Source organism: Miniopterus schreibersii (assembly GCF_964146895.1).
Source record: "Miniopterus schreibersii genome assembly, chromosome: 12".
Classification (NCBI taxonomy): Eukaryota; Metazoa; Chordata; class Mammalia; order Chiroptera; family Miniopteridae; genus Miniopterus; species Miniopterus schreibersii.
In genome coordinates this window covers 2,046,034-2,187,115 of record NC_138112.1, presented here as the reverse complement: position 1 = coordinate 2,187,115, position 141,082 = coordinate 2,046,034, and the positions used below count along the sequence as shown (strand labels likewise).

General features: G+C 55.8%; 1 protein-coding gene across 1 annotated transcript; it reads right to left on the bottom strand.

Annotated features, from left to right (window-relative positions):
* Positions 1–66,405: 66,405 nt before the first annotated feature.
* On the bottom strand, positions 66,406–129,590 carry NECTIN1 (nectin cell adhesion molecule 1). The gene is made up of 6 exons (XM_081155595.1): positions 129,420–129,590; positions 81,149–81,499; positions 80,294–80,596; positions 79,775–79,892; positions 78,166–78,317; positions 66,406–70,264 (listed from the first exon to the last, which is right to left on the bottom strand). The coding sequence occupies exons 1-6, from the start codon at positions 129,496–129,498 to the stop codon at positions 69,717–69,719; spliced, it is 1,551 nt and encodes a 516-aa protein (XP_081011721.1). The 5' UTR covers positions 129,499–129,590; the 3' UTR covers positions 66,406–69,716.
* Between the last annotated feature and the right edge of the window lie 11,492 nt (positions 129,591–141,082).

The window sequence follows — 141,082 nt, the reverse complement described above, 5'->3', positions numbered from 1 at the left end:
GAACAGACGGCTTTGCACAAAAGTTGGCATGAGAGTAGGCTAAGGGCCGAATGGCTGCTTCAGAGGCCACAGCCAGGGTCTTCATGCCAAAGTGCACCAATCAAGATGTCACTTACCCTCCCAGGAACGGGTTAGAAGGCCCTGTTCCAGCAGGTTCTCTGGGCTGTGCAGAGGCTAATTGTATCTCCCGTGAGGTTCATTTGTCCTGTGAATCCCTGTGCTGCTGAAACAGGTCCTTTGAAAATGGGAACATTGCCCTGGCTGGGCGGCTCGGTTGGCTGGAGCATCGGCCCAGGCACCAAAAGGTGGAGGTTCGACTTCCAGTCAGGGCACATACCCAGGCTGTGGGTTCCATCCTCGTTGGGCGTGTACAAGAGGCAACCGACGGATGTTTCTCTCTCTCTCTCCCTTCCTCTCTCTTTGAAATCAATAAACATGTCCACAGGTGAGGATTAAAAAAAAGAAAATGAAAAAACAAAATGAGAACACTGCTCTGCCCTGGAGCGCACACTGGGACCTGGAGCGTCACACTGAGACCTGGAGCGCACACTGGGACCTGGAGTGTCACACTGAGACCTGGAGTGTCACACTGGGACCTGGAGTGTCACACTGGGACCTGGAGTGTCACACTGAGACCTGGAGTGTCACACTGGGACCTGGAGTGTCACACTGAGACCTGGAGTGTCACACTGAGACCTGGAGTGTCACACTGGGACCTGGAGCGCACACTGGGACCTGGAGTGTCACACTGAGACCTGGAGTGTCACACTGAGACCTGGAGTGTCACACTGAGACCTGGAGTGTCACACTGGGACCTGGAGTGTCACACTGGGACCTGGAGAGCACACTGGGACCTGGAGCGCACACTGGGACCTGGAGTGTCGCACTGGGACCTGGAGTGTCACACTGAGACCTGGAGAGCACACTGGGACCTGGAGCGCACACTGGGACCTGGAGTGTCGCACTGGGACCTGGAGTGTCACACGGGGACCTGGAGTGTCGCACTGGGACCTGGAGTGTCGCACTGAGACCTGGAGTGTCACACGGGGACCTGGAGTGTCACACGGGGACTTGGAGCGCACACTGGGACCTGGAGCACACACTGGGACCTGGAGTGTCACACTGAGACCTGGAGCGCACACTGGGACCTGGAGCACACACTGGGACCTGGAGTGTCACACTGAGACCTGGAGCGCACACTGGGACCTGGAGTGTCGCACTGAGACCTGGAGCGCACACTGGGACCTGGAGTGTCACACTGGGACCTGGAGTGTCATACTGAGACCTGGAGTGTCACACTGGGACCTGGAGTGTCATACTGAGACCTGGAGTGTCACACTGGGACCTGGAGCACACAGTGGGACCTGGAGCGCACACTGGGACCTGGAGTGTCACACTGGGACCTGGAGCGCACACTGGGACCTGGAGCGCACACTGGGACCTGGAGCGCACACTGGGACCTGGAGTATCACACTGGGACCTGGAGGGCACACAGTGGGACCTGGAGCGCACACTGGGACCTGGAGCACACAGTGGGACCTGGAGCACACACTGGGACCTGGAGCGCACACTGGCACCTGGAGCACACACTGGGACCTGGAGCACACACTGGGACCTGGAGCGCACAGTGGGACCTGGAGCGCACACTGGGACCTGGAGCGCACACTGGGACCTGGAGTATCACACTGGGACCTGGAGCACACAGTGGGACCTGGAGCGCACAGTGGGACCTGGAGCGCACACTGGGACCTGGAGCGCACACTGGCACCTGGAGCACACACTGGGACCTGGAGCGCACACTGGCACCTGGAGCACACACTGGGACCTGGAGCGCACACTGGCACCTGGAGCACACACTGGGACCTGGAACGCACACTGGGACCTGGAGCGCACAGTGGGACCTGGAGCGCACACTGGGACCTGGAGCGCACACTGGCACCTGGAGCACACACTGGGACCTGGAGCGCACACTGGGACCTGGAGCGCACACTGGCACCTGGAGCACACAGTGGGACCTGGAGCGCACACTGGGACCTGGAGCGCACACTGGCACCTGGAGCGCACAGTGGGACCTGGAGCGCACACTGGGACCTGGAGTGTCACACTGGGACCTGGAGCGCACACTGGGACCTGGAGCGCACACTGGGACCTGGAGCGCACACTGGGACCTGGAGTATCACACTGGGACCTGGAGGGCACACAGTGGGACCTGGAGCGCACACTGGGACCTGGAGCACACAGTGGGACCTGGAGCACACACTGGGACCTGGAGCGCACACTGGCACCTGGAGCACACACTGGGACCTGGAGCACACACTGGGACCTGGAGCGTCACACTGAGACCTGGAGCGCACACTGGGACCTGGAGCGCACAGTGGGACCTGGAGCGCACACTGGGACCTGGAGCGCACACTGGGACCTGGAGTATCACACTGGGACCTGGAGCACACAGTGGGACCTGGAGCGCACAGTGGGACCTGGAGCGCACACTGGGACCTGGAGCGCACACTGGGACCTGGAGCGCACACTGGCACCTGGAGCACACACTGGGACCTGGAGCGCACACTGGCACCTGGAGCACACACTGGGACCTGGAACGCACACTGGGACCTGGAGCGCACAGTGGGACCTGGAGCGCACACTGGGACCTGGAGCGCACACTGGCACCTGGAGCGCACAGTGGGACCTGGAGCGCACACTGGGACCTGGAGCGCACACTGGGACCTGGAGCGCACACTGGCACCTGGAGCGCACACTGGGACCTGGAGCGCACACTGGGACCTGGAGCGCACACTGGCACCTGGAGCACACAGTGGGACCTGGAGCGCACACTGGGACCTGGAGCGCACACTGGCACCTGGAGCACACACTGGCACCTGGAGCGCACACTGGGACCTGGAGCGCACACTGGGACCTGGAGCGCACACTGGCACCTGGAGCACACAGTGGGACCTGGAGCGCACACTGGGACCTGGAGCGCACACTGGGACCTGGAGCGCACACTGGGACCTGGAGCGCACACTGGCACCTGGAGCGCACACTGGGACCTGGAGCGCACACTGGCACCTGGAGCGCACACTGGGACCTGGAGCGCACACTGGGACCTGGAGCGCACACTGGCACCTGGAGCACACAGTGGGACCTGGAGCGCACACTGGGACCTGGAGCGCACACTGGCACCTGGAGCACACACTGGCACCTGGAGCGCACACTGGGACCTGGAGCGCACACTGGGACCTGGAGCGCACACTGGCACCTGGAGCACACAGTGGGACCTGGAGCGCACACTGGGACCTGGAGCGCACACTGGCACCTGGAGCGCACAGTGGGACCTGGAGCGCACACTGGGACCTGGAGCGCACACTGGCACCTGGAGCACACAGTGGGACCTGGAGCGCACAGTGGGACCTGGAGCGCACACTGGGACCTGGAGTATCACACTGGGACCTGGAGCACACAGTGGGACCTGGAGCGCACAGTGGGACCTGGAGCGCACAGTGGGACCTGGAGTATCCCAGGTCTCATTAGCCTCCCTCTTGGCCTCAATAGTATCACCTTGGTGATACTGTTGCCCCTCTATTTGCATTTAAAAGCAAAAGAGAAAAAAGAATAAATAAGACCAGAATGTTAAAAAGCTAAAGGATTACTTAATAAAACAATAGATGTGAAAATGGTAATAACAGACTAGTCTGGGAAAAAAGGCAAAAAGCTCTACTGAATGGGACCATAAAGTGCCAAATGTGGCCTTTTGTCTAAATTAAAAGTAACTGAGCCATAAAGCAGGAAGCCCAGAGGCTGCAGCACAGAGCCAGGCACCGGGAGCCAGGCACCAAAATGCGCCACCTGATGGGGCAGAGCTGATGGAGAGTGTCTCCCGCTCGGGCTCTGCAGTCTGGCCTCCCAGGCACCTTCCCTGGCCTTTGCCCGGGTGGCCCTGCCCCTCCCTGCCTCCTGCTTTCCTCCTCCGGGTGCAGCCAGCCCAGCAGTCAGGGGAGGAGTCATAACCTGGGGGCTCGGTCCTAGTTCTGTCCCCACTAGTCTGGGACCTGGGCAGATGACCGAGTCTCGAGTTCCTTGTAAGGCTCTCCAAAGGGGAGAGTGGTAACCTGGGCCCTCCTGCCTCCGCATCCTGTGGGACCTGGGCACCGAGGCAAGCGAGGGATTGTGGGCTAGAGGCCACCTCGGCTCCTCCCCAGAGGCCCCGCCTGAGCGCCTCCCCCAGGCCTGGAGAGTGCGCCCGCGGCCCTTGGACTCAGCTCTTTCAGCACCAAGATGCCGTTCCCCCCGCGCCTGGAAAAGTGTGGAGGCTGTTAGTAGGTATTAATGGATATTAATTGATATTAACATTAGACAGATATTAGTTAATTAGTTGAGTGATTGAAGGTCTTGCATTCTCATTGTTTCCCTGCCTCTCCTACCAGGTGGTGACCTCTGAAAGAGAAAACTCTTCTTTCTCCCTCTGTCCTTTCCCTCTCTCCCATCAGACATCAAATACTTGGGCACCTACTATGTTCTAAGCCCAGTTACAGGCCTTGGAGGCATCGGACTCGGCCCTGCTCTCAGGAGCCTGCATTCTGGGTGGTGGAGGAGAGAAAAGGCTGTTAAAAGTTAAGGAAACAAACAAATAACAAAAATAACTAAAGAATCTGACACGTGCAGTGGATACAAAAAAGAGACCGAGGCAGAGAGCCACTGGGGGAGGGACCTACTTTCTGCAAACAGGGTGGCCTGTGGGGGGACCGAAGCCAGCGGGAGAAGGAGGAGGACCTGGCCGGTGGCCACTGGGCCGGAGCTGAGGGAGTGCCCAGGAGGTGCCCGCCCGGCCTGAGGTTCCACAGCGAGGAAAGGTACCCCCGACGCCAACCCCGGCGGGGGCAGAGCCGAGGGACCGGAGCAGCAGAGGGCGGAGAGGCGGCAAGGGCATCGCCGGCTTGCATGGCAGGCTTGTGGGCCAGGAAAGGGCTGCGCATTCTGTTCAGGGCCACAGGAGGCCACAGAGGGTTTGGAGCAGGAGAGCGACGTGATCTGCTTGGCACTTCTGAGACCGTCTCTTGGGGATTGACTAGGGAGTTAGGCCCAGCAAGGGCGGAATCGGTCCGCCCGAAGGAAGGTGGGACATCCTGGCGCAATGACCTTGAAGAAGGTGGCTGCACTGTTGGAGCCTAAAGAGACTGAGGAGATGGAGCCAAATGCAGCTGACAGGCGCTTTGCACCCTAATTTGAACAAACCAACTGTATAGGGGTTGTTTGTGAAGCAATTGGGGAAATTTGAACATGGACCGAGTATTAGAAAATATTAAGGAACTTTGTTAATTTTGTGAGGTGTGTTAATGGTATTGCAATTAGGTTAAATAGAATCTGAAAGTTCCCTGGCTTGCTGTGCTACGTGTGTGGTGTCTGCAGTGTGCACAGGGCACCATCCCAGCGGGTGCAACTCTCTGGGGGCCAAGGGGCAGGCGCCCGTAAGATGGCAGGCCTGGGGGCGCTTTGTGGGGTGATGGGGAGGAATTGGTAGGGAACCAGCTGTGGACATTTGCTCACGGCCCTGGGCGTGGGCCCAGCCTGCCCCCAGCAGAAGGCTTTGACCATGAGCTGTGGACTCAGACAGACCTGCGGCCGTTCCCAAGTTGGCTGGTTGCTGTGTGCTACCTTGGGTAGAGCCGCTCAGCTTCTTATCTGTAGAGTGGAGACCATTTCAGTGCTGTTCCCACTAGGCTGTTACAAGTATTAAATGAAATAGTGGGTGGATAGCCCGAGCTCAGGGCCAGGCAATGGCTACTAGTCATCCCTGGCCATTTGCAGACATGGCACAGACTGGTCTGGGCTCAGCATGACTGGATTCCAGAACTTTCTCTTGGGGATTAGTCTCCAGTATCCAGAATGCCAAGGCCAAATACATGTGTTGAAGTACATGAACCATCACACGTGTGCATAAGCCTCTGGCTTACATCCACCCACCTGCACACACATGGGCACCTCTCCATGGGGGCTCATCCAGGCCCAGCTTGAAGGCCAAGTGTGACTTCTAGGGAGGTGAGATGGTCCTCCCCGGTGGACCCAGAGTGGAGGCAAAGGGGATGGCACTCAGAAGAGACTGGGCGGTGTGGTCCATGGGAAATCTGGGACCGGGTGGCCTAAGTAGGAGCACACACTGGAAGGGAAGGCAGAGCCACGGGGTGAGCAAGGGGCTGAGGAGACAGGACAGTCAGGGGAGGGGAGAGGAAGAGCCTGCTGGAAAGTCTGCAGATACCAGGACCAACAGGGACGTGCTGCCAAACCACAGGCAGCTGGCCAACAGCTGCATTTCCTTGGGGCCTGTTCACAGTCCTGACCTGCTAACCTCAGGCTACCAGGGCTGGACGTTCTCACAGGCCCCCGGGTCTCGATGTGGTGTTGGGGTCTCTGTGGCCGAGCTGAAGAAATGCAAGCTGCCATACCTCCTGAGACTCTTCCTCTCTGTCCTCATTTTTGATCTGATAGCCACAGGAGGGAGTGTTTGGCTCAAGAGAGACAGACCCTACAGTGCGTGTGGGAGGGTTAGTCTCCGCCTTCCCAAGTCTCCGTGCTCACAGCCAAAGATAATGGAAGGATCCTGGGTCAGAGAGACAGGGTGGCAGTGAAGAGAGCTGGGGCGGGGGCAGGTCGGCTTCTGGAGCTCAGGTCTGAGGGAGGGGCAGGTGCACAGAGAGAAGTTTGGGGAGTTGGGGCACCCCCAGCTCCCAGGAAGAAAGGCAAGGAGGCAGGGCAAAGAGGACGCATGCCCCTTCTTTTGCCTTCCCTTCCCCCGACTGTGGGCACAGGGCAACAGGCTGCGAGTTCAATTCTGCCTTTATTACTGGGAAGACACTACTTATTTATTTATTATTTATTGATTGATTTATTTATGGTTAATCCTCACCTGCTTTTCAGAGTGAGTGGAAGGGAGGGAGGGGGGAGAGAGAGAGAAACATCCATGTGAGAGAGACACATCAACTTGTTGCTTTCTGCACCTCCCACGATTGGGGCGGGGAGCGAACCCACACGCTAGGTACGTGCCCTTGACCAGGAATCTAACCCTCGACCCTTCGGTGCGAGGCCAGATGCCCTAACTACTGAGCCACACAGGCCAGGGCGGGAAGACACTTTTAATCAAATCCCAAATTGAGTGGTGGGGGGGAAGAAGAGAACCATTCTGCCTCTACTTGCTCTATTTTAGAACAATTAGGGGAGCTGCTAATCCTGTGTCACGTTACTTCCAGTAAACCACCCAACGGCTCCCACTCTTCAAATGTCAACATTGTAAACTCCAGAGCCCGGTGCCAACTTCCAAGCAGCTTCCTTCCCTGGGCAGGCCTGGCAGGAGGATCAGCTGGAGGAGCCTCGTTCTATGGCCACCACTGCCTGCGGCCGTTAGCTCCACCCTGAGCCCAAGGTCAGTGCTGGGAGTCTCAGGAATATCCCCTTTTTGGAAACATGGGGACACCCATGTTGGGAAGGGGGCTCCTCTTGCTTCTCCTAATCCAGAGGAGCGTGTCCCCTCTGCCCACCCTAGGAAGGAGCAGTTTCCCTTCTAGCCCCTCTCCTGCTCCTGCCCACCATAACCCACCCTACCAGGAAAAGAAGTCCGTGGGAGGCCTGACGGGAGTGTCCTTCTGGTGACCCGGGCATCCTGAGGCCCACCAGGGCTGGGAGCCGAGGCCCCTCTGACATATGCCAGATGACTAGATACTGGTTAAGGAGTCTGCCTGGGAGCTGGGGACCAGGGTAGGAAGGCAGATGAGCTCCTCTCCTGCCTGGGCCACTGCAGTCCCCACCTCACCCCAGGCGTCCCCGAGAGCCTTGGTTGAGGTTCTAGCAGCCGAGATGCCTGAGGTGTCACCTCTCAGCACACTGGGTTTTCTTTCTGGGGTGTCCCTCTTCCTACCAGGTGGAGGTGGACGTCCTGAGGTGGTAGTGACCATGGAGAATCGTGGGGCACAGCTTTCCTTGAGGCTCCTTTCTTATCTGAGAAAGATTCAGGCAGCTTCGGCACCTTGCTGCACAACCCACGGCTGTCCAGGTCTCCGACGTGGCCCAGGCCACGCTGGCCACCAGAGCTGGGAAGAACCTGCGAGCACTCACTTGAGAAGCAGGAGTGGGACTGTCTGCGTGCCCGTGTCCCCATCTTGCCGTGCCTACAGGTCTGAGCTCTTTTTATTTGGTTCTCTGTTAAGGGCGTAGTGGTCTTCTAGGGCTGCTGTAACAAATGGCCATACACTGTGGGGCTTAAAACAACAGGCACAAAGTCCCTCACCGCAACTGAGGCACGAGGCCCCAAATCAAAGTGTTGACAGAGCCCTCTGAAGGTTCTAGGGGAGGGTCCTTCCTGCTTCTTACAGCTTCTGGTGGCCGCAGGTTCCCTTGGCTCGTGGCAGCCTCACTCGTCTCTCCTGTGTCTTTACATCACCCTCTCTGTTAGTCCAGAAGAGGAGTGAAGCAGGTTCTTTGTTAGGGAGGGTTAGAGAAGGCAGCCCCGTCCCTTGGAGTTGTTGAACATTAGATAGGTAGGAAGAAGGTGGTTCTCGGTTTTAGTGGGGGGGTCCTGGGGCCAGCTTGTACCCAGGAGGTGGCCTGTAGGTGAGCAGAGTGAGCTGAGTGACAGAGGCAGTTCCTTGTGCTCAGGTCTAGTGTCCCACAAGGTTTTGCTGGTCCGAGCACCGTGCTGAGGAGCTGCTTTTTCCTGAAAGGGTTCCCCATGGGGTGGTGGCATTGGCAAGGCCTAGTACAGTCCCCTCTGTCCTGGGACTTGCTTAGTTCATAAAGGATGTGCTCTTTGGTTCACAAGGGCTTTTTCCTTCTGTGAGCATGGTACGGGGTTGGGGAGCCACCTGGAGATCCTCTGCTGCAGGGCACCTGCACCGGCACCTGCGCACCTGTGGCGGCACAGGATGTGGAATCGCACCCCCATTCTTTAGCATTCGGCTTCTTGCTCCTTCGGGAGGCGGATGGAGTCACCTGCAGGTTTCCCTTAAGACTCCGGGAAGGAGACAAATAGCGACACCCCGGGGTCAGCACCCTCCTCTTTCATTCAGCGTTAAAGCTTGGAGATTGGTCCATGTCATCACACCAAGGACGTGGCATCCTTTTTATGTCTGTGTATCATTCCCTTGGATCTAGGGCAACAGTTTGTTGAGTCAGCTCCCTCTCAAAAGGCATTAGATTTCCCCCATTTTTTCGTTCTTCAGACAGTAACGCAACGAACAGGCCTCCACAGTGCTGTTTTCCTCCTGCGCAGGCGTGTCCTCAGGACAACTCTCGGAGCGCAGCCTGTCAAAAGGCATGCGGGCTTTACACCCGACACGGCACCTTTGCGGAGGTCGTGCCGGGCAGCCGTGGTGGGCACTGGCTGCCGCGTCCGCTCGCCCACGCCCTCGCCAGTTTGATGGGTGAGAAATAGTATTCAGTGTAACTTTAATTTGCAATTTTCTTATTATGAGTAAATATTGTTATCGCCACTTCTGCAAAGTGTCTGGTCATATCTTTTGCCTGCTTTTCTATTGGATGTGGCCATTTTCTTGTTGACTTTTGGGTGCTTTTTATTTATCAGAGAAGCTAGCCCTTTTCTGTAACATGAGTGCCTAACGCTGTTCCCAATGGGCTGAGCCTGTTTGTGTGTATTTCTGTTCATGAGTATCCGGTTCTTCTTGCTGACAAGGTGTTACAGCCCCTGCCCTGTCAGCCAGGTGCAGCTGTGACTTGGACACTTAAATGTGCGAGAGCCTGCTGGTCACTTCCCGGCTGAAGCCCGGTTGCCTGTGCTTCACCCGCTCTCCCCCCCGCGGCCAGCATCAGCAGGTGACAGCTGCGCCTCCTGGGGAGCCCAGAGTGAAGGTGACAGTCGTGAGGACAGGGAGTGGAGGCCCAAGCAGTCTGTGGGACAACACGTAGTGTGGGCGGGAACGCGGTTGATCTGGGCCACCACGACTGGCTTCCTTCCAGCGGCAGCACAACTATCCCATCCTGTCAGAAACAGGTGATTTCTTCCACAAAGAAAATTTTATTGAGGTTAAAACGATCAATTATTTTATGACTTCTAGGTGTGTATAAGGACTATTAGTTTAAAAATTCTCCCAGAAGTTGTTGAAAATCCGTTATTTCGCTTATTTTGAGATGCCGTCAGGTGCCGTTACTCTGCTGTGGCCCCCCAGTGAAAGGAGCAGAGCGTGGGCAGTGGCTGTTGCAGCCGCTGTCCCCAACCTTAGGTGACATCTGGCTGCTACCGAGACATGACTGCAGACACTGCACCCATCAGGAGCACGTCCTCTCACTCAGGAGTCCAGAGCTGGGCATCTCAGGGCTGCCAAGACAGACTAGGGCGCCAGAGACCCTGGACTTACCCTCCTTCATACATGGTTTTCTTTGACTTCATGATCCAAGATGCGTATTATAGCTCCAACCATCGAGTCAGCTCCAGGCAGGGAGTAGGAGGAAGATAGTGGGGCAAAAGAGCTCTATCAACTGTTCATCACTCTTTTAAGGACCTTTCTTGGAAATCTTGCCCCAAAACGCCTGCTTATATCTCAGTGCCCAGAACTTGGTCATAGGGCTTGACTTGATTCAAAGAGTTAAAAAATGTCGTGTTGTACTAGTGCGCTTGCTGGGCAGGCTGGGGTGTTGGTGTGATTGGATGGTGCAGGTTGCCACTTGCTGGAGAGGTTCTGACAGCCTCAGTGCTGCTCCTGACAAAAGAGTTCCTGGGGGCAAGTCCCAGCAGCAACGCACCGGCCATCACTGTGCCATCCTTGCTGCTTTGCCATTCCCAGGCTGTCCCCAGCTTCTGGGGACTCCCCAGAGGGGCTGCACAGTGTGTGGGAGAGGACTGCTGGGAGAGGCCTGCCTGCACTCTGGGAGTTAGAAGCCACTGGCGCTGACTGGCTGTGGCTTCGAGTGCTCTGAGCCCATTTGCCTCTCTAAACTTCGGTAACGAGAAAACTTCCCAGGGCTGCTATGATAACAGAATGAAGTCCATCCTACACGGCCTTTGGGTTGCAGCTGCTGGTCTTGGACAAGAAGAGGAGACTGCTTGAGAGGCTGTGCTGCCCCGAGCTGGCCCAAGAGCAGGGCGGCATGTGGCGTCGGAGAAAGGCCTGGAGAAGGGTGTGCTGCTCCTCCACTCATCTGCTGCCACTCTTCCCATTGTTCCTGACCCCCCTTCAGGACTGTTTCACCAGCTCCACACAACTGAAGTCACTCACCTCTATCTGATCCAGCACCTCCCAGGTTCCCACCCTACCTCTAGCCCTTATCTGGCCTCTTTCAGGCAGCACGCCATTGCTAAACCAACCATTCCCCTTAACACCTTCCTGTATTTCATCCTGCTCTGTAACATCGACACACATACTTCTCTCCTGACCCTTTCTTCCTCTCTCCCTCATCACCACCCTCTTCCTGACCCATCACTTCAGTCTCCTGCTGTTGGTCACTCTGTACCTCGAATCCATCAGGAAAGGCTAGACTTGTGCCTTGGGGACAGAGACCCACCGTAGTGGCCTAGTGAAGAGATGCCTTGTTTCACTGTGCTTGCTTTACTGGGCTTCACATACACTGTTTCCATCAAGGTCAAGGCCAGGCTCTCCACCAGCAAGGAGATTGTGGCTCGCTAAGAACTTAGGTGATGGCCAGCGTTCTGCAGCGAAAGTTTTAATGAGGACATATACATTGGTTTTTAGACATAATGCAATTGCACAATTGAGAAACTGCTGTATAGTGTAAACATGACTTTTATATGCACTGGGAACCCCCCATTTCCATGCACTTCACTGTGACTCTTGCTTCATGGCGGTGGCTGGAGCAGAATGCAGCATCTGTGAGGGTGCTGTACACATGCCTGGTTCCTGTTCACAGAGCTGTGCATGACTCTCTAGGACAGCTGTCCCCAAAGACCTAAGCAGCTGAGACCCGCTGAAGGCACTATCTCAACGCCTGCCACACTTGCTACAAAGAGTGAAGAGAGACGGGGGGGGGTGGGTAAGGGGGCTGGGGATTGACCCTTGCTCTTTTATACGTTACCTGCACGTGACACTGAGACCCAGAGCCCATTGCCCAGAATAAGGTGTGTGGCACTGCCTGCCTGCGGGTGACGGGGAAACGTGAGGAGCACATATCTGCAGTCAAGTCTGTTTCTATCACTAGCACACGTAGTAATTGCCTCTGCCCAGAGCCTACCGGAATCTGTTGCCAGTGTTTGTCCAAGTTCCTGACCACCTTCAACAGCTCCTATGATTTGGCCCCACCTGACACCTCCCGGCCCATCACTCATCTCTCCTTGGGTGAGCTCTGCTCCAGATGGGTCATGCGAAGCACCTCGCCGAGGCTTTGCTCATGCCATTCCCTTTATCAATCTTGCACCACTTCTTTCCTAGGTTCTTTGGGGCCCAAATCAAGGTCAATCTCTTTTTTGTGAAGCTTCCTTTGCCTCAGCCCTCAGCCCTCAGCCCTCAGCCCTCAGCCCTCAGCCCTCAGCGCTCTCCCTTCTCAGAGCTCCTCCAGGGCTTACCTTTAAGCTGCCACTCAGCCTTGAGCACATGTTCCTTCTGGGTCCTGCCTACACTGTAACCCTTGGCGGTCAAGGGCTGTGTCTTATCCCTCTTTACTGTCTCAGTGCCTTACTTGCTAAGACTCTCAATGATTTTAACTCCTGAATGGTTATTAAACACCTGTTCAGTGAGGACACCACACTGGGCACAGAGGATGCAAAGAACAACACACACGGTCCTGGAGAGACCACCCAGCATTTCTAAGTGCCCGCTGTGTAGCACCTAATGACGGAGGGAGGCAGCTCTGGATGCTGCTTGCGGTTGAAGCCTACCTCTGGTTCCATGAGCTGCACGACCTCAGGCAAATTAATGAACTTCTTTAGCATGAGTTTTCTCATCTTCAACAACAATAATCTGTCTATTTCACTACTTCTTAGGGCTGCTGTAACAAATCACACAGACGGTGTGGCTGAAGATGACAGGCATGTCTTCCACAGTTCTGGAGACCAGCAGTTGGAAATAGAGCTGTTGGCCAGGCCACACTCTTAGGAAAAATTCCTCTTGTCCCTCTTCCTAGTTCTGGTGGCCCCAGCAGTTCTGGGTGCTCCTGGGCTTGTAGCTGCATCATTCCCATCTCTGCCTCTGTCACCACATGCCCTCTCACCTCTGCACCCCACCCCCACCCCCACCCGCTCTTCTCATATAGAAATCAGTATTAGATTTATAGCTATGAAGCCTTACTTCCAAATAAAATCACATTGTAGGATTCTGGGTGACATAAACTTGGGGGTGGGACACTTATTAAACCCATTTTTCCTACTCAGAAGATTATTGTGAGGATTAACTAGGATGGTGTCTATAAATCCTTTGGCCCAAGTCAGGTGCAGAGCAAAACTCATGGAATGTACATTGATCAGGATTATTTTATTTGCAAGTGTCAGAAACCGAGCTTAGTCCTGGCGATGCTTCCATGAGGCTGCTACAAACTTGTCCCTCTTCATCTTTTGGCTGTCTATGCTGTCTTTATTCTTGGGCCCTCTCTCCCAGCGAGGGGCAAGGACAGCCCAGCAGGTCCAGGACTCCATCTGACCAGCTGGTCACCCTTGGTGGAAAAGGAACACCTCTTTCTCAACAGTTCCAGCAAAAGCCCCAGGGCTGAGTCTCATGGAGCCAACGTGTGTGGTTAGTGGGATGAACGCAGGATGGGGTGGAGTGTCAAGTTGTAGCTCAACCACCTGAACTGCAAGTGAGGGAGCAGTGGTTCCCAAACGGGAAATCCAGCTGCTGGACCATCAGGTGCCAAGCAGACAGAACCACAGGCAGAGCCTTGTAGACCATGGCCATCTATGTGCCAGCATCATGCCCAGCATCTGGGACAGTGCAGGGGGTCAGCAAATGCTTTTTAAGTGACCTCATAAGTGATGCAAGAAAGAACATGTTAGGCACCAGGTAAGTTGCTTGTTTTTTCATTGTTTCCCACAATAACACTGCAAAGAAGGTATTATTTCCATTTTGCAGATGTAGAAATTGAGGTTTAGCGAGTTTAAGTGATCTGTCCAAGAAGACAGAAAGAGATTGGATAGCCAGTGGGCTTCCTTGCAGGGCCAGTACTATTTTAGTATCCATGCCTTTGCCCACCAAACTCATAGTCGGGAGAAAGAGTTGGAACACATACCGCTCTTAGGTGCAAGAACAAAACAAACACATTTCCTAGTCACCTCCCACAGTGTACTACCCTAGGAGCTTGAATACCCCATTTCCTTTGTCTAGCTGCTACTCCCAATTTATTGCCTTTGTTGAAATGGAATATAAGCCCCTGGATTAAACCACTTCTTTGGGTTTTCACTTTTTTGTGTGAAGCCCCATACACATAAAAATACTACCATCAATGAAAAGTGTGTGCCTTTTGTTAATCTGTCTCTTGTTAGTTTAAGTCACTGACCTCGGTTTCAGCATACAAAGTGGGGAGGGAAGGCCTTGGCTCTCCCACGCTGCACGGAGGCTGTTTCTGCATCTAGCCGCTGGGAACAAGGCCACTGAACATTCTCCTGCGCGGCCTGTGGTGGGCATGAGCCCGAAGTTCTTATTTCTGCTGGGGGCCATCTGGCTGTCCCCGTCTGCAGTGGCTGCTCCCGCCTGCTGCCCCTCACCGCCCCTCGCACCCACAGACCCCCTGCCCTCCCGAGCTCTCTGGGCCTAGGGCCCAGGGCTGAGCAGGGGCTGCCTGAGGCCTTCCCGCGTTTCGGGGATGGAGCTCCCCCAGGTCTCTGGCCCAGCTCCCACCAGCTCCACCGTTTGCTCATGAAAACATTTCATGCGATTAGCCAAGTAATGACATCCTGAAACTGTGTAGCTAAAATATCACACAATAAAACACAAGAGCGAGTCCCTTTGACACACTGGTTTTCCATTAGAAAATCTCATAAGCCTGGCGGGGTGCCTCCCGCTGCTGCTGTGGGGATGCTCCAGTGAGCCCCTGGTACCAAGGCCCACAATGGGAATTTGGAGGGGTCTTCCTGAGCCACACTGCAGCCGAAGGAGTTTCTCCTCATGCCATGTGCCCTCCGAAGTCTCCAGCAAATCCTCCTCCAGCTGGGGGCCTGGGAAGCTCGTCACAGACAACAGGGCAGGTTGGGGGCCGCAGGGCGTCCGTCTGCTCTCCTTGGCGGAGGAGGCAGATACACAGTGTCTCCCAGGCCGCGGGCCCTGGGAGCCGTCCCGGGGGAGCCCGGAGAAGGTGAATCACATTGAGTGACACAGGATGTGGCAGATTGGATGTTTAATTTGGGGACCTCTTTAGAACACCTCCACACCCCCTCCTCGGCTCCCACTTAGCATCCTGCCTGAGGGAAAGTCCTGCTCCTCGCAAGTGGCCTGTCAACACAGAGAAAAATCCCAGTGGGACAGGTGTCTAGGTGGGTCCCTCCAAGTGTGGAGAAAGGGGCCGGCCCAGCCCTCATTCTGAAACTATCTAGGGACATTTCTTGAGTCACCTCATTCTGAAACTATCCGTTAGAAACAGGGCCCTCATTCTGAGTTAGCATAAACTCAGGTGTGGTTGAAAGAGGCATGTTATGAATAACAAAAGTCTCCCCTCATTCAGAAAATCCCAAGAGTTTTTGAAGCTCTGTGCCAGAAACCTAGAACAAAGACCAAATGTATATATTTTTTATTTGAATGCACCTTTCCACTCACTGAGAGGGTCAGGACCATGCTGTGAGGGGGAGACCAGGGACAGTGCCAAGGGTGGTGACTGCACCACAGGAGGAGCAGCTGGAGAGCCTAGTGGGGTGGTTGAAAAGGAAAGTGCAAGGAAGGCAGGGTTACAGGAATCCTTCGGTTACGTGGAGGTCTGTGCCACAGAGGAGTGAGGCTCTGCCAGGAAGATTGGGACCCCTGAGCGGGAGTGATGGGAACCAGGTGTCAGGAGCTTCTCGGCAATAAGTGGGCTGCTTGGGGAGGTAGGAAGCTCCTAGCACTGGAGATATTTTAACTGGTCAGGTTTGATCTCTGCTCTGTGCCTGGGGCCTGGCTATTACCTGGCAAAGAGTAAATATTTAGCTGTTAAATGCCCATTTGTTGAGGCTAGAGCAGATAAGTTAGGTTAAATAGCATGAGAGCACGGGTCCAGCCGTAAATCTTTAGAAGCTCCTACCATATCCAGCCATTGTGCTGTTGGCTCTTTCTTTTTTTGTTTATTTTGTTTTGTTTTGGGGGCAAAAAAAGTAAAAGAAATCTTTTAAGAAGCTCAGAGTTAGTGGAGAGACAGACATTTATGTCTAGAAAGAAGTTCAATAAAGAACAAACTAGTTCTAGTTAAAGATGGCAGGCTGTAACCACCCCAAACTCTCCCCAAACCTCAAGAAAATGACTATAAGGGATTTTATTAGACAGTATAAGCCCATCAGCTCAAAGGTGAGATGCAGATGGAGACTCTAGGTAAAGATGGTGCGCCCTGGGGGTGTGGCTCGGTTGGTTGGGTGTCATTCCATACACGGAAAGGTTGCTGATTTGGTTCCTGGTCAGGGCACATGCCTGGGTTTCAGGTTCAGTCCTGGTAGGAGGTGTGCAGGAGGCAGCCGATCCATGTTTCTCTCCCTCTTTCTTCTGTTCTCTCTAAAAATCAATAAAATTCTTTATTAAAAAAAAGATGGTGAACTGAACACACAATTATTTTGCTCTTCTTGAAAACCCTACGAAAGTATAAGAAGATTTTTTTAAAGTCAGAAACCCACAAGGATGAAGAGAATGGGAGAAGAGGCGGCAGCAGCAGTGTGGAAACTGGGAAGCAACGGATGCCTGGACTCGGCCGATGGATGGGTGTGTGTGTGTGTGTGTGTGTGTGTGTGTGTGTGTGTGCTGAAGCCTAAACAGAAGAGGGAAAGCTACAAACCCACTTCCACCCCAAGCTCAGGCGGTAAGGGAGGAGCTGAATCAGAAGTCCCCGCTGAAAACTGAGAACTGTGATTCCTGGGTCCCCTCCTTAGATCTGCAGGCAGCTAATCGCCCCTTTTCTGTTCTAGCCGAAAACAGGTTTGTTCCTGGAAATGGTAAAATAGCGGGCCTCTGGACTGGGGGTGTGAGAGTGAGGGTGCACGCTATGCTGAAAAAGGGGTGGTGGTGAAGGAGATTCCGTATGCAGGAGGTTGAGGCCTCCGTGGCCCTCTTCCCAGAATGCTGGCAGCCAGGCCTTTACTCTCTGGGCAGGAGACTGGCAGGGTTTTCTGGGGACTCTGGCAAGCTCCAGAGGAAAGACTTAGAGATACAGATGTCCATCCCCTGACAAGAATCTCACAGCCAACAAGTCTCGTTCGTCTCCTGAGAGCATCTGGCCCCCTACTCTTCCCTGGGACTTGCAGCCCAGGATGGCCTCTCACAAGGGACGTCACCACCAGGAAGCACAGGGCCAATCAAACGGGAGGACGCAGCTTAGCAGGAGTGAGTGTGATGCAGGAGGAAGAGTGTCAGGAGAATTATTGTTAATATCCTTAGAAAGGGAAGTGAAGACAATTGCATGAAATAGAAATAGATGCTATAAAAAAAGAACAGAAAAGAGCTCTTGAAAATTAAAAATATGATAGCACAAGTGAAAAAAACCACTAGAAGCAGAAGATAGAGTCTAGGAAATCTCCTAAAAAGTAAACCAAAGAGGCCAGAGAGAGAGAAAAGGAGAAAGGCAAGAAGGTTTGGAGAGCAGGGCAGTGGGGCCCGGGTGAGTAAGAGGGTTCCCAGGAAGAGCAAGGCGGGCCGGGGGAGCCGAGCTCAGAGAGGGCCCAGGCTGGGAGGGCACCGAGCGGCCGGGGAAAGGCCCCCCCCCGCCTCAACCAGGCGAAGAGGCCACGCCAAGGCCCAACACCGGGAGTTCAGGACACTGGGGACAGCAGGTCCTACAAGGTTCCTGCAGAGGATCGGGCCTCAGAAGGCATCTTGATAGTTCAAATCCTGAAACTACAGACCTAACAAGATTATAATATAAATTGTCAGGTTGGGGGTGGGGTTTGAGAAGTGTGTGTGTGTGTGTGTGTGTGTGTATGTGTGTGTGTGGTGTGTGCAATGTATGTGATTTGTGTGATGTGTGCAATGTGTGATGTGTATGATGTGTGATGTGTGTGATGTGTGTCTGGTGTGGGTGTGATATGTGTGTGATGTGTGTGATATGTGATGTGTGTGGTGTGTGTGACTTCTCTGTGTGGTATGTGTGATTTTTGTGTGTGGAGTGTGTGAGGTGTATGTGATATGTATGTGATGTGTGTGGTGTGTGTGATTTCTGTGTGTGGAGTGTGTGTGGGGGTGTGATATGTGTGTGTGTGGTGTAATGTGTGCTGTGTGTGGTATGTGTGATTTCTGTGTGGACTGTGTGGGGGAGTGTGATATGTGTGTGATGTGTGTGATGTGTGTGATGTTTGTGGGGTGTGTAATGTATGTGATGTGTGTGATATGTGATGTGTGGTGTGTGTGTTTTCTGTGTGTGGTGTGTGTGGTATGTGTGTGATATGTGTGTGATGTTTGTGGGGTGTGTATTTATGATGTGTGTGTGATATGTGTGTGATGTGTGTGGGGAGTGTGTGTGTGTGTGGTGTGGTGTGGAAGATACCCGATGCCAAAAATGTGGAGGTAAATATCAAAGACTCAGCTAAAAGCATTGCAAGTTGTTGCTCCTGGGGAGTGGCTGCCTCCAGGGGTAGGGGTGGGAGGTGGGGATTTGCTGCTGTTTGTTTTGTGTTTCATATCAAACCTAGTTGAATTATGTAACCCTTTATGTGCATGCATAACACTGATAAATTTAAAAGGTAAAACTAAAAAAGTGAGCACATGTAATTTGTTACATTACTATATGTTTTTGTATGTCTGTTATCTTTCATAATAAAAATGCCTTAAAGGGAAAACCTCAGGCCAGAGATTCTGCCGGCTGCGGGGTGGGGAAGCAGGGGGAGGGGATGGCGAGGGGAAGGCTCAGGGAGGAGGCCCCCATGTAGGTGTACTTAGTAAGTTCTCTGCTCTGGGTGAAATGCTCACGGGGGTAGAATAAGGTGGATTGTGGGGAAGACCCAGAGCCATCAGAGGGATCTGGACTTTACCTGGGGGACTGGAACGTCTGGATGCTACTTCTGGATGCTGCTTCCGGTGCCCAAGGGAGGGGAGAGGTCTTGTCTACGAGCAGGTCTGGGCCATAGGAGAAGCTGGAGGTAGAAAACAGGCTACTGATTTTGCAGAAACCCAGTGATAGGCTTCAGTGGTGGTGTTGGAGATGGTAGGAGGGAAAGGAAAAAAAGGGTGTTTGAAAGTTGAAAGAAAAGAGCATGATGCTGCCTGAAGGAAAGGGGTGGAGGGAGGAAGGCTTTGGGTGTGAGGGGATGGAGTCATGGGAAGACACAGGAACACAAGGAGGGGTGCCGTGGAGGGAACTGGATGGGAGTAGTAAGTGTGCGGTGGCAGAGGGAAGGGCCTGTAAGTAGAAAGGACTTACTGGAGGTCGGCAGAGCAGTGATTTCAGTTCTAGAGGAGAACTCTGAAATGATGGGACAAAGCCCACTGTGACAATTGACGTTTCTTGGACCTCACAGATTCGAAGCCCTCGCTCAGTCCCAGCTTCACTCAGCCCTGCGAGATGGAGATGGCAGGCGTAATTCCGCCATTTATCGGTGGGGAAACTGAGGCTCTCAAGAGCAAGTGATGGGCACATGATCAAAATTCTGGTCTTTGCCTCCAAATTCCATAGCTTTTCTAAAGCCCCCCCGTTAGGTGATAGGAGTGGATGTTGCCTCTGCAAAAGGTGCGTGGAGGGGCAGAGCAGAGGGTAAGGGGCTGAGCGACCGCGGGGCGGGGCGGCAGAGGCACAGAGGCTGCGGCTCAGGTGGGGAGGAAGCCTGGGCGTCGCGAGGATGCTAGCGACAGGAACAGTCAACCCTGCTCCGCCAGGCGGGCGCCGCCCCTCCTCTGGGCCCGTGGGAGGTCCGCAAGGTAGGCGAGGGCACGTGCGGGCACGGCAAGTAAGCACTTGCCACGCGCGGCCTCAGTGCAGGGCGGAGCCAGGGTTTCAGCCCGAGCATCCGCCTCAGGGGCCTGGAAGCTCCCCTGCCATGTCGAAGGCCCTGTGCCCCCGAGCCTACGGGTAGAGCAGTCCATGGATGGATGGATTGATTAAGACATCTTTTTAGTATGTGAATTCTGAGACACAACACACCTATGAAGGAGGGCTCCTGATGGCTGCCTGGGCTCAAATTTTTAAAAAGCAGCGCCCAGCAGCCACTTCTGCAGAGGCCTCTGAGCCCGCGGCACAGAGCAGCCCCTGAGCCGCCCGCCCGCCTGCCCGCCCGCCTCCTGCCGCCCGCGCCGCCCGCCGCCCGCGCCGCCCGCCGCCAGCGCCGCCCTAGCTCGGATCCCATTTCAGCCAATGGGACGGAGGCTCTTCCCACCCAATCAAAGCTGCGCAGCTCTCACCAATCAGAGCCGCTCTATTCTGACCAATCAAGACATTGCCCTCGGACCAATCAAACTTCGAGGACTCGGGTCCTCCTGGGCAGCGGCGCAGCGGGCGGGACGCGGGGCTCCCGCGGGCCGAGGCCCCTCCGGGCTCCGAGCAGCGCTGCCCTCTGCCCGCGGGCCAGGGCTCAGCTGCGGGCGCTGCCACTGCGGGTGCCCCGCAGGAGCCCGGGCGGAGCGGCCGGCAGGCTGGGCCTGGCCCGAGGCTGCCTCCCCCGCGCCGTCCTCACGACTCTGCAGTATGGCAACTGAGCCGCTTTGCACCAAATAAAGTTTCCTTCTTTACCTCCCCTCGACTTGGGCATTCCCGTTGGTGCTGAATTGGAGCCAATGAGCATTGGTTGACAAGTATTAAAAAATATATATTTTTTGCCGCTTACCAAAAATAGTTATGATCATAAAAACAAAAAGCAAAATGAAAACAAAAACACTTCCTGAAAGTCGGTGGGACTTGCCCCTTTCCGCCCACCCCCAGGCATCTGCGCGCTCACTGTAGTGGGGTAGAAACAGCCTTGGACCCCAGATCAGAGGACTTAAGATGGGGACTTTGGTGGGCTTCTGATCGGGGCGCGGAAGTTTGCAGAGCTGTACTTTTCTCTGGGGGGCCAGCCCTCCAGCCCGTGATTCCTCGGAAGTTGAAAAGCGCCTGATGCTGCCTGTATCCTGGACTGTTGGGGGTGGGGTGCCTGTGCCGCAAGAGGGCAGTGTGTGAGAGAAAATGTGTGTCAATGTGTGTGCATACATGTGCACATGCATGTTTGTGAGTTTCAACGTGGGACTGTGTGTGCAGGCCTTGTTTCTGGCTCTAAGTCACGTGTCTATGAGCAGATAAGATAGTTGTGTGTGTGGGGCCTGCAAATCAAGAGGCACGTGTGTGTGTGTTTTTGTGTGTGCATGCACGTGAGTTCATATGTAGATGGAGATGTGAGATGTCTGTGGTCACAAATTGTGTGTCTGGGGGCAGGGACGCTGGTGCGTGGAGCGGATGTGTGGGCATGTGTGTGAATTTGTGCGGATGGGTGTGTTTTGTGATTATGGTCACAGAACATATGTAAGAGAGCATATATATACAAATGTGTGTGTAAATTATGTGAGTTGGTCTGTGGATGGAGGTGTGAGGGTGTGTTTGTATGTGGATGTGAATCCTGTGTCTAGAGCAGGTATGTGTGTGTGTGTAGTGCCTGGGTATAAACGAGTGCATGCGTGCAGGTCTGCATCCATACACACATCAGAAGTCCTTGCTGTTCCCCTCCCTGCTCCCCACGCCCTCAGACCCTGCTGTCATTGGGTCTAGAAAAGCAAGTTAGAGAGAGACTCCAACATCCTTTCAGCTGCCTGTCACCTGCTGGGGGAGCAGTGACAAGGAAAAGTGCTTGTTTACATCCAAATACTTCAATAACCATCAATTCACGTGTGTCGGGGAGGGGCAGGGAAAGGCTGCACTCAATCTGAATGACACACAGAGAGTGAACTTCATGTGAAAATTAATTTGTAAGCCCAGCGAGCAAGCCTGTGCTGGCGGCAGACATCAGGCCTGGAGACCAGGAGCGCCGTTTCCTTCCTCTCCTCTCTCCTTTCCAGCAGAGCCTTGGAACAACATCAATTTACCTAATGCGTGCATGCCATAAGTTACTTTCTTAATTATTATGATCAAAATATTGCTTAAAATTGACGCCAGCTGCATGTGCTTCTGTTGGATATCATAATTGCAACTGTAAGCTGGGGAGCAGCTCAGAGCCGGAGCTTCCCTCGGTGTCGGCGGCTACCACTAAGGAGAGGTGGATAGAGGTAAACCGCAGATTGCCGGGCAAAAGCTCAGCAGCTCAGTTTAAAGGGATAATTAGCCCAGCAGTCAGGGAATCTGGATCTCCTCTCTTGGAGGCTGGTGGAGGTGAGGCCTGGGGATTGTGGGTGGGGGCGGGGTGGGCCCACAGGTCGGGTTCCCTCTCTGGACCTCGTTTCTCCTTCTGTAAAATGGAGATACTAAAACACCCATAATGGTTCAAGCCAGGTGTTACCTGTGAAAGTTTTCAGGAAACCCACAAAGCCCATGTCTAAGGAAAGGGATTTTTACCTTCTTTCTAAGAAGGCCGCAGGTCTAGGGCCAGAAAGCTGCCTTAGAGCCTCATGGTTGGGAGCCCAAGCCCTGGAACTCACTCACTCGCTCGCTCACTCACTCGCCAGGCAGCGTGTACCGAACACATTCTAGGTGAACTTACCTCCGTGACCGCAAGAGAGATTCCTGCCCTCCGGGAGCTCACATTCCAGTTGAGCAGCCAATAAACAATGAACAAAAGAAATAAACAGTGGGATTACATAGAAGTAAAATATATAGCATTAGGAGTATTTTATTTCTATGACTTTGGGCGCTGCCCAGCCTTTTTTGAGACAGTGGCAAGTTCTGTTGTCATCATGGAAGTAGCAGTAATCACAAAGCCAGCACGCACATGGCACTCGCCTGTGCAGACACTGCTCTGACACGCGTGTGCACTGAGCTCTTTGGTCCTCAGACGGAATCCATGTGGCAAGGGGAAAACAAGGATATTTTAAGGCTTGTGGGGCGTACGAAGCTGCCATCCTGTGGCTGAGGACACTGGTTCTGCCCTCACTCCTGCACCCTATCTGCTACCCATCTCTCTGAGTGTGTTTCCTTGTCTGAGAAATGGGCACAGTGACACTGCCAGCCCGCAGGGCTGAGGAGGTGACCAGCAAGCCTCTGACAGGAGCAGGGAGAGGGGAGCTCCCACCGTCACTGTTACCCAGGTTACCTGCAGAGCTGCTGAGGCTGTAAATCACCTGGAGCCACCGCAGGGGACTGTCTGTGAGAGGCAGTTTGGGGGGGCGGGGGGAGGTCTTTGTTCCTGGGCTGGTGTCAAATAAGGAACAAAGCCTTAAGTGAGGAGAGACCTTATTAGAAAAGACAATTGAATAGGAGGAGAAGACTCTTACCATAGGAGGGAGGACTTTCCTGTCTCAAAGGTCGGCAGGAAAGGACTTTTTAATAGAGAAAAGGGAGCAGGGCCAGAAGAGAGCAGGTGTGGGGAACAGGTCGAGCAGGTAGCCTGGGAGCAAATGCTTTTCCCGAGTTCTGCAGATTCCTGGAAAGGTCATTAACAAAGGGTTGTTCTGGCCTCCAGGCTGGAAGAGGCTGCAGGTGGGTCAGTATCTTGCCTCAGGTTTGGCCAGGTCATGTTTGTGGGCGTTTTGTCCAGATTAGCCAAGGGAACAAATGGTTTGGCTCATGATTTGTGAAACAAAGCATGAAAATTTGCAGGGTCTGTGCCTGGCCTCGCGGTAAACAAGGGAGTCACGGACCACTGGAGTCTGATCTAAGTCGGAGCGGAGGTGTGGGTCTCTGTAGAGAGCCTTCTCCCGGCCGGCCACCACAGGGCGGGGATTTCTGTACCCTCCCTGTTCTCCAGGAGCGTGGGGCTAAGTCAAGGTAAAACTGTCCCCGGCACTGCAGGCTGGGGTGAAAGGTGGGGCGGAGAGGTTGGTTGGTTCCTGATTCCCCTGGCCCCATCTTGGAAAGGCAGGGCTGGGCTAGGGGGTGGGGCACACAGTGGAGCACTGGTCCTGCCGGGTGGAGGCCATGGCGCTGGACGGTTCAGAGAGCACTTCGCCTCCCTGCCATACCCACCACTGGCCCAGGTAGACAGTGGGGACTGTGACCTTCAGGGTCTGGGCCACTACCTGGACTACCTGTTCGCCACTGGACCTTCCCTGAATGACAGCAAAAGGTGGAGCCTGGCCTTCTGGGCCTTCATGGAAGACGGAAGTGGGTGCCCAGTTTCCACCAAGTCAAGTTTACAGACCATTCCGTCTGGGGAGCGTTCCTTTAGCCTTCCCTCCAGCCCTTCCCTGGCTGCCGGCCTGCAGGGAGAGGGCCATGAGTGGGCCCTGCTGCAGGCCTGAGGCTGCAAGGTACGGTGAAGCTGAGCTGGTGCCTGGGGGGCAAACTGAGGGACACCCCACTCTGTGGAGAGCCCCACGCACTGGGTAGCTGCCTCTTCCCACCAAACTCTTACTGAGCCCACCGTGGGCTGTTTTACAGATGAGACGGATGCCTCCCTACAGGGAGAGGGCAGGGGGAAGCCTGATGCCCCTGCTCTTTCCCCAGGCTCTGCCCCAGCGAGGGCTGGTCCTGCCTCGCCCTGCAGCTCCCTCCTGCCTCCAGCCACCAATGCACCGTCTACTTGTGTTCCTGTCACTCAGGGTGACTTTCTAATGACTGTAATCAGGGTGTGTGCTGAAAAGCGAAGGGGATGGCAAGTGGGGAGGGCTTCCCCAGCCACAGCGCTGGGGGCAGATGAACCTGGGGCCGGGCCGGGGGCAAGGGCTGGGGAGGGGCTGTGCAGGGGGCCATCTTCTCCACCCTTTCTTCGCTTCCTCTCTCCAGGCCTTATGCTTGGAGTCCTGCTCTAATTATAACTGGTTTGACAACTTTAGGCCAGGCCCTATAATTAAAAATAAAGAGGAAGGCGAGGGTGTGGAGAAAGGGGAGCCCTGGTGCACTGCTGGTGGGGATGCAGACAGGCGCAGCCACCATGGAAACCAGTGTGGAGGTTCCTCAAAGAATTGAAAATGGAGCTGCCTTTTGACCCAGTGATCCCACTTCTAGGAATATATCCTAAGAATCCTGAAACACTAATCAGATAGAATATATGCACCCCTATGTTCATAGCAGGGGAATTTATAATACCTAAGATCTGGAAACAGCCCAAGTGCCCATCAGTAGCTGAGTGGATAAAAGCTGTGGGACATTCACACCATGGAATACTAGGCAGCTGTAAAGAAGAAGGACCTCTTACCCTTTGGGACAGTATGGAGGGACCTGGAGAATATTATGCTAAGCAAAATAAGCCAGGCAGAGAAAGACAAACATCACATGATCTTGCTTATATGTGGAATCTAAAGAACTTAATAAACTGATGAACAGAATAGATTCAATGACATGGAAGCATAGATGAGACTGTCGAATGTCAGAGGGATGGAGGAGGGAGGTTGGGTGGAGGGGGAGAGAGTAACCAAAGAATTTATATGCATATATGCACAACCCAAGGACACGCACAATGGTGGGGAGAGGGTTTGGGGAGGGGGATGGGATGGGGTGGAACGGATCATTGGGGATAAAAAGGGACATCTGTAATATTTTAAACAAAAATAAAATTAAAAAAAAATAAAAAAAAAAAAAAAAAAAAGAGGAAGACAGGAGCATTGTCTCCTAAGGTGCCTTTAATGGGAGGAGTTCATTTTAACTGGCCCACTGGTGCCTTGGATGGGGGTTTCCAGAATTAGGGCTCTTGCTATGAGGACATCCCTGTGAGGCTCCCCAGCCTACTTACCCACGTTTCCCCATCAGAAGGGAGCTCCTTAGGGTATGGCTGTGTCTTTATTTATTCTCTGTATCCCTAGTGCCAGGCACACAGAAGCACTTAACAGATATTTGTGGAATGAACACAGGAGTAAGTGGCCTGCTGTGAGGAAGACGGGAACGATCATCGGCTGCTGAGGGTGTTTTTAGCTTGTGTCTTCAAGGCAGGGGTGCTGACTTGCAAGTAACAGAAAGAAAGTCTCTGGGAAGAGCAACCATGACTAGGGAGACATTGAAAGGGCAAGGAAGGGCTCTCATGGGTCCCCCAGGGCAGGAAAGGAATGACAGAAGAACCACTCAGCCAATCAGGGGAGTCAGGGACCCACCCTCTCTCCATCTCCCAAGGCTCCTCCCTTCAATCTCCCATCCCCTTGGGGACCACCAGCCCCCCCTGCCCCCCCCCCCCCAGGGAAGGGGCAGATTTTCTCTTTTAACTTCAGATCAGGCTGAAATTAAGTCCTTTTTCTGGTTGTCTGAACATGACCCAGGCGGGTATTTTCAAATTTACTGTATTTTTTAAAAGATACAGAACAGGAGTAGAAAGTGTGAGTAACAGAATTGGTTGTCCGAAGGGCAGGTTCTGAATGCTAGAAATCCTGGTGGAAGCTTGAGCGCATTTTATAAAGTCTAATCACACGATAACCTCACTCTAATATCCCAAGAGTTTCTATGTCCAGATGAGGTCCCCAGGAGCCGCCCCAGTTGGAAGTCACAGAAGCAGGACCATCCCAGTCGTTGGGGGACCCCTTCTAATGGAGCCTGGCACAGAGCAGGTGTCAGTAAATAGGTGCCACTCCACTTATTTCCCACTAAGTGAAATAACTGAGCAGGTGTCTGATTATTTCCTATGAGCATCAAAAAACTCCCCAAAAGACAAACCGAAACCATAGATCCAGCTCAAACGGTCCTGAGCTGTTTCTGAGGAGATACCGAGTTGCCTGAGACCACAGACCAAACCGCGAGTCCTGCAGCTGAAGGTGCGCAGAGGAGAGGACTGACCTCCAGCAGCACGGGAAACAGCCTGGTCCCCTTACAGAGGACTGGGATTTGCCTGGAACTGGACACCAGAGGCTTTCAGGAGCGAAGGCAGTGTGCGGGGGGCTTGCGGCCAAAGCTCCTTACTGTACCTTAACCACCAATGGCCGCGTTCTAAGCTCTGCACCCAACAGCTGCCCCAGTGCTGCCCTTACTGCTAACCTTTGATGAAAGCCATCAGGAAGTTTAGGTTTTTAGGGATAGCTTTCTGTTTTCCTTGCTTGGTGCCTTGCAAATAAAATGACTAAGTTCTCCATCGCAAACCTCGATGTTCAGCTTTTGGCTTTGCTGCACATAGGGTGGGCAGGCCCTTGTTGGATTCTGTAACAAACCCTTTCTATAAACAAAGCCCCTTGGCCTCTCATCCCCCCAGTCCAAGCCGCATTCTTAAATTCTGCCAAGTTCCTAAGAGGCTGAACAATGTTTCTGAAATATTAGACTGATGTTTTATTGCAGGGTAGCCCGCACCTACTGAGCCAATGGCATCGGTGCCTCTGGGGAGGGCGGCTATAGCCTAGAACAAAGGAGTCAACTGAGTTGCTGAATGGATTTTTCAATTTGATGCACACACAGATTCAATAGTGTATGAGCAAAGCAATTTTGATTGGCAAGCTCTAGGACTTGAGAGAAACTGTTTAGCTTGTCAATAGTCTATGATTGTTGGCACCAATTCAGAGTCAACAGGAATCCCTGATATGGGGGTGCAGCGATGAAGGAAACTTTATTCAGTGTAAAACAGCTCAATTGTGATAGAGCATGGCTGTGAAAACAGCATGGCTGTGAGGCAGTCCCAGGGCCAGGCCCCTGGTGGGCTAGACAGCTCCACCCTGCTATGGGAAGACCCCTTCCCTGTTTCAACCCCGCAGCCCCCACCTCCACTGAAAAGGGAGAGCCTTTTTCCAGCCAGAGAGGAGCTGGCCTGTATCAGCAGAAGTTTCTGCCCCTGGTCCCTGATTGGTCCACACTTATGCAAATGAGGACTCCAAATCTTGCAGAGTGATTGGTCCAAAAGGCACTGTCCTGATTGGTCATAATAAACTGCTCTTATTGGCCAGAGCCGCATAGCTCTGCTTAGATGGTGAAAGCCTTTGCCTTATTGGTTGAAGTAGGATTCCAGGAACTGCTTTATAAGGGCTGGCTCAGCCGGCAGAAGCGTAGTGCAAGTACGGAGGCAATGCCTGCAGGGCGTGTTCAGTGCACGCTTGTTGGTGAAGTGCAGTTTGTGTTAAAGGCCCCTTAGCAGAAGTGGCTGCTGGGCTCTGATTAAAACTTGAGCCCAGTTAGCTACCTGGAGCCATTCTTGGTAGAGTCGTTCCTTCCCCCCCCCCCAGCCCCCCCCCCTTTCGGGTTCACAAGCTTTAAATTCCAAAAAGGCCTAGCTTAAATGCAGGACTAGTCATTCAATTTTTAAACGTTAACCATGAGTCGGATACTAGGCTTATCAGGGTGATCACTTCATAAGGTATGTAAATGTCTAATTACTCTGTTATACATAAACTAATATAATATTATGTGTTAACTGAAATTTAAAAATAAAATTTAAAATGTTGAACATAGAGTTTAGGCATGTAGTTGACTGAATTAACCTTTCTCCATATGAAAAAGCTACCTATGAGAGTAAACTTTTATTCTCATTCAATTCTTTTAATATTAGTTTGAAGGTTTAATAAGTAATAGTAGTTAACATTGTGCTAGGTACTGTTTGTTATATCTTGTTTAATACACTCAACAACCTCATAAAGCGGTGTCATGATTGTCCCCAGGTTACAGATGAATTCATGTAAATTGCCTAATATTGCACCTCTCGCTCTTTAAATCCTGTTACTTCGATTTCTACTCCTTCAGTACAGGTTCTGTGCGTGCTCTTCTCTTGGGGATTATCTACTGACACTTTGTTTGGGGAGATCCAGCCTCCACACTCTAAGGCTTCCAGGGAAAGGTAATTACTCCCTTTCACTCTACACTTGAGCCCGTGCGCACTCTGAATATTGCACTTTACATGTAAGACTTTAATTATGTCTGTATATTAGGCCCTCTTTTGTTCATCCCACAAGTAGTGATTTTTTTCTCTGTATCCCTAGAAGGTAGCAAATGCTTGGCACATAGTAGAGACCAGGAGTTGACTGTGAAATGAGGGACTGAATGAATGTGTGAATGAAGGAAAGTTAACTGTGGAGCAAGAACTGGAGGGTAGTTGCCCTATAACACAGGAAGGCACTCCTTCCTGGGAAGTTGGGGAGCACAAAGAGGCAGAGAGTCCGAGTTTAGAAGGAGCAGTTGTGTCTTTTCTCTGTCCCCTAACTCAATTACCTTTACTTGGCAAGATGACAGGTTCTATATTGTAGAAATAGGGGTTCAGAACTGTATTAATTATCTATTGCTGTGTAACCAATTACCTCAAAGGTTAGTGGCTTAGAACAGCAAGAAAGTTTATTACCAGCTTCCCTGGGTCAGGAATTCAGTAGGGCAGAGCAGGGACACTAGGCTCTGCTCCGTGATGACCGTAGCCAGAGCCCAAAGGTTCAGGGTTGGAGCAATGGTGGGCACTTATACAGACATGAGCAGAGCAAGGGTAATGGGCCAGGTGCAGAAGGTCACCAGGGCAGAGTGCCCCAGGTACAAAACTGGAAAACAAGGATGTCGCTCCCAGGGTGACCACCTCCCATCCAGCATATCACTGGCCATGCAGTTTGGACCCCTTGACTTTCACATCGTTGGCCATGCAGTTTGGGCCCCTTGACCTTTCACATCGCTGGCCATGCAGTTTGGACCCCTTGACCTTTTACATCACTGGCCATGCAGTTTGGACCCCTTGACCTTTCACATTGCTGGTCATGTGGTTTGGACTCCTTGACTTTTCACATCGATGGTCATGTGGTTTGGACCCCAGACCTTTCCTCCCTAAAAATAACACCTAGGCCTGAGTTGTATTTCAGCTTAAGGCCCAGAAAAGCGACAAAACCAGACAAGTGATGCCGTGGCTGCCTCAGGACCAGCTGCATTGACCAATCAGCAGAGAGCAGACCCTGAAAGAGCACACCTGGAAAGCTGATGAATATTCTATTGAGACCTTCCCCTGAGACCTCCCGTAAGATGTCCTCCTACAAGTGAGATAAATACCCTAAAGCAAAGGCCCCAGTGTGATGTGCTCTTTCATCTGGGGAACATGCCAGCTCCTACCTCGATGAGCAAACTCTATGGGATCTCATGAGACTTGCAACCAGGGGAGCAGTGAACAGTGATAGCTCGTCCCAAGTTAACTCCTGAATCTGTCTCCAGGCCCCCATTTCTCTGACTCCCCAGTGAGCCAGAACAGCCCAGCCTGGGCTCTCCTGTTGCTTCTTCTGTGCTGGGCCCTTCCTTGTTTCACTCTGAGTGTGCTTTTGCCACGGCTAATAAATTCTTGCTTTGTTGCACTTTGTCTCTTGACTGAACTCTTTCCTTCATGAAGACAAGAACCAAGGTCTCGTTGTCCCGCCAGTAACAGTTATCTGAGGACTTCAGACTGGGTCTGAGGATTTGCTTCCGAGGTGGTTGGTACATTCACATGGCAGCAAGCTGGTGCTGGCTGTTGATGGGAGGGCCCATTCTTTTCCATGTGGGGCACTTCACAGGGATGTCTGAGTGTCTTCATGGTGTGGCAGCTGGCTTCCCCCAGAGCAAGCAAGCGAGAGGGGGAGGGGCAGGGAGAGAGAGTGGAGGAGGAGCAGGGGAGGCGGAGGAGGAGAGAGAAGGCCTTTTATAATCTAGCCTTGGAAGCTAGGTAGCACTACTTTTGTCACATTCCACTGGTCAGAGGTAAGTCACTAAGTTTGGCCCACATTTTGAGGACGTTTTTAAGCCACCACAAGAACAAAGTTAATTATAGAGAGATAAAGAAAGTTATGTTTCTGCACACTTCAGTTATGACTGTGTATGTATTAACCTGCAACATTTATCCTAAATACTTCTTGGATCTGACCTCCATCTCAGTGACCACATTGTTTGAACAGGTCACCGTTGTCTCTTGGCAAGATTTTTAATAGCATCATAACTGCCAGGACTTTTCTGTCGTTAGTCCATTTTTTGCACTGTGGCCAGAGCATATTCTTTCTTTTTTTTTTAAAGAATAGTTATTGATTTTTAGAGAGAGAGGAACATTGATGTGAGAGTGCAACATCCATTGGCTGCCCCTGCATGCTTCCTACCGGGGATCGAGCCTGCAACCTGGGCATGTGCCCTGACGGGGAATCAAACTGCAGGCTAACCTCCTGGTGCACAGGGCAATGCCCGAACAGCTGAGCCATGCCGCCCGGGGCCAGAGCATGTTCTTTCTAGCTTCTGATCGTTCTGGCAATCCTGAGCGTTCCTTGATTTGTAGAATCGTCACTCCAATCTGTCTCTGTCTTCATATACAGTCTCTTTGGGTGTCTTTGTTCCCAAATTTCCTTTTTCTTAAAAGGACACCAATATCTTGGGTTTAGATCCCATCTTCCTGCTGTACAACCTCATCTCAACTAATTGCATCTGCTGAGATCTTCCAAATAAGATCACATTCACAGGTTCTGAGTAAGCATGAATTTGGGGGATACTATTCACCCCAGTACAAGAAATAATCCTTGCTCTCAAAGAAGCCCATAGTCTGGTGGAAGGGGGTAGGCATTCTAACCTGACTGATGCTGTGATGGAGAGAAGGGAGTGCTGAACGGGGTAGAGCCTGAATAAGAGAACCCCAGAGAGCCCTGTCCCTCTTTCCCACCATGTGAGAACACAATAAGAGGTCTGCAGTCTGGAGGAGGGTCTTGTCAGAATCTGACCATGATGCCACTCTGACTTCAGACTTTCAGCCTCCAGAACTGCAAGGAATAAATTTTGATTGCTTCTAAGCCACCCAGTCTATGGTATTTTGCTGTAGCAGCCCAAATAGACTAAACCACTGGCGAACTGGTGATAGGCTGTAGTCCAGGCTAGAAATATGAGGCTGTCGACCACTGATGAGGATCTCGGCCAGTATGCACAGTCTGTTCTCCTAGAGATAAGTACCATGGGCTGTGTCACAAACTCCAGCTTGCAGGTGAAAGGAAGGCAGACAAAGACACCAGAAATTGTTTCCAGGGGCAAGGCTGGATTTCCTGGCATCTGAAGTCAAGGCCGATTTCCCAGTGAGCTGGTTGCACGAGGCATGTAGACATCCCGGGTTTGCTTTCCATTGGTTTTCCTGCAGGAACCTCTTGCACATGCCCGCCTCCTCCTACATTCTCAGATCCCTGTCAGGTACAGTTTCTGGAAAGATCCAGACTTTTTGACAGTGCCCAATTGGTAAAGGAGCCCTTGGGCCTGAGCAGCCTGGTGATGTCCCTTTCCCGTAGGACTATATCATGTGCCCTCTCTCCTGGACTAAGGAGATCTGCCACGGGCTGGGGACCAAGCACAGCGGGGCCCCCCCCCTTGCTCCAGCCCACCTGTGCCCATGGTGTTGGCTGCTCAGCACTAGAGAAACCGCTCTTTTTAGAACATTGTAATGCAACCTCCTTTTTTCAGAGTAGACAAAAGAGATATTTCACAGGCAGCTGTAAATGTGAGTTTGGGTTGTTGTGGGTGGGGGTTGAAAGGCCTAGGGGTCAGGCTGTGGGATGACTCTTATCTGGTAGAGGAAGAGAGATGCAAGAAGTGTGCAAAAGTGCAATTCAAGAGATGGAATTAGGGGGTGGGTGGGGAGTAGACACTTCCCGCAGGAGCCCAGACAGCGACTTTCATTACCTCATTCATTCGTTCTACAGGTAAACATTGTAAAAGACTGAAAAGAACTAAAAAGATTATCAGTGTCCAGACCAGCAGATTCTTGCTTCTTCTTTTTAAAAACTGAATTTAGAGAGAAGAAGGGGAGAGAGAGAGAAACATCGGCTGGTTGCCTCCTGCACGTGCCCTGACCAGGAGTGCACAGGACCACATTCCAGCCAACTAAGCCACACGGGCCAGGGCTCGTTTCTTTTTTAACCTTTATTGCCTTTGAGCTATTTTACAGCTCTGGAAGTTGTAGGAATCTGGTAATGCAAATGCTTGTTGTCTTTAGTAGACTGTGTTCAGTAGAATGCAACTGATTGTGGCCCCTGGATAGGCCTATTTTACATGTATCTGTAAAAGCATTTCGGCCTTCCTCATTTGCCTGTTGTTTTGGACTAAATGTGTACCCTGTCCCTCAGATTCACATGTTGCAGTCCTATCCCGCAGTGTGGCTGTGTTAGGAGATGGGACCCTAAGGCAGTACTTAAGGTTAAATAAGGTCACAGGGTGGGGCTCTGATCCTATGAGATTCGTGTCCGCTCGCCACCTGCACACCAAGGAAAGGCCGCGTGAGGACACAGAGGCAGCCACCTGTAAGCCAGGAGAGCTCTCAGCGGAAACTGGCCGTGACCTTGGATCTCGTCCCCCAGAGCTGCGAGAGCGCCTCCCTGCGCCTGAGCCCCGCCTGCCGCGCTGTCCCCGCAGCCTGAGCGGACGAAGGCAGCTCTGTCTGAGGTTCTTTGAGTTTTCCTTTGAAACAATTGCCGCATCTTACTGGTTCCCTCATTTAGATAAGAATTTGAACAGGTTGACTTTACACTTAAGAAAAAAAATTATTCTTTGGCCATCAATTATCCAGGCAATGCCGTGGATGCCTCCGTGCCAGGCGCTGTGCTGCCGACTGGGAATAGAGACAGTGTCACACGTGCTGTGCCCCCGAAGACCTGCTTGTCTCCTCCAGGGCGGGCAGGCAGGGACGCCTGACTGTTACGGAGCCACGTGGGGTGGCCGCGGGAGGCGGCTGGCAGCAGGGAGTGTAGGCAGCACTGGGCTCATCTTAGTGGGAAAAGCATGAGTTTGGATCAGACAGGCCCAGGTCCAAGTCCTGAACCCACCACTTCAAGTTGTGTAACTTCACATAAATTAATCTTCTTGCCTGGAAAGAGCCAAGAGTAGTATTCTGGTTGTAAGGTTTTGTGAGAAATAAACACGGTGCTGTGCAGAGCTTCATCAGCGTGTGGCGGGTACTGGCGCTCAGTACACGTTAGTCTCACCCCTCTCTCCCTTGACTCCAGATTTTTCCTCCCTGCTAGATGACACCGAGGTTCCTTTAAGAAAGGAAAATCCTTTCGCTACGCAGCCAGCGAAGGCCCGAGTGTGTGCAGCCAGAACGGGAGGCGCGGTGGCTACAGCAGGTGAGTGCGATTTGCGGAGCCAGGGCTTCTGCTCCGAGGAGGTGTCTGGTGAGACGAAGCCCTTGCCTGGAGCGCCTAAAGCACGTTCACGTCCCCAACCTTATTCAGCCCCTGCGGGCCTTCCCGAGAAAGCGGGCCGGGTGTTCACCCTCCTTTCACAGAGGGGACCTGAGTTCTCAGCCGTGAGAGGAGCGGCCAGCTCATGGCCATCCCGCCGTGAGCAGGGAGCCAGGCCTCCCCAGGGCTGGACTCAAACAACACACCCTTTCCTCCAAAGGGAGAGCAGGCAGGAGGGGGGGTGGGGTCCCTCTAGAGGAGGGGCCTGGAGACCCTAAACTCAGAGACGCTCAGGGTTAGTTCTGCTCGGAGGAGGCAGAGCCACTGAGGGTGGCAGGGTAAGGCTGTGGACTGCAAGTTGTGTGATTTTTAACCACGTGAGGCCCCAGTTTCCTCTTTTATAAAGTAGAGGTGATAATATCTATTTCATAGGGTCGCTATAAAAATAAATAGGATAAAGTAAGCTCAGTGTCGGGCACAGAACTGGAGTGGAGGCTGCAGGCTTCCACTTGCCATGTCCTTCATCGGATCTCCAGCAGTCAGTGGGCGCTGACACCTGTGGGTGCTCCGAGTGGACTCACTGAATGAAGGAATAGGAATAGGTGAGTAGCATTGCTCATAAATGGCTGCCATTTTTAACTGTGGTATAAAATGGGATTGCTGGTGGACTAACCGAGGTTGGAATGTGGAGGGGACCCAAGAAGAGCTGGGTCCGTAGACATATCTCTGGTGGCTGTGGGGAGGGCAGGCTCAGCGATGAGCTTGGGTTCTCTGGGCACCAGGGGTCTGGGACATCTGTTCTGGATGAAGAGACTGGGAACCAGGATACTCTGCACCCAGAAGAAGTTGTAGGCACACAGCTAAGCCCCAGAGGCAGCTCAGTGGGTAGTCCAAGGGCCATGCGAGCAGCCCCCAGAGTGCAAGTGGAGGGAGCTCTGCTGTGGCCCCTGTGCTTGGGGATGGGGGTCACGAAAGGCCCAGGACCCAGGTTGCTACTTTATTTCCTGGACACTGCCCCCCCCCCCCCCCCAAGCCAGGCCTCACAAGGGGTCAGGATGTCCCATCGGGAGCCATTTCTGCTCTTTCTGTGAACCTCCTGGGATCACAGTTTGTGCCAGGCCCAGATTGCTAACAGCTTTCCATCCATTCGGATGTTCCTGGTGAAGCCGTCTTTGGGTGAAGCTAGTGGGACCCTCTGTCCCTGAGCCACAGAAGTCTCTGGCCTATCTTCATCTGAATCTTCACTCCTGCCTTCTCTAGCCCCTCTACCCACTGCCTGGCTCCTTCCCATGATCAGTACGCTTGCTCAGCTCTCTCTCCTCTCAAGAGAAAGCAAATAAAACCCTTTCCCTCACCCCATGTGTCTCTTCAGACAACGTCTTACATTTTGCCCCCTTGTCTTGCTGTCTTATGTTCTCACTTCTCATTCACTTTTAAAACCAATAAAAATTGGCTTCCAGATGTTATTCCTCTGAGAATCTCCAGTGTCTCTGAGGTAACCAATCCCCCCCCCCCCCGTTCAAAATCAACCCCCTGGACAACCTGGGATGCCTGGACTTGGGCAGCACTTGGTGATGTGGACCACTGCCCCCTGGGAAGCAACCCTGCTGGACTCCCTAATGCTGAGCCCTCCTACCTTCCCTGTGACTCGCCTAGCCTCTCTCCGCTCCCTCGCTGAGACCTCGCCTTTTCCTGGGCATCCCCCTCTGCTCTCAGCCTCTGCCTCCTGTCCTTGTTTTCTATTTGACATGTTCCCACCCCTGAAGCTTACTCTCATGACTTCAACATGTACTAGCTCTGTGGCTTTGGGTCAGTGCCCTGTGTAAATGGCGGCCACTGCGCCAAGGTGACTGTGCATCCTGTGTGTGTCTAGATGTTTTTGTGTTCCAGGAAAAGGTGCTTGTTGCTGGCAGAGACAGGGGCCTTTGGTTTGGAAATGATCCCTGGAGTGTGACAGATAAAGCTGGCCAGCCAGCCCCTACCCCCAAAGTGAAATGTAGGAAGAGGGCCAAAGTGGGTCCCGCAGCGGGCCTGAGGGCAGAGGCTGAAGGGAGAACTCAGAGACGTGACTGGTGGAGGAGGAACTTGCAAGAACAGGAGGTCTGGGCTTCCAATTCCAAGCTGTTTCCTAGGCTTGGAAAAGTCCCCTCTTCCCCAGCTACTCCAACTTTTAGTAAAATTCACTTATAAGCTCTTACTTATATTAGTAATGTTTGAGGGAAAATTAAGGAAATAGTAGAGCCATCTCACCTGCCATTTCTTCCAGGAAGCCTTCCTGGACTTTCCTCACCCCACTGCAAGTCTGCTTTAGGTGTCCCCACTTCTTCAGGTCAGCAGGAAGGCGACAGAGGCGTGAACTCTAGAACAGTCAGAACAGAGATGAGAAAGAGGGGAAAACAGGAATGAGAGGGACTGTTGCAATGCCAGGCCTGGCGCTTCTGGAGAATCTCAGAAAGCGTGCAGAGTGGAACCACTTTTAGCTGAATGCTAAAGGGAAGGGTGACTCTAAAACCTTAAAGAGACTTTGAGGGAGCATCTGGGTTTTTGAGAATTAAATTAGGCAATGTACCTAAGTTCCTAGCACAGGGCCCAGCACATAAAACACTGTTAGAAACTTAAGAGATAGCATTTTAGAGAAGCATTGTAATGTCCTGTTTATGCACAGCAAAGACACAAACATCTCACACCACTGCGGGGCGGGGGCAGCCCCCCTTCTCTCTACACCCACCTCCCTGGTTGGGGTGCACAACTGCTGGTGACGCTCTCCAAGCAAGGCCTGGCCTGCCCGGATCTGGAGATGTCCTTTGTTGCTGTTGCGGTTGTCAGCTCCTGTTCTTTATGACAACCCTGCTCTGCCTCCTGTGTTGCCAGGGCATTTACTGTCTGTCTGTGCGCCTCTGATGCTGAGCACTAGTCTTAGATTACTGCCTTCCTACTGTGCTGTCTGAAACGAGAGTTACTATTTTTTGGTTCCATCATATATTGTGTCTCCTTCCTCCAATTGTACTGTAGGCTCTGAGTCAGAAATCAAACGGACAGCTCTCCTTTGGTTCCTTTTGGATTACACACAACAGTGGCTCCGTAGATGCTTGTAGCTGCCTTTGGTGTTCATCCCACCCCTGGCTGCGCCCCAAGAGCCCACACCTGGCAGGACACTGGCCCAGCAGCTCCTGCCCTGTGACTGCCCGTCTTCACTGCAGTCTCTTGAGACAGTTTGAGCTGCCTGTTTGTGGTGCAGAGGAGACCAGACGGGGGCCTTTTTGCTGTTGTTGTTTTTTAAATCCCCACCCGAGGATATTTTTTCCATTGCTTTTCAGAGAGAGTGCAAGGAAGAGAGAGAGAGAGAGAGAAAGACATCAATGTGAGAGAGACACATCAATTGGTTGCCTCCCCCCCCCCCCCAACCAGGGCTGGGGATCAAACCTGCAACCAATGTACGTGCCCGTGGCTGGAATTGAACCCGGGACCCTTCAGTCCGCGGGTCAATGTTCTAACCACTGAGCCAAATCGGCCGGGGCTGGAAGGGGTTCTTCAAGAGAGAAAGGTGAGCAGTGTGACCAGAGGGACAGCCCTGGGGCATGAAGATTGCGTGTAATTACAGTCAAGAAGCTTGTTTCATGAGATCCCAACCAGAGACACGGTCCTTTATTGAGGACATGTGTCTTCACAGGAACCCTACGGAATCACTGAATTATAGAAGGTCGGCACCCTCTGGCCCGGAGAGGACCCACCTCTGCCCACTGACGGGATCCCCTCTGTACCTCTGGTGGGCATCTCTCAGTCTCCACTCCCAGGCTCTGCCGGTGGAGTGTTCAACAGAGAGCAGGGACTTCTGTGGCCGAATCGTGTTTCCTCCTTCCTGACGCAGGACCCAACTATAATCAAGTGCCCTCTCCCTCCACGAGCCGGAGGGAATTGTAACCGGTCCAGGGAGCGGTGCTGAACCCCATCCCCTTCTACCGAACGGTTTTGACGGGCGCAGCATGCGACGCCATTCTAGCTAAGGAGGTGGAGAAGAAGCCTGCTGCCGGTTTCTGGGGTTTCCTCTCTTTTAGAAAGATCTGTCCTCTATATCTATCAGAAACTTGAGCCTAGATGTGATGTTTGGAACTGTGGCTGCTATCTTGTGACCATGAGGGACAGACTGAGACTGACAGAGTAGAAATGTGTAAAAACAAACAATGTGAACAAAACCAAGACAAACACACAGGCAGACACTGGGGGCACTGATGTACGAACCAGCCATGGGCTGCATCTGCCTCTCGGCAAACTCTGGGGGCCGCTTCCTCACTGTAAACACGGAGTCGGTGAAACAGCGTATGACCTGCTGCTCACCAGGACTTTCACCCTGAATGCATGTGACTGAGTTCTGAACCTCATAAAGGACTTTGCATTCATCTCTGTTGAGTTTTATTTTTGGTTTTGAGCTAACTTTCCATCCTCTAAAGGCCGTTCAAATTACCGATAGAACTATATAGACATATTCTTAACTCCTCTCCACTCTGTCTTCCCGTGAAGTTTCACCAAGCACGATTTCACTCAGAGGCCGTGAGGAGCGGACGCCAGGGGCAGAGGTTCTGTGAAGCTGCGTTGGAGGCCTCCGGGCACCAGTTCACAGGCACCCTGAGCCCTCGGAGCTGCCCTCGTGGCCAGAGGCCTCATCTTGTCTACGTTTGGACAAATGCCTTGCCAAAGTTAGGACACAGTGACTATGATAAACTGATCCACCCTGCCTTGTCCAAATGGGGCGAGAGTGAGCAGAGCAGCGCTGGGCCTGTGTCCCAGGGTTGTGAGCCTCTCAGCACGTGTGTGTGTGGAGGGCCGGTCACTTTGAGGCCCTTCTCCACACCTCTTGTATCTGGGTTCACAGCTCTGGTTTGGGGATGAAGACTGAGCTCTGGTCAGCAGGGGGCCGTGCGAAAGCTTCAAAAGCAGGCTTTTCTCTTGTGCAGGACCATCCGCAGAGCTGCACACTCACACTGCCCTGGCCTCCCTGGGCCTTCCTCTGCCACAGCTTCCTGACCCTCTGTCGGGGTAAGGCTCAATCTTATTGATCCCAAAATAGATCTTGAGGGGGCTTTTGAGAAGGGCAGTGTTGGCTGGGGAGAGGGAGGTCCCCTGAGGCCTCTTCAGCCTGTGAGGCCTGGGTGAGACTGGAGATTAGGAAAGAGAGGCTTTATCCTCGCTGGGAGATAGGGGCTTTCCTGAGCTGCCCTGGGGTGACCCTCTCCCACTGCCCCCCCATCATTGCCTGTGCAGGCCACTCGAATACTCTTTTGCATCCTTTGGCCCAGGAAGAAGAAGGCTGGCTCTGAAACTCTGGCTGCTAGGCCCCATCTGTCCCTCCTGGACCTCGCAGGGCACACTAGCCTGTGGGCTGAGGGCAGCTTCGTAGGGCCCAGCCCAGATGTCCCCAGGGCCTTTTCAATCAGTGGCACAGGAGCTCGCTCTGGAGTGCACCTGGGCCAGGCCTGAGGGTTTGGGATTGCTGCAGTGGGAGCCTTCTGCGTTCCTGGGTTGGCTCCTCTTGGTCAGAAGAGAGCCAAGTTGGAATGGACTGGCCCAAGGCTTTGTAAGCTCCTGTAGGAGGAGAAGCTTGCAATCTGGGGACCCACAGAGCTCCTGGACCTTCATCCCTGGTGCTGGCAGCTGGGCCTGGCCAGACAGAAGTGTCACAGGCTCTGGGTGGCCAGCAGAGGTGTCCTGGGCTCTAGGTGGCCAGCAAAGGTGCCTGGGGCTCTGGGTGGCCAGCAGAGGTGCCTCAGGCTCTGGGTGGCCAGCAGAGGTGCCCCGGGCTCTGGGTGAACAGCAGAGGCTGTTGTCTTGGCTCTTTTTCTCTGACTACAACGCCTGAGACAGTGGAGAGTGGGAAGAAGGAACTTGGTATATGAGTTTAGAAGTGATTTGGGCGATGCTGGAAAACAAGGGAGCCACCTCATGGGGTCAGTTCTACTGTCTTTCCTGTGACCCTAGTGGTCAGCTTCCCAGCAGGAGAAGAGAGGCAGCATCTCCAGCCGAGTTTCAGGGAGACCGAGGGGCCAGGGGTGGAGCCCCATGTGCAAGCTGCAGAGAGAGGATGGAGTGTGTTGGGGTGGGGAGGGACGTACCCCTGCACACACTCGGGCGCACACTCATTCTACCCAGACCGCATGTGTGCCCATGGGGGCGTGTCATGCTCAGTTGCTCGCTCACAAGGTCATGCCCATCCCCAGCCATGTATGGAGCTGGAAGGGAGTGGAGTCTGGGTTCTGTAGGTCTGGGTGGAGGGGCTGTGACACAGGGTGAGGCTCTGTCCTGGGCTGGCCTAGAGCAGCAGTTGGGGGCCAGGGCAAGCACGTGAAGGGGGACAGTGTCTTCCACATGGATGGCCATCAGAGACCGGTGTGGAGCCCAAGAAGGCCAGTGGAGAGAGACTGGAGGAAGTGTCCTGCGGGTGGCAGGTAGGCAGCCAGCTCCAGGCAGTGGGGCACCCAGATGTCAGGGTGGTTCTAGAGAACTGGGGGCCGGGCAGGTCTCATCCTGGAGTTCGAGGGAAGAGAGGAAAAGTGAGGGCAGAGGAGGAGAGCTGGTGACAACCATGCTCACTGTGCGCTGGGCACCTCACAGTCCATCTCCTCTCACCATTGTCCTATGCTCCCCTCCCCCCCAGCAGGCTCGGGTCACACCAAGGACAGGGTGGAGCAAGGCTGGGTGCAGGTCTGTGCATGACTCGCCCCTCTCCTATAGCAGGGGAAGGGTCCGGGGAATGGAGGGGGGGGGGGAGGAGAGAAGAAAGGGGCTCTCTGGGGAGGGGTGGATGGCAATGGGGTGAAAAGTTTACTCCTGGGGTCCTGAGCCAGCCTTCACTTAGCTCCCCACATCCCTGAGCCCTGGTTGGGATGCCTCAGGGTTCCCAGTCACTTCATCCTGTTTCCCTCCCCCACCTGAAGTCCTACAGTGGCTTTTCTCAGGGAGCTCACTTTGGGGGTGGCTGGGGCACGTTCCTGGGGCGGCCCAGCAGGGAAGCCCCTCTTCACCAGCCCACATTTCCTAGGTAGGGTCCGACTGGCTCCAGGGCTAAGACAGTGACTGCCACTCTGCCCTCTAAGGACCGCTGAGGCCACAGTTCCTGCCCCCGCCGAGAGGAGGAGCCTGGCCTGCTCTGGGGAAGGTATCCCAGACGTCTCCGTCCTGGCCTGCCTGGCCTTCCCGACAGCTGGCTCCACAGGAGGTTGGGCAGGAGACTCGGGCCACTGGGCTCCCAGGCGTCTCCCAGGGTGAGCCTGGGCCTCGCACCTCCTCCAGTTTCGGAGAGAACAGCAGAGACAGTGCGGCCCTGGGAGTAGGCTGTCCTCGGAAGGGGAGGCAGATAATCGGGGCCCCGACGGGAGCTGGGGCTGCCACACCGCTGCTCAGGGGTCTGCCTGGCCAGGTGGCAACATGCTTCTCAGCCAGCTCGCCACTCTTCACTGCCCACTGCCAGGGTCACATCTCAGCAGTGGCTACTTGGGGCTCAACCTCGGGTGGGGAAGCCAGGGGACAGGAACTTTTCTTGCCCACCTCACCACCTGGCATTTCATAGGCTGATTTGAAAACATCCTTGTTGAGCCAAAGGCGCCTGGAGGAGAGGAGCTCAGGCCAGACACTCTGGTGGCACCTCTTTCAGCCCCTAGCCAGCTGCGTCAGTTTTAATTAAAATGGAAATTAGCCTTACATTGACATACCAATATGTGGCTGGTGGCAGTGAGGTACTGGAGCTCAGAGGTGGACTGCTCTGTCACTGCACAGTCTGATGGGACAGCTGGGGCCTGGCCCCCTACTGCCTGGGGGACCCTGGTGTTGGGGGGCTTGCTGAGCCAGGAAGCCGGTGATCTGGAGGTAGGGAGCTGCCATCTGAAACATGGGGACTAGGGAGTCAAGGAGAGACTTCAGAGGAAGGGGACACACATCCAAAACAGGGAACAGTGCCGGGCAGTGGGGGGGAGGCAGGTGAGGTACAGGCTGCCAGGCAGGCCAGCAGCCTTGAGCTTCCATATGTCCATTTACAACCCGGAGAGAAGAATCCCCCCCACATGGCATAGGGACCAGGGCCTGGGAGAGGCCTGGGCTGGCTCCGTGGCTCTGCCACCACTGGCTGTGACTTGGGGCAGATCCCTTCCCCTCCCAGAGCCCCAGCCACCTCCTGGTCAAGTAGGACCAGAGAGGCTCTAGAGCGATGAAGAAACAGGAACATCGTGGCTGCTGGCTGTGGGAGCAGCACTGACTGAAGACCGCCTCATCTCTGGTCCAGGGGCCTGGGAGAGCCTTGAACCCTGTCTCCTGGGTTCTTGAACGCTGTGACGCATGCAGACTCCGCTGCCAAAGAGGGTTCGAGGCAGCTAACCCCGCATTTACAAATGGGAAGCATGCTTCCAGGGGGTTAGGGGCTTGCTCAAGTCACACTGTCCTGAAGCTCCCTGATGTTCAAGCCGAGGAAAGTTCCCAAAGTGCATCCTCAGCCCCTCCCAGCCCCACCCCTCCGCGTCCACACGCGGGCAGTGGCGGTGCCGAGGCTCAGGGGAGGCAGGGCCCGGGCAGCCAGTCCTCTGGGGTAGAGCTGAGTGCGGGGCGGGCATGGGGAGGGCTTCTAAGTGGCCACTCCATCCTGGCGAGGCCCAGGCCCAGAGAGCTTCTGTGTGCAATGGCTTCTTCCCGGAGCAGAACTGGAGTGTCGGGGCCCCTGCCCTTGGGTGGCAGCAGGCGTCTGTCCCCGGACACATCTGCTGCCGTCTCTGTATACTACCCTCCCAGGAAGACTAGTGACAGTGGGAATATTTAGAGCAGCAGTTTACTGAACACCTGCTACAAGACGGGCCTGGCACTAGATAGTTTACCTGTGTCTCCTTTAACCACTTAGCAATTCAGTAGGGTAGGCACAGTCCTGTTTAAACACAATGTGGCTGCAGGTTGGGGAGGTTCAGTGATTTGCCGGATGTCACACAGCCAGTAAGGGACTGGCTTAAGTTTTCCAGCTAGTTCTGAATCCCTAGTGCCCGAGCTTTCCACCAAGCAGTGACATCTCCAGCGGGGGACTCTGGCCCAGCCTGGGGTGTTGGGATTGAGGCTCTGGCCTGTCAGAGAGTCACTGTCTAAGGGGGGTGCTCCTGGTAGAGCCTGGTCTTTGATGGGGGGGCCCAGCTTTGATCTTCTTTTGAAGTCCTGGCCTCTCGAACTGGCAACTTCAGTGGGGAGACCGCAGGAAAGGGGGAGATGAAAGGGCAGGAGAAGCTAGGGCCGGGGGAGAAGGGAGTGTAGAAAGGGGGCATGAAGGGATGGGAGAAAAACAGATGTGTGAATAGGGCAGCTGGTGAGAGGGAGCGTGAAAGACGGGTGGGGAAGAGGGAGGGGAGGGAGGGAGTCCCGGGGGCGGGGGGGGGGGGGGGGGGGGAGGGCACCGGCCCAGGAGCAGAGACTGGCGAGAAAGTGTTGAGTGTGTGGGGCTGGGGTGGGTGGTCATGGGCCCCAGCTTTCAGCCCCTTCCGCCCAGCAGAGCCCATCTGTCCCTCGCCTGCCGTGCCCCCTCTCCTCCCAGAGGAGGCACTTTTCTCTGGCTAGCTCTGCTGAGGCTGACTGTTGATGTCTAATGGCCCAGAGGTTCCAACTAGTTTCTGGCCTGGGTCTCACTGAAGCCATGGAATGGCCTAAGGGATGGGGTGAGGGGGAGGTGAGGAGATCACATCTGGGACTTTTCCTGGGGTCCATGGCCTAGGCTGGAAACAGGAGGAGGCGCTGCCTGAGTGGCAGTGCACCTGTTCCTGTCAGACATCCCAGTTCCTCCTCCAGGGCTGTCACAGGCAGGCGAGGGCATGGTGGTGGGAGGGGGCCCGCAGCTGGGGCCAGCAGCTTTCCCGCCCCCCAGCTCAGCAGCCTCCTTCCTCTCCACCAAACGCCCTCCCAGTTCAGAGCCCAGGCCCACCCCTGCCCTGGGCCTTGCTCTGCTCTCCCACCTCCACACTGCCAGGTTCTCAGAAGCCATCCTGGGCACCCTGGCCCAGCCCCTTTCAGATCCAAGCAGGGGGTCTCCCTGGGACCCGGATGGCACCTCTTAGCTCTGCTGGTGGTAGAAATGTCGGGCATGGTGGAGGGGAAGGAGCCAAGTGACACCCATGAGGGGGGCCACAGAACCCCTCCTTGTCCTGGGTTCCCGCCAGGAGCGCCCACAATTATACCCATGCCAACTCCCTACTTAAAAGAGGCTAGGAGGGCTTCCAAATTAGGATTTATGGGATTAATGGCTCCCAGCCCCTCCTGTGGCCTGTCTCCCTCACAGCAAGCCTCCTGGCGTCCTCCCCGTGGGCCTCTCCCAGGGCCCAGACCTCACAGGAAGGCTCTGCAGTATCCGAGCATGCTTCCTAGTCAAGGGCCTGGGGAGGCCAGGAGAGTGCGCGGCTTGCAGCCCCTTCACATGCCCGCAGCACCGCTTCCTCATAGAGCTGGAGGACAAGTGGGAGCAGGGAGACCCCTGATTCCAGCTCCAGCTTCTCCACGGACACCGTGCAGGGCCCAGGGAGGACCCTGTGTCTCTTTGGGTCTTCACTCCTCCAAATCTAAAGGGGGTGGAGGCGAAGCAAACTGTCTGTAGAGGTGGTTGGGGGATCACAAGAGATTACTGAGATGGAGTGGGGTGGAGAACACTGGGATGTGGGGGAGCAGTGTCCTGGTCCTTCTCAGGTTCCGGGCCAGCTGACTCCCTGTTGTGGGAAACATTCTACAGGGGTCCCCGTGAGTCCCTCGGCACCTCCCTGACCCAGTGCAGCAGGCCCCGTGGGCTTTTTACACACTGCACTGCGTGTCTCTCTTGGCCAATCCTTCCCTTCTCCATCCTGTCCCTCCTCTCCCACCCTGCTCAGTCCCAAACCAGCTCAAGTGCAGGGCGTTGAGCTTGAGTCTCCAGCTCTATGATTCTAGTTTCTCAATTGGGAAGGGTCTTCAGCTTCCTTTAACCCCCCAGGGAGGCTCACATGTTTGCTAAAATCCTCTGACCTCACCATCTCCCCAAGTCAATATCTGGGTTCTTTGCTCTGTGGTCTCCATGGATCTTCAGGACCCGGCCTGCTGAGAGCCCTGCTCACCCCCTCTGAGGAGCCCTGCAGCTCCCCTCCAGCCAGGGGCTCAGGGCCCTGAGCTGTCCATTCTGCTGGGAGCTCCTTGGCAGGGATCTTGTCTCCCCCTGAACCCTGAGCCCTCAGCACAGCATCTGACACAGAGCCAGTGCTCAATAAATGGTTAAAGTAAACAGCTCAGCTGAGCCAAGGGAGGTCAAGAGGAGATGTGGGTGTGCACCCTTGACCACGGCCCCATGGTTAGAAGATAAAGTGGAGCACAGGTGCCTGCTGAGGACTAAGAGGCCACCTGTAATGCAGGGGGTGAGGCAGCTTCTGGGGGAAGGGTGTGCCCCTTGGAGCCACAGGAGGGCACACGGGGACCACTGGAGCAGGAGGAGCCCTAGAGATTGCTGGGTCCGGCCTCCTTGTTTTACAGCTGGGGAGACAGGTTCTGAGAGGGAATTTGATACGAAGTAACACAGGAAATTGGTGGCAGAAGCGAGACTGCATTCGAGAGCCCTGGGCTCCCAGTCCGGTCGGTCCCTTCTCTCGCACCTGTCTAACCCCAGCCCACCAGCCTCCCCCTCGCCACTGTCCAGGCCCCCAGCTCTGCATCCTTGCAGCCGTCCATGCAGTAGGGCATTTGCTCGGCTGGGAAGGGTGGCAGCAGAGCGTAGCTGTAGTCCAGAGTAGCTGGCTAGGGGTCATGTGTGCCCGTGGGCTCAACTGGATGATGGTAGAGTCCACAGTCTCTCCAAGCCCTGGCACGGTGGTCCCAGTGGTCCTGGTGGTCCATGGCCCTGGCATGAGTTGCGGGGCTGAGGTGTTCAGCTCTGCATAGTGGACGTTGGTGTCCATTAGGCAAGAATCCTAGGAATGAAGCAGAAAGGAGAGGTGGCAGGCGTGGGGGAGGGGTGAAGACTGGGACAAAGTGCCCCAGTGCCAGGCATCAGGGATGAAATGGGGAAGTGTGAGAGTGAGCTGAGTGCCTGAGGGAGAAGAGGGAGCCAGGGGGGACTGGGGTGTGGAGGGAGGGAGGGAGGGAGAAAACCAGAAAAGCAATTAGTCAGCCACAACAGAGAAAACTGGGGTTTGGCAAAGGTGTTTACAAAATTGACCACAAAGCATATGTAGTGGTCCTCTGAGCTGTGTGGACCACTGGAGGGCTCTGAGTGGAGTGGGCTGGGCAGCGTGGGGCTGCGTTTGGCCCACTGTACCTGGCTCTGGGTAATTATCTGGGCCAACCCTCTCCTTCTGCACAGGGAAAAGACAGGCCCAGAAAGGGGAGTGACGTGCCCAGGGTCACAGGGAAGCTGCTGGCAGAGCAACAGTGGCATAAAATGGAACTTGGAGTCAGAAGACCTGGCTTTGAATTTTAGCTGGGCCACTTGCTGTGGCTGGTCAAATTATTCAACCCAAGCCCAGCTTTTCATTAGTAAAACAGGAATAAAACTTACATGAATTATCACTGTCATTAGAACCCAGGGCTCCAACTGCCAGGTGAGCTCTCCAGTGGCACTGCTAACTGGGTTTGATTTGGAAATTATTAGAACAAGAGTGTTCCGAAGGCAGGCACTGCCACCCACAGGAGCTTGCTCCACTGGTAACCCACGCTGGCTGGCCTTTCCCTCATCAGGCTTCGGTATCCCCTTCAGCAAAGTCAGAGGGTAGCTGAATGGCCTCTGAGGCCTTCCAGCTCTCATCTCCAGAGTGTCCTCAGCGGCTTCTCCTCCTCAGCTCAGTGCCAATGTTTAGCAGACAGACAGGTGCACCTGTCCACAGAGCAGGAGTGGAGAGAGAGATGGCTTTCTTCAGGAGGACAGGAGGCCAGGGGGCCAGGGGGATGGGGAGGAGGGGTCCCCATGACCCAGCTTCCCTTGGCTGGGCAGCCTGGGTGGCAGGAAGGTAGCCTGGGCTGATTCCAGCTGCCCTGCAGCACTGCCCATCCCATACCCATCAGTAACTGGTCGGTTGGGACACAAGGCAAGGCTAAGATTAGAGCAATTAGCTGCTGACTTCTCAGAAGTGAAACTCACACCCTGACACCTTTTCTTCCTCAGCCCTTATGAAGGGAGGGTGAAAGAAACACCTCATTTCCAGGGGAGGGAGCCTGGAGGAGGAGGCTGGGGTCGAAGGAGCTAGGGGCAAAGGGATTGGCAAGGGGGCTGCACACACAGGAGGTCTGGCTCCCAAGCCGCAAGCTGGGGGGCTGTGAGTGAGGCAGAAGGACATGGGATCAAGGCAAGCAGGCTAGTGTGTGAACAGGAGCTGCTGAGAGAGAGGCACCCAAGGCTCACCTTGTCCCCAGGGCCCCTGCAGGCAGGAGGAGCTCGGACTCCACTGCGGGCAGCCTGGGGTGGCATGAAAACTGTCCTGCAAAGGCAAGGATGATTGTGTCCTCACTCCTCACTCCTCACCAGGATGAACGGACCGCACCTCTTGTCCTACCCACCATCATAAGGACGCCTGGGGACAGGTGCTTTAGGTAGATGGGGGCCGGGGGTGTTCTGGGGCTGCCCAGACTCTGGGGTCTCACTGAGGCTACCTGCTGAGAGACCATCAGTGTACAGATAACTTCTCTTCATGGGCCCTTTCCAGCTTAGCACTATCTCTTTGGAGCACCCTTGGTTCTGACGCAAGGAGGCCTGGGAGATTGGGGGCTGATAGCAAAGAGTGTGGGAGTGTCTCACCGTTGTGGGTGGAGGGGAGTTCTCCGGCGCGCTCTCTAACTCCTGAGGGTGTGGTGCTGCCCAGGAGCCTTGGTGGAATCTGCCTCAAAGATGGAAGTGAGCAGTGACCGGGACTCTTGCGTGGCCTGGGGGAGCCTTGGTGACAGGCCAGGAGCCAGCACCTTGTAGGCCAGGAGTGTCCCTGGCCCTGGGCACCAGCCTTGCTCTGGCCCCATTTCATCTCAGGGGGCACACACTTCCCAGCACAAGTGCAGGGAATTGGTAGGAGTCACACCCTGGGTGGGCCCCTTAGCAAACAACCATCAAGTCCATGCCCAGGTCGGTGGTGCCCGGGGTTCCCACATTGCTTGGACCTGCCATGGGGACTGCTGCTGACTGAGCCCAGGAGCTGCCTGGCTGGATCCACCAGGATGTCTGCAGACACCATACTCTCCTGCTGCTCCCACTAGTGGGCACAGCCAGGGCAAGTGCTGACCCAATCTTGAGGGGGCGGGGGACAGCTCTGGAGTGAGGGTGCCCTGCCCCCAACCGGAGCTTTTTCAGAGCTGCCCGAGATTCTTCCCACAGGCTCCTCCTTCCGTTCCCCTCCTCATTCTCAGGACCAGACCTGCGCCTGAAGCCTGTCCCCGGCCTCTCCTGCCGGGTCCCCCAGTGAAGCTCTTGTACGTCAGTCTTGTCTTGCTGTCTCGTCCTGGAGGCCTCGAACTGACACAAGTGGTAGTGGGACTGGTCTGAGAAAATAGGCAGCAAAAGGTAAAATGGAGTTTTGGGCTTGGCTCCCTCACTACTTGGCAGCAGGGCAGATCCCACCCCAAGTAGAAAGTGGGACGTGGAGAGTCCCTGGAAGATGCAGCAGCTCAGAGGGGCAGTTTTCCCTCGTGGCAGCTGGAGGCCATCCAGGCATTGAGAGTGTAGGAGACAGTGCCAGCGGGGCACCTAGCTGGCTGGTTTTTGTTTGGTTATCAGCATGCGTTGAGAGAGTGTGAGAAACGGGGGGCCATCAACAGCTAAGGCCCAGTCTGAGAGCTGGACACCTCTTAGGTAGCTTGGAGAGAGGCCCATCTCCTCCTGTGGTAGAGAGTGGACAGAACAGAGGAGCAGACACGAGGTTGAGTGAGAATCCGGAGGTGCTCAGCCGAGCCAGGCTTGAGGTGAGGGAAGAGCTCTGGCTGGAACTTGGGGACCTGAGAGTGAGGTCAGGGCTAATGGGTGGAGGCCCCTGAGGATGTGCCTCAGAGCAAGCAGTGGTGGCTTGTCCTCTCCCAGTGAGAGCTAACACTGCCCCATGCTGGAAGACCTCACAGGGGCCTCTCCCCTGCAAGGCACCAGGCACCCCCTCAGGAGCTGCCCACCTTGGTTCCTGCCTGCCAGGCTGGTAACTAAGGATAAAGCCCAGAATTACCCAGCTTGGGACAGCTGGACCTCATGAGGGTGGAAGGAGGGATTAGCTAGCAAGTCTCAGGAGAAGCTTAAAGAGTGCTCCTGGGTCAGATTCTGGGGGTTGTTGACCAAGGGGGCCAGAACAAAGACTGGACAAGTAAGAATGCACTGACTTGGGGGCACTTTCGTAGGACATGGGGTTCAACACCCCGGCCAGGACTCCAGAGAATAGGGCAGATTAACTTCTGAAGGACACGGCATTTCCCACTCACAAGCACAGAATTTGGACTGACATTGGGCCCTTGGTCTGCGGGACAAGAGCCAAGAGGAAACCTCCAAAAGTGCCCCCAAGAGCCAAAGGAGTAAGTCGAAAGTGATATCATACCTGAGGTTGGCAAGAGATTAGTGCCATCATGACATCCCCAGAGGATGCCCCTATATCATCTCCACTTAGTTCGCCCATCTGCCCTGCGGGACCAGGTGCCTCTAGAGAACCGCTGCTGACAACTACAGCCCTGGTCACAGCTGCTGCCACAGCCTCTGAACCCAGTAGAAGTGGCAGCTCCGTAGCAGCACTCCGAGAGGCCTCTGTATGGTACAGTGTGCCCAGCAAGGAGAACTCATGGGTGCGGGAACACGGGAGGAAAGCAGGAGTGGCCCCACTCCCGACCACTCCCAGTGACCCAATGGGGCACCTTTGTGCCACCCATCCCACACCTCGAGAGCTATAAGTTCAGGCTGCTGCCAGGGCACTTGGGCTCCTTGTGTTCAGGGGCTAACTGGCAAGGAGTGGACTCTTGGCAAGGGTAATTGGCTCTGATCAGCAGGAGGGGGTGAGGCAGCTGGCAGACAGTGGGGTAGGGAGAGATGCCCTGGGCTTCTGCTTTAATGGTGAATGGACACGTGCGACAGCCCTGGCCTGAGGGTCTATGATCACCAAGGGCTCAGACTACTTAAGAATATAGATTTGGGCCATAGCACCAGGTACGCAGCTAAGACCTGCTGCGGCCGTAGCTGAGCAAGGGGCCTTCCCGAGGTCTGAGAGAGGGTGAGTGCCAGCTGGGCCCTGAGATCTACCAAAGCAACGCGGGTCAGGAAGGGAGGTTTGCCAGGCAGACAGGAGCAGCTCCCCATGGTGCGGGGTGGACTGTGGCAGCTTAGACCTGCTCTGGGCAGCATGACTGCCTGCAGCCCAGCTGCCGCCCTCTGCACCCGCAGCATTTGTGCAGAGACCACATTCCCCCCGGCTGTTCCTACCAATGGCTGAGGGTATGGGCGTCTAGTACAGGCCCATTCCTGCAGGCCGCAGGACTCCTCTAATGGCAACGGTGGCTCGAGGGCTGCCCACATTTCTGTAGATGTGTGACAGTTTGAGACTCTCTCTACCCAGCCCTCCTCTCCTTCCCCAGGGGTCAGACCTGCACCATGGGCCAAAGGCTCTCCCTGCCCACTGCTCCCTCCGTGATCCTTCACACGTGTTTCCCCAGGGACTTGATGAGTCTAATTCCACCTGTGTCTCCTTCTTGGGAGACCTGAGTGGACACAAGAGCTTCAGAGCTCCATCCCTCCAGTGGTCTTCTGCCTCTAGCCAGGGCTGAAGAGATGGAAGCTCCCTTCCTTAAAGATAAGGCAGTGTCTCCTCTTCTATCTTGTCTAGACATCTACTTTGGATCCTCTGGAAGTCCTCCCTGAGATCTAGCCTAGGGCCACCCACCTTTTCAAATTGTACCTGTCTGAGTGGACTTTTAGCCCAGAAACCTTGACAGAAATTGAGGGCTGTGCTGCAGCCTTAGTTAGTGCCCTTGGGCCTGTGTGCAGCGTGGGTCCCGGGCCCACTGAGCTTGGATGAGCCTCCAGTTGCTGGGCCTCCAGGTGTCCTGCAGCCTTACCACTCCCTTCCCATGCCCGCCTTCTTGAACAGTGCATGTTCTCTGCCTGGTTCCTCTCACTACTTTTTGGGAAGGAGGATTGATGACCACATCAATACTGTGACTTGTATACAAGCTGCACTGCCAGCAACCCTGAGTGCTGGCGATAGAGCCTCTCCTGGCCCAGCCTTTGTGAGACACAAGGGGTTGCACTTCTCTAGGCAACGGCGCCAGCACTGCCCCAGGACTGGAGCGGCCTCTGCTGCATCACTCCACAGGCCCTCCTCCTGCACCTGTCCACCTGTCCACCACGATGCCCTAATCTCATGGCCCCTGGGTTCAGGATACAGAGTATCTCCGTCATCCAGCCCCTCCTGTCCATGGCTGGTGGGGAGAGGTTGGTTCACTCTCCTCTTTGTCCCAAGTGGTTTTGTGTCTCTTGAATGCGCAAGCTCAGTCAGGATTTCCATCAATCCAATACGAGCCAGGCCAGGGGGAGAGGGCTGTTAGGGAGGGGGAGGGTCGGAGCTCTGTGCTAGGCCTGGGGTTTGTATGGGAAGAAGTGTGGCAGAGGGAGCATGGGGGTGACGTGGGGCAGGAAGAGGTGTGGCAGAGCGTGCATGGAGTTCATGGGGGGGGGCTGCCCTTGAGCTGGAGCTGCCAGACTTGCCTGGGTCCTCCTGTGCCTCCCGGGAGGGCTGTGCATGCCAGGCTTGAGGGGCCAGCAGTCAGACAGGGGACAAGAGAAGTCGTTAGTGGGGATTAGGACCAGCTGCAGCTGTCCCATTACATCACGGTCATTTTTATGCTGAGCCTGGCCCGCTCTTCAGAGTCTCCCATAACTTTCCAAATTGCTAACTTCCATCATCTCCCCTCTTTCTCTGTACCTCAGGCCCCTCCTTCCTCCTTCCCTTTCAACTCAGGGCTCCCACAAAGTTGTTGACGCTTGGCTTGGGCTGGGCTGAGGGTGAGGCTGCTAGGGGTTCCTGAGTGGGCATGGCTTTCTCCTGCCCAGAAATATCGAGGTCTCTGTCCTCTCTCCCTCCTACCTCATGCACGGGCAGGCTCGGGAAGAATGTTCTTTCTCACTCTCCAGAGGAAGGGAAGGGTGAGATAAAGCTCTCCGGAGAGTCCACCCTGCCTGGTGCTTGTTGTGTGGCCCAAAGTGGCACCTGACACCCAACTCAGGACACCAAACCCAAACTCTCAGGGCTGCCTCACCTGCTCTCTGTGCCCCTGGAGCTGAGGGGCAGCCAAGTCGCAGAGCCATACCTTCTGCTGAGCACAGAAATCCCGAGGCCAAAGAGGGCTGTGCACCTGCCAGTGCCCCTCCGAGGCTCTTCAGGTCTCACCGGGCACCTCTGTCTTCAAGTACATTCCCCACAGGTCTGGTCACCAGTGGCTGCCTGTGTGGTTCCGGCCTAAACCTGGGAGCCAGAGGAGCAGGGGTTTGAATGATCTTTCCCCAATTACTTGCTGGGTGATTTGGGGCAACCCTCATAGTTCCACTGAGCCTCAGTTTCCTCATCTATAAAATGAGGCCATGACAGGACTTATCATCACATTGACTGTTGTGAGGATTAAACGGAATCGTGTTTGAAGTCTCAGCCTAGTGTCTGGCACAGAACAAACACTCGGCACGGCCACTAGGATCCCTTTTGCGGGAACTGACAGGGCCATGTGGTGCAGCCTGGGGTGCGGCGGAGGGTGGGTGAGTGAGGGGGGTACTCTCAGATGGGAAGGGGCTTTCCAGCTGCTGTTTGAAGAATGGACCTTGTGTCCTCAGTGAGTTTCAACTCACTTCCAAGACTCTAGGTTGGCTGGTGAATAATAAACAGCCAGTGGTCTCACCGCCTGCAGGAACCCTGGGGCCTCTGCACCCTGTGGTAGGAGTGCTGCCTCCTGGGGCAGGATCCAGCATCTCCCTATGGCTCACATGGGCCCTTGCAGGCGAGAGGAGGAGGCTGTGCTGTGGAGACAGGGCCTGGCCCTCCTATCAGTGTCAGGAGACACTGTGCTATCTTTGGGCCCAGGTGGTCTGGCCTAGGTCTCTGGGCCAGCACAAGATGGGTACCAGCTCCACCCCCAAGTCTTCTGAAAGGCCAGGGCTATGGGCACAGGTGGCAGCCATTCAAGTGGATGCTGGTCCTCTGAGCAGCTGGGAGTCGGCCAAGTGGAGGGGCTGTGGCTGGTTTTCTGGTGGTTATTGGTGGGGGCTGGGGTGCAGGGTACAGAGATGGGAGTGGGATTTGGGGAGACAGAGCTGGGCATCAGATCAGGGTTCTGCCTCATCAGAAACCCCACCCTCCTTCCCTGGTCTGTCAGTGTCCCACACCTTTCCCAGAGTACCTGCCATGGAGCAACTCTGGGAGCCTCCGCTGACCCCAGGCCCTCCTTGTTCTGCCCCCTGGGCCTCCTCTCTCCTCTTTCCCTCTAAGGCAGCCGGGCGAAGCTGGGTGGGGGCACCGTCCTCGAGGTCCAGTGGTCCTTACTGAGGGGCGGTGGGAGGAGGCCCCCAGATCTCAGTTGAGGGTCTGCAGGGGCAACTCCTGCAGCTCCCCCTCCTCCTGCTGCAGTGGCTGCTTCCCGGGGCGGGGAGCCTGGAAGGGAAGCGGGTGAATGGCTGCAAACTTCCATGCCCCTACTCCAGGCAGCCTTCTCAGGCAACCCCCATTTGATTGGGGTTCCCCCTGGCTCCCTATGCACCCCATGCTGGCACTTGGCACACTGCTGGCTGGCTCGCTGGCTGGAAGGTGCGAACACAGCTGAGCCTCCAGCTCTGCAGACTCTCCCTGTCAGGAGGAAGCACCAGCTTCTGGGAGAGGGAAGGGCAGTCCTGGGAGAAGAGATTGAGGTCCATATGGGGGTCTTCGCCCCAGCCAGGCCACCTGGCCACTTCTGGTCCCTGAGCCCCACTCACAGCAATGGCTCCAGAACTCTGTGCCCAGGTGGTCCTGAGGTGGCCCCAGCTTGGGGTTTGGTCACCCAGCATAGCGCGGTAGTGACTGAGTCCTCTCCCACCTCCCCAGGCGCCCTGCCTCCAGCCTGGGCATAGGAGCCATGTGGGTCTCAAGTGTCCCAGGATGGAGGACAGTGGGAAATCCAGAGGATGCACATGGGCCTCACCAGGACCAGGGCAAGGGGGTAAGGCCTCAGGTGCAAGGCTTACGAGGACACCAAAGGTTTCAGTTATCATGCTAGATCTACTGTGATGCAATATTTAAAAAACTAAAATTAATGCAGAAATCTATGGTGAAAAAATGCCAACATTTCAAATAAAGACAGGGTTGGTGCCATGCCCAGCCCATTGGAGCCTGCGGTCAAAGGAAGAACCAGTAACACCAATCCTGCAGTTATTAAAATATCATTTATCATGCTGGCTGAGGCTTTTGGCATCCAGAGGCCTGTGCTCCATTCAACTCACCCTGGTCTGGGTCCTGCCTGCACCCTTGTCAGTGGCTGGGAGAAGGTCTTTAACCTCTCTGTGCCTCAGTTTCCTTTACTGAAAACTGAATTATGATCACACCCCTGCTTCTCAGAGTTGCTGAGAGGGTGAGGGGCATTGTTAGCAGCTCAGTGTGAATGGGGCCTGCACAGCAATGAGCTCTTCCTTCAGAAAGAGGGGGCCTTTCTCGCCTCATGGGGCGAAGGAGGGGATGAGGCCTTGGGGTTGGGAAAGGCCTGACCGGCAGGGAGGGGTTTGGGTGGGCAGATGGATGGGCTTACTGGCACTTGCCACCATCCATTTCCAGCGGGCTCTTCTGCTGCAGGTGATAAAGAAGACAGCAAGAGCCATGCCAAGAATGAGGACCACGGCCGGGGTGCCCCCAGGAACCTGGCTGACCTTCCTGGGCTCCCGGGGGGGGGGCTTTTCTGGAACCAAGAGGCCAAGGTAGAGAATGAGAGAGGGAGAGAGAGAAAGAAAGAGAGGGAGAGACAGAGGGAGAGGACTCAGGGAGTCAGAGAGGTGGGCAAAAAGTAAGAGGATCAGCCCTGAGGCAGTGCCCAGCCCTCCCTTCTCCCTCTCCCCTACAGCCCCCTCCTTATCTCACCCCAGTTTGGGAGAGGGTATCACAGTTAGGGTGGGATGGACCTCACACTCTGGGTCCCCAGAGCCCTATAATCGCAGACTCTGCTGTCATCTTGGGATCTGGGGCATGGAGGTGGAAATGGAGGATGGGAACGCAGGGCGGGTGGAGGGTGCTCAGAGATGGGGCGCCCACCCCTCATTCCATCTCTGGTCCTACAGGGAAGATTCCTGCTGAGGAATTTAATTTTCTCCCCCTCCCTACCCAATTAAACAAATGAACTAATTGGTGTTTTGCCCTACCAGCCCTGGAGAGAGCATGGGTCAGAGAGCACGGGAGATGAGCGCTGAAATTGGATGGGGGTCCTGGGGGAAACCATGTCAGTGCGGTGCTGAGGAGCTGGAAACCCCTGTGCTCTAAGCCCACCTCTGTCTAGACCTGCTGGGCCATTGCCCCAGAAACACTAGCCCAGGATGAGAAGTAGAACTGGGGTGCATGGGGGCTCCCTAACAGATGGGGTAAGTCATTCAATCTTTCTGGGTCTCAGAAAGAAAAGAGCCTGGGAAGTTTGTGAAGGTTTGTTGAAGGATTTCTCAGTCTGAACTGGAGCAACGGGCTGTCCCTGAAGTCAAGAAGCCCACGAGGCAGCAGTGTTGAGGCCAGGGCAGGAGCTGCTCCCTGGCTGAGCCTGCGGCCTGGGCCTGGCTTGGCGTGCGAGGTCACGAGGCAGGGCGAGCCTCTCCTCTGCCTGCTTGCACTGGGCTCTGTTTCTCACCTCTGACCTTCACAACCCACAGGGAGGAAGGGGCTGAGGAGAGTCACATTCACTCCTTTCCTTGCTCCCTCCCACCCATGTCACATGTGACTGAACATGGGGGGGGCGGGGGGGTGGCGCCCGAATAGAGACACTAACGTGCAGTTTGCAATAAACATCAGGGATCCATTTTTCTAAACCAGATTGACCAGCACCCACCTGTCTCTCTGCTCCGCCCCTAGGCCCTGAAGGAGGGTGTCTGGCTCCCAGTGAGCCTGAAGACCCCTCTGGGCCTCAGAAGGAGCACTATGCAAAGGCTCTGGGCCCAGCATCCTTCCACCCACAGCTGGTGGGCTGTGGCCCTGTTGGGAGCGCAGTTTCTGCTGGGACGGTTGGCCTGGGGTGAGAGTCATGGGCTCCAGGGCTGAGCTCTGTGTGTGTATCACTGGGACTCAGGAACCCCAGACTCCTTGGACCGTTGGTGCTCCGCCAGCACCTCCTCCCCTCCCCTCCCCTCCCCTCCCCTCCCCTCCCCTCCCCTCCCCTCCCCTCCCCTCCCCTCCCCTCCCCTCCCCTCCCCTCCCCTCCCCTCCCCTCCCCTCCCCTCCCCTCCCCTCCCCTCCCCTCTCCTCTCCTCTCCTCCTCTCCCGACCTCTTGGGCTGGGATACTGCAGTCAGTTCAACAACCTGGTCCTCACTCTCTAAGCCTTCGCAGGTGAGCACCCGCCACAGCCCATTCTCTTCTCATCTGCAGGACGTCCCTGCTCCCACCGCAGCCTTCCAGCTCTGCTCTCCTTCGGTTTAGGAAGCAGTCACTGAGGTCTGCTGTATTCCAGGCACTGTTCTGGCACTAGCAACAGAGCCTGACTCTGGACCCCACTGTTTCCCTTCCACCTCACTCTGGCTCCTGGACAGTTCTCAGGCATGGCTACTCTCTGTCACCAGCGCCACACCCTGGCCCAAGTCACCAGCATCACCTGAACAGCGGCATCAGCCTGACCAGCCTCCCTGCCCCCAGTCTTGTCCCTCCAAGCTGTTCTCCATACTTGAGCCCAAGTGATCTTTCTAAAGACAAATCTGAACCGACCATATCCCTGCTTAAAATCTTCCAAGAGATCCTTGGAGGAGTGTCCGAGCTCTGAGACTTTGAGTCCCTCCCCAACCTGGCCCTGCTCTTTCTGGAGGAAATGGTCGGTGCTCCCCCTGCTCCTCCTGCGCAGCAGCCTGGAGCACCTGCAGTTCCTGACGGTGAGCCGCAGAGCCGGCCTTGAACAGTCTGCGGTGTGTTCTTAGTCCAGGTCCCTCGTAGGCATGGAGCCACCATCCCCCTCACGGTCCCAGACTCATCCCTACCCATGCCCCACCCCATCCCTGGTTGCTTTGTCTCTGAGCCTCCCCTTGACAGCTGTGAGGAGGGGCCCAGGGCAGGCCCCAGCTGGAGCGCTGGCATTGAGTCCCCAGATGCTCTCTGGTTACACCAGGACAAGTCTCATCCCCCAGCCCCAGCTCCACAGGCTTGAGGGTTTGGCTGGGGCGGGGAGAGCTGCAATCAGTGTGTGAGGGGTGAGCCTCCCATGAGCACCTCTGAGCCAGACCGGCTGCTGGGTTGGGCATGCTTGTTGGTCTTATTCTGCTGAGAAGGCTCAGGGCAGCTGTCCAGAGTCCCATAGCCAGGAGTGCCACAGATGGAGCTGAGCCCAGCCTTTCCTCACTCTGTCAGGAGGTCCTGGTCTGTGTCCCAGCAGCTCCTCTCTCCAGGTGGAGCCTTCCTCTCTTCAGCTCAGCGCCTCCCCAAGGATGGCCTCTGCTCCACTCCCTGCTGCTTACTTCTGGGGTCCCACCAGTGACACCGCTAAGCCTCAGGGTTCTCACCTGTCATATGGTGACGACATGCCTGGCTTTCCCTCCCAAAGACTGAGACAGTGAAATTCCCAGTTAAGAGGTAAACAGGCCTGGGTTCCAGTCTTGTGGGGAAGAGAGGCTACAGGCCAGGGACAGTCAGGGGCTTCTTGGCACTTCCTGGAATCAGACCTTCCCACTGCATGGAGGCCCCAAGGTGGGGAGTGGGAGGAGCTTTGGATCCCACCCAGGTACCCCGCAATCTCAGTCTGCTCTTCCCTCCAACCCTCACTCTGCCAGACGTTGTGGTCCTGAGCCTGTCTTTGATCAGTGGTGGGAAGGAGCCCAGACGTCCTGCTTCACAGCATGCTCGCTTTCCCTTGCTGTTGTCCCCATTCAATTCACTAAAAGTCCCAGACTCCTATGTGTGTCAGTCTCTGCCAGGCGCTGAGGGTCTGCCCCTGACTAATGGGGGAGTCAGGCAGGTACACAAATAAGCACCTATTTTGTGACTCATGCCTCAAGAGAAGTCTGTCCAAGGCCCAGAATGAGTGTAGAGAAGAGAGCGATCAGCTCTGGGGGTTAATGGCTTCATAGAGGCATAGAGGAGGGGCCTTCTGAGCAGGGTTTTGAAAGCATAATAGGAGTTCACCAGGAGAATAAAGGGAGAACATTGTAGGTAGGATGAGGAGTGCTACAGGGATGTGTGTGTGAAATGTGGGGTGCATGAGGGAAATTACGAGAATTGGATATGGCTGGAAGTGGGAGTATTGGGGGATAGACAGAGCAGGAGTCAGGGGTGGGGGTAAGTAGAGGGCAGACCCAGCTCAGAGGTGTGGATGCTCCAGCCCAGGTGTGCAGTGGCTCCTTCCTGCTGGCCAGAGGCAGGCAGCAAGGACTTGAGTAGAGGCACTCTGGGCCCACTCTCCTCTCTCCAGGAGGCCTGAAGGCAGACTCCAGCAGTCTCATCGGTACCCTGCATCAAGTCCCAGATGGAGGAAGAGCTCCCAAGACCTGTTTTAATCTTGTGATGTCTAAGCTCAGCTGTGAGAACCCAGGACCTGGTCCACAAGTGATAGGGAGCTTCTTACTGCAAAGGCAAGACACAGGTTGGAGCTGGGACAGTGAAGGGCAGCAGGGCCTCTGATACAGCCCTCTGCTTGGGGACCAACAGCAGTGTCCCCACAGTCCGGTGGCCTCAGCATCAAGACTAAGCTCCCAGCCTGCCTGCAAGGCCCTGCATGTGCTCCCAGCCCACACCCCTCCGGCAGCGTCTGGTTGTGTGTTGACTTGCTCTAGCTCCCTGTTATCTCTGTCTCTTTCATTTCAATTCTTTCTTTCCACGACCTCCAGAGGGGTGGCTGCAGCACTGTCACATTTGGGGGTGTGGTGGTCTCTTTTCCCCCCAGCCTAGGAGAGGACCTAACCCTCCCCTTAGCTCAGTCCACACAGGAGGGGGCACTTCCAGGCCTTTCCTTTGACCCAGGGCAGTGAGGGAACCCACCTGGAGCCTGGAACTGGAGGATCCACAGAGCTCTTTCCTCAGCTGAGTGCAGCCAGCCAGTGACTACCTGGCCACGTGGCTCAGACTTGGCCAGGACGCTGCTTCTCCTTCCCTTGGGATACAGGGCTAGGACGCCTGCCGAGGGGCTCAGCCTGCTTCTTCCCTGGGGTGGGCTCCTGGTCAATCCCTCTGCCCTGGGCTGATTGTTCTTCAGCGCTGATCTGCCCTGGAGCATTAGTATTAGTGCAAAAGGTCTTTCTCTTTGGCTACAGACCTGGCTGTGGTTCTGAACTCAGGCGGAGGCCACCTTGTAGTTGCTGGCCTAATGCCTCCTGGATGGAGGCTGGAGGCTGGAGGAGCTGGGCTCCTCAGCCTGCCCTGTTCCCCCTTTGCTCCAACTTCTATCTCATTTGTCTGGAGCAGACGTAAATTATGGAAAGTGCTTAGCCCAGAGGCCGGCATGTACTCAATATGTAATAAATGGTTGCTATTTTTGTTATTAGTTGCTCAATAAATGCAAACTGATGGTGGTGATGATGTTGATGATGATGGTGATGCTGTTGGCTTCTCCCCTGGAAGCTGGTCTCCTCCTAAGCCATCACTCTGGGCCATGCTATACCTGTAGCCCATGCATGTACTAGCATATCTCACATGTGCTTTCACTTAAATCACCTCACTTGATGCTTCCACCCTTTCACTCTTTTGACAGTTGAGTAACTGGAGGCTCAGAGAAGTGTAGTAAAGCGCTCAAGGTCACACAGCTCAGTGATGATGGAAGTGAGATAGGAACCCAGACATCACGATGCTCAGTGCAGAGCTCTGCATGGCCTTGATGAGGAGCCCGCCCGGATCCACTTTCATGCTCCCATTGCCTCCTTCTCCCAGTTCATCTTCAGAGGAGGACAGGCCAGCTCACTCTTGAATTTGCCACTTACTTAGCTGTACAATCTTGCAGAGTCATTCAAACCCTTTAGGCCTCAGTGTTCTCATCTGTAAAATGGGATAACCACAAGGCTGTTGTAGGTGTAAATGAGGTAGCAAAGTGCCTGTGTCTAATCAGTGCTTAGAGAGCATTGGTCCTAGCAGCACAGGAACATGTCTGTTCCTCAGGCACGTCCCCGGCAGCGGGGCTAGGAGCCCTGCTCTAACCCTGACTGCTGGCCTGTCTCATTCCTGCCCTCAGTTTTCCCCAGATCCTTGCTGGGCATGATCCGTTTTCACACAGTGGTCAGCCATCTGCAGTGCCCTCCCCAGTGTCCCTGGCTTCCCAGCCCCTCCCACCTAGCCCTTCACACCCTGAGCTGTCATTAGGAGGAAAGAGGAACCAGACTTTCCCAGAAGCCCACCCTCACCACAGGGTTCCTGTGCCAGCCCCTCTTTGGTTGGGCCCAGCTGGAGGGAGTTACTGGGATTTCACGCACATTCCTGAGGGGAGAGGGACTATCTCCTTGCTGGGGACCCTGCCAGGCAGGGGCCTGACCTCCAGCCCTTGCTGAGGAGAGATGTGAGCAAGGACGTTGCCCAGCCAGTGTGGGGGCGGGGGCCTGGGGGCACAGAGACGCCCTTCATCTGTCGTGCCCACTGTGGGCTGGCACTGCCTCTTGCCTCACCCTGCGGCTCCTGACCCCTCCTCTCCAGCCGTTGTCGGAAAGGGCTGCTGTGAAGGGGGAAAGGGCCAAATCTGAGCAGACGCACAGGCAGTGGGAAAAACAATGGCCTGATTCTCCGCCTAGCAGTGCGACCGTAACTGTTCTGAGCCTCAGTTTTCTCCTCTGCAAATTGGGGAAGTGGTAGAAATAATGTGGAATGACTGTGGAGCGCCTGGCCCAGTGGCCTCTGTAGCCGCAGGAGCAGCAGTGGGAGTGCTCCCACGTCAGTACTGTTCTCACCAGGATTACTAGCACCCTCGCATTAGAGCACAGGGTTGGGGGGAGGGGAAGAGGTTCTCTCTGGAGGGTGGTGGTGGGGCCTCGGCCTGTGGCCTGTGGCCTGTGTGCAGCTCCAGATTCTTCCAGCATAACGAGATCCTCCTTCCTCACCCCCCACCGCTGTCCCTGGAGCCACTGTCCAGCACCCAGCAGGAGAGCTGGGCAGAGCAAGGGATCCCAGACTCTGCTCCTGCAGAGACCAGACCTCACTATCTTGGGTCAGTGTTGCCTGAAGTCTCAGCCAGGTCTTTCCAGCCACCTCCCACTCTCAGCTGCTGGGCACTGTGTAAAGACTCCTTGAACTGACGGGACCTCTGTTGTCCCCTGGGCCTAGGTGGCCCTGATGGAGCCTCCTCTCTCTTCTCGCCTGGCGGGGGCTCTTGCACCCACAGCCTGCCTTCCTGGGGCTGAGGGGCAAGGCTGGGGGATGAACACAGCGTGAGAGCAGCATTAGAGCAGTCAAGCCTGACCCTGCCTCACGGGGCGTGGGGGTGTCCGCACTGCACGTGGGGCAGGAGAGGGTGAGGTCAGGGCCAGCTGGGACCATCCCCAGGCACCTGGCAGCTGGACAGAGGCTGTGGCCGCCGGTGTGCGCAGGAGTCGGCTGTGCTCACAGAGCAGGTCTGGAGCTGGTTGGGCACAGCCATCTAGTAAAGCCTGTCTTCCCTAAACCAAGGACACTTAAAAGTAAATGGTTTGCTCGTGTCCTCCCCAACCAGAGGGTAAATAGCTTAAATCTCCCCTCTTAGGGAGACAGACAACAGAAATCCCATTAGTGCCCTTTGCCAACCACACCCAAAGACAAATGGGGTTAAGAGAATAAACCTCATTTTGGTGCAACGGCATATAGCCTCTGAATTCTATTGAGATCCTCCCCTAAATGCCATTTTCAAAACCCCTCAAAGTGAAGGCCCAGCGTGCCTTCTCCTAAATAATGAATTTAATTAAATAAACTTAAAGATAAAAAGTGAGCTAACACAGAGTTAGAGTTTGGTTCTTTCCCACTTTGTTAAAAGGACAAGAATTTTCCTCTCACTTTTTCAGATATAAGGAGACATTTTTAAAAGCAATTTGGGAAATTATATATTTTCTCCCTACCCAATCCCTCCAGAATTTGGCGACTGTTAATGAGTGAGTCATGGCAATACGTTTCTTTGCATGAATTCAATAAGACTAGTTTCAAATTGCAGCTTTATTAGTCAAGACTGGAATGTCATGTCAGAGAGACACGCCTGGCTCTGGACGTCACGAGGAAGCCTTGAGGAATGAAGACTGACTTTGAAGCCGATAAGAGCCCCTTGGAGAAAGCCTGGTATTTTCTTAGATTACATGGTTCATGACAGTCTTTCCAGGTACGGAACAAAGTTTGCTTTCCTGAGAGATGGCAAAGAAGGAGCCTCAAAACATTTTGGGAACCTCAAGAACTTGAGGAATTCACCCAAGTTTATAGGTACTGCAAGCAAACCTGATGGCAACCAGGTGGCTCAGCTTCTTTGCCCTGAGGGCTAATTAAACTCAGTCTTGGGATTCTATCAAAGCAGATTTTTTAAAAGCCTATATGACCAATTGCTACTCTTACTGTATTTATGCAAATAACCAGGCCAAATTGAAAGTAGACTTAATACAGTAAATAAATTGGTCTTAATTTGGCTCTTTAATATAAATGAGGGTGATTTTAGGGGGAAAATGTGTTTCAATAGACTATATAATACACATTTGTGATTATTAGACTCTGATTCAAATAAAATTGTCTTCAAAGTTTTATTTTTCACCTATGAGTTGAACTGGGTCCTGAATTTATATTGGATACCACCCTCCAAACGAATGTTTCATTTTTCTCCTGTCCTTTGACTTGGAATTTTTAAGAACTAAAAACACTTTTGCCTTCCACCAGACCATTTTTTATAATTCTTGATGTTCTAAGTTTTGCCCCAATAATACTAAGATCTATAACAGTTTGTCTCCACCAGGTTACAAGGCCTACTTACACTCAGGGAAAACCACCTCTGACACCATCACCAGCTCCTGTGCCCGGTCCTCATTGTCCCTCTGACGGAGCAAGTATCTCTTGGCTCTGAAGGAAAACATCACCCTCTTTCAGCAGGAAGCAGTTACAGAAGAGACCCTGCACCCTTTTCCTCTGAAAGAATTCAGAGCCAAGACCCTTGAGGATGTGGTGGGCAGTTAGACAGACATGAGCAGAGCAAGGAGATGGGCCAGGGACAGAAGGTCACCAGGATGGGAAGTCCTGGATGCTTAGCAAGGACAATTGTCGGGTAGGACTTCACCCCCAGGGTGGCCCTTCCTCCCCTAGCATATATGTGGTTTGGACCCCCTGACCTTTCCTCCCTAGAGATAGCATCTAGGCCTCGGTTGTATTCTAGCTCCAGGCCCAGAAAAGCAACAAAACCAGCTACGTCTGACCTCAGGAGCAGCTGCATTAGATGGTGTGCCCTAGCGCTGGCCAATCAGTCAGCGGAGACCACAAGCCTGAAAGGTCACACCTGGAAAGCTGCTGAATATTCTATTGAGATCTTTCCCTGGGTCCTTCCCTAAGGTCTCCACGCTTAAAATCCTTAGGACGGAAGACCCAGTGTGCTTTCCCTCCTGGTATTAGCTTGTGCCCCCCCCACCCCAGGCACATTACCATTACCTTCCTCACTCCCAAGCTCCAAGGGCCCTTCCTTTGCCTCTATAACTTGTTTCTTTAGCCCATTTCTTCTAGGAATTACTTCTTCCACCTCTGTGATTTACCAAAAAAATGTTCTCTTATAGTTCGGGTCTTGGCTCTGAATTCTTTCCTAGCCAGAACCCAAGTACTGAGGTTGCTGAACCCAGGTCTGAGGTTGCTGAACCCACAGTGAAGGTGTGACCCCACTAGCCTAACACTAAGCGCTGTTCCTGACACCTACAATAGTGCTACCCCCTTCCGCCAGATTCCCCCCTTCCTACTGCTCAGGACATGCCCTGCCCTTGGGCATGTTTGGAACATGCTTTCTGATGGTTTGGTTGCCAGACCTTAAGTGTCCTCTGTAGGCTTCATTCAATTCACGTGCCAGATGAGCATGTTGGATTAGACTGATATCTTTTACTTTTTATTTATTTTTAAATTAGATTTATTGGGGTGACACTGGTCAAAAGGGTCATATAGCTTTCAAGTATACATTTCTTTGATTCATGATCTGTATATTGCTCTGTGTACCCACCACCCAAAGTCAAATCATCTTCTGTCATCATATATTTGGCACCCTTGGATAATCTCTTTTAGAACTAATATAAGATGCTAAATTCTCAATTGGCCTGGAATACTCTTAACACACCTCTGGTCTGAAGAATTCCTATATATCCTTCAAGGCCCAGGGGAAATGTCACCTCATCCATCAAACCTCTCCGACCTTCCCAAACAGAAGCAGCCATTCCTGTTCTGTGCTACCAAGCGCTTTACACACAGCTTAGCGTCAGCCCGGCCCAGCATGCCACTGGCTGGAATTTGAGGCTCTTGGAGGATCTGAATTCTTTAAGAGTAGGGACTCTGGGTGGGACCATCACAGTATCACACAGTGTCTGGCCAAGGGTGACCAAGTGAATGAGTGCTTGTGTAAGTGGATAAATGAATCTCTCAATTCATCAAGTTCATTCCCTTAACCCTCTGCAACCAGAGGGGGCAAGGTAAGGACGATGGGAGAGGAGCCTCCATAGTATAGAGAGGAGAGCTCTGACCGCCCAGCCAGCTTAGTCCTGGGCCCACAGCCGAGGTGGGGTGATGGTGGGTACATCTCAGGTGGGTCCCGTCTCCAGGCCACCCAGCGTTTGGTCATCTGCTCTGTTGAGGGTTGAGTGGGAGGCTGGGGACAAGGGTTGAGATTTGAGTGGAAGGAGCCTAAGTTGCAGAAAGTTCTTCCTAAGCTTGGCTCAGCTAGAAGCTGGGTGTGCCTGCACTCCTGGGTCCCGGGGGAAGGGGCCCGGCCTAGCTTTTCCAGCCCAAGAGGCTGTGCCTGGGACTAATTGGCTTGCCATCCTTCCACTGCTGGAGAAAGTCTTAGTTAATTTGCTGGAACGCTCTAGTTAAATGCCAATTAGGACGTTCTGTCCACTGCTCTTTTCCAATATATTAATAATGTAATTAGCGTTTATTGCCTGTGCAAATTAAAAATTAATTTAAACGGACAGCCTGGAAAACTGAGGAAGTAACTATTTAACCAATCTGCATCTCATTTGAGTGTCAACATCTACACAGTGCAGGGTGCTGGAGAAGCCCAGCCAGTGGCCAGCAGCTGCTGACTTCCCCACGCCTGACTGCGCCTGCCGGGCTCTTCATCCTGTCCCAGACCAGGTGCAGAGTGTGGCCTTGCCCCATACGGGCAGGGCTTTCCGCTAGGCAGCCACCTTGGCTTCCAACAGCGGCTTCCAACCCCCTTTTCTCAGAGGTGTATGGTGTGAATTCCAGTGAAAGGAAATGCTGCTGGGGTGGTTGGGAGAGGGCAGTGACTGAAGCCCCTGCTGCTCCCACCCCAGCATCGATTTGTCCTGCATTCCAGTCCAGGAGATGGGAAGCAGATGGTGCAGGATTGCTGGGGGAGGTAACTAAGGAACTGCAAGAACTTCCCTGCAGCCAGCCCCTTGGAGGGGTGGGGGGCCGGGTCTCAGAGAGAGCTTGCAGGGGGTGGGGCCTGGCAGCATCCTCAGAACAGATAAAGCTTCCATCTCTTACCTGTCCTGAGGGATCTAACACAACAGCCACTGGGGGGGGGGGGGATTTGGTAGGAAGAAGCAGGACGGCGGGAGTGGGGACTGACGTCCTCAGCAGGAGCTGGGCAGCTCTGGGGCAGGAGGCTCCTGAACTCAGGAGGGCAGAGGACTCAGCCCAGGGCCCTCCCTCTCCACTGTCAGCCCCAACCTCCCAGGACACACGTACTGAAGGGCCTCCCTGCCCCCGCCGCACAGGCCAAGCCCTCCAGATGCTGCTATTTAGACTTCTTTGTATGGAAGACAGTTCAATGGCAACGAGGGCCCAGGCTGGACCCTCTCCTTCTCCCTGGGGGCTCTTGCCAGATGGCAGGTTGGGGTTCCTTCGGCTTAGGCATGGGAGCTCCCGCAGATCTCGGCATCACAGCCCTGGAACTGGAATCTGGACGTGGGGTGAGGGCTCCTTTCCCCCACTGGGGTGCTGGGCAGGCCCCGCTTAGTCTGTCCCCACTCCAGGGAGCAGAGTGACACAAGGCAACCAACATTATTTTAAACACTTTATTATAAAAAGTACATTTTTTCCTCAGTACATTTTTCAACCCATTATTTTTCTTTTTTAATACAAGTAAAAGAGGGTGCTGCAAACACCCCCAGGAGACCAGGAGAATCTGCGGGGCCATTCCTGGACCAGAGATTAAAATGGCGACAAAGAAACTGAGGCAAAGCTTGTGCATCGTGCTCAGAGGCGAGGATGGCAGCCTCTGCTGGATTTTTTCATTTATACAAAAAAACACCATTTTCTTCCTTACGGCAGTAGAGGAGCAGAAGCACCGGGGGCAGCGGGGCCTCAGAAGCCTCCCCTGGGCGCCTGTGGCTGTGGGGCCTGGGAGAGGCCCCGGCTGCTCCCTGGGAGGGCCTCTGGGGGCAGCGGGACTTGGAGGGCAGCCCCCAGGAGGCCCAGGAGGCCCCTCCTCCCCGTGGGCCGCTGTGCCCTCCTAACATTCCCTGGTTCCTCTGCTTTGAGGGTGGCAGAAAGATATTGCACCAGTGGTCTGGGCACACGGAGGGGCTGGCGGAGGGGCCCAGGCCCAGGCGACGGAGCTCCTGAGAGTCTGTCCTAGGGCCGAGCGCTGGGAAAGCGCCGTCCCCTCTGCCCAGCACAGGCCAGGCCGTGTCTGCGCCCGTCCGTGCCCCATGCGCGCCCCCTTCTCATGGGAGGGACTCAGATGGTTCTGTTCCACATTAGAACAGTATCAAAATCTGAAGGAAACTGGGGCACTGCTGGGTGAGGGTGGGCAAGGACAGGGAGGGCAACAAGGGGCAGGGCGACAATGGGGAGGTCTTGGCACGGCGAATACCAAGTTCATTTCATTCCCATCAAGGGCAGCCCAGCTCATGCTGGTGCCATGGAGAAGCAGAACACCTCCTCTTCCTCTGGGCATGCCTTCCCTCTGCCAGCTGGCTGGCTGTGGGCCCAGCAGCAGTGGCCACCTCCCTACATATTAGGGGTACAGAAAACCCCGTCTCCCTAGGCCCCAGTGCTGACCCCTGCCTCGTGCCCACTCTCGGCCTTGGGGAGCAGCTTTCCTGCGGGAATGCTGCCACAGGGTTCCCGGCAAGGCAGGAGCTCCCACATGACCCATGCATGTGGCACAGGCACCACAATTTGTGCTTTGCTTGGGGGGAGGCTGTGGAAGTGTCTTAAGGGGGACTCAGTGCTTCGGCCAGGCTGGGGCCTCCTGAGTCCATCACAAAGTGAGGAACAGAGGTGGCAGTGCAGGGTGAGGTCGACACAGGAGGAGGAATTCTTTCAGTCTTATGGTTCTAAGGGGACAGGGAAAGCCTCTACCAGGCAGGCCCCTGGGATTTCCTCCTGCCTGGGGCAAGGGAACCAGGCCGAGGAGTCCGGTGGCATGAGGTGGGATGGGGCAGTGATATGCTGCGGAAAAGGCCCTCTGCCCTGGGTGCACTGGTTCTGCCTGGAGAAGCAGCCCAGCTCCTCCACCCCCTCTGCCCTGTAGCTAGAAAGACTCCAGAATTTTCTCCCCCAACTCCACCCAGTACCCTTAATACCAAGAGGGGGAGCGGCCCCAGGGCTGCCATGGCTTCAGATTTCTGCTACGTGGCTACTGGGTAGCCTGGGCTGGGCCTGGGCTGTAGGGGCCAGGTGAGGGGGGCCCACCTGGCGGGCCCAGGGTTGCCAGGAGCTGACTAGGGGTCCAATAGCAGCACCAGGGAGGGGAGAAATAAGGGGGGGGGCTGGGAGCTCCCTTGGGAAGCCTATGGCAGGGCAGGCTAGTGCTCCTGGAGCACAGTGGCCTGCCCCTCCCCCCAACACTTGCCATCCCATGGAGCTGCTGACACCTGCGCTGAGTTAACAGTTAACGGGGATCCTAATGGGCAGGCATGAACTGCATCTCCCCCCCAGAGTCTTCCTGTCTAGAGTGCCAGGGGTGGGGGCAATGAGTGGGCAGATGCAGGGGCTGAGGCACTTTGAGCTGGGGGAACTGAGAGGGCGGGGAGGGCCTTCCTCCACTGTAGAGATGGGGACACCAAGTCTTGGGTGACTGCTAGGATATCAGGCCTACAACTCAAATGAGGAAAAGCTTCTCACATGCCACAGGCTGAACAGAGACCAGGGGCAGCTGAGCAGGAAGCAGCGGCGGGCGGCAGGTGTCCCTGCTCCCCTCTCCCCTTGCCCTCTGGCCTTCAGGAGGGGTGCTACCCACACCCTTCAGAGTCTGTGACTAGCTCAGAGCTCCTACCACACGCGTCCTTCCCACGCCCTCCACAGCGGTGCGTGCTTGCCTCTAAGGCCTAGAGGTGGTTCCCTTTGGGACCCCAACCCTGGCTCAAGAGAATCAAGAGTTGCTAGCACTCGACAGATGAGAAAGAAACCCAAGAGACTTCCATGCTGTAGGCCAGCATGAGATCCTAGGTGGGGGCGGCAGGGCCTAGTCTCGGCCTCCCGGAAAGCTTCAGGCCGCGCCACTGCCAACCGGGAAGGGGCAGGAGTGGGGAGGAGCGCGCCGTGAGCAGCGTCCAGCCCGGGGGGGCACGTGACCCAGGGGTTGGCAGCAGACAAGGTCGTGTGTGTATGTGGGTACGTGTCTGTCGGCAGAGGTGTGGGAAGTGTGGGCCGGAGTCCACCCGGAGCCCCACTCAGGGAGCAGAAGGGCAACAAAGGGCGTCGGGTGGGACACTCCTTCCTGTGGGACAAGGGGGCAGAGACAAAGCCCACCTCGCAGGAAAACACGCTCCGGCCCAGGCGGGGCCGCAGCTCCGTCAGCCTGGTGCACCCGGCAGCCCTGTGCTCTGGGGAGACACGCTCGCCCCTGCCTCTGGGGCAACTGCTGTCTAGACCAGGTTCAGTCTCCTGGCCGCGTCAGCTCAGCTCCATGGGGGCTGGGTTCCCTCTTCGCGGGAAAAGAGCAGCATCTAGGGGTGAGGCTCTTTCTCCTGGAGGCCTTCAGCCTCCTACCCCCAGTGGAGAACAAAGATTCCAGTGTCGGAGTGGGGGAGGGCTGCCCCCTGAATCCTGGGGGATGGATGCCCGGGTGCACAGACGAGATCGGGGCTCCTGCACGTGGCGCAGGAGGCTGTAGCTGGGAGGAGAGGTACAGTAACATCCAAGCCACAGTGAGCACAACACCATGGGGAGAGTGGGGGCAGGGAGGGCGTCAAACAAGGCCAGGTGGGTGTGCCCAGGGCTCCCTGGCTCCCGGGGAGTGAGTGGGAGGTGGCTTTGGGCAGCTGGGCGAGTCTCTGGGAGTCCCTGGAGGACCAGGCAGTGAGGGCAGGTGGGGGGCGTGCGGGTGGGGTGGAGAAGGGGTACAGACAGGCTCTGGGGAGGAACTACACATACCACTCCTTCTTGGAAATGAAAGACCCATCGTTCTGAGAAACCATGTTCTCGGCCAAGTCCAGCTGCTCAGGGTCGTACTGGTAGCCCAGAGTCCGGTCCCCGTAGCTGTCCTGACAGACTTCTGCCTCGTCCACTGTGAAGTAGGGCCGCTTGGCATCCTCCTCATATTTGGGGTGAGTGACTCCCACCTTGCGCTCGCCCCCTCCGCCGCCCTCCTCCTCCTCCTCCTCCTCGTAGCTGCTGCCTCCCAGCGGGCCGGCCTTCTTCTCGTCGTCGGAGTCATCCGGATACTGCAGGTTCTGGGCCATGGGCGGGTGGTGCTGGGGGATGCCCGCCTTGCTGTAGCCGTTGCCATACACGTGCTTCTTGGTGCTGTAGTCGCCCTTGAAGGTGTGCCGGCGCCGGCGCAGGGCCACCACGATCCCACTGACCACGATGACCACCAGCAGGATGCTCCCTGCCACGCCCCCAATGATGGCCGTGGGCACCGGCCCCGCTCGCCGCCCGTGTTCAGGAGGAGATGGGGTGTAGGGGAATTCTGGGTGAGGAAGAGACACGGAGGGGACAGTATCAGTGTCCGCTCAGTGGCAGGGAGTGAGGGAGGCAGGGCAGGAAAGGCCAGGAAGTGCGCCCAAGGCCCAAGGACAGCCCCAGTTCCTTGGCAGCCCACCCTCCGAGCACTGCAGCTGCAGTGGGAAGAGAGCAGAGCCTGGGTGCAGCCCGAGCCTCCATGCGGACTTTCCCTTGGATGGGTGCCAGCCCAGATCACTCTCGTTAGAAGTGCAGAGAGACCCAGGGTTTGTGAGATGCGTCCCTGTCATGACACCCTGAGAAGCAGGTGTGCCATTAATTTCATTTAACACACAGTGAGAAGAGGCAGAGAGGTCAAACAACTTGCCCAAAGCCACCAGCCAACGATGCAACACTGGTTCTCATGCATGTCAAGCCTGTGCCAGTGTCACTACTGCCCCTCTGCCCAGCACCTGCTTGTCATTGGATGCTACCTGATCTCATCTGCTCCTAGGGTTCAAGGAATAGGACAGCCTCCCAGGTGCGGGCCCCATGATGCCCTGTGAGTGCCAGAAACCAGGGCTGTGGTCTGGCCCTGCAGGGCAAGGTGGGGGCTGGGGGTGCTACCAGCCTGGGCCACCAGCAGAAGCTGCTACGCATGGATGTATAGAAACATCTCGAGAGCACTCGAGCGTGTTCTAAAGACACACAGACAGAGGGCCATGGGGACACACCCCTCATGCTCACGGCCCACATGCCTGTGCTGATGTGATGAGTGTGTACAAATATGTTCACACTAAGGAAAGAGCGGGAACAAGAAGGCAGGAAAGGTGAAAAGAGGAGACAGGAAGAGAAGGCTGAGTGGGTGACTTTCTTTGCCAGTGGCGCCTGGCCAGAGGTCAAAGGGGGCCAAGGAGAGGCTGAAGGAGGCGCTTCTCAGCACCACCACAGGGTGGCACCGGAGACCACGGCCACAGTCGGGAGGAGCAGAGGGGCAGGTCCAGGCAAACCTGGAGGCTCTGGGCCTCTGCTCTCATCCCTCCCTCCTCTCTTCAGGTAAAGGGTTGATGTGGGCTTATGTCCTAGCCTTTGGGAATCAGTTTCTGCCTGCTCACTCCCTGATCAGCCACACCCACTGCGAGGGAATCCTGCCCCTCCTATGAGACATTTCCTTCTCCAGAGGTGGGGCAGGCCCATGTGTGCAGGAGTGCATGGTGGTGTCTGCGCAGGGAGGAGCAGTGCACAGAGTCTAGAGGAGAAAAATCCTTCCAGGGGTTCAGGCTGGAAGGGCTAATGGAAACAGTGGGGCCAAAGAAGGGGGGGTGATTTGCTCACTCATATGACTGAGCCGGGCCACCCAGACACTCCTGTTTCTGGCCCCTCCACAGCCAGGAGTTGGCAGAGAGCTCAACCACTGAAGACTCAGTGTTCCACTGTCACCACTGTGTCCTCAGTGCAGGTCCCCAGTGGCTGCCCAATAATAATTATTTATCGAATGTTCGTCCTCACTGCCTGCTTCCAGAACAGGATGTCTGGAGCCTCAAGGTTCTGGTCCACCAGGTCTCATCTTCCTGCCTTGAAAAGGGCTGCACACCTGCTCCCCACCAGGGGAGAGCTGCCTCCACAAGGGGAACTCAAGAGGTAGCTGGCCTCTTCTGTAACTCCCACCTGCCTGCCACCTCTTTAGTTCCCAACCCTACTGGAATGCTCTCCTCGCTTTACCTGATCCACTCATCCAGTCATCTTTCCATCCACCCGTCCGTCCGTCCGTCCATCCGTCCATCCACCTGCCCACCATCCACTCTTCCACCCACCTGTCCATCCACCCACCCACTCATCCACCCATCTACCCATCCACTCACCCATCTGTCCACCTACACGATCAGCAAACATGTACTGAGCATCAACTTTGCTAGTAGTCACAGGGTTTGAGAAACTCACAGCCTAGTGGGGAACCAAATGGCCCTCTCAGAGACAAAGCAGTGTGCAGACATCCAGGGCACTGGCAGAGGTGCCTCGAAGAGCAGGAGGAGCACCGTGGCCAGGAGTTAGAAGGGCTTCTCTCGCCTGCTAATGCAGGGATTCCTCGCCCGTGGCTTTCCTCCCGAGGGCTGTCTCTGACCGCACTGCTGGGACCTTCACTCTGCTCCGGCCTCCTGGCTGAAGACTCTATCTTTGGACCTTCAGCCCTTACCCTCTGCTTTCTTTCCTAGTGACAGACTTGGTCTGGGGTCATGAGTTACCTTTATTCTGCTGGCTCTCCCAACATGTCAGGTACCAGCTCTCACCAACTCCGGGCTTTATCTCCAAAGGGCTCTCAGGCAGTATTTCCCAAAATGTGGAACCACAGCCATTGGCTCAAAGGGTCAGCAAAACACTGGGGTTAAACACTTGGGAATTCTCTCCACCGTCTCAGCCCATCTGTCCCACCGTCTCCGTTCACACCACAGCCCCTAGCACCATGTGCCACTCCCCCAGCTTAGACCTTCACTTATCTTTGGCTCGTCCTTTACCCCCTGGGATCAAAATCTGTGACCAGATCGTGTTGCCTCTTTCTACCCAACATCTCATCGCTTACGACAGGTTTCACTGTGGTGCTGGTTCTGGAATTTCCCCCCTCCATTGGGTCTCTGCCCCTTGTTAGCCATGCCCCCCCAACCACCAAGCTTATTTCTCACTGCTCAGACCCCACCCTCCTTTTCTCAAGACGAGTCCTGACTTCCTTACTACCTGTCACATATGCGGCCTGGTCTTCAGAGCTTCCATCGTGTGGCTTGATCTTGGGTTTGGCTCGAGCTGTCCTTGCTGTCCACGTGGCTGTCCGCTGCATCGGCTCGAGCTGTCTGTCCGCCAGGAATGCCCCGCTCAGCCCTCTGCCTGCCTCAGTTCCTCTAGCCCTTCCTTGAGCAGCCTGCTCTCCTCCAGCTCCCACTTACCTTTGTTCTTTAGAATTTTTACGTACCAATGGTCTGCATGTCTCATTCTCGTATAAACAACAGCTGATTCTATTCCATTTATCCTATGCTGACATATTATAGTAGAGCCTGTGATAAACACCCTGCAATAAATGCACACTGGCCATGACTGGCCCCAGTCCTTCTGCCAGCGTTCAAGCTGCTCAGGCTCCTCTCTTCTGCAGCAACGATGAGAGGCTGAGGGAGTGGCAGCCTCGTGGTAACTGGGATCAGCTCAATTTAGTGTGTTACAGTTGTATACAGTGTAAGTTCCACTACAGTTACTTTCATTCTGTCTGCAGCGGCAGAGGCCCAATGAAAAAGAAAGCTCTCCTACACTTTACTTGACAAGATTGAATTTCTTGGACCCCACGAACCACAATATGGTAGAATTTACAGTACTGCCTGCTTCATGAGAGTGGCTGGTGTCCCAAACTAATCTGTACATTTGAATCCAAAGTAAATCTAGATCCTGACCTCTTCCTACCATCACCACCACCAGGACCTGAGCCACCACCACCTCTCACCTGGATTATCGCAATCGGCAACTGTCTTCCCCAGTGCCACTCATTTCCTTTAGACTATTTTCAGAGCCACAGATGCTGTGAGGTTGGGGAACCTCTGACCTCCACCCGAGTGCATCTCCTGTCTTCTCCAACCCAGGTGCTCTCAGGGACTCTGCTGTGGCTGCTCTGCTGCCCTGGAAGGCTCCTCCCCCAGGGTCCCATGGTCACTCCCTCACCTCTTCAGGGCTTGGCACAAATGTCCCTTCTCACTGAGGCCTTCCCTGACTACCCTATTTAAAGTTGCAGCTCATGACCCCCCCAGCCCTTGGGACCCCGTTATCCTGCTCTTCTTTTCTCCAGATCACCTTCAAAATGACTACACAACTTTTCAAATGTATTTTATCTATTGCTTGTTGCTGTTCTGTGTTAGAAGGTAAGTTCCACAGAGACAGGGACTTTGTTTGGCTCAGTGATGTATCCCCACGCACCTAGGCTACCTGGCATGTGGCTGGAGTTCAAGAACCAGTTGAATGAATTATATAAAGGCAAGGTTATGTCTTACAGGTGAGCCTTGATCTAGAAAGAACAGATATTCAGGTGACCCTCAAGTAAGTGCATGCTCTGTGGACCTCATTTCATGGGAGCAGGGATGGGAGGAGAGAGGTGGTGGCTTGGGGACAGATGATACTGGGTCTCTTTCCCTTCTAGGCTCTACTGCTTAACTTTATTTTTTCTAGCCCTAATGAGGTTTATTCTACCCTAGGGAGCTTTTTGGACAAAAGGGAACCCTGGTTGTTTTGGCTACGTTAGGACCAGGCCTGTGTAGAGGAAGAGCGGCTAAGGGCCTCCCGGCACAGCAGACTTCAGAGTAAGGATGCTGCGTGAGGGTGCAGAGGAAAGCCGCAGCTATTGGGCCTAATTAAGGTGTGGAATGGAAAACCCACCCCTCCCGCTCTGTGCCTCCAGCTGTCACATCTGGCGGTGGGAGCTCCTGTCTTCATCTTTGTGCCAGGAGCACGGACAGCCTCAATAGTGGCAGCTGGGAGGGGAGAAAAGGGCTGAGCGCGGGTCACTTGTGTTTGCTGGCTGGGTCCAGCCTGCACCCCTCATATCCTCTTACAAAGGGGGCAGCTTGGCCTCCATTCCTGGCTGGTTGCACCTCTCCTCTGGGGCAGTAGGCTCTGCATTCCTCAGGGCCCCAGTTTCCTGACTGAGGCAGGTAGACTATAGTTGGGGCTTTGGATGGATTTGAGGTAGAGGGAAGGGTTAGGGTTTATAGTCTGGATCTAAGACCTAGAGGAGGCTTGGGATCAAAGAGAATGCTTGGCCTTCCTTCTAAAACCATCACAGGTGGGCAGGAAGTGCTCAGGCATCATAGATTGGGCTGGGAGGCTGCAAACTACACCTAGCATGCAGTGCGGTGGGCCCAGGGTCAGTGGGGAGGCTGGGGTCAAACTCTGGGAAGCCACCCTCCTCTTCCTGCAGCTACAGCAGCTGTGCATCTGTCAGACCAGAAGACAGGCCTCATCATGCTGGAGGGGACGGGATCCTCTGAGGGGCCCCGTACACTGCTCTCTGCCTGGGGAGAGGCCTATCTGCCCACAGCACAGCCAGGGGCTCCCATGTGCACACTCACGCAGTAGCTCACCTGCCTGCTGGGCACAGTTACTCGCCCAGAGGCACCCACCCACACTTACAGGTGCATACCCCATTTCTAGATAGACCTTGATGCCCCACCAACCCTTGGTCTGAAGAACTCCTTGCCTAACAGACACATCCTGTTACCCTCAGGGAAGTGGGCAGTGGGACAGACACCCTACAGCCAGTACACCCCACAGGCCTCCTCGCCTGCTCTAAAAGTGGCCTGGACACTCTCCTCCTGACACCCCCAGTCGTCCCAGGGAGAGATGCTGCCTAACTTGGCTTCTTTAGTCTGATCAAGGTCATACCCTGAGCACCCCTCCCCACTCTCAGCATTACCCACACAGGGAGAAGGGAGGGGCACAACCCCATGAAACTGATCCTGACGCAGGAGGGCCCAGGCCCCATGGAAATTCCGGAGAGTTTGTCTCCTCTGCTCTCACCCCATGGCCACAGCTCAGGCTTCTGGTTTCCCCTAGGAAACCCTCACTGTGCAGCCCCTCCCTGGTCCCCAGGGCCATCCACAAAGCCCCCCAAATGCTCAGTCTAAACCAACCCACCTGCCACACGGCTTCTCTCTAGAGGGCCCTGCAGAGGCTCTGCTGGCCAACAGAAAGAAAGCTCGTCCTTCCATTTTCCTCCCACACGCTCCCCACCAGGGACCCTACCCTCCACCCCCTATGCAAGACCCTTAGTTACCACGCTTGTCCCACTCTGTACCTCCAGGGAGCCCAGGAGGGCATGCTGTGTGCCCTGGGCAGCCCCATCCTACCTGGCCTTGAGGCCTGACCCCCAGGAGACGGCCACCTCCACAGCTGGTCTCTCCTTTCTTCCCTCTCTTCTCTGTCCCTGGGCCCGAGAAGTGCTCCTTCCTGCCTCCCTGCTACTCCTAGACCCGTGTGAGTCCTGATGAGCAGCCTGCACTCGAGGCCGTCCTGCCTCCTTCTCCACCTGCTGCGCCCTGTCGCCCTGCATCTGGGGCTGAGCAGCACCACAGGCCCCATGAGCCTAGCAGGGCCTCTGGCCCCTGGCCCCTGGCAGGTCCACTCATGCTGGGGATAGGGTCAATGGGAGGAAGCTGCTCCTGGGTTTCTTGGCCTCCTGCCCTGACTTTCTAACCCGCAGTTCCTGGGGCGCCTCGTGGTGGCAGGGATGCAGCACACAGGGTTAGGGGTGTCCACACTGGGGGAAGGCACCACCAGGTAGGAGCACCCGCCATCTGCTAGGCAGTGGAATAGGGATCTGGTGTGATCATAAGAAGCCCGATTATCTCCAGGTGAAAGATTAGGATGCTGAGGTTCAGAGGTGAAGGACTGGTTCAAGGCCACACAGCCGGGAAGAGCCCGTATGTGAACACTCTCAGGCCAAGTCTGTACCACTCACACGGCAGGCCTCCCTCTGGGGTGTCACACTCCCTTATGATTCCTCCTCACTCTTGTCTGCCCCCCGGCCCAGGGCCAGAGCTCAGGAGCCTATAAGGCTCTCACTGAGCTTTGCTCAAACTTTCCCCAGGAAGGGAGAAGTGTATGGCTGTGGCCCTCCCTTCTTTGCCACCCTTTGGGAACCCTAAACCCTCGCCTGGGGGAGGGGCTGCCTCAGCTTCTCCAGGTTCGGCCTCTAACACTTCCGGTCCCTTAAGCAGCCTGAAGGCCAGCCCCCAGGGAGGTGACAGGCGGCCCCGAGGCTGGCTGAGAGCAGCCCCTGCACAGTCCTGGCTGCTTTTTCTGCAGCGGGGCCTTGAGTAGACCCACAGATGAGGTCTCCTGCTCCTACGGGCTCAGCACTGATGGACCCTCAGAGCCCGCCCAAGCCCCGCACCTGAAGCCCAGGAAGCTCTGCCCCACTTGCTGTCCCTGAGCCCGGCCCAACTTCCCGAGGCTCCCTCCTATACATGAGACACACCCTGAGGCCACTTCCTGTCCGCCGCGGCATGCGGCCACTTGGTCTTGGGGGTTCTTCCTGCTGCTTCTCATCCTGCACCTCGCTGGGGTGCACACCAGACATCCCTGTTCCCGTGGCGAAGCCTTGGTGGCACTTTACCCCACTACTGCCTTGTTTTCACCTTTCCCTTAATAATGCTAATGCGGGGTCACGGCAATCACAGAGCGGGGGCCACTTACCAGCAGGCAGGTCTGCGCTAAGTACTTGGCTACATTATGTATAAATCTGACCCTCCAAGGCACCTCATATTATCCCCATTTTACAGGTGAGGGCTTGTCCAGAGTCCCGCTTCCTGACATTGAAGCCCATGCTCCTTCCTGGTCCCATGTGACGTCTCCAGAACGTCCTGGCCTGTGTCTTCCCTTTGCCCTGAAAGGTCCGGTGGCGGAGCCTCCTCATGGGCACTGACGGAGAAAAACGCTGGGAAACAGCGATTCAGTGGCGGCGCACCAACCGCCGCGGCTCTGGGCTTCTCCTTGCTGTCCCTCGGGGTCCCTGCTGCGGCCAGCCTCCTCTCCAGCACCGAGAGCCTCCTGAGCAGAGGCAGGGCTTGGAGGAGATGAGCTCCACCTGAACCCCCCAGCCAGCATCACACCGTGGCTTCTGCCAGCAGACCCGCGGGCAGGCTCTCACCCCACTCAAACAGCGGTGCTGTACACAGCGCTTACTTCCTGCGCCCGACGGGGTCACCCTGGCTGTCGCACACACAGCCTTGAACAGAGGAAAGAGAAAGGCAAAGCTAGGCCAGTGGGCAGTGTTCAAGGGAGAGTGAGAGACACGGGAAAGGGAGACACAAGCTTCCTGCAACAAAACAACCCAAAGGTGGGGGCATCGGCTGCCGAGGAAGCAGTGGGTGGGGAGAAGCAGGGAAGGGTGCAGCTTCCTACCTGTGATGTTGACCTCCACCTGGCCTGAGCGGGTGCCGATGGGGTTGGTGGCCTTGCAGACGTAGGTCCCTGTCAGGCTATAGTTGATAGGTCCCCTGAAGAAAAGTGTTCTGTTCTGGGCCTCCACGCCCTTGGGGAGAGAGCCATTCAGCCTGCAGGGGTTGGGAGACACGCAGAGGATTGGGACGCTCCTGTGTCACCCACCTGGCTCCACACCCACCAGCCCTTCTTCTGAGTTAACAGGTAGGGTGTGTCTTGGAAGGAGTAAAAACAGTAACAGCAGAAACAATTTCTTGGATTTGGCAGCTTTATATTATTCAGCATTTCACACTGGTCACTGCGGCCCCAATATGCAGACAAGACAGGTAGATATGGCTGCACTTAACAGGTGAGGAGCCTGAGGTTTGAGGCCAAGGAAACACAGCTGGTAAGCGCAGAACTGGAGCTCCAGCCAGATCTTTGGACTCTTGGCACAGTGCTCTTTCTAAGACTCGAGTTCCGGGTTGTTGATCCTGGTTTCCTGCATAGCTGGTTAACCACACAGATGTCTGGGTTCTAACTCCAAATCTACTGAAGCTGGACCACTGGGGCCAGGGCCTGGGAATCTGTATTTTAACAAGCTACTCAGGCAATGAGATGTGACCCATGCTTGGGAATTGCTCCATTTCACTATCTTATGTTCTTGCTGGGCATGTCACAGGCCTTTTTTATGTCGGGAGCATCCTGAAGTTTCCAGAACATAGGAAACTTGCTTCCTTCCTCCTGATCACCAGTGACACAAAGCAACTGTTTTGTGGGACTTAGCAGGTCCTTGGTCCACAGAGCTGAAGTTGGCCAGCAGGCCCTGCCCACTCACACATTCAGAAGCACTTCTGGTTCTAGGGAGTAGAGGGCAGTAGCCAGGGTATCTGGTGCCCTCTACTTCCTGGGGAAAAGAGTGTACGTATAATCTAGACAGCTGTCTTCTGAGCACCATGCCAAGTCTCTCCTTGGCTTCACCTATGCCCATCTCTCTGTGCACTCCATCCAGCCCTTCTCTGGGAAGAACTTTGGCTTTAGCCATCAGCGCTGGCTGGAGGGGAGACAGAACCCTTTAAGGCCAGGCCTAAAGACCGTGAGGCCAACGACAGAATGATGGGACATGGAGTGAGCGCTCTATGAACACAGGTATTCTGGACTGACTGCTGCTTCCTCCCTGAGGATATCGGGGTGTTGGAGGGCAGGAATAGGAACAAAGAAAGATCTAGAAGGCTTCAGAAAGCCAGCTTCCCTGGGGACACCTTGATAAAAATAAATACTGGGGGCAGGAGGGGCAGTGAGTCAAACTGAATCACCAATGGACAATGACAAAATTATTAGGGAGCAGAAGGGAAGCAGATCACAAGGTAACCCCCCTCTGGAAGAACGGTTTGTCCCACTGACCCTGACACTGTCAACACAGTGAGGGTGTATGGTGCGTGGTCTCTCACGGCCCCTCCCCTTCTCACGGAGAAACCTGAGCCTAGACACTAACTTCCTCTCTGGCCAAGGCTCCTGGAGGTTGGGTGGGGGCCTCTCTGTGACTAGCAAGGTAACTTGCAAGGTGACCGGCCAGCCCCACAGCACTCACGTGGTCCAGTGGTACTCAGTGGCGGGGGGGTTAGCATCAGCTTTGCAGGTGAGCTTCACATCCATCCGCTGCAGGTACCAATTCCCATCATACCCTTCGATGGTCACCTCAGGCTCATCTGTGGCCAAGGGATGATGTTTGCAAAGAACGAGGTCAGGAGAGCAGGACTTGGGGCAAGGGGATCTCGGACAGCAAAGGGATGGAGTTGGCAGTGACGTGGAAACAGCCAGAAGAGGGGGAAGAGTGAGTGGGATGGTAAAGGGCACAGAAGCAGCAAGGGGAAGAAGGAAGGAGGAGAGAGGGTGAGCAAAGGGAGGCGATGGGGAAGAGAGGAGGGGACGACAGAGCGCCCCCAGAAAGAGAGGGCGGAGAAAGAGGGGGGAGAAGGAAGGAATGGGGGTGAGGGAAGAAAGGGGGCGGGAGGGTGACCGGAGACGAGAAGGGAGGCCTGTGAGAGTGGGGCTGGGGGGGGGATAGCAGTGCCCATCCCAGGCCCCCGCCTGCTCCCGCCCTGCTCACACTGCACGTTGACGGTGATGCTCTCCCGGAAGCGGTCCAGGTGGTAGTTGACGATGCAGGCCAGGGGCTGCTGGTGGGCCTCCCGGTTAGGCACCAGGCGGTAGCGGCTGATGACAGTCACTGTGCCGTTGGGGTTCCGAATCTCCTGGTACTCTGCCTCGCCCTTCAGCCGTGTTTCCCAGGACACCACACTGGGTGGCTTCCCGTTGGCCGAGGTGCAGGTGGCCACCAGGACTTTATCGTCACGCCCCTTCTTGGCTCGAAGCACCGCCTGGGTGCCCTCTATCCAGTTGGTGGGCTTGGCTGTGGGGAACCAGAGAGAGCCATGGGACTGGCTCTACTGCCCGGGCAAAGGTGCCGAGGCCCAGGAGGGTATGCACCTGCCAGGCTTGCTTCAGGCTGCCTGGACCCTCCCCGTCAGCTGTGCTTCACCGAAGCCCCTCCTAGCACTTCTCGCAGGGACTCCGTGTGTCTGCCTCCCGCTCTACAATCTGCACCCCCTTCTGTCGTGGGCAGGCCTTCTTGGAGTCTTGTCATGCTCAAGGCAAATGGCTCAAGCAGCCCTTCTCCTTACCATGCTATCTGATGCTTCTGCATGCCTCCTGGCCACCCACAAATCGCTCCATAGTGGGGCTACACCTGACTACTGATCCTAGCTCTGTCCAAAGCGAGCGCCCTGCCCCAAGTCCCTAGTGAACTGTGGGGCGGCCTGGCTAGTGGGACTGGCAGTGCCACGCCTAGAGCTTGCCAACAGAAGCAGAATGTCTGGGGCCATTGAAATGCACACCAAGGATGGCCATGCCCCCAGGCCACAGGCCTGTGCACAAGCAGGGAGGGAGGGGTTGGCCAGCTTACCCATCACAGTCAGATTAAGCTGGCTCTCGCGATTGCCAGCAGGGAAGGTGGCAAACTCGCAGATGTAGACACCCTCGTCCTCCAGCTCCAGGTGGGAGAGGCGGATGGTGCCATCCATGAAGGAGGGCCGCAGGAACTCCACGCGCTCGCGGTAGGGAGCCAGCACGGAGACGCCCATGGCCGGGTTGTAGATGGCCACATTTTGCTTGGAGCCATTGGTGGCCTTTTGCCATGTGACCTGGGTGATCTTCACGCCGGGCAGCAGGTTGGCAAAGCTGCAGTGCAGCACCACATCTGTGCCGATGAAACCATACATGGAGTCGTTCACCTGGACCAGCTGGGTGTGGGCGCCTGGGCGAGGGAGATGGCAGGGAGGGGTCAACGGTAGGCACCAGCCCCACCCGAACTCCCTGCGCTCTGGTCTTGTCTTTCCTAGCAGTCATTACTCTTTCTATTCTGATTGTACACAGAATAACTGCTTTGTTATAAAAACACTCTGGGCAATACTGAAAAATACTGAGAAGAAAATGACAGCGACCCATGACCGCAGCACTCAGGAATATCGCGGCTAATCTCGTAGCAAACACCCCTCCGCTTTTTCCTCCGTATCTACACAACTGTCTATTTAATTAATTGTCTCTACAAAGCCCGAACCACACTGCATGCTCCTGCGCCGCTCTCGCCTCCTGCCGCACGGTCAGCACTGCTCGGGGCAGTAAAGACGCCGCACCCTCCTTTCCCAGTGTTCCTGAGGAGGTGGGCACGCTGCCCTTTGAGTGCAGCCCAGCGGAGGGGCCACCCAGCTGCTTCACTTCCCAGGGCCTCGGTGCCTCTCTGACCAATGGGGCGGATAACCCAGGGGTCTCTACCTCACAGGGCTGCTAGGTGAACCAAACTGCACGATGCCAAGAAGCTGTGAGGAGGCAGGAAGTGCTGGGGGCACGAGGCCCCACGGTGGCTGTCACCCTGCCGCCCCTGCTCTCCTCTCCTGCAGGGCTGAGCCCTGTGCCCTGGGTGCACTGGCTCGGCCCCTCTGGCCCAGCCGGGCAGAAAGTAGCTACTGCACCCAGAGCTTGCCATAGTTCCCTCCGTCCTTCCCTCCCCCAACTTACTCCACCACCAGGCGCGAGTCCGGGCATCAGCCCTGGAGCCATATTAACAATTCAGTCCCAGCCTCGAGCAGAGCCTATAGGTGCAGCACCTCTTCACTCTTACTCACGCAGTCCCAGAAGCCCGCCCCGCCTGCGGGCCATGCGGTCCACTCAGGCCATCCAGTCCGGGAAGCTTCCCCGGTCCTCCCAGCTGTGCACACCCAGCCACATCCCTTAACCCATTACAACCTTTCTGCCTTGGAATCTGGTTGTCACACCTCCGACTCCACCAGACTGAACTTGTCCGGAGCAGGTCTGAGTCTGTTACATCTCTGTATCCTCAGCGCCCAGCCCAGCACCAGGCACACGGTGGGTGCTCAGTGTGCTTGGTTTAAAATATTTACAGATCAGCCCTGGCTGGGTAGCTCGGTTGGCTGGAGCATCATCCTTATGCGCTGGGGTTGTGGGTTTGGCCCCCGGTCAGGGCACATGTAAGAAGCCAACCAATGAATGCACAAATAAGTGAGCAACAAATCAATACTCCTCGTGCTCTCTCTCTCCCCACTTCCTCTCTCTCTCTCTAAAATCGAGCAATAAAACAATCATGATGGCAGCAGTGAGAGTGGTTTGTAAGGAGGGAGTGCCAGTAGGAGTGAATAAACGTAGGCCCTGTGCTCCCCCAGCGGCTCTATCCCGTGTAGACGGCTCTTCCTTGAGTTTCCTTAGCCCCGAGCTTGGCTTAGCCCGACATGGGGCAGCCATCTCTTCTGATGGGGTCCAGCTTTAGCTCTCCAGCCCGAGCTCATTCCTGAGGTGCCAGCGGCCATGCCTTTGTGCATGTCACGTCCTTGCACTCCTACTTCGCTCAGTCACTTTATCGAGAGCCATCAATAATACCAATGCCAGGCCCTGCACAGACCCAGGCAGGACACAGGAATGGCCTCCCTGCCTCCCCGAGGGCATCTGGGGTTCAAGAGTAGGAATGTGGGGCTCACACTTGCCTCAGTGTGGTGCGGACACAGGAGCAGGGCACAGTCCTCTGCAGGCTCCAGAGCCCAGGTCCCTGAAGCAGGAGGCCCCTACTCCTCCCTTAAGAGGTACAGGCCAGCTCTCCCTAGGGCCCTGCGGTATGTCCAGTGCTTGACACGCGGGACTCAAGAAATGCTTGCCGACTAAATGTCTCTGGTCCCGCCATGCCAGGCCCCGCCACACCAGGCCCTGCCACAGTCCGGAAGCTTCCCTGATGCTCCCCTCGATGCCTCTCACATCCACACGCTCTTTAGGGCCCACCTGGGCACATAACCCTAGCCCTCCAGCTGTCCCCTTGGCTGGTCCGTGGGGTCTGACATGTCCTCAGGAGCTGCACTGCAGGCTGGTGGGAGTCTGATGGAGGAGCGCCCACCAGGAGGTGAGGAGGGCTGGGTCCACCTGCCCATCTTGAGCTTGCCTGGAGACCTGGCCCAGGAATGCCCCCTGAGCCCCTTTCTCCTCCACGAGGGAGCAGGCTAAGCTCTCCAACCTCAGTGGCCTTAACCGTCTATTCCCTGAACTGTAGCCCAGCCAAGCTGTGGCCCCACCCAACACAGTCCTACGGTGAGGTCGGTGGGCCAGACAGCCCCGCACCAGCTGAATGGCTGGGTGGCAAGCACCTAAGCCCTAGGCTCTCCCAGCAGAAAGTGGGTGGGTGCTCCCTGAACCTTGCCCCCAGCTTCCACTCACCAAGCCTGCCCAGCAGCTGAGATAATGTGGGTCTAATTGGGGAACTTTTACCACACAAAGCCAGGAACAGGAAAAGCCAGCTGGGAGGGCCTGGGCCATGGGTGCAGGGTGCAGGGAGGGGGAGGGGTGTGGCCACAAGAAGCCATCTTGGGACTGATGTCAGGGCATGGTGGGGTCTGCAGCGGGACAAGGCACCCAGTCTGCTGCGAGCTCATCTCCACTCCTCTCCCCACAGTACGGGGACAGGCCGGTCTGGTGCCTGGCACACAGGCTGACACTCATGTGGCATCTTCAGCAGTGACTTTACCCTTCAGGGCTGTGAGTGCCAGGAGATGGCTGAGAGCAGCCTGGGCGTGGGGTGGGCAGGGCACTGGAAGGGGCTCGGGCACCCCAGAGATCGCACCTCGTCCACCAATGCCTCACCAGGCGGACGTGGCCCTCCCTACCCCCATGTCTGTTTTAGGAGGAGGCTGCTCCCTTTTCTCCAGTGTAGCTCTCCCAGAAGCAACCCACGGTGGGGCAGTGAGGAGAGCGCCCAGGGTGCCTGCTCGCTGAGCACAAAGCAGGTTCTCCTGGCCCTTGTTCCTTTTTCCCTTGGTGATGGGTGGGCAGGGCACAGCGGGGCGGGAGGACCTCAAGGGAGCAGGCAGTTATTCTGCCCTAGGGTTGGGCACAGGAAGCTCGTGGAGTATGGGCTCTGGGGTCACTAAGGGTGGGGGTTCAGTTATGGAACTGAGAGGCTGGGAGACTGGCAAGGTCTGAAGACCTCCCTTCCTCCCTCTTCCACCCTCCAGCTTAGGAACCCAGAACCCAATCTTCCGGCTTGGGGCTGCCTGTCTTGGTCCGATGATGCAGGGCCAGGAAGAACGCCCCTTGTGCTTTACATTCTCACCCTGCCTGTCAGAATCAACCCTGGTGACTCTGACAGGCAGGGTCCCAATGCTAGTCAAGGAGGGAATGGCTCACCACTGAAAAGGGAAAGAAAGGGCTGATGGGAGCAGGAACCCAGGAACAGGGCTCTCCTGCAGAAAGCCTCACCTGGCAGCCTGGGAGAAGGGGTGGGCATTGAGGGAGACCCCTTGGAGACGGATGACGAGGATCATCATCACTACATTACAGCCCCTCCCAAGGCGGTGCAAGCTTCTCCACCAGCCGCTCCGGCTCTCACAACCCGAGAACCGATGCCTGTGTTTTGTCTACACTGCCAAAGCTCCCCTACCTTCCAAAGGGCTGCTGCCACCATTCCTTTCAGGCAGCATGGTGGGGCTGTGAAGAGCTGAAGAACAGTGTGTGTTTGCATTCTTCCTCTGCCACTTGCAAGCTGTGAAACCTTGGGCAAGTGACTTAACCTCTCTGTGCCTCAATTTGCATTGAGGTTGCACATCTGTGAAATACAGATTAAAATAACACATACCCCATAAAACTGTTGTAAGGATTAAATGAGTGAGTACACGTGAAACTTAGAGAAGCAGCACTAAGCACAAATTAAATGCTCAATAAATGTTAGTTGCTGTCATCATCACCATCATTAGTCATATCATCACTGTGATTATCATCATCATCACCATCATCAGTTATCATCACCATCATCAATCATCACCATCATCATCAGTCATCATCACTACCACCATCGGTCACCATCATCACTATGATCACTACCATCATCAGTCATCACCATCATCAATCATCACCATCACCATCATCAGTCATTATCATCACTGTGATTATCATCACCATCATCACCACCATCATCAGTCATCATCACCATCACCACCACCACCATCAGTCATCATCACCACCACCATCAGTCATCATCACCACCATCATCAGCCATCATCACCATCATCATCATCACCACCATCACTACCATCATCAGTCATCATCATCACTATCATCACTATCATCATGACCATCATCAGTCATCACCATCATCAATCATCATCACCATCATCACCACCACCATCATCAGTCATCATCATCACCATGATCATAATCATCACCACTATCATCAGTCATCATGATCACTGTGACCATCATCATCACTATTATCACTATCATCACCACCACCATCATCAGTTATCATCATCACCGTGATCATTATCATCACCATTACCATCATCAGTCATCATCATCACCATCATCACCATCTCTCCTCTATGAAGCAGTAGACTTTCCTTCCTGGAACTTCATTCAACAAATACTTATTGAGTACTGTACTGGGTGCTCCTCAGACCCCTCTCCCAGGAAGCCCTCATCCCTTCCTACTTAGCTGACATCTATATTTATACCCCAACCACATAAAACATGAATCTGTACCCTGTTATTTTTTGATTTCTGGCATGCATGTCTAGTGTGTTTCCAGTTGTGTTACCCCATCTCCCAATAGACTACAAGCCCCTGTGGGGGAGGGAAGGAGAAGGATTGGCCCTGAATTGATCATGTCACAGCTGACACTGGCAGGGCTAAGAGAGTGGAGAGGACCCTGCTGACTCTCCCCGGTTCCCCAAACAGTCAGGTCTGGTCCACAGAACGTACCATCTCTCCTTGGCCAAAGGCTCCCTCTTACATGAGAAGCAAGGCTGTCCCAGATGTGGGAATGGGACCACTAAAATGGCAGCATATTGGAGTTCAGTGGACCATGCAATCCATCATTTTATGGAGACCAAGGTCCAGAGGGGTTGGGTCACTTGCTCAGGGGCACAGAACAGTAGCACCCAGCCCAGTATTCTTCCCACTCTGCCATAAAAATAGACTCAGTTTCTCAATCTAATACCTCAGGACCTCATTCAGGGTAGTATCCCTTCCAGAATGTAATCTCAGTGCCTCCATCACTCCTTTGGAGAAATGGTCTGAATACCAGTTACCATACTGCAGCTATAGGGCCTGTGGGCCAGGGATGAACTCCAGCTAGAGTCCTGTGATTGAGTGTCAGGTGGTGGGTCAGAAGCAAGGACTTTTGAGAGCCCAGGTGGGGGATACCTGCAAGAGGCTGCTATGTTCAGAGAAGAAAGGAACAAGAAAGGTGTGCAGTGAAGGGTGGAGAGGTTGGTGGGAACCTGTGCTCTTGGCAGAGGGGCTCTTGCATCCTGGGGATTTAAAAGAATGAGCCTCTTTGTTTCCTGACTATTCTCCCTGAACTGAGCTCCAGGATCTGGGACCCAGCCCTGGAGGCCTATGTGCAGTGCCTCAGTTTCCCCTCTAGAGCTCTGGTAGGGCAGTTTGGGCTGCTTTTGTGGCTTCCTAGAAGTGCTGAGCCAACAGGGCAGGCGATGGGCTGGCCCGAGACGTCATGGACCTGCAAAAGCCCAAGCTCAGCAACAAAACACAAAGGCTCCTCAGTTGTGGCCAACAAACCTGCTTCCTGGGGCCCTGCCCACTTGCCCTGCCCACTGTGGAGCTAATCCCAGGCTGGGGCTACAGGGTTCCCATGCAGTGGGGTGCAGCCTGGAGTGTGGGGGTGGCACCCTGCTTTCCATATCCACCTTAAGCAGTTTCTCTTCCTGCCCTTTGAAACCTCAGACCCCTCTTCCTGGCCAAGCAGGCTGGGACTGGGACTGCATGATGGGTGGAAGGGAGGGCTCAGGGAAGGGGGAACTGGGGATTTCTGGCATGGACCCCCTCTTCTTCTATCCCTCACTCCTTTCCCGAGACTCTGCCTGGTGGGCAGAAGTGGCGGCCTGGCCTGGAGGAAAGTGGGAGCCATTGGAGGAGGGGCGCTGGGTCACTGGGCTCCTCAAAGAGGGCCTCACTGAATCCAACCCTTTGGCATGGTGTCCATCTCTAGGGCTTTCCAAGGATGCTATGCATGCCCCCCCTCCCCCCTCCCAAGCCCCACACTGGCAGAAAAGAGGAGGGTATAGAAAGACCAGCTAAGTGGTAAGTGGAGATGACTCACCATGGGGAGCCCTCTAGCTGGAACCTCAGTGACCTCAAGGTCATAGGTCCCTCCTCCCTAGGCAGGAAAGGGGAGATCAGGAGGGAATCCTTTCCCAGGGTCCCCTCCTCTGGGAAGGTTTAGCGAGTCAGTGCCACTAGGACCCAGCTGCTTTGCCTGCAAGAACCCACAGGAGCAGGGCTCTCTCTGATGCCCTTTCAAGTATCTGGTCTCAGCTCTACACCTCGATGTCTCACCATTATCAGGGAGTTCCCCAAGTCACCAGGCTGAATTTCCAGGCTCCAGACTCCCCTAGCACCCAGGATGGTGTCCAAGGTGACACAGGTCAGAAGGAAGAAACAGGCAGCAGCTGACCCAGTTCCTGTCCTGTACCCCCAAACGCCCTTCACTGGGGCTGGGAATGGCCAGGGGTCATGAGTCTGAGTCTGAGCTGCACGCCCCTGCCCTGTGCCCTCAGCCCAGTGGTACTGCTTCCCTAGACTGCTACACTGCAGGGGCTTTCCCTGCGGGAGGGGCCCTGGGCTTCTCTCTGGGGGCAGTGCTGGGCCTTGAATGGCTCCCATACCCACCTTACCAACAGGGTGATATCCCATGAACCCACTGCCAGGGGCTAATTGCTACTGTCCAAACCCAGGCACCTGGGGGGTCATAGAAACTGCCGATGTTTTCCTCTTGGCTGATGCCCCCACCTCCAAATCCCCACATGGAGCTGGTTAATGATGGGCTGTGGGACTGGCGCCTGGTGCCTTAGGCAGGTGAGTGCAGTGCGTGGGAGAGGAAGGGGTGCGGCAGCCTGGGAAAAGCCTCAAGAAGGAGCCGGAGTGGGGGAGTGCGAGCCCAGCATCTTCCAGACAGGCTGGGCCGGCCCTGCACAGGAGCCCCAGGGTAGTGGTGGCAGTGGGGGCTCTGGCAATTCCCATCTCTCTCTCTGAAACCTGGCAGGACAGGTTGGGGGACAGGGATGAATCAGGAGGCTGGGTTTTGCCTTCTCTCACTGAGGAGCAAGTGGCCGGGGACACCTGGACTGCTCTTCTACAGGCCTGTTTCATGCTGGCTACCCCAGCCCCAAGGCCCAGGTCAGGGCTGGTCCTGAGAAGCCCAACTCTACCTCACACCTCTTGGCTCTGCCCCTTTCCATTTCCAGCCGTCAGGCTCTGCCTCTGGGTCCTCTGTAGGCTGCTCACACTGAACCTGCCACCTTTCCTCCTGCCTGGTGGTGGGGAGGAAGGGTCCCTGCTGAACACTGGGAGAGGCAAGCTCTGGTCCTGCTACTTGGCCACTTGCTTCTCTTTGGCCTAAACATTTCCTTTTCTGTAAGATGAAAGTGTTGGATCCCATGACCCTGGAGGGTGATACTTTGGATGTTAACTGTCCAGCTTTGTCTCGGCCCCAGCTCCGCATCTTCCCTGGATCAGCCTCTGGAACTTCTCGACCAAGTGGCTGCTCTACCTCTGTATACTGCGGGGCAACTCCGGGAGGACCTCCCAGACTATGTGTACTGCCAGGAAAGTGCAGGCTGCACAGCGGCAGGGCTGGAGCTCAGGGCTCTTCCACAGCCAGCAGCCACCAGGTGTGGCTGATGCCGGCTCCTAACTGCTCTGGCTTTGTCTTTGTTGTCCGAGCCCACTGGCCCCAATCCAGACTCCTCTGAAGCCCCCTCCCAGCAGCCCCCACCCCACCCTTGCAGCAGAGTCTCACTTCCTAATTTTTTCAACATTCCTGGGCTGGGACTCGACCTCGGCTAAGTGTCAATCCCTTTCCTTTGAACCTTAGCAACCACCATCTCGTCTCCACCGCCCCGTCCTCCTCTCCCCATGCCAGGCCCCTGGGGCAGGCCAGTCAGCTCTTACCCAGTCTACTATAGTACAAGGCCAAGTGTGCACACCTGCATCTAGGCTCCCTGCTCTAACCCATTCTCCACTCTCTGAAACAGAAATCCCTCTCTCCTCCAAATTCTTACACGGCTGCACGGCTGCCTGCAGCCCTTGGGATCAAGTTCAAAGCCCTTCTGGACTCTAGACCTCACCTGGGATATCCCAGCCTCCAGCCACCTCCTCTCTCTGCTGGCTCTCCTGCCACATGAAACAATGCCATCAATGCCCTCTGCTAGGGCACATGCCCTGTTACCTGCCCCTGTCCTCTTCATCTGTCCTGAATGACCTTAGCTTTGACTTTTGACCTTCCTGGAACCTCCCCCTCCCAGCATGAGTTAGGTGTTCCTGCACCCTGAGGGCTCCATACATCTGCCATAGCATTTCCCCTACCAAGGGGGGGCCAAGACTTCAGCCCAGGGCCTGGTGTGGAATAAGCATAAGAGGGTCCCAAGTGGGTGGTGGAGAGGCTGTGAGCCAGCTGGGGTCCTGGGCCAGGGTTACACCATTCTCAGGTTTGACTGCAGACCTAGAAATTGCATATTAGCCAAGAGGCACAGCATATACAGGAGGACGCAGCACAGTGCGGGCAGGTGGGTAGGGGACAGAGGCAGAGGCGAGGCCTCACATCTGCATGGAAGGGAAGCAGGCAAGGGCCCGAGTCTTCTACTTCTTGACTGAAACCAGGAAGCTACAGCCCGAAAGGGTGTAGGGTTGCCTGACTTCTGGCCTGCGCCCACCACATCCTCTGCTTGCTTCCCACTTGCCACTTCTTGATTCCTTTCCTCTCTCCTCTGCCCCAGCTCCTAGCACCCAGACCCACCTCCTTTCTTGACCCAGACCATAAGGTGAAAAGTATTCTCACCCAAGCAGGCCGCAGCCCCGAGGCCCTGCATAGCCTGCAAGCGCCCCAGCGCCATACCCCTGCTAGCACAGCCTGCCGTTCTCCTGGCCTGGCCATTTGAGACCTTGAAGACCTGGGATGGCCTAGCTCTCAGGCCAGGATTCAGAAGGATCCTTATGTCTGTGCTGATGACCACCCTCCCCACCCAGCTGCAGTAGACGGCACCATCTCACACAGACATATGGAAGCCTGGGTTACCCTCAGCAAGGGTGCATTTTTAGTGACACGTTTTGGGGATTGTAGGCAGCACCCTATTCAGGCCTGTGTGGGGGAGGGAGGGGCTGTGGGCCGTGCTGATGTTCACCACCTGTTTGGATGTGGAGGCCCTCTGAGCTACCTCTTACCGGGAGGGGCCTGATGAACCGCCCCTGGCTCTTCCCACACCCCATCCAGTTCCAGACAGCTGCCCGCATGATGCCACAGCGGGCGTGGGGGTGGGAGGTGGGCTGGGCCGTGCAGAAGGGAAAGGGGTCGGGGTCAGGTAGGCATATGGTGCCTGCTCGGGGAAGGCCCATTCTAGGTGGAAAACTAGTAGGGAAGGGGTTAAGAGGAATGCGGTGGGGGTGAGTAAAGGAAGTCCTCCATGAGCACTGGCTTCGAGTCCTATAGACGTGGGCTCATGCCTGCTAATTATTACCTGGGTGACGGAGCAAGCCCCATCAACCTCTCTGTGCCTCAGTTTCCTCATGTATAAAACAGGTACAATTACAGTACTACCTCCTGGGCTAATGTGAGGATTAAATGGAATAATTCATATAGCTCTTGCATAGTGCTTGGAACATAGCTATGTCACACCAGTGGCTGTGTCAATGTTATTATTACAGTTGTGGAGAGAGAAGCTGCCCAGGAACCAGGCAAGCTGGCCTCTATCCTGGCTCTACCAATGCACCAGCGATCTTGAGCAAGTCCCTGGTGTGTCCCAAGGCCACTTTCCCAGAACAGAGTCCTCAGCCTCGGCCTGTTGACATTCTGGGATGGGTAATTCTGATTGGGCTGCCCTGTGCCTTGTGGAGAGTGTAGCAGCATCGCTGGCCTCTGCCAACTCCTGCCAATAGCACCCTCCCTCAGGCGTGACAACCAAAAATGTCCACTGGGGGCAAAAATGCCTCCAGTTAAGACCCTTGGCCTATACTCACAGGGGTGGGGAACCTTTTTTCTGCCAAGGGCCATTTGGAATTTTATAACATCATTCTTGGGCCATACAAAATTATCAACTTAAAAATTAGCTTGCTATGTTTGGTTCAAACATTTAATTAACTCACCCCTAATGTGACTGCTTCTTTGATGACGCCTTGGCAGGGTCAGACCACAGGATTTCATGTAAGGCCGGTGGGCCCCGGATGCTCCCCACTGCTGGCCTGGAGGGAGGGGCATGAAGCCCAGGCAGGGTGCTGCGGTAAATGATGGATGTGGAGGGCAGACCTGAGCAAGCTGTGCGCTGGAGGGGAGTGGGAAACAGGGCTGGGTGCACTGTGAGGGAAGAGAGTTTAGAGGTGGGTGCAGGGCCGAGGTGCAGGTCTCCGGGTCCAGAGCAGGGGCCGTGAGGGGTGTCTGGGGAAGACAGGTGGAGAGGGCAGGAGCCGCTGCTGTTTGTGTGGTTCCGTGGTTCCGCAGTGGCTTGCTTGTCCTCAGAGGACGCAGAGCATGGGGAAGAGAGTGGGGGCAAAGACACACACGGGGACAGGGAGTACGAGTGTGGCTGGAACCCTTGCACAGGAGGGCAGGAGGCTGTGAAGATGAGGCTGTTTCTACGAGAAGAAAGGAAGCCCGGCAGCATGGTAAACTGCTATCATTTTGGAAGGATTTTCACCTCGTTTGGATCCTGCTTAAGTGAAAGCCACAACATGTGTTCTCTGCATTAGTGGAATGTTTGTGCTTAATTAGTGGCAAATTCTTTCATATTAAAGTCATTAAGTTTTGCGTTTGCTCTTCTCACCCCAGGCCTGGCTCTCCTCTGTCTTTCCTTTTAACGCAGGTGGCAGACTGCAGGTTCCAGCCTCACACACATACCAGCCCCTCCCTGTGGCATTCGAACCCTACAGCGCCAGCCCTTGTGCCTGTTCCACCCAGGGCTGGTATTTGTTGCTCCTAGCACCTCTGTCCACACCCAGCACTTCCACCTGGGCTGGCAGTTGTTCCCTGGGGGCTCCTTCTAGGCAAGGCTTGCTGGTCAAACCCTTCCCACCAGGAGGGACTCTAGGCTGGAGTGGAAGGGACCGCGTGGGCTTGGGCTTCAGCCCTGCTGCTGCTGAGACCATGGAGAGCAGGCAAATCCCCCACTGAGGCCCAGGATGCCATATGCACACAGTCCAACAAAGCAGCAGGACTAGGTGCTCAACGGCACTGCTCATGTGGTGTTGAGGGCCCCGAGACGGGGTGGCAGAGACTGTCTCTTGATCCCACCCCCAGGAAGGCCTTGGCCTCACCATCCCAAGTGCCCAATGCAGTGACCTCTGTGAAGATGCCTCGCGGCCAGAGCACAGTGGGGACCCTGGACCCTGGCACAGGGAGTGGGGCCAGTGATGAGGGCCTAAGGCAACCTCCTCCCTTCTCCATTTCTAGAGCAGCTCAAGGAGAAGGGGCCTGCTGCTGGCACCACACTGCTGTTTCAGTCTGGGCAGGACTCATAGGGTTGGCCCAACGAGTGACACTGCAGTCGAATTGTAGCCCCAGGTTGGGAGACAAGATTCCCAGGCAGAGCTGGAAGGCTGGTCTTTCCTGAACCCCTCACCATACTGATGCAAGAACTGAACCAGGCTTGTGGTCATCTCCGGGGACTCTCTGCATACTACTCAGGGGGCTGCTCTGGGGCCTGCAGAAAGGTGCAGGCAAGGGAGCAGTGACACACAGCCTCTCCTGGTGGGGCCCCTCCCGAGATGTCTTCATTGCCACAACCTGGTCCCAGACTCCAGCAGCTCAGCCTCCCTTTCACACCTCCGGTTCAGGGCTGTTTCCATTCTCATCGCCTTCCTTGCAACCATATGAGCTCTGCTCTTGGACCTTGGGTGGGAGGGTAGCAGTCTTTAATCTATGCACTCTGGGCAGCGTTAACCCTCTTTAATGGGCAGGGTAGAGCAAGCAGACACGGGGAGGAGGCAGGAAACAGGAAACTGGCAAAGGCTTTGGGTCACACTTTTTCTTTGATTGGCTTTCCTCAGCTGGTGGTGCCCTAAGAGGGTCGCTGGCAGGAGGGTGAGAGGGGGGCAGGACAGCAGGTCCCCCAAGGCCTCAGCAGATCAGGGCCTCAGGCTTGCTGGGGTAGAGAGGAGGCGGCAAACCCTTAGTTCTCACTGTCCCCCGACTGATGGGAGAACATAACCCCACAGAGGAGAGACCTCTCGAAGCCTCTGAAATTCAGGCTGATGCCCAGGTGGAATGAGTGGGGCCCGGGGTGGGACAGACCAGAGGATGAGACCGAGGTGAGTGGAACTCAGGGAAAAGGGAAGTAAAAGTCTTTCCATGGCCCTTCCATCATCATCAGAACCCACCGCTTTTGCACACCTCCACACTCAACTCGCTCTGGCTTGGCTCACACCCCCAACCCTGATTCTCTGCCTAATCAAGTGAAAAATAAACATTTCTCCTTCAAGTATAAGCCACAGGTGCTGGATCCCACAAACTCCCCAATCTTCCCAGACACACCCCAATGTTAACCCTGAAAAGCATCGTCCCCAACCACCAGTGTCAACTCCAATACTAGCCCCAGCCCAGTCTCAATGCCAGTGCCAATGCCAACTTAGACCACAAGACCTGGGTTCTGACCCTAATCCTAGTGCTGCCTCTTCCTGGTTTTAACCATGAGGTGAGAAAAGTCCATGTGCAGACATCATATCAGACTGAATCTCACTCCAGGGGCGAGCCCAGCTGCAGCTTGGTTGCCCCAGGAGGGAGGCAGCTCACAGTGTTCTTTCTACCTAAAGTTCTCCCCCTCGGGGTGGCCAGAGAAGGTGGGGTCTTCAAAGGGTCCTGACATCATGCTGCAGGGAGAGACGGGCTGAGCTTGAAGGCCGCCCGTGGGGGTGCTGCCTGACTGGGGGGCGTTAGGCTTCCCAGGTTCTGCGGCTCCCTCCCCATGCCCCCCATAGTGAGCCTTGTGAATGGATCCAGTCCCAGGAAGCCCGCCCTGGGCTGATCCTCCCACCAGCACCCAGGGCAGTGGGAGCGCACACACTTTCTATTTGTCCTGCTGCTCATTTCAGCTTCAGCGCTCACGAGTGGCAGGTCCCACCTTCCTGAAACCCAGGCTTTTCACTGGCAAGCGAGGCTGAGATCAGCCACCTCATCTGCTGGGTGAGGAAGAGGGAGGGGGCCTCTGTGCAGTGACCTCCATGGCTCTGGGTCTCCTGGGACACCTGCCTGGCTTCACTGCGCTCCCAGCACGGCTGCCATCTTCCCTTCCCCCACTCCCCTTCCCTCTCCCAGCAGCACTGAGACCAGCGCCCTCTTCTGCAGGAGCAAGTCCCTGCCCCTGTCACAGCCGGTCTACTTTCTGCTCCACTGAGCACAAGCATGTGGGTTGAGGGGATCCAAGAGGTAGGAGGTGAAACCCCCCAGGCCCGCCCCCTCTCCCAGGTGCCCATCAGTCGCTGGCAGTGTCAGAGTTTCCTTCGGGGTCTTTCCCAGCCTCCCGCCCTTCCTCCTGCCCTCCCTCTGCCAACACGAAAGTCAGGAGCCTCGCCCAGCCTTGCTTCCAGCTCAGACTTGTTGGGGTTTCAGGAGTCACGGGTAGCGGCCGGCGTGCCAGGGCCTGCTCCCTGTCCTGCCTTGCAGAAACAGCAGGCACGTAGGCAGCAGGCGCAGTGCCCACTGCCGGGACGCAGCCAGCCTCTGGGGCCACCTGCTTCCCTCCCTTCCGGTCCATCCCTCTCGGCCCCATCCCGTGCCCTGCCCACCACACTGCCCAGAGAGGTGCCTGAAAGCCCTGGAGTGGCCGGTGGCAGGGATGTGCGTATGTGGGAGGTGGGGAGAGGGGCAGACTCCTATGTTCTTCCAAGTCTGGAAAGGGTGTTGCCTGCTTCCTTCAGCCACCTCAGCACTGGGCCATCCCCTTAGCAGCAGAAGCCAGGGGCCTCAAGAGCTCCCTCCACCTTCCTAGGAGAGAAAGGGAGGAAGGCTGAGGACCCCCGCTGGCCCCTCCCAGCAGACTGGATGACCAACGGACTGGGCAGCGGGAGCAGCTCACACACGTGCATTGCTTACCTGTGCCAGGCCTGAGTGCCTGCATGTGCTAACTCTGCTAATCCTCACTGCCCGGGAGCCCGGTACCATCCCTGTCTCCACCGCGGAGAGGAGGAAACAGAGAGGCCAGTAACCTGCTCGAGGTCACATAGCCTGTGAAACTGATTCAACACGGGGCCGTCTGGCTGCAGAGGCTGCCCACGGCCTCCCTTTCCTCTTCCTGGGAGACCAGTGGTCGGCATACGCCTAGGAAGCCTCAGAACTTTGGTGAGGGTACATGCCGCCTGTGGACGCTTGTCTGTGGGCAGCCACGGTGACGGGGCTGCCATTCCCTGCTGCCTCGGGTCCTGGCCCTGTGTGAGGGTGAGACTCCCTCCCACTCCTGCAGGACTGTAGGGCAGCTAGGCCCAGGCAGCCCTGGCCAAGGGGGTATTACCGGCACTCCAAACACATCAACCTCCATTTTCCCTTGCTCCCCGTCTTTCCTGGCCCAGGAGTTAAGAAACTTGATTTCCAGTCCAAACTCTGCCAACCTGGCTGTGGATTTTGCCCATTCTGTCCCTGGGGCTCTCCACCTGGGAAATGTGGTGGTCGCCCCGGGCGACGGGCTGGACGGACCAGGTATGCCTAGGCACTTCAGGAAACTGCAAAGGGCTACGGAAGGCTACCACTGATAAAGCACCTATGGGGGGCCAGTCATTCCATGTATTTCAGTTTCCACAGTATCCCTGAGGGGGTCCCTCAGCCTCAGGCCTGGAGAGGCAAGCAACCCCAAACTCGGTCCTCTCCTCAGGCCCAGAATTGTGGGCTTCTGGTGTTCTTTTCCTTTCTCAGTCTTCATCCTGCTTCTCCCACCTGGTATGCACTGCACTCCGACCCCCAGCCCTGCCCTGCCCTACCTACTCTGGGTCATTAGCTGCCCTAAGCCCAGGAAGTGGGCAGCAGGGGCTAATGAAAAATCTGCAGAGACTCTTCATCCCCAACCCCCCAATAGGGCTTGGGGGGGTACTCTGGGGCCTGGTCCTGCCCCCAAGGTGAACAAGGAGCTGACACACCTCCCAGCCAGCTCCACCAGCAGGCTTCTCACCAGAGGCTGCTGGGATAGCTGTCAAATTAGCTTAATGAGCAAGGCCCGGCTTTAATTGGGGGCCTTGCTTTGCAGTGCTGTCTCCTGCTCACGTTGTAAATGCTGGGAACCATGAGTTTTCTTTCTCTGGCTCCCGCGCGTTTGTACCCTGGCTAATGGCTCTTGGCTCCCAAAGGCCCCTACAAATGCTAACTGGGTTTAATTACTGGGGTAATTAATGATTTTATTGGAAAACTGAAATGTTGGGGGTGAATTTTATGTATAAATAGGAAAGTCAAAGGGACAGAGAATTCACAGTGAAACCCAGGAAGAGCTTGGGTGGAAGGAAGGACAGGCTGAGAACCCTTCAGCTGTCCCATTTGTAGAGGAAAAGGAGATGCAGAGAAAGGCAACTCACCCAAGGCTGCCACAAAGTTGGTGGGTTGGGGAAGGAGCAACTGGAAGAGCTGGGCCCTGGGAGGACAGGGGTGGGACCCTGTGACTTCAGCCTGCTGCTGACTCAGGAATGTGACGGAGGACAGGAGAGCAGGGTCCTGGGCAGACACCAGCTATAGAAACCACTTCTGTGCAGGGTTCTCTCCTTGTGGCTGCAGAGGTCCGGTCTCTAGGGCAGTAGGCAAGCTAACAGCTCATCAAGCAGGAGGCAGCCAGATGTAGAAAGAAAGAGCGGTGGGTGTGGGAGGGTGGAGGAAGGCCACCACCTCCACTCCCCACTAACGTGGATCTCTCTCTCCTGTGGTCCATACTGAAAGGGCTGCATGAGGAGTCCCTTAAAATATCTCCTATATCTCTCCTGCTTGGCTCATACCCACCAGCTCCTCCTGGAGTGATGGGAGGAAGGTGGCAGTGGATCAGGTTTCTGCCCCTGAATTTCATGGTGACCTATTGGTTTGTACTCTTTTGGGGAGGGAGGAGACTGGGGGAAACATATGAGATGAGAAGGGGGAGAGAGAACTGGCTGCCTGGGGTGCATATTTGGTCCATGGCCTCAACGATGCCTCCATGTTGAGTGCCCGACTGCATGCATTTGGCTGCCAAGCGGGCATTCCACTCTGCAGGTGTGAACTCTTCTCCTCCGGCCAGCTGCCGCTCACCTCCACCCCCACAGGGCCCAATCACACCAGCCACCTGACACACCTATTAACTCTCCTTCCTCTGAATTTCTCGAATACAGCTCCCTTGACCTCCTGACCCTTACTGCAGACTGACTAGGAGTTTAGGTCCCCCCCCCCCCCCCGCCACCTACCTGGAATCCTGGCACCGATAACACCAAATAGCAAACCTATAACCAGTACTCACTACCTAAGAGGTATTAGGCACCAAATCTCATCTCATTCTCATAAAAATCCTCCATGAGAGGTGCTGCAGTTAATGCTGGGAAACTGAGACTCAGATGGGTAAAGGGGTCGACTGCCCAAGCCACACTACTAATAAGTGGGTGAGCATACAAATCAGATCTTGTCACCCAGCTCCCAGCTCTCCACTGCCTTGGGGTAAATCTAAGCTACTAATCAGTGCTCGTAGTCTGTTCCTGCTTGTGTTTCCGGCTTATGTCCCTGCCTGTCCCCATCCTCCACAGCAGCCTGAGGAGCACTCCCACCCACCGTCCACACACAGTCCCACACTGCCACCAGTTCTGAGCTGCAGGTCCCACAGCACCCGTTCTCCTGGGTCACGGTGCTGGGCTCCGCCAGGAGACAGCCATCTCTGAAGTCCCAGCACATCACACATGGTAGGACCTTGGTTCGTGTTTGCTCAATGAACCCAGAGCCAGGCTAGACGGTTAGATCTCGAGAACACACTCAGGGGCACTGACACTGTTAATCAAGACTTCTTAGGAAAGCTCATGATCAAAGGGAGAGCAGAGTCCCTGGAGATGCCATGATTATCTGCGAGGAGGGTTTCTCTGTAAAGAATGGCTGAGAGGCCCCGTGTAGGGGACATGCATCCGATTCCAGCCCCAGTGGGAGGTGGGGACCCCCTTCCTTTGCTATCAGTCCGGCCTGCCAATCTCATCACTGTTCTTCTAGCCTCATTTGCCCTGGGGATCCTAGCTTCTGGAATGATCTAGAGGAAGGTGCCGCCCATTTTGTAGATGTTAAAATTGAGACCCAGTAGGGTGAGGTGACTTACTTGAGATTATATAATAAATTAACTAAAAAGCCAGGAGAGAATCAGTCTCCTGACCTTTTCCTTTCCTGGTCCCAAAGGGTGGGGCAGATCAGACCCTGGCTGAGGGAAGCTGCTAGGTAGGAGTCTTTGGGGGCAGGTTGGTGTCACATCCCCAGTGCTCAGTACCCGGACTGGCCTGGATCAAGGGGAAGATGGGCCCCACACTTAGCCTCAGCAGCCCCTGGCTGGGCCCCTTGCAGCACCATCAGGAGGTGCTCTGGAGCTCACCCCTGCCAGCCCTGTGGGGCGGAGGTGGCTGTGGGAGGGAAGCCTGGAGAAGCAGGTCAGAACAAATCCTCCCACGTGCCCCACCCCCACTGAGAGCAGGCAGACTGGAGCCTGAAGGACCAGAACCCAGGCACCCTGTCCTGACATGTCCCAGAGAACAGCCTGAGTGGGAAGTGAGGCAGTGAGTCAGGGCTGGGGGTGGGGGAGCGAGAGGGAGGACAGAGAGGGACAGGCGGGGGCTGGGAGATCTGTCCCACCTCAGAGGACGTAGGGACTGTGGCTGGCAGGAACAGGGAAAGAGGTGAGTTCCCAGGGTCGGAATGAAGCGGCGTTGGCTCAGGGAGTCTGGCGCAAGGCCCTGCCTTCCTGGTTCCACGCTCAGACAGGTCCTGAGAGCAGGCTGCTGGCTGCAGACATAAGCAAGGTACCCAGCCTGCACTGTCTGGGGCAGAACCTCACAAAGGCCTGATGACAGTGAGAGAGCAGCGCCACTTCACCCTGACAATGAGCCACGATCAACAGGCCTGGCAGGCAGAGGTGTGGGGGCCTGCCTTTACCTCAATCCCCCACCCCCTCCCTGCCTCCCATCAGGCCTGATGGCTCTGGGTACTGCCCACCATGGCCAGAGTTTGGCCTGGGGAGGGGCAGTGCCCATGCCCTCTCACCCACAGTGGATGTGGGGGTGGGGAGGTCAGGGTGAGGGTTAGGGCAGGGAGATGCTTTGAACCCAAGAAACACTGGTGGGAACTGGTTCTTGACTCACGGTAGAAAAAGGAGAGGATGGTTAGGGCCTGTGCTTTATTATTTTTTACTTTTATGACATGTGAACTCAAGCAATTAAAATATGCATTTTATTTTACACAATCTGCCCTGCTGTGTCCCTTCATCTTTGCTCCAGCCCTGGTCCCAGCAGAATAGTTGGCATTTCACATCAACTTTTTATCTTCAAAGTGATTAGACAAGCTGGAGGTATCACGCTTCCTGACTTCAAGTTATACTACAGAGCTACAATAATCAAAACAGCATGGGATTGCCACAGAGACAGACACACAGATCAGTGGGACAGAATAGAGAGCCCACAGAATATAAAACCACATGTATATGGGCAGATAATTTTCAACAATGGAGTAATAATAGTCTCTTCAATAAATGGTGCTGGGAAAACTGGAAAGCCACATGCAAAAGAATGAAACTGGATTACAGTTTGTCCCCATGTACCAAAATTAACTCTGAATGGATCAAAGACCTAAATGTGAGACCTGAAACAATAAGTTACATAGAAGAAAACATACGTACCAAACTTACGGACCTTGGTAGAGAACATTTTATGACCTTGACCCCAAAGTCAAGGGAAATAAAGGCAAAAATAAATGAGTGGGACTACGTAGAACTAAAAAGCTTCTGCACAGCCAAAGAAACTGACAACAAAGCAAAGAGGCAGCCGACAGAGGGGAGATGATATTTGCAAACAGCTGACAAAGGTTTGATTTCCAAAATATATAAAGAACTCATAAAACACAACACCAAACAAACAACCCAATCAAAAAGTGGCAGAGGACCTGAGCCTCGCCCAAGGAGACAAATGAACAGCCAGTGGAGATACGAGAAGACGTTCAGCCCCACCAGCAGGTAGGGAAATGCACATCAAAACTACGCAGAGACGGCACCTCACGCCTGTCAGGGTGGCTGCTGTCCACGAGACGGTAACAAGTGCCGGCGAGGCCGTGGGGAGAAGGGAGCCCTCCCTCGCCGCTGTGGGGACGGAGGCTGGGGCAGCCGCTGCGGAGAGCGGTCTGGCGACTCCTCAAAACATTAAGAACGGAGCTACCACAGACCAGCCATCCCTCTCCTGGGCATGAGCCAGGAACACTCGGAAACAGGCACACACGCACCCCATGCTCACTGCGGCGTTACTCACGTGGCTGAGACACGGGACAACCAGTGTCCTGCGGGAGGGGACGGGACAAAGACGTGGGACGTGGACAGTGGGATACACTCAGCCATGGGAAAGAACGGAACACTGCCATTTGTGACAACATGGATGGACCCTGAGAATACCATGCTGAGTGAAGTCAGTCAGGAAAAGCTAAGAACCAGATGACTCACTGATATGTGGGGTATGAAACTGAAACTCATGGACACAAACAGTGGTGGTGGCCAGAGGGAAGGGGGTGGGGGTGAAGGGGGCCTAATATATGGTGATGGGAGGAGATATGACGTCGGGTGGTGGGCACACAGAGCAATATACAGATCTTGTAACATAGAAACCCACACCTGGAACCTATGTGTTCATATTAACCATTGTCACCCCAATAAGTTTAATATTGTTAAAAACAAACAAATAAACCAACAAAAGCCCAAAGTGATTAGACAGATTGAGTGTGCCCCTAAATTGTTACGAGCTTAGATCCCTCCTTCAGTGGATGGCATTTGTGCTCCTGCCACCGAGAATTCTAGAAGCAAGTTATTTTATTTCCGCCAGTCCTGAATGAATGGCTCCCATGTGATAGGCACTGAGCCGTGTCTCTGTTTAGGATCTGTATCAATTTCACTCCCAGACTCTGGAGCAAGTACTGATATCCCCTTTTAGAGAGGAGGAAACTGAGGCCCAGCGGCTGGGAAATTCGCCAAGCTCACGCAGCATAGCTAAAATGAGGCGTCTAGAACCTGAGCTGCAGTATTCTGGCTTCTGTGCCCTGCACCTACTTTCAAAACAAGACCACCTTCTGTTTCTCTGTCTGTTTAATTATAACCTCTCCTAGGACCAGATTCCAGCTCTCTAAGCAGACGGTGCCTACTCTCTGGCTGACATTCATAGGTTGTCCGAAGATCTGCTGAAGTGAATGGATGATGTCCGCAGAGGACAGGGTGGTATTAGAAGCTGAAGTCTTTGGTGGCCTGCCAAGTCCAGATTTCCTCCCAGTCCTGCCCTGGAAGCAGAAGAGGGAAAGGGAGCAAACACTGGGGTTTTGGAGTAGCTGAGCTCTCGCCATGAAGCCAACTGGTGCCTGAACAGGGAGCTGGGGACCACATCTGCCCAGGCCCTGCCCTGCCATCCAGGCGCCACCAGCTGGCAAGGGCTCCTGAGTGGCTTGGACAAGGAAGCATGTCCTTGGAGAGTTGACGTCTGTGCTTGATCCTCTGGGCCAGGAGGCAGCAGCAGAGGGTAGGCATGCCCAGCCAGAGCAGGGGCCTGAGCCTGAGCTGCCCCACCAGAGGCTAGAGAGGGACTGCCATAGACTGCGCCTGCCTCTACTCCAAACAGCTCCACTCAGGTGACCACATAAATCTATTCCCCTTCTTTCAAGGTCTTTGGAGTGAGATTCTACCATTTTCACTGGCAGAGAAATTCTTCCTAATGTCCATCCTCAGTTCTTCTTGCTACAATGGAAGGACACTCTGTCCTGTGATGTGCTTGGGCTTGCTAGACTAGGTACGAGACTAGAGACCAGAAAAGTCTCTTCTTACAGAGAACAGAAGGGTGGAAGGGAACCTGGGTAGCAGATGGACCTGGGTTGGGCAGTTCCATTCAATGGCAGAAAGCCCTGTGAGCCTCAGTTTCCTCATCTGTACAATGGACTTAGTATTTTATCACAAAATAGCTATAAGGATTCAATTAAATAATGTATGTCCATGGTTAGTAGTTGCTTAGGAGGTGGTAGCTGGTATGTAGGTACTTGGAGGTCATGGACGGCTGAGACCATCCCTTAAAGCTGAAGCAGGGCCTTTCCTGCACCTCAAAGTGGGCTCCAGACTTCCCCCAAAGGTAAGGCTACCATTTGTCTGGATTCTAGAAGCTGCCCTGTGCTCTCCTGCAGAGGATGGGCAGCCTAAAAGCTCCACAGTATGTCTCAGATGGCTTGATTGGCCCCCTTCCCCAAATTAGCACCATCACTGCCTGGCCTGGCCCTGGAATCTTCTGGCAAGTGGTGTGAGCATCAAGCAGAACTTCACAAAGTGCTGGGCCGTGCTCCCTGCAGAGGGTAGGGGAAGTACCCTGTCTACCAGCCGACTTCTGGTGGATGCCAGCACAGACCTGTCCTCACACTGTGGGCCCTGAGGATGCACAAAAAAGAAGGACCAGAGGCGTCACAGGTTTGATGTGGGCTCAGGGACTTCCACCAACCTCTCTCCCCAGTTCTTGAGTCTAAGAAAGCTCTGGGTGTCCTCACAGGAACTCTGGGACTCTTTCCTACATCCACCAGCAGATGCCAACTATGCCAGCTCCTCCCTCTCCCTGCATCCCTCTCCTTACCACCCCAGGCCAGCCACACCCAGCTGTCAGTGCCCAGCCCCGAGTCCTAAAGAGCAGAGGCCCCATGCCAGCTGCTTGCCACGGTCCTGCACTCTGGCACCTCAGGCGGGCAGACCTGGCTGAGCAATGGGCCTGGCTGGAGCTATAGTATGGTTGGGAGGGCCCTACTCCAACATCTCTCCCCCTTCTCCCCCATCACCCACAAATGTGCTATGGGGAGTTGCAGAGACCTGGGGTAGGGCCTTTTGAAAGATACTGGGTGGACTCACTGGGCATTGGCTCACTGAGCTCCTCAGTCCTCAGCATGGCCTTCCAGAGCAGGCACTAGGTGAGAGCTGGGGAAACTGAGGCTCAGCAGCCCCAAGGACAGCCATTCAGTTAGTGGTGGAGCCAGGACGAAACTGGGGTCTGCCCACTGGCTCCCCCCTCTCCAAGGCCCCTGGAATGAGAAGACTACTTTTCAGGTCCACGAAGATGGGAAAACCCAGAGCCCCTCTGGGTCTCTGTTCTCCTCCGTACACAGGGGTCACAACCACCACCACCTTGCACTGGCAGGTTTGTGGGGCATCAAGTGAGACAAGCTGGAGGAGAGGTGCCAGGGGCTACCGTTTTGAGATTTGAATGCATGGAATGGGACTGTATGCCCTGTGAGGTGAGGCCCTCCTGACAGCTGGAGGGGCTGGGGGTAGTGATCTTGTCCCTGGGATGGGGCCTGTGGTCTGGCCCCACTGGGCATATGTCTGGCTGTCACCAGCCCTTCAGCCTGTCCTTGACTCTGAGAGTCCCTGACGTGACAAATTCATTTTATTACAATGAATTTACCAAACACTAACACCTACTTCATGAAATGGGCTTGGGCTGGGAGTCAGGAGACCCAGGTTCTAATCCTGCTGCTGCCATGAGTCAGTGAAGCAAGCGTGGGACTTTCTTTTCTAGGTCTCAGTTTCCTCATTGAAAATACAGGAGCTGTGTCCCTCCAGGTTCCCTCAGCTGGCCAGTCTGGAAGACGCTGCTCTGTAGCCAGCCCCCACAGGCTGCAGGTGCAGAAGGCAACAGGCTCTTGGTGCCAGGGAGGTGCTGCTGGGGTGGGGAGTGTTCACTTCCATGCGCTCCCAGGGGTCTGGGAGCTGCCGGCTGGCAGAAATGGGCTCTGAGATGCTATCCTATCACGGCAGGGTAGCAACACACTGGATTTTGCAACTCTGTGACTTACACATAAGGTGTGGCTGATTCTTAGGGCCTCTCACTTGGCTGGTGTGGACAGGCGTTCCTCAGAGTGGGTGACTCTGAAAAGGGAGGCTGCACCCTGCTCTGAGGCGGGGGTGGTGGTGGTGGTGGGGGGATGCAGGAGGGAAGATGCCAACTCTATCACCACAATACAGGCTCTTGCCCAAGTCAGTGGCAGCCTGCAGACGCACCCGAACTTTGGTGGCTAGGAGAGGCTCCTTGGCTGGAGACCTTGTACTCACACCCAGGAAATGAGGTGTCTGTTAGTAAGTGAGACCCTGGCCATGAGCCAGGTCTCTGCAGAGCCCAGGGGTGGTGGGAGGTGGGGCAGGCCTGTCCAGGGAGAAGAGTGTGCCCAGAGATTCTCTGTGTAGCTTTGGGAAGTACTTCATCTCTGTGCTTCCTTATGGCACCTGTGAAATGGGAATACTAATGACAGCTTTTGACACCTCCTGAGATTATTGTTAGGGTCAAAGCAAATGACCTTCTGAGATGAAGGAAGCCTGAGACCTCTCCAGGACTTTAGTTCCACGCCCCAAAGAACTGCCCGCGAGCCAGGCAGGTACCTTATCGCTTCACATTCTCCCAACACCCCTGGGTGTGCAGGTACCACCTTGGTCTCGCTGATGGAGAGGTGAGGTGGCCGAGACTCGGTGCTGGAGGTTTTCTGGGGCCCCACCCCCACAGTGTGTCACTCATGATGGGAATCAGTACGTCAGTAAGTGAGCCAGATGATTGTGTGGGTCCCTCTCAGCTTGCAGTCCCTCGAATGGAACCCCGAAGCCCAAAGTCTGGCTTCTTCCAGACTCCCCCCTTTGTCTTGCTCAGGGCGGGGGTCTGAAGAGGTGATAAATCTGGGGGAGATGTTAATTAGTTCTGACAAATTAATAGAGAGACTAATTTATTCTCTAGATGTAATTTCCTTCCCTGTGCTTTATTTTCCTGCCCAGCAAGCTGCTGTCAGGGAGATGGAGGGGAAGGTGGTGCGGGTGGGTCAGTCCGGAGACAGGCGCAGCCTGAATTACCCTGCCTCGTCCTCCGGCTGCGCCCACCCCACCAGGCCCTGATCCAGGAAGCCAACCCAGGCAGTTAGCTGTCAGACCACTCCCAGCTATTTCCCCAAGTGCCCTCGGGCTCCAGGTGATAGCTGTAGCAAGCTGGCCTGAGTCACTGTCACAAGCCTGCCCTGCTCTGGGAAAATGCAATTCACTGAGGTCTAATGTCAAGGCTAGAGCAGTCAGGGTCCCAGGAGGAGGGTGGGACCAGCATGGGGATGGCTGACAGTCTTCTCTTTCTAAGGGACAGTGTCTTCCACTTGTCTGACATCATCTCACAGTTACTGCCACACTGCGACCCAGCAGGCGGGGTCACCCCATACCTTAGCTTGTGCCACTCACCTCCCCTGCAGCTCTGAGTGGCCAAGGCGTCTACCTGCTCCTGGGGGGCCTCCACCTCCTTGGCTGTCTGTTTTAACAGCGTGTGGTACTGACAGCTGGGAAGTTCTCCCTGCTGCTTAGTCTTGATCCCCTCTGCTGAAGCGCATCTCCCCATGCCTTTTGATACAGAGCCCGGGAAAGGGTCAGCTACTACCTGGCGCCACCCAGGCCAGGCCCGGCCAGGGAAGAGGCTTCAGTGTCCGGCACACCAGCTCTGCTGCAAGGCGGTGTATCTTCCCTTTTGGTCGTGGCTGGGCTGGACCTAGCCCTGCCACTTGCACTCCTCCTGGTCCTACCCCATCAGAAGCATTTGCTGAGGACCTCCGTTCTCTCTGGTTGTACAGCAGAGAAGCTCTGGCTCTAGGCTCCTGGGTTCAAGTCCCACCTCTGCAACTGACTAGCTGTGTGACTTCAGACTTTCTGTACCCGTTTCCTCATATATAAAATGGAGCAACCGTAGTAACTTCTTATAGACTGTTGGGGAGGTTAATGAGTTTCCACAAGCAAAGCCCTGCAAGCAGCAGATGTGCTCAGTGAGCGGCGGTGGGGGCGCCGTCTGGGGATGCAGGGCCTTCGTGCCTACTCTCCCCTTTGCTTTCTCCTTTCTCTCCAGTGCGCCCTATTCCTCAGCTCCCCTGGACTGGGTTCAGCCTTCTGCTGCCATCTTCTCTGGCCCACAACTTGGTCAGTGCCTGTTCCTCACTACACAAAAGCCTCGAAAACACACACGGCAGCTGCCTGCTCAGGGTGGGTGCCAGCACCCGCCAGGGCCTGCACGCAGGTGACCCATCACTTAAAATTCACTGATGCCCAGCATGGCTGGCGTCTCAGTGGGGAGGGTCTGGGACCCAGGCCAGGTTGAGAAGTGCTCCTGGGCAGGGGTAGAGGGGCCAGTTCCAACCAAAGCTACCCCTCCTGACTTCACCCTGCCCCACATGCTGGAGGCCCAAAGGTACTCAGAAAAGGCCTCATGCTGGGTGCCAAAGGGACAAAGAGCTGACTTCCATCAAGGGTACTCAGACCCTCCAGAGCTCAGAGACCAGCTAGCCCAGGATGTCCCGGCGCCGCAATCTTCTGTGCCTTCTGGGGACCCATGGGCCTCGACCCCGACCGCGCGGAGCGGCACCGTCCCGTCCTGAACACATCACTGTGCACAAGGATGGACAACGAATCCAGTCCTCCTGCTGGACAGACAGGGACACTGAGGCCAGAGAGGACTCGGGTGGGTGGGCCAGCAAGTGGCCGGGGCAGGACGCCTTACTCCAAGGCTGGTGCTCTTTCCCCAAAGCCCGCGTGGCCCACGGTACAAACCTGCCTCCTGCCTGGCTCCCAGGTTTGGTCCCCATCACCCTGGATTATTGTTAAAGTGAATCTCCTCTTCAATGCTTAAAGCGAGGCCTCAAAAGGATCATGTAAATTCAAGGTAACTCATTGCCAGGCGAATTCAGTACGTGCTTGCCCTTCCAGACTGTCCCCTCCACTGCACCCATGCCACTTCTCCAAGACTGACCTCTGCTCCTCCAGTGAGTCCGAGCTCCCTGCTCAGGGAGCCTGCTTTCCTACCCAGAGACACGGGTCTGGGCTGGAAGGAGTGCTCTGGGGGTTTGCCTAAGGACACTCAGCCAGTATTCCCTGGTAGCCATCCCATTCAGGCAAGTGCACCCGAGGGCAGGGCTGTCTCCCTCCTCCCTCTGAATCTTTCCCAGACTACCCCAGTGTTTCTCCAGATGGAGGGAGCCTAGAGCTGAGAGAGAAGGGCTCCTGAGAATACAGGGCACCACCCTCCCCCGGTCTTCTGAACTTTCACCTCTCCATCTATAACTAAGTGTTGTGAGGGCTCAGAGCCAGTCTGACTCTCCTCCTTGGGGTAAGAGCAGACCATGGGGGCACTGAGAACACCCTGGCACTACCAGAAGGTTCTGTCCAGCCAGGTGGACAGATGCAGAAAAAGGTATAGATCAACTGTGCCCGTGTGCATGCCATGGAGGAAGGGGAGGGGTGTGGGAGGGAACCCAGATGAGCAGGAATGTGGGAAGACCCAGATTGCCCTTGGCTATGGGTGCAAAGCAGCTCCCAGGACAAGATAGCATGAACCCTGGGCCAGGGTATCAAACCTGAGGCTGGGGGAGGGCTTGGATACTCTTCTACTCACAGCACTGGGGGAGCTTCTGTGGAAAATCTGGACAGCTCTGGCTGGGAGCCTGCCACTCCCATGCACAATTCTCCAGCAAGTCCTGAGTCTGGACTTTCCTCAAATATAAAATGGGGATAACTAGCTTGACCTTGCAGTTGCTGGGAGGACAAGGGCAGAGGGTGGTGAAGATGCTACAGTGCCTGCAGGAAGAGGGGCACTGTCAGGGACGAGCGGCTGAGGCGCGCAGGGCTGGAGGCTGTGTGTGGACAGAGGACTATAATTTTAGATCAAGGGTGGCCAGAGAGGCCACGTTAAGAGACAGAACATTTGAGCCCAGAACCAGACACCATGTGGCTGTCTGGGAGGAGAACAGCTCATGCAGAGGGAGCAGAAGGCGCAGGCCCTACAGTGAGTGTGGCTGGTGTCGTCGGAGGGAGGTGCAGGGTCCGGATGATGGAGGCCCAGCCTTCTCCTCTGAGTGAGATGGGAACCACTGGGAGTGTGAGCAGGCGAGGGACACACCGACTGCTGAGAATGTCCTGGAAGGAGTGGGGCAGGAGGCCGCTGCAATCACCTGGGACATCTCAGCAGCCTGTGCAAGGCTGGGGAGAGAGAGCTGAGACCAGACCAGGGCAGAAATGCGTGGGGTGGGTGGTGCACCCAGGTCCCAGGATCCCACCTCTCCAGGTGGGACAGCTGGAGGTCTAACCCTTCTCCTGGCTGGCAGGCTGTCTTCCTATCCTGGGCTTGGAAGGGCAGTGGGAGGTGCAGGGCTGAGGAGGAAGCCCTGCACAGGATGATGGCCCTGAGCCAAGACAGCCCTTGGTTCCCTTTATTTGTGATTGTTATGGTTGGAACAGAGCTCTCCACAGCCAGGCCCGCTCCTCTCCTGCCTCTCCGTGTCCCACCTTGTGCCTGGGCACAGGCTTTCCTCAGACACACAGAGATCAAGTAACTTTTCACTCAAAGGGAAAGATATGATCTTCCCCTACAATTCAGCACCAACACAAGCAACCGACATCCCCAGATTAAAAAGCAATTAGAGGACTTTGTTTTTGCTGGGCAGGAGGTCTTCTTGGCACCGTCCCTGGGAACTGGATCCCACTGTGGGGAGGGCCCGTGGCTCTGGTGACTCCCTGTGGAGAAGGCTGACTGCCTTACCTGGGTCCACCCTTGGCACGTCACTCACCCACCAGGAGCAGGACAGAGGCTTTGCTCCAGAACTGCTGGGTGCCCAGGAAGGGCCCCCAACCCAGCACCACTGTACCTTGTCTCTACACATTGCCCCTGGGAGTGAGGGTGAGGCTAAATATGTCTCCTAACCCCTAGAAAATCAGTACTGATTGCTTTCAAGCTTATTTTAAATAAACAGCGTGGAATTGTCCCCAGCAATTCTAATATCTTGGAAATGAGAAAAGACAAGAGAAGGGGCCTTGTGATTCCTTCACACCAGAGACCCTGGGCCTCTACACATTCAGTTAACCTGTGCTGACAGCACAGGTGAGAAATGCTCACTTCTCATTCAATCCTCACAAACCTCCTAGAATAGGTATAATCCCGCTTTTCTACTCAGTTGGTCATTATTTATAAGAGGAGAAACTGAGGGTCAGAGGCGAAGTAGATGGTCCGAGGCACACAGCTGGTATGTGGCAGGGAGCCCAAGTCCATCCCTGCCCCTCAGTCCCTCCCCCGGGGCTGGGTGAGGAGCAGAGGGTTTAGCATCCATCATCTGCTTTCTGGTAGGTTCCACCTGGCAAGGGCAGCAGGGCCACTGACCGTGCTGGCTGGGGTGGTCAGGGAAGGTCCATCCCTCCTTAGATGGCCCTGGAGAGGCCGGGAGGGTCTCGCAGACGCAGACGCAGGTGTAAGGCTCCACCCTCGACTGTCAGAAAGCTCCCTCAACGGGGATCCTGCTCCCCTGCCAGTCTCTGCCGGCTGCTTCCTCTCCCTCTCCCAGGCCAGGCTCTCTCCTCTGGGATATTTTAGGTACTGGCTCTTGCCTGCTTTGGGGAGCACCATCTTCTTCTGTGCCCACTACTCCCCTTTTCTGGTTAAGGGTCACCCCTCACTCTCCCTTTCGCTACCCTGCTCACATCCTGCTCCGACCCCTGCCACTCCCCTGCCAAGCCTTCCACGCCATCTCCCACGCCAGGGACCGCTTAGGTAGGTGCTCCACAAAGGCTGTCAGAGGAAACCACCCTCCCCAACTTTTCTCACCTCTGAGCATCCTTTAGGCAGCCCCCAGACTCAGCCACCCCCTCACCTCTACGATGCCAGGTTGCCCAAGCCTCCCCTCCTCCCAGGTCCGTCTCAGGGTCACAGCTCCCAGATGAGACCCGGGGCTTTGCATTACCGAGTACACACTACGTGCCAACGCTGTGCTCGCGGCATCTGGGTGGCGGTGATGGCGGTGGGGGGAGAGGGAGGAAGGTAGAGAACTGAGAAAAAACGAGGGGTTTTCCTTTTCTCTCGAAACTCAGTCTAGCTGGGACAAGATGTGAAGACAAATAATTACTGACTGATAAGTGCAGTGCTTTGTTTGTTTGCCTCTTAAAGTCCGAAGCAAAAGCAACGGGAGCCAGGAGGGGTGATTCTGAGGGCGACGCAAGGAGCACAGGGTGAGGCTGTGGGCTGGGTCTGCAGAACGGGCAGGCATCCCTCAGAGGGGGCGGGGGAGAGGGAGCGGAAAGAGCGGCTTCAGAGCACGGACGGGCCGAAGCCCGGCTATCTGGCCCATCTGGCGCAGAGGGAGCCGGCGGGGGGGCAGGCCCCGGCCCGCGGGGGCTCTGTTAGGCGGGGTCTGCACTCCCCTGAGTGAGGGGAGGGGCCGTGCCCTTAGGGCGGTGGTGCGGAGGGGGCCAAGCGTCCTGGCGAAAGGGCAGTCACAGCAGGCCACAATGCCCCATCCATCCCCGGAGGGCCCGGGAGGACGCAGGCAGAAGCAGGGGCCGGGAGGGGAAGACAGGGAGTGACTGCAAATGGGCACACTGTCTCCTTCGGGGGAGAAGAAATTTCTTGTATGAGGGCGTGGTGACGGCTGCACAACCTTGTGAATGTACTAAAACCCACCGCACTGCATGCTTTAAAGGGTGACTTTTAATCGTATCTCAATATAAATAGAAGAGGCACATGAAGCAGGACTGATGGTGGGGAGCTAGAGCCCACCCCTAACGGGCGCAAGCAGCGGCACTCCCCGAACACGGGCTCGCCTGCTCAGCTGAGGTCTGAGGCTGCTGTCTTCCTCCCCCCCACCCAGGACTCCTTCTGTTGGGGTGGGGAGCACTGGGGAGATCCGGGGATCCCACGCAGGGCAGCTCCCTCCTGCCCCATATGCAAGAGATGTGGCGGCACATCGCGTCTGAGACCAGAGTGACAGGCCACCTGACAAGCCACACCACTGATTTTTGAGACAGGCGGGTCCCCTGATGGTACAGCAGCCACAGAAAAGGCTTTGCCGTAGATGGGAAATTAGGGCAGAAAATAACTCTGTGAAAAGAGAACTGTCTAGAAACAGGAAGAGACACAGCCTCGCTCACACCGCGTGTCAGGGCCTTCCCGATCACGTGCATGTGGGGCAGGAGGGAGCTTGCCAGAGGTGGGGGTCTCAGGACCTCCTCAGTGCTCCCCATCCCAACAGAATTAGTCCTGGAAAGAAGACAACAGGGTATCCAGGGACCATCCAGAGGCAGAGCCGCCACATTTCCTTCGAATTGCTCAGAGCTCTCCCGCCTGCCAGGCCCGCTCTGTTCTCGGGGAGTGGGGGGGCGGGAGGGGAGAAAGGGAGGGGGTCGTGGGGCAAGGGGCTGCAGCAGAGGCCTTTGTGTGGGGCTGTGAGAGAGCATTCATTCCCAGGGGAGGGAAGCAAGGCTGTGGGGCTGGGGCTCCCTGGACACAGGCTGGGAGGGGCAGTATATCAGCTATCACAGTGGTTGAAATTCTGGTTCCTGTGAAGTGGTGTGTGAGAGAGGTCCCTGGCTGAAGGATCTGAGGTGCCTGGATGGAGTGAGGAAGTGGCTCGGAGGCAGGCGTGGCTGAGGCTCGGAAGCATAGGCACAGACCACAGGCTTTCATGCCTGAGGTCCCCCTCCGGCTTTAGGTGCTGGCAGAAGGGCAGGGCTAGCTCCCCAGGTGGCAAGAGCTTGTGAATGGAGGGGCAGGGGTCCTGTGTGGGAGGCCCAAAGGAGCTGGGAGAGAGCAGGGCCGGGGTTAGGGTGGGAGAGCGGTGCCGGGGGACTTCCGACTCCCTGGCAGGCAATAACTTTATTTTTACTCTGGGCTTCATGGTAAGGGCAGGGCAGAGAGCAGGAGGTGAGGCAGAGCAGGTTTGAGGGAAGGACTTTGCTGATTTTCCCAGCACCCCCCCAGGCCACTTCTCTCACCACAAACCTCAGTCTCAAGCCACTTGGTTGTCATGGAAACAGGCTGGAATAGAACAGATGGTCTCCACTAGCCAAATTCCAATTAAACAGGGCAGAGATGAATCAGAAAGGGGGTGTGATGTGACCAGGCCACAGAGGACTCTGCCCACAACCATCCCTGCCCGTCCCAGACTACTGCAGGTGGACAGGAAGCCTCTGGTAGGAATATTCTGGGAGGGGGAGGAATCTCAGGTGGGTAGAGAAAGCTAAGCTGGGGGCAGTTAGTTACCGCTACCTCCCGGCCCTGCTCTCCCCCGGCTCCTTTGGGCCTCCCATACAGGACTCCTGCCCCTCCAGTCACCCCTACCTCCACCTCTTCAATTCTCGAAGGTGCAGGCTGGAGGCTGAGAGGATGCCACCCTGGAGAGGGGCAGCACCAGGGGCAAACACAAAGATCTGCCGAAACACTAAAATAGGCACAGCTGAATGCATGCGTGTACACCCAAGCACATGTATGCAAACAGTGCTGTGTATGTAGATATGCACATGTGTGTGCATGTTTACATGCACAGAAACACATGGGACCATGTGCAGAAAGGTTAACTAAAGTCATTGATCAGACACACTCTTAGAATAGTACAAAGGAAATGCTTTGGAAAACAAAGTAATTTAATTCAATTTACTTAATAAGTATTATGAATCTATCCAGTGCCTGAAAGTAAGGATTATAAGCACACACACACACAAGTGATATGGTCATGGGCTCAAGGACACAGGATAAATTAATAACATGGCAGGAAGTGTCATACCAACACCGGGAGGAAATGATGAATTTGGGGAGGGAGAGTAGGGAAGGAAGGTCCTTGAAGGCTGAATGGGAGTTTGCCAGACAGCGAAGTAGGGCCCTCCAGGCAAGGTGGACAGTGAGAGCACAGGCCTGGCAGAATGAGAGGGGAGGTGGCGTGTGGAAGGGACCCAGCCCGGTACGAGTAGGGTTTGAAGTGTAGGGCTGCTAGTGGAAGGGAAGACCCTGGGAAAAATCCTGGTGCAGATCGAATAATTTCTGACTCACAAAAACACCCACACACAGAAATGCCACAGCACACACCTGCCTGCAAAGCCACACATCCATGCACAACTTCTCACATAGCCACAGAGCCCCTGGTCCCCAGGGCTCAGTACACAGGAGGTACTTAGTAAATGCTGACTAGATGGGAAAAAGAGGATTTTGTTTGCTACAAACAACATGAGGTGGGTCTGGGAAGTGTCAGGAGAGAGGGAACCATCAGATGTGTTCCCATCTTGGCTATGGGGTTAAAGAAAGTGCCAGGAAAACAGGTGTACAGAAGAAGGAAACCTCGCGGCTTCTTGGGGTTGTGAAGGAGGGGAATCGAGCCAGCTCCCATCAGTTTCCTGCACATTTATGGATCACCTACTGGGTACAAAGCAATGAGCTAGAGCGTGCAGAGATTTTAAGGTTGAGTCCTCTCTTTCAAAGAGCTCAGGGTCTGGGGTCAAGGGAGAAGAGCAAGTGTCAGACAACACAGTACCAGGAGGCGGGGGGACTCAGGGGAGGAAGCTGTTTGGGAACTAGGTAATTCACAGGTGGATATGTTGGGGCTCTGGGCTCAGCCAGCAGCAGGAGCCAAGGCCCGGGGTCAGGAGTGGAAGAGCTAGGAGCAGTTAACTTTGGCTGGGACCTAAAATGTGCCCATGTTAAGTATGGGAGATATTTTTGGAAAAGTAGGTTCTGAGACCCTAGACTAGAGGTTCTCAACTGGAGGTGATTTTGCCCCCTACCCTGGGACATTCAGCAATGTATCAATGTAAAAAGACATTTTTTATTGTCACATGGTAGGAGAAGGGAAATAATGCTCCTGGCATCTCATGAGTAGAGGCCATGGATGCCACTAACGTCCTCCAGTGCACAGGACAGCCCCACACAGCAAAGAACGACCCAGCCCAGATGTAGCAGGGCTGGCGGAGCTGAGAAGCCCTGGCCGGATTGTGGTGTGTACTTGAGCAGCGGGACAGGGAGCCTGCGAAGGCTCAGGCCTAGCAGGAGCTCTGTGGTGCTGTGCAGGTTCTGCAGGAGGGAGAGGCTCCAGGGTGTCTCAGAGCGGGTGGTGGTGGGATGGGAAGGGGTCCTGCAGAAATGGAACCAATAAACACTGATAACAAATCAGATGCGGAGGTAGAGGAGGAGTCACAGCTCCAGGGAATGACAGACCTGGGTTGGAGCAGAGAAGGAAGAGCCAAGCAGGAAGAGGGACGAGGCAGCTTTGGGCTGCACACAGGGTGCAAGTGGCAGTGCCCAGCTGGGGGTCAGAAAAGCTGGTCTGGGGTGCAGATCTGGCTGGAACTAGACAGCACAGATTGTGGGATTGTTCTCTTAAGTCCCAAAGCCTCCACATGGCCTTCCCAGTCCCTCCATGGCCACACGCTCCCCTCCCCGACCCAGGAGACACCCAGGAGGTGCCAGCCTCTCTGCATGGGTGCCCACACTGGCCTCCCTCAGGCTGTCCTGGCCACTCCTACTCAGCCACCAGGTCTCAGTGTCAAGGTTACTTCTCCAGGGATGCCCCCAGGTGAGGGCCAGTGTCTCCTCACAGCCCAGTGCGTCACCCAGCAACAGGGATGACACCTGATTTGAGTACAGGACATCACTATGCGACTCAGTTCCAGCTCCTGCAGAGGATTAAAAGAGGCCGGAGAGGTTCCTCCTTCCCTCGCTTCACCTCTGGCCTCCTTTCCCTTGCCCCTTCTTTGCCCCTGCTCCCCACACACAGGGCCTCACAAAGACAGGTCTAGAAAGGGCCGCCAGCCGCCAGGATGGGGCTGCTCCAAGGCCCTGAGGAAGAGGCAGGGAAGCCTGGACAATATCCAAAGGGAAGCTGTCCAGCAGTCAGAGACGAAAAACGCCACCCGAAGGCCAAACCTCAAGGACACCCGGCTGGCTCTCCTCACCCTAGGCCTCCAATTCTGCTTTCCTGGGAGTTACCTGGTCTTCAGGTGCCCCCAGGCATCAGCCTTTGAATAGAAAGCTGTCAAGCTCCATCTGCATTGCTCAAAGTCCTTTTCTTTACACACAGTACCTGGCACGTGAGGCTCAAAAGATCATCTGTTGACCGATTAACCTCAGTTACAAGATTAGGAAAGAATTACCCACAGGGTAACCCAGGACCCCATCTGGCCAGCCAAGTGAGTTAATGGGTCTGTAGGCACTGCCAAGGAGAGTAACAAGAGGCTCCCTTTGGGGTGGTCCTAAGCCTGCCCTCCCAGCAGGAAATATCTAGGGGCATCCAAAGAGCCTGTGGGGAGGCCAGTGAATGCAGGTCACTAATCTCTCTTGGAGATTAAATACCAGACTGGCTCTGGAGGCCAGAAACAAGATGGGGGGGAAGGGGAGACCCAGGGCAGGGTTGGAGGTGGGGGCTCCTTTTCAGAGGCTTGGGAAGAGCCTAGAAGTATCTCCAGGCTTGGAGGTGGGAGAGAGAAAATTGAGGAAAAAAACACCGATGATTTATTAACCAGTTACTAATTATTAACCAGCTAGACTCTTGGACTTGAGGGCCCAATTTCTGGCTTTCATCACTGTTGGATCCTAAGCACCTCTGGAACTTCTCACCCCCACCCTGTCTCCCAGTTCCTCTGCCTCCCAGCAGACTTATCTCCAGCCTGGCCTGGCTTTTATTTCCAAGTGCCCTTCCCTCCCTTCCCCCTTCCCCTTCCTCCCCTCCCCCCCTTCCCTTCCTTCCCTTCTTCCAGAGGCTATATATATTCTGGAATATCAACCCCTACTCCCAGCCCTCAGGGGTATCAAGAGAGACTGGGATGACAGTGATGTTTGGTCTGAGAGACCTGGAGGCAATCCTAGGGACTCCCCCAGCTCCTTATCTCTCCCTGCTCAGCCTCAGGGTTTGTAAGGAGGCTGGAGGTACCGGAGCACCACAGAGGAAGCGTGGAGGTGTGCCACCCTGCTGCGCCCTGAATCCCATGCTAGGGAGGGGTCTGATGCAAGGGAAGGCGGCAAGGAGCAGCAAGCCTGGGGGACATGGGAGAAGGGGCTCCAAGCTGAGCCTCCTGGGCTTTGGGGCAGGGGTACTGGAGCTGAGTCGGTGAAGGCACTTTGGGAGGCAGATCCTAAGTAGCCCCCTCTTTGGGGTTCAGGAAGGAGGCTTCTGGGTTACCCTTAGGATAAAAGGAAGTCCAGATTCTCCAGGGGCAAAAGACTCATTTAACCACTGGCTATGCGAATTATGGCTAAGCCAGTCTCACAAAAGCAGCCAAGCAGCCACAGGGCCTGCCTGGGAGCTGTTGGTGCCAGACCCCAGTGCACTGCCTGTGGGTGGCAGATTCTGGCCCAGAAACTGTACCAGTGTCCGACAGGGGTGCCTCACCCTGCCACATGCCCTGCTCCCTCGCCCAATGTGTGACATGCCAAAGAGCTGCTGCATCACATCATGAAGCACCAATGGGCGACGAGAGAGGCTGCCAGATCCCCCCACATATGACCTCTCACCAGCTGGTCCCACCATCCCACGAGGCCACAGTCTGCTTGGAGAATTGGGGGCTGCTTCCACTGCCTCTGGGGTAAAGTGACTACAGGAGGTCCTGCTCTCAGGCCCACCCTACCCCACTGTCTTCCCTATGCCCTGAGTCTCTTCAATATGCTCCCTCTCTCAGGCCCCTCCTTGCCCACACCAACTTAATTCCCACTGGAGGTAAGTGGGTCTTTCACTGCAATTTATTGTTGGGAAGGGGTGAGATGGTGGTGGAAGTGAGAAGGCAGCCAGCCCACTCTGCTCCTCCTGGATCCTTGGGCAGTGTGGGGTGAGGAAATCCTGGAGCAAAGCCCTGGCTGGCCAGCCCACCGGAGCAGCGCACCTGCGACTGGGATCTAGACAATCTGCTTCTGAGGAGAGCGCCTGAGATGGTCAAGTGTGTCAGACCTGGTTGAATGAGCTAATGGAGAGGAGGCCCTGGGAGCCAGAGGCCATCTTTAAATGACTGAAGGACACAATGTGCAAACTCCAATGTGCTCCACAGGATTCCAAGGGCGTAGAAACAGGACTAATGGGCTGGAGCTTCAGGGGTACAGCTTTCAGCTCAGTGCAAGCAAATATTTGGGGCAGTCAGAACTGTATGGGGTTCCACATAGGGTGGTGAGTTCTCCATCACTGAGGGTAATCATGCAGAGGCTGGATGATCAACCAACCAGTAGGGATGTGGTAGAGGGGTTTCAAGAAGTGAATGGGTGCTACATTATTTGACTACCCTGCCAATGCTGAGATCCTAAGACTCTGACTTACCCTTTCTATCCTCTTACCTTCCCCTATAGGGCAGCTAGGTACTCTCAGCTGAGGGCCCCACAGGGAGGGGAACAAGTGGGTTCAGATATTTAACCCACCTTAAAGGATGAAGCAGAATGCAGCCCTCTGCCTAGCCACACCTGCCACTTAGTGTGGAAACATGGAGGGCTTAACGAGAGTGACAGGCTTACGGGGGCATTACCCTGCAAGGCCCTAGCTCCTCTCCATCTCCCAGCCAGGCTACTGCCCTGTGGGCATTAAGAGGTGGCACCTTTAGGTGTCACCTGCTGTGTGTGAGACCAGAGGGTGATACCATCCCACACTGGACTGGAGCTCCAGGAGGGCAGGCCATCATGTTCACTGCTCAGTCCCTGCCCCCTACTCAGTGCCAGGATCGGGAGTGAAACTGCTTCTCTCCCACCGTACCAGGTGGGCTCCCACAAGTGCTGGCACCAGGCACCTAGGGCAGCCTCAATCCTGAACCTGGGATTTCTTGGTCAAGGGCGTATAACTTGCTTTAAGAAAGGGATACAGGATGGTTCCAAAGGACAACCAGGCACCTTCCCAGGTGACCTTCTGGGCATTGGGGTAGTTTTCCCATGGGCCTGAGGCCCTGATGTACCCTTCCTGAGCTGATCACCCTGGAGAAGTTGCAGAAGCCCAGCTGAGGGACCCCCTGCAGTATGCTGGGTCAGGAACTGCAGGGAGGGCTCTGGAGCCTGGCCTTGCAGTCCCAGGGAACCAACTCTCCCCAGACCGGGGTCCCTGGGAGCCCAGCAACTGAGAGCAGCCAGTGTTCTGCAGACTTGCTCATACCAGACGCTGTGCTAATCACCTGCGCCATTCATTTCTTTGAAACCTCCAATTATCGCATCCCCATTTTATGGTGAAGGAAATTCAAGTTTAGAAAAGATAAGACACAAATGTACACAAGCGCCTGTTAGTAATAAAAGGTGGAGACCACTGGCTCCAAAAAAACAGTGCAGTAAGTCTATTTTCTGGGGAAAAAATAGTCAGACCAGTTGTTTGTGATCTTATAGACAAAACAATCATCTAAGATTGACCTCCCCATTCTCTAGCTGGCTGCTGGGGGCAGTGCAGACTCTGGCTTGGACAGCCATCATCTTCGATTGCTTGCCTTGCCCCAGGCTCCATGAAGCTGGGTAAGTCCCTCACCTCCTGGGGGAGAAGATGCCCATCAGGAGCAGGCGTCCCCCACAGGGCACGTGACCTGTGCACATGCACACAGCACGCACCTCATGCGTACATGCATAAACCATAAACCTCTCACACACAGAGCACATCAGAACACTGGAAAGAAAAACACAAATCGGCACACACCATCCCTCCCGCACACACTGCACAAATGCTGAGGGAGAGGAGTGATGAAGTGATGGGTGATGGGAGAGGAGGCTCGGCTGTTCCCTAGGAAGGGTGCTTCTGAGCAGAGCTGGGGCTGGTCTCCGGAGAAGCTGCCTCGTGGGGAAGGGGAGCCACAGAGACCGTCCCCAGCTGTCCCTGAAGCAGCGCTGAGAGGCGGGAGTCAAGAATCCTCACTGCCTCCCCTACTCCATCACTACCCTCTTCAGTACTGAACCCTCCCCGCCAGGACCATAATGTGAGTCCTGAGAGGTCACAAGGGTGGGAGGGCTAGGCCTGGCAGGGGCACACACAGGGGAGCAGGGGGGCTGTCATGTAAGTTCTCCAAAGGTCCATTCATCAACTGAGTGGGGATAATCAGGGTGCTTAGCTGGCCCAGGACTCTGATTGCTCTCTGGGCACCATAAACACAGGGCATGAATCTGGGAAGGGGCTGAGTAGGAGGGTGTCTTGATAGCAGGGTTGGCCTCTCTGCCTGGGAAAGGGGAGGAGGCCCATCATTCTGGGAGATGCAGCAATGTAGGCCAATGAGATCAGCACAGTTCGGGGGGGCAGGAGAGGTCGGCCATCAAAATAATCCAGTGCAGAATGGCTGCTTGGCTCTGATTTTATTTACACTCAGGAAGAAGCCTGTCCCTGCCTTCGCTCCAATTCCTACCCAAGAGCTGTGGTAGGTGGTAGAGCCTTTGCCACTGATTCAAACCCTCAAAGGAGGCCCGGCCCAGAGGGCAGAGGAGGGTGTGAGAACAACTTAGCTCGAGAACAGTGTCCTGGGCAGCAGGCTCTGGCCAGAGCTGGTCCCTTGGTACTGAAAAGGCGATCCTTACGTTTGGATGGGGTTCAGGGGGTCATGAACCCTCCTTCCAAGCAGGTCCTGGGTGCAGGGCACATTCCAGTCCCAGGAACCGGCTGTAGCTCTGGCCAGCCTGGGCCACACTGGCTGCGCTGTAATTCAAGCTAATGGAGCATGGATAATCTGGAACAGCAGCGAGTGTAGGCAGCATTTCTCTCCGACTTCGAAACGTATCAGATGACTATTTTGCAGCCCAGTCACCTTCCTAATTAAGAAAGGGAGTTGTGAGGCCTGAGTCACATGGTGACCCGTAGGGCCATCGGAGTCCACCCCTAGTCCTGGGAGTGGGTTTTGATTTTCTGCTCCCATGACCCTCTTTCCTGGTCTCTAGCCCAGCTGCAGTGCTCGGGTTGCCTCTGCCCCAGCTCCCTGGCCTGAACCTGCCTGGGCAGACGAAGCACCAGCCCTTTCGTTCCAGGAGCGGAGCAGCCAGCCCAGGTGAACACCCTAAGTCCTCTCCCTGCCATCTTTTAGAATTTTGGGTGAGGGCAGGAGAGATGGAAACCTTACAGAAGCTTAGGATAGGTCCTGGCATAAGACCAACTTGCTGAGCCATGGATCCACCTAAGACCTGGGGCCAGCCTGGGAATACCAGCTGGGGGGCAGTTCCAGAAAGATTCTTCGAGAGAAGCTATTACACTCGCCTCCAGTCTCACCGTGAAACGTGGCAGGAGGACCCCAATGTCATCAGTGATGCCCAGAGGCTCAGGGTATGAAAGAGTGAGACTATGAAGATGTTTCCCCCCAGCATTGCCACATTCATACTCCCAAGACACAGCATGATGCTGGAAGGACATGCCAGGACTGGCAAGGTAGCCAAGGGACACAGCAGTAACTGCTGAGGCCCTCTGAGGACAAGCACCAGTAGCTCCCCAAATGCTCCAGGAAGGCACCAGGTTCTTTCTACAGGGTCAAAGGGAGCAGGAAGGTGAGCGATAAGGCTCTCCATGGAGGCAGCGCCACGCAGGGGTGGCGGGCATCCTGGAGGCAAGGTCTTGTGACTCCAGCCTTAGTGAGTTGTTCACTAACCTGCCCACCCACCAGAGGAGAGGCGGCTTAGCCAAGTGGTATGACCATGGATACTGAGCCTGACTTCCCAGATCTGAACCCTGGCTCTGCACTTACAGCTGTGTTACCCTGGGCAAATCAATCGAACGTCTGCCGGGGCCTTGTTTGTCCATGTGTAAAAAAGGGGAGAGCAGAAGTACTTTCTGTGTGAGTTGTTAGGAAAATTAAGTAAGTTATTATATGTAAGATGTTTACAACAGTGTCTGGGTGTCCAAGAACTCTTTATAAAGGTTTGCTGCTATTATTATAATCAACTGCCAGCCCACGATGGGCTGGCCCCGCGTTAGGCCCTGAGGATTCCGAGCCCTGTCAGTGACGGAGCCTGTCTTTTTGGAGCTCTGTCTTATGGAGAAGATAAGTCTCAGGCCCACATAACTACACAGCAAGATGCAGAACTATATTGCCACTGGTGGCAGGGATGCGGTGCAGGGCTGGGGCTCAGAGGTGAGAAGGGTTTCCCCAGCTGCGGGTGCAGGAAGGCCTCACGCCAGAAGCAGCGTTTGACCTCAGTGTTTAGATGTGAGAAATGAGGGAGAACTTCAGGGGCAATGGCACGTGCAAAGGCACCGAAGTGGGAGCGCAGAGGGCACAGAGGAGTGTGTGGCTCTGTGGGCCTGGCCACGCTGGGGAGGGCAGTGGGAGACGAGCCAGGGAGGTACAGCCAGCAGACACTTCTATGCCTGGGACTGTTTCTGAGGTGTCCTTTAGGTGTGCTCCTCCAAGAAACTGGGCAGAGTGGAGCCAGAGAGCCAGGAGTCAGGGAGCGAAGTGGACCAGGGGCTGCGGCAACAGTCCCGCAGAGGAGGATGTTGCTACCAGCCCCTTCTGCAGTGGCAGCCACATCAAGGAGCAGTAAGGCTGGCTTGATTCAGAGGTGCCTTCTCTGCTTCCTTTGTCCCAGCAGCTGGCAGCATTTGCCCACAAGACATTAGGAGTGAGGGAAGGGTGCCTGGGGTGCTGATCAGGGGCTAGAGAATTGGAGTCTATGGCGGCAGCCTCACCAGCCCACTTGGGGCTTGCACTCCAGACAAGCTGCAGACCGGCCAGCCTCCAGTCCAGGTCAGGTCACGGGCCAGTGCAGGTCTCCAGTCCCCTTTTTCCAGAGCAGGGCTGGACTCCAGCCTGCAGGTCCTTGCTCCCATCTCTGCTGACTCATTTGGTGCCAAGTTGGGGACTGGGCTGTGTGATCTACCCCGGGGAGCAGACCCAGTCAGCTGCTCTTAGAGCCAGTTATTTGGGACTAGCATTTACTTTCCTCCCCAAGACTGAAGTGCTGAGAAGGGGCACGCTTTCCTTTGCTCTTGCCTCATTTTCTCACGGCAATGTGCGTGAGCCTGGTGGTATTCCGGTGACAGCAGACATGTGGGGTTGCAGGGAAAGAAAGAAAAAGCAGAGAGGGGAGGGCACAGGCAGAGAGGAGGCTGGCTGTCAACAGGCATTAGAATCTGCTAAGAAAGAACAGTGTTGGTAGGAAGAACCCCAAGCTGGAACCCAAGGCTCCATCACAGTGATAGCAGGCAAGTGACTACACCTCGGGGAGGGGGTTGGTATGGGACCAGGCAGCCTCAGCCAAGGCTTCCAGCTGGTGGAATTGTAGCTATAGGGGAGGGATAATGCTTCTGCCATGAGGTCCCTGGGTCTCTACCCCCATCTTTTGAACAGAAAGATGGACGAAGACTGAGGCCAAGGCCACTGTGAGGATGCCAGACTCCACCTCTGCGGCCAGGACACGTCTGTGTCGCCAGACCTGTGGGAGTGGTGGGTATGCTGGCTCCCACATCCAAAGATGCTCCTCCATGGAACGGTGATTTGCTGAACTTCTCAGCCAGCTCCTTCAAGAGAAGGCGGACTCCTGTGAATAACCCTGGGCAAGCTCTGTCCTTGTCACCTTTAGGCAGGGAGCACAACTGAGGATCCAAGCGGACACAGGAACCCATGCCTCTAGCTCTGAAAGCTCAAATTCCAGGATGGGGGAGGGGCAGGACTCCATTTAAGCCCATAGATCAAGCTCCCAAAGGGACATTCTTGTGCCCATGGCCACTGGCCTGTTTTGCTGCCTGGGCCACGCCTGCAGCTGTGTCCCAACGGAGCCACCAGCCAGCGGAACTAATGTTCTCTAATGAGATCCGGGCCAGAATGGCAGGGCAGCTTTTATTGTCTGTGGCTTGGTAATGAGACCCCTCATAAACTGGGAATAAAATGGGGGTCTGCACAGAATTGAAGGAGTGGCCCAGGAGAAGGAGCTGACTCTCCCTGCCAAAGCTCACCCCTGTTCCCCTTGCTGTTCCATCCAGTCCATTGCTTTCTGAGCATTGCTCTGTGCCCCACTGCCAGGCCAACACCCTGCTCTGGGCCTGCCTGTGCCCTGGAGCTCTGGCCCTGCTTTTGTCTCCAGCCGGATCCCAGGAGGTGACGCTCTAGCTCCTGGACGGACACCCTCTCCCTGGCTCCCCTGCCATTCTATTGTTGTATGGTTTGTACTCTGCTAGCCTGGGACATGGGCTCCATGGTCAACTCTGGCTGGATCACCCTACAACTATGGATGTCCTCAACTGGCCCCCCACTTCCCCAAGGCGCTGCCATGCTCCGACTGTTGTGGGGGGGAGAGTGGTGGTGGCTTGCGGAGCAAATAGCCATCTCACTGGATATGCTGTATCCTGGCCCAGTTCAGCCTCTTACAGATGTACCTGTCCACCCAGCCATTCCATTTCCTCAGCTACTAGGTCTGGAGTCAGAAGACCTGGACCGAGTTTGGCTACATTGCTGTGAGATGGTCAGCAAATGACTGCAGCTACCTCACCTTCCTCCCTGTGAAACAGAAGGACAGAGCTACTGGGGGTGAGCTAAAACCAGGAGCTGCAGAGAGCCGCAACGTTTTCGTTATTGGTGCAAGATTCACCTGCCACAGGGGAAAATGAGGGAAGGACTTCCTGCCAGTGAGCAGGAGGCGACTCTGGAGGATTCTTAACCTACTTGGCTCTACCATCTCGCTGAGTGAGATGGTACCATGAACTGCTGGAGAGAGGCTCCTGTTGCCCACCCTTCCTCCAAGTGTGGAGGTTTGAGGAAAGACAGGGGCTGGTCCCAGGCCCTCCCTGCCAGCCCCAGCAAGCACACCAGATGGTCAGTGGTGCCCAGCTGGGCCACAGCCTGGGAGCAAGGTGGGTGCTGGGGAGAGTCCTCAGCGATGCAGGGAACAAAGGCCGCACAGCACCTGATGCTCACGCAGCACCCAACCACCAGGGTAGGGTGCCTGCCGCCAGCCAGGCCACCTTAGCCCCTCAGGGCTGCTGCAGCCTCTACCACAATTTCCAGGTGAGGGCAATGGTTCACTGCTCAAAGCAGCTCCTGGTTGGAGACAAGGGAAGTGAGGCAGCAGTGGGTAGACAGCTGAGTGCCTCTTTCTCAAAGTAGTACAAAGTCAGTACTGCCCAGTTGCCGATGCAGAGGGGACCAGGACCACTCAGAGGAAAGGCATAGGGAAGAGTAGCTACCATCTACCACACATCTATCACATGCCTGGTGACGTGTGAAGCACATTTCATACATTATTGTTGACCTAGTCTTCACAAACCTCTCTTGAAATCTGTATTAACAGAAACCCATTTTACAGATGGGAATACTGAGGCCTACAAAGTGACTTAACCAAATCCACTCAGCTAGCAATTGGTAGAGCTGGGATCCAAACCCAGTCCATCTGGCCCCACTTTGCTGTCTCACTATGCTGGGCAGACAAATGGGGCAGGTAATCTCCAGGTTGTAGGGAAGGGTACAGAGCTACGTGCTGCTCCCTTTTTACTAGGGTCTAGGACCACTGCTGCTCTGGCCTGGATGACTAAGAAAGGCACAGATGCCACAAGCCCCCTACAATACATACCTGTTGCTCCCTCCCCTACTCCAGGATAAACCTTGGAATTATCCATTTCCCTCAAGAGCCTGTCTGCTGTGCTGTCGGGAGTCTGTCTGTATCTGTCTGCACTGAGTTCATGTTTCCTTGTGGAATGGGTCAGGGTTTGGATATTAGGTAAGAGGTGTTTTCTCCTATTTCTTCCCTTTCGCCATCTCCCAACTCCAAATAACACAATAGAATCCAGAGCTTAAAGGGTTAACTGGACTAAGGGGTGTTATCTGCAGCTCAGGGCATTTCCTTTGCAAGATGATCCAGGCTCAGATCTTAAGTTACCTCCTGCCCAAGCCAGCACATCTGCTGCTGGCTCTGCAGACCTGGTCCCTATGGAGAGGGTGGGCATCATGGGGGAGGCCCCTTGCCAGCTGAACGTCAGTCCAGGGTGCAGGGCTCCCAGGACAGCCTCTCCCCCACTCCTTGCCCCTCATTCCCACTTCCCTTTCCAACAAGGTGGCTGCCACTCTCTGCTGCATGGACTAGGGAGCCTTTCAGGCACATGCATGTTGCCCACCTGGACACACGGTTCATGGAGGACCTAAGCCCACACTTACCCCTTTTTAAATGCCCAGGTGTGCCACCTTTCCCCTCAGACCATACTGCTCTCCAAGTATCCATGCAGGAAGCAAAGGTGCTAAACTAGTAGCTGAAAACCTCTCCAAGGGGTCCCTCACGGCCATTCAGGGATCCTGAGAGCCTCGGGCAAGCCAGGCCCCAGTTAACACCAGGTTCCGGCATAGCTCTGTGCTGGGGAGGCTGAGAAGGGAAGAAAGTCTCTCCAGGTGAGAATCTCCCACGAGGATGCAGAGGCCCCGTCTAAAGCCCAGGGCAGAGCACAAAAAGGAAGCAGTGTCCAGGCTCCCACCCCTTAAAGACATAGCAGCCTGTCTTGGAAGGAGCTGAAAGGAGCTGGCTAGGGCACATCCCAAGTCTCCTAAAGTCATCCTCACTGACACTGACATAAACACAGACATTATTAAGGTTCAGAGTCACTCACAAAATCCTACTTGGGGATCAGTTATGAGAATATATATTTGATTTATGACCCCAGTCCCATGGTGACCCATAGATACCAGAGCACACACCTCCTGTCCCAGTCCCCTAGGGCCTGCACAGGCAGTGAAGTGTAGATAACTAACAAGCACACAAAGCCTGCACTCCCCACCCCATACCGACTGCCAGAAACCTTACAGCCTCCGCCCCACAGCTGGCTAATGCACCTTCTAGCCTGGCACACTGGCTAACATTCAAGTTAAAAAAAAATCAGCAGAACAGGTGAACATACAGACACCTTCTCTGTCCCTCTCTGAGGTAGGAGCCATTCAATTTATCAGATTAACCAGGAAAGAAACAATCAGGAAAAATCGAAGGTACATTCGCACCTCCCTTGGGTGTTTTCTGTTGTGAGAGCAATGACCATTAGTTAGCTGCTAAACAATGGCAGCAACAAAGATGCAGCAACTGGGGCCACCCTCTGCCCCCAGCCTGGCCCACCAACTCAGCCATCGCACAGGGGTCGGGCCTGTGCGCCCACCCTGGACTAGAGTGTGGCTAAGCAACCACTGAGAAATGGGGAGAGGAAATAAGCCAGCAACCCTGCCACTCCTGTTTAAAAGCAGCCACCATGACAGTGAGCCCCACACAGCTGCAGAGAAGGGGCGTGCTGTGGCCAGACAGGTCTTCTGAGGGTGTGCATGACACCTGGGGTGTGTTTTCTTTCCAGACAAAAGGTTTGGGGAAGCCAATTAGGGAGGGTGTGGTACAGGTGGGACACCAACTCTGCACCTGCTTCTAGGCAGGTTCTTTGCCTCCTCCCTGGGTCCTCCTGTTCTTCTTTTGGGATGTAGTCCCTATGCCCCACCGGCTCTCTCCTCTGAGCTAACTCTAGGGAGACTGTCCTCTCAGAGGCCTGTGGGGCTTCACTAACCACCCTGCCTGGTAAAGTCTGTGTTGTTGAAAACATACTTCTGTGTTTATACTTCAATAGCCAGATTGGGAATGTTTTGAAGTCAGGGGCCCAACACAGGCACCAGGGGCTCCCTGACAGCCCCTCCCCCCGCGGGCTCCTCTCCTCACCCCTCCATGCTCAGAACCCAGAAAAGAGCAGCAGGCTGGCAAGTCCCTTACGAAGAGTTAGCCTGGGAGTGGCGGAGAGGGGTGTGTGGGGCAGCTTCTGGGCTTACCGTCCTGTATGTCCAAGTGTCAGACAGGCACTACCATAACCACGCCTCCCTTCCAGAGGCCCAGGGGCACAGGCACTGGGTGCAGGAGCATGTGAACCCAGGACTTGGCAGCACTGAGGCTACCCACCATAACAATTACAACCCATGGGGAGCCAGCAAGCGCTTATAAAGTTCTTTCTCTGCATCCCACCCCCAGCTTCTGGTTTTTTGGTGGGGGGAGTGTCCATACTTGAGCCAGGTGACAGTCACCTCTCTGCCCCGACTTCCCGAGTTGGGTAGAGCAGGGCTGGCCTCCATGCCCCCAACAATTAACCACTGTGCATCCTAAATCTGGGGGAAGAATAACCAAAGGAGGGGGAAATAGGGGTGAGTTGTTCCCCCTTCTCCCAACCTTCTCCTCCCTTTATTTGACCCAAGATTAGGTTAACCCCTAGGGCGCCAGACCAGCTAGAGCTCCGGGAAAGCTCTCCTTTAGCTGGGCTCCGGGCGTGGGTGGTATGGAATTGAAGGGTTTCCAGAAGCCCAAACACGGTGGTCAGAGAGAATTTCCTGCTTGCTTCCCAAGGAGGTGCAGGGTGAGACAAAGACCTCGCATCCTCACCAAGGCCACCTGCCAGGGAGGGACTCGGTCAGGCTGCTCTGAGGCGGGAGTGACACCTGTGTGCCTTGGAACCCCCCCAGCACCGCCACCCGCAGGAGCCGAGGCACCGAGGTGCGGCTTCCACAAAGTGCTTCGGGCCCCGAGCTGGCGCCCGGCCCCTGCCTTCCCGGGGGGCGCCCGGCCCCTGCCTTCCCGGGGGCGCCCGGCCCCTGCCTTCCCGGGGGGCGCCCGGCCCCTGCCTTCCCGGGGGGCGCCCGGCCCCTGCCTTCCCGGGGGGCGCCCGGACCCTGCCTTCCCGGGGGGCGCCCGGCCCCTGCCTTCCCGGGGGGCGCCCGGCCGCTGCCTTCCCGGGGGCGCCCGGCCGCTGCCTTCCCGGGGGGCGCCCGGACCCTGCCTTCCCGGGGGCGCCCGGCCCCTGCCTTCCCGGGGGCGCCCGGCCGCGCGGCGCGCAGGGGCCCACGGCAGGCTGCGGCGGCGCGGCTCCCCCTCCTGCCCACGCGGAGGGGTCTTTGTGCGCCGACCCTTACTCCGCCACCCCGCGGCCACGAGCACGTGCTCGGGCCAGGCCCCCTTCCCTCCGGGCCCGCACGGCCGGAGCGGGGAGGACCCCGGGTTTCCTGCCGGAGGCGCCCCCACCTGCCCGGCCAGCCCGGGGGAGCCGGGCAGCTTTCCCGGGACACGAAGGGTTAAATCCAGGCGCGGGGACCCGGTGGCTCAGCCTCCCAAACGCCTTTTCCAGTCCCTTCCCGGCCCGGCGCCCCGGCCGGTCCCGGCCTCCGCCCCCACCCCGCCGGTCCCTGGGCCGCTGCGGGCCACCCGGGGTCCGGCGTCCGGTTAACCCCTCGGCCGCCGGCGCTTCGAGGACAGGCGCCCGGAAAGTGGGTCACGCGCACCCGGCCGGCCCCGGGGCAGCGCCCGCCGGGAGCGGGCCGCGGGGGCCCCGGGGCCGGGAGGTCGCGCTCGGCCCGGCCCCGCCGCCCGGGAGGAGCCGCAGGTGAGCGCCCGCGGCCGGTGCCGAGCGGGACGCGGGGCGGGGGCCGGCGCCGCACAGCGCGGCAGAGGCGCCGGACAAAGGGCGAAGCGCCCCCGCCCCGAGCCCGCAGCCCCCCGGAGGCCGACGGGCTCCCGCGGGCCGGCCCGGCCCCCGCGACGGCGCCTGCGGGGGAACCTCGCGTTTATGTAACGAGCAGTGTTTCCAAACTGCCGCCCGCGCCGAGCTGGTCACGGAGCAGACGGGACGCGACCAGGCATCACTTTTGTGAGGAACGCAGCGGAGAAAGTGCTCCCGCAGCCAGACGCTCCGGCCGCCTCCGGGGCAGGTCCCCGCCGCGGCCGCCACGCAGCCCCGGGCCCTCCCCGCCCGCAGCCCGGCGGGGGCGCCGGGGAGACCGCGGCAGGCGGAGCGGCGCGCTTACCTGGGAGGAAGAGCGCGGTCAGGCCGAGGGCGAGTCCCCACCAGCGTCCAGCCTCGCCCGCCAGCCCCATCGCAGCCATCGGGGCCGCGGGGCCGCGAGAAGGGCCGCGGAGCGCTCGGGCCGGCGGCCGGAAGGCGCGGGCGGCGGCGGCGGCCGGCGGGGCCGAGGGTGGGCGCGGCGGCGGAGGGCGCGCGGCGCGGGCTCGGGCGGCGGTCGGGCCTCGCGGCCGGCAGCTCAGAGGCTCGGCAGATGCCCGCCGCGCGCCGCGCGAGTCGTGCCCCCTCCTCCTCCGCTCCCTCCCGGCGCCGCCCCGCCCTCCGCTTCCGCGCAGCGGGCGCCGAGCGAGGGACCCGCCCCCGGCGCGCCCGCCGCCGGGCCGCTCGGCCGCGCGGGTTCCGGGCCCGGCCCGGCGCGCTCGCTCGCTCCCGCTTGGCCCCGCGTGCAGGCGCCGGGGCCGCCGTCCGCCCCGCGCGGGGGGGTCGAGCCCAGGCGGCGGGCGGGCGGGCGGCGGGCGCGGGCCCGGGCGGCGGGCGCGGGGGCGGGCGGCGGGCGCGGGCCCGGCTGGGCGACTCTGCGCGAGGCCAGCGGCCAGGTGCTCCGCGCGCCCCCGCCGCTCGGCCGGCCGGGCGATCGCACCGACTGGGCTCCGGGCGCCGAGCGCCGGTCCTCCCGTCCCCCTCGCCGCGCAGCCTCCCCTCGCTCTCCCGGTGATGTCAGGGGGAGGGCGGAGCGTTAACCCCTCCGGGCTCGGCTCGGCCGGCCGGCCGCGCACCTCCCGCTCCGCGCAGAGGCGGGTCCCGGCGGGGGCTCCGGAGCCCCGCGCTGGCCGGGCTCGGGAGATGCCCCTCCCGCCGCCTTTCGGGCCCCGGGAGCGCGGGAAGACCGGCGGCGCCCTGCGGGCCGCGGGGACGGGAGGCAGCGACCCCTGGCGGCGCCGGGAGGCTCTCGCGGGGGGGGCGCGGGTCCGTGGGGTCCCCGCCGACCCGGCCCGCGGGCCGTCTGCTGCAGCCCGGCCCCACTCCACAGCCGAGGAAACAAAGGCCCCGAGGGCGAGGCGACGTGCCCGGGGCGCCGGCGGAGCGGGCAGGTCTCGGACTGGAACCCGGAGCCGGAGCTCCTTCTGGGCGGCGGCGGGGCCCGCGAGCCGGAGGAGCCGGCGGCGGCGGGTGAGGGGCCGCGGGGGTCCCCGCTCCCTTCGGGGTTCCTCTTCTGAAAGCCGAACCCCTCCCCTCCCCAGCCCCGCGTCACGTGGGCCCGGCCCCTCCGCGGCCCCGTCGCGTGGCGCGATTCGCGGGATTCCGGGGAGCGGGGCCCACGGCCGGCCCGCGCTGCTCACCGCCCTCCACGGCCCCGCTGCGCCCTCGGCAGCCCCAGCCCACGCTCCCTCCTGTCTGGGCCTCCCACCTCCGTGCCCTCCTCCTGGAGACAGACAGACAGACAGACTGGGTTTCCCAGGAAGGAAACCCTAGCCTAGTTCTCCGCGGGCGCCGGCCAGAGGGTGCTCCTGTGCCCGCCGCCGCCCTGCGCCCGGGCCGGGCACCCTCGCAGTGCCCGCGCCGCCCTGCGCCCGGGCCGGGCACCCTCGCAGTGCCCGCGCCGCCCTGCGCCCGGGCCGGGCACCCTCCCAGTGCCCGCGGCGGGCCTGGAGCCTCCGGGCTCTGGCGGGAGCGGTGCGGAGCTCCCGCGACGCACCGGCCTGAACAACTGTGGCCGCGCGTTCCTGCTGCCAGACGCGGCCGGGCTTGCAGATGCGGACATTGCCCGGTCCCGAAGGCGCTCGCCGCCGGGCAGCAGTGTGTCCAGAGATGGGCCCGCGAGGTGGCTGGGTCTCGAGGGACAGTGCCCGGCTACGCAGAGGGGTGTGGGGGGGTTTCCAAGTCGGCCATCCATCAGACAAAGGCAGGGTCGAGAGGGGAAGGCATTTAGGAGGCTGGATTTAAGGCAGCGTCGTCAACATGAAAAAGGTGCGAAGGCCGGCAGCGGCCGAGCGAGGCCCCAGAAGGCTGGGCTGCAGCCTGGGCCTGGCTGGCAAGGAGAGGCCGCAGGTCCATGAACGCCAGCAGCCGCCAGGAGGGTTTGCACTGGGGCACGCCTGCCCAATCATAATTTGTGGCCGCCCACTCTGACAGCCAGGCACCTCCCCAAGGGTCTCCATGGACTTTCCGGGCCAGGGCTGAATTGTGTTCGTGGCTGTGGCCTCAGACTGCCTGGCATGCTGTGAGAATTGAATGGGTGGTTGTGAGGGGGCTGTTCCAGATGCACCAATGCCCTTCATTTCCTGCTCATGTTCTCCCACCTCCCACCTTTGGTAAGGCTTCTTTGATCTTCTGTTCTTAAGTGGGCTTCCAGAGAGGGTAGAGAAGATGGAGGCAAGTAAATGAGGTAGCATGGTCGCCCACTCATCATCTTTAAAAACAAGCTCCTACAACATGCAGCGCACCAACATGGGTGCCAGGTGGAGTGTGTGTGTGTGTGTGGTAGTGAGTTTACTCAGAGAGTAAATAGGTGTCTTTTTGAGTACCTACTATGCTAGGTGCTGAGTATGCAAGAGTGAGCTACAGCTAAGACCCTACTCAAATAACTATATTATAGGCTAGAAGGCAGCTGCCAAAGAGAGCCAAAGCATGCCGGTCTCTAGAGGAGAGAGTGGGTGCTTCTCATTGTGGAGAGCAGGGAAGGCTTCTGGAAGAGGTGACATTTGAGTGAGCCCTGCAGGGTGAGTCAGATTTGAACCAAGAAGGATTGAGGAGAGAATTTTGGTGAAGGGAACAGCTTGTACAAGGACATGAAAGGGGGAGAGATCAGGGCCTGTGTAGGAACAGCAAGTGGTGCAGTTTGTTTTGCATTCCGGGATGTGTAAGAGAAAGGGACAGCCAGACTATGAACCATCTAAAAGGTTTCCTTCAGTGGCTGGAAGAAGCACAGGACCAACCATCAGGAGACTAGGTTCTGGCCCCTACTATTTAAAAAAAAAATTTACTTATTGATTTGAGAGAGAGGAAAGAGGAGAGAGGGAGAGCGAGACATGGATTTGCTGTTCCACTGACTTATGCATTCACTGGTTGACTCTTGTATGTGCCCTGACCGGGCACTGAACCTGCAACCTTGGCATATTGGGACGATGCTCTAACCAGCTGAGCCACCCAGGCCGGGCTCTGGTCCCTGCTCTTAAGCTGAGTCCAGGAGCCTTTCTCGCTTCTTCCCTCTTCTTCAACCACCATGTTCCAGTTCAAAAGCTAGCACTGTTGGTTCTGCTTCCAGTATATATCTTAAGTCTAGTGATATTGCTCCATTTCTATTGTTGTCCCCCAAGCCCATGCACTCTGATTTCCGCCTGATCCTTGCAGTATCCTCGGCATATAGCTGGTGCACACTGAAGGGAAGAAGTAAAAGGTAATGTCCAGCCCACAGGACTCTGAGCTAGACTGCTTGGATTCCATCTGTAAACCCCAGCTCTGCCACTCAGCAGCTGTGTTGTCCTTCAGCAAGTGACTTAACCTCTCTGTGCTAAGGTTCCTCATCTGTATAATGAGGGCACATAATAGCACCTACTTTGTGAAGTTGTTGTGAGGATTAAATGAAGTGCTTGGAGCAATGCCTGGTGTACAGGAAGAACTGTTTAAGTGCTAGTCGTTATTATTACTGTAATCTTTTTCTCCATGTCTAGTTATGCTTCTCTCTGCCAGTAGGCCAGAGGGATATATGTGTTTTTAAAACTCTTTATTTTGAATTAATTTGAGACTTACAGAAAAGTTGCAGAGATGATGCAGAGTTTTCGCATGTCCCTCATGCAGCTTCCCTAGCGTTAATCTCTTACATAAGCAGAACTAAGAAATTGTCATGATATGTAAACACTATTCACGGAACTACAGAATGCATTCAGATTTCTCTTTTTCCCACTAACATTTATTTTATGTTGCGAGATCCACTCCACAATTCCACTTTGCACTTAGCAGTGGCTTGTCTTCTAACTCACTCATCAGACCCCAACACTTGCAAACCCTCTGGCCTGCCAGCCTCTGCGGCTGGAGTCTTCAGCAAGCGTGGGGACAGCCTGCTCCATCAGCCTGCCTCACATAGCCCAGGGCCCTGAGAAGGGGCTGCTGGCCTCTCCTGAGGTTCCAGCCATCAAACTCAGCCAAGTGTTCCACCTGCCCCCGGGCTCTTCCCCTCCTTTGTGGCCAGCTCCTTAGCCACCCTTTGGGGCTTAGGGTACATGTGTCAGTTCCCCAGGGTGGCTCACTCTGCCCTTCAGACCAGGTGAGAGTCTCCGACATGCTCTCACAGCTCCCTCTGCATGTTTGTGACCTATCTACCCCAGTCGTTGTTTATGACGTTTGATTAATCCCTGCTGGGCTGCCAGCCCCTCCAAGTTAGGGCCATGTTGGTGTGGTTTCTGCACTTGGTAGGCACTTACTGAGAGTGTTGACTGACCACCTCACCTCCTGTGCTGCTTTCTGCCCATCACTCTTCCTCTCTGGGCTTGTTTCCTCATCTGCAGACTGAGGAATTTAATTTGTGCGGTGGTTTTCCAATACTGTTGTGGAAGCCCTAGACTCCTGGCTTCCCTAACTCTGCTTGCATAGGAGTGTGTTTAAAGAGCATGCTGTTTTGATGCTCTTTAAACATCGGGGTTCTGAGAAAAGTCTATGACTTTTCCACAGGCAGTGGTGAGCCATTGAAGGTTTCTGAACAGAGGAGCACTTATTGGGAGCTGTGGGAGCTGTGCTTTCAGATAAGTCTGGTGAGAACATGAGTAGGAGGGACAGATGAGGATGGGTGAGGAAGGAAAGCGAGGGAAGAGTGCTGTCATGGAAGCCGCATGAGGGGGGAGCTTAATGGGGGAGGAAGTAGAAAGCAGGTGGGGATCAGACGGGGCCTTTGGAAAGAGTGGCAGAAACACTAGTGACCTTTGAGGGTGTGGTGTTGGTGGCGGGGCCAGGGCAGAACCCAGGTCAAAGTGACCGGAGCACATGGGCGTGAGAAGCGAAGGCAGCAGGTGTCTGTGCTCCTGGGAAGTGTGGTGGACAGGAGGAGCCAAATGGGCCAGCAGCCTGAAGAGGGTTCGCACGGCACATACCAAGGGGCTTGTCTTCTCCTTTTTAGTGGGAAATGGAAGCTGCTGAGTATCTTGGAAGCTGAGGGAGAGGTGGTGGTAGACAGAGAAGGCTGGAGAAGCACTATGAGAAGGGAAACGAGTGCTGCCTGGGTCAGACCTGGGGGAGGCCGGATGGTGACACTAGAGCGGAGGAGGGTCGGCCTGGGGAGGTAGGGGACTCACCCTTCTTTGAGCCTGGAGGGGGGATGAGAGGAACTCTGAAGAGAGAAGTTTTGGGGTAGAAAGTGGGGAAGTTAATAATAAGGTCATTGCAGGGAAGTAGGAATTGCGGTTACCTGTAGAGAGGGGATAGAAGGTGGCTTCAGATCTCATACAGGGAAAGCCAGGAGAAGTGGAAGGGAGGTGTGCTTAGCGATCTTCCAAAGCCCCAAGGGGAAGGGAGCAGGTGTAGTCTGTGTGCTTTCATAGGGAAGGGTCAGGATTAATGTGCATATGTGATGGGGAAGTAAATTTTAATTTGTTGCAGGGAAGAATATTTGGGGGACCGGCAATGGAATGAACTCCCTGTCCCTTTTCAGACGGAGGCCCAGGTCCATTTGTCAGGGATGCTGCACGTGGCTCTTGCCCTGGTGCAGAGAAGGCCAGCTGAATGCCTGCTCCCTCTTGGCTCTGAGACTGACGACTGCAGAAGTGACAGCCCGTTCAAAGGACAGGCTTCTGGACTCAGCTTTCTCACCTACCCCACGGTTGGGGGCAGTTGACAGAGATCAGCCCTGTGGAAGGTACCATCCCCAGGAAACTGTCCCCAGGGCCCTCCCTCAGCTTCCACAGGCTCTTTCAGAGAGGTGACCGATGGGCTTGGAAAAGGCCCAAAGTCAATATAATAATGACCCTCCGCCCCGGGCCATATCTCAGGCCCCCCTGTGTCACTCGGTCATTGGCTAACAAAGCTCACTTCAATGCGGGCGGAACCCTATTAAGAAGTCCCCAAGATGCCCCAAACCCCTGAAATCTGTTGCTAGAAGATACACTTGAACATGCTGAACGGGGTCACCCGCTTCTGTGTCCCCAGTCTGGGGTCAGTTGAGGCTGAGGGCAAGGGAAGGGGAGAGGAGAAGGAGGATTCATGGAGGAAGGCAGACCACGCCCAGCCAGCCCCGGAGCAGACCCACTGGCATGGGTGCCCCTTTCCAACTGGCAGGCCAGCTTCCCCGAGCAGTGCTCCTGGGGTAGCTGGGAAACCACAGCACCTAATTACTGTTGTCATCATTCCGGTGGCTGTATCCCACAGTGCTTAGCAACACTTAATTGTTATTCTCACGGAGATCCCTGCAGAGCCTCCTATCGCCACGGCCGCCACTGCTCTTGGGGACAACCGTGCCTCTGGACACAGCTGCCCCCAGGCCCAGTGATCTACCACCTCCAAGTGGCACCATGATGGCTCCCAGGCAGCCAGCCTCTCCCTATGGGCCATGCTGTCCCAGGATCTCCATGACTTTGGGAGCTGGGGCTCTGAGCAGTGGTAGAGGACCCCGTTCCGTCTAGAACCACCCAATTCTCCAGAAAGAAGGGGTTCGGAAAGGTAAATTTGTCTGCTCCCTGCCTCTGTTTAGAAGCCCTCAGTACACTCCCAGGGATCACCATATCCGCAATCCTAAGGGATTCTGGACCTGACTGGAGGCAGCATTCCTGACCTGGGTGGCAATACTTAAAATTCAACAGGGGTGCTGTGAAGAGGGCTTCATTTTCAGCCAGGAACTGCGTGGACCAGGAAGCTTAGACCAGGAGGTAGGACAGGTCTGGGTGGGGCTTCCGCCTGGAGAAAGAGGTAGAAGGGACTCAGGAAGAGGAGGAAGGTGCTCGACCTCCCCCACACTCTCTTCTTTTCGGTGCTGCCTTTAGGTCCAGGGTGAGGAGTGTTGTGGTCAGAATAATTATCAGGATGGGCTACTTATCTAGAAGAACCTGATTTTTTTTTTTTTTTTTGAGAGCCTTATGGAAGCCGGGAAATGGAATTTATTGTAAGGGAGCCCAGAGCTCCCGGGTGAGCCCAAGCCCAATAGACAGCAGCCCTGGATGCACAGAGGTGAACCCGCACGCCCTTATCTGAGGCCCATGGAGCGTGCTGAGCTTCGTTGGGCTTCAGATCTCTTTAGGACCTGATGAAAGCTATGTCCCTCTGCCCTGCACCCTGCACACGTGCACCAGGCCAGCGCTTACAGGGCAGCCGGCGAAGCCCAACCTGCCCAAGTTAGCACTCCTGCCACTGAGGGAGCCCTTCTGGAGCAGGCAGCCCTGACGTGGACTTCCGGTGACCGGCTGAGGGATGCCGGGATGTGCGGGGTCCAGAGTGGGGGCAGCTGCACCAGGTTTCTGTAACGGGAAGTGGAGAGGGGAATAGCATGATGCGTACGTTGCTCACAGTTCTGTGAAAACATGCACCTATAAAGTGGAGGCAACATGGAGAAATGAAAACAATTTGCGAGTAAAGGATTTTTACTTTAAAATTTACTTTAATATCATTATGAAGTTGCTGTAATAATAGTTTTAATTTTTCTATATTATATAAAGTGCTTTTCCTCCAGAAGTGAGCCTCTGAATTATATTTAATTTAGGTTAATATGAATGCCCAGCACTCCTTAAGCACATGCTGCTGGGAAGAGGGTCACAAGGGAGATAAGGGACCTGGAGGTGACATCCAAAGGGTAGACAGGCCACTGAATTTTGAGGAACCTCAGGAAGAGGCTGAGCAGAGCGGGCATGAGTCCAAGGTTGTTCCTGGGTCTGCCCTTACTAACTGTGTAGAGGAAGTGAGGAACTTCTGGGTTTGTAGGACTGGGGGCCTTCCTGGGACACGGACTTTCAGTGCTGAAACTGAAAAAGTTCTGGGCAGATCAGAATGAATTGGTCACTCTACTAAGAAGCCACTTTAACCGCTCTGTGCCTCAGTTTCTTTATTTGTAAAATGGTGTTGATGACTTCCAGGACCTTTGTAAAAGTGCTTTTTAAACTCTACCATCTTCACACCTGTTGGGGATGATGACTGGATGGATGGGGTGGCACAGAGGAGAGGGAGTGGGAGGGGAGGTTGTCCCAGTCTTGAGATCTGCTCGGATGCACAGCATGATTAGACACAGAGAGCTCAACCACTCTCACACAACAGGCTTTTAACAATAATTCATTCAACAAATATTTGACCAGATACCATGCCAACATTGGAATAAAGCCAGCAACTGCTGAGATATGCTCCCTTCCTTCCTGGGGCCAAAGGCTAACAGGGAAGGAAGGGTCCATCAGGGAGCGGGATGACAGGGAACTCCCTCCAGTGGGGACCTTTCTAGTCGAGGAGGTGAGGAAGGTCAGGGAAACCTTCTTGCAGAGGTGAGCTGAGCCCCAAGGGATGGGGATGGGGAGTCAGGGATGTCCTGTAGAGAAATCAGGCAGAGGGCAAAGCAGCGAGATGGTGTAGCTAAACTACGGAGTTCAGCCTGGCGGGTGCCTTGCAAGAGGAGGGGGAGAGGGGCTGGGGGGCTGTGTGCCGGGTTGTGTGGGCTTAATCCCGAGGCCAGTGAGGATGCCAGGATGTTTCGCACCAACCCCTACTGTGTTAAGATGGTATTCCTGGGCCTGGCTTGGGGTTAGCCTGTTATGGCCAGGTCCTCTGGACCTAAAGGTGCCAGCTCTGTCTGTCCTGCTCCCAGGGTCCCTGAGCCTGGCCTGTCTGCTGAGCCCTCCTGCAGCTCCAAGCCAGTATAGTCAATCTGTACCTTTCCCTGGCAGGGGCCCTGCTGCCTGGCACAGACTGTGGCGCCAGAGAGCAGAGTGGCACCCCCCTCCCAAGCATGCTTCTGTCACCACAGTGTGTCTGGGCTTGATGGTTGTGTGGCAATGAGCTCAGGGCATCCCAGGCAGCTGATAAATAGTGAGCAATTACACCCGTCAGCCCAGGGCCAGGGCAGTGGTGTGCATCTCTGCTCATACGTGCACACACGTGTGCACACCCGTATGTGTACACACAGATTCACTCACATTTATGTCTACACTTTCACTGAAACTCAGGCAAAGCTCACGGAGAGACTGCCTGTTGCCTGCATGAAATGAATGGGCACACACTCCTTCACATTCATCCAACACGACACACGTGTGCTACACGTGCTCGTGTGCAGCCTCACAGAGTTGTGCATGCCCAGGCTGGCCCACAGCCCTCTATGAAGTGTTTAGCAAAATGCCTGGCACAGAGGTTTATCATATTATTGTATCTGAAATACTATATTGAAATACTCAAGTGTGTCCCCATGTACAGATACAGATGCACAGACATTGACCCGTGTACTGATACAGATGCATACACATTGCCCCGTGCACTCCTGGGACAGGTGCAAACACAAGAACTCCACCCTCCCATGAAACTGGCACATATATTCCAGGTACTCCAACAAGCTTTCTCAGATGGAATGCCACACTCTGTTCCCCCAGCTCACCTACACACAATCACAACAGCAATAATAATAATAGCAAGTCCAGGTTGAGTGACTGCTTTATGTTTTCATAGGGCTTTCAGGCCTGAAACCTATTTGACCCTCCTAGAGCCCCGGTGAGGTGGGGGGTGGGGCAGGCCTTACTGAAGAGGCAGAATCCAGGATGCTGGATGTGCCATCGGGACGGGGCTGGAGCCCAGATCCGACTTCTCCATGTGAATGTCTTGTGCCCAGTGCCTGCTTGACAACCTGCAGCTCTCATGATGGAAGCAGGGACCAGGACAGGGCTGCTACTAGATCCTGGATTCCTGTTCAAAGCATTTCCCAGAGTCAACCTCAGCTGAGAAGTGGGAATCAGAGGCTGATAAAGGGAAGCTGCCATGATTAGAAATCCCATAAAGTCTCATTTACAACTCCCATCAGATAAAAGTAGCAATTGACGGTGTTGGAGGGATAAACAAATTCTGATTTCCTTTAGGATTGCATGGCCACAAGCTGGCCCTGGGAGAGCCTGGAGGTCTTGGGCTGGGGGTCCTGTCCCATCTGGGCTCTCTCCCTAACTCCATGCACTCCTTCCCCTCTGTCTGGGCTGCTTTAAGTTCTGGCTGTAGGAGAAGGGAAGAGGAAAGGACCCTCCTTCAGAGCCCCCCTGTCCCCACACCCCAATGAAGCCCCCTCTTTGGCTCAGTGCCAGCCTTCAGGACCCATTCAGCACCCTGTCCCCTACCTGGCTCAGGCAGGAATGGGGAAGCGGCTGCCAGTCCCTTTCCTTCTGGCCCTTGGGCCTCAGACCCAGCAACTTTGGAAGGTGATGAGACAGCTTTCTTCAAAGGCCTGTGCCCTGTGGGGAAGGGTGGCCTGGTGGTGAGAGGACAGGCAGGGAGATCACCCCTTATTTTGCTCTAATGCTGCTGCTGATTCACTCTGGTTTCATCATCACTGGGGGCCTCAGTTTCCGCACCTGCAACGTGGGGATAGTAAGACCAGCCTTACAGTGCTGCTGTGAGGGGCAGATGAGGCGAGGTGTGGGTAGCAGCTCCCAGCTCCGTGCCTGCGCACTGCTGGGCCCCACTGTTTCAGCTACTGCGGGGCCTCCACTGCCAGGGCTGCAGGGCAGCGGACCAGAGGCGCTTCCTGGGTGCTGCTCTGGCTGGGAGGGTGGGCGAGAGGGGACATCTATTTGATACTTTTGCCAGCATCCATTACCTGGCATATTTTCCCAGGAGCTGATTACATTACAGCACGTGTTGATAAACATTTGGAGTTGGAGCTGAGTGGAAACTGAGCAGAATGTTAAGCGTGCGGCAGGTTGGTGGGGAGATGCTGTGATGCATGGGAGGTGCTGATGAGAGCCACAGTCTGGCACTCCTTAGCCTACCTGCCCCTTTGTCTCTCTCCCTCTCTCGTCCCTGAGGCCTCCCTCTCCCCTCTGCAGGATGTGACCCCAGAGGCAGCATGTTACAGCAGAAAAGCTGTGGGGCTTGGACTCAGGCAGTTATGGGTTCCAATCCTAGCTCTGCTGGGGGCCTGTCCCTTTGCCTCCCTGAGCCTCAGGTTCCTCTTCTGTAAAGTGGGCTGAGCATACACTTCACAGAGTGAAGACTGAGAAGACACCAACTTTGCCTGGCACACAGAACTTAGCACTGTGCCTGTTGGTTCCTTTCCCATTTTACCTGGAGGGAAAAGTCACCCTAGCCGTGACTGTGCTTTGGATGTTAGCACGTTTCTTTGGTCTACTTTGGACCAAGAGGAAGTCAGCTCATGTCCTTCACAATGTAAACGTCCCCACTTCCAACCCTGGCTGGGCCTGGAACAGGTGAGCAAGAGTGCATGTGGACACTCCTTCCTAAATCTTTTCATGCCTGTGCACTACGCCAGCCACAGTCAGTCATCTGTGTGGTTATCTGCCCGATGTCTTTCTTCCTCACTAGGCTACAGACACTCGAAGGGCAGGGGCCCAGGGGCCCTGTCACCTGGTCACAGTTGGGTGCTCAGGGCCTCGCCCAGCGCCTGGTACTGGAAGGAATGGTGACTCTCCCCCATCTGATTGGTCCAGAGCAGAATGGTCAAGGGAACCCCACTCTGAGTTCTGCCGTGTCCTATTTCATGTTGTTCCTGAGCTTAGA

Excerpts from the sequence above, each read along its gene's own strand:
- NECTIN1 (XM_081155595.1), bottom strand. The coding sequence starts at position 129,498 with ATGGCTGCGATGGGGCTGGCGGGCGAGGCTGGACGCTGGTGGGGACTC. Across the intron at positions 79,893-80,293 it reads CATCACCGTCAACGTGCAGT|ATGAGCCTGAGGTGACCATC; the intron begins GTGAGCAGGGCG and ends CCTTGGCCACAG. Across the intron at positions 78,318-79,774 it reads ACTGAGTACCACTGGACCAC|GCTGAATGGCTCTCTCCCCA; the intron begins GTGAGTGCTGTG and ends CAACCCCTGCAG.